General features: G+C 41.3%; 2 protein-coding genes across 5 annotated transcripts; one reads left to right on the top strand and one right to left on the bottom strand.

The window, feature by feature from the left end:
* Positions 1 to 25,151: 25,151 nt before the first annotated feature.
* OPRM1 (opioid receptor mu 1) lies at positions 25,152 to 50,749 on the top strand. 2 transcript variants are annotated; one of them, XM_075036810.1, is made up of 4 exons: positions 25,152 to 25,495; positions 40,354 to 40,706; positions 41,637 to 42,157; positions 48,842 to 50,749. In XM_075036810.1, the coding sequence occupies exons 1-4, from the start codon at positions 25,152 to 25,154 to the stop codon at positions 48,869 to 48,871; spliced, it is 1,248 nt and encodes a 415-aa protein (XP_074892911.1). In that variant the 3' UTR covers positions 48,872 to 50,749. The 2 variants fall into 2 exon arrangements, with proteins under 2 accessions (XP_074892911.1, XP_074892910.1); XM_075036809.1 differs by having other exon boundaries at positions 48,338 to 50,749.
* A 17,897-nt stretch (positions 50,750 to 68,646) lies between these two features.
* Positions 68,647 to 132,130, bottom strand: IPCEF1 (interaction protein for cytohesin exchange factors 1). 3 transcript variants are annotated; one of them, XM_075035963.1, is made up of 11 exons: positions 132,060 to 132,130; positions 116,378 to 116,428; positions 110,305 to 110,341; positions 109,467 to 109,636; positions 100,693 to 100,766; positions 98,968 to 99,039; positions 95,371 to 95,432; positions 90,964 to 91,052; positions 85,181 to 85,550; positions 75,852 to 76,042; positions 68,647 to 72,369 (listed from the first exon to the last, which is right to left on the bottom strand). In XM_075035963.1, exons 2-11 carry the CDS (start codon positions 116,399 to 116,401, stop codon positions 72,169 to 72,171), a joined length of 1,290 nt encoding a protein of 429 aa, XP_074892064.1. In that variant the 5' UTR covers positions 116,402 to 116,428; positions 132,060 to 132,130; the 3' UTR covers positions 68,647 to 72,168. The 3 variants fall into 3 exon arrangements, with proteins under 3 accessions (XP_074892064.1, XP_074892065.1, XP_074892066.1); XM_075035964.1 differs by having other exon boundaries at positions 85,181 to 85,547; XM_075035965.1 differs by lacking the exons at positions 110,305 to 110,341; positions 116,378 to 116,428; positions 132,060 to 132,130 and adding an exon at positions 110,111 to 110,288.
* Positions 132,131 to 144,179: the final 12,049 nt, after the last annotated feature.

Here is a 144,179-nt window from a genome sequence, read left to right as displayed (position 1 = left end):
CATCTCCCCCAGATCCCTACCAATATTTCTTGCCTTAATATCCCCTTACAGCAAGGCCACCAAGGAGTGAGGAGATAAAACAGTATGAGATTTAAAAATTAGTATAGTGTAAATGAATTTAGATCAATAAACATTAAAATTACCCAAACGCAATCTTGTAGGCTTTGCACATTATGAGGAAAGTCAAGTTTTCTTTCAAATGAGGTCATTTCAGTGATGAATGATGAAAAAGTGGAGGTAATATCTGAACTATTTGGTGAGCAGGATTGCAGTCTTTAAACCAGGTGAGAATTTGGAAAGGTTCTGAAAGGGAATATTACAGTTCCCAGCTCACTCAAACACATGTTCTTATGCCTTAAAATGTTTAGATTCACCTATCTAATAATACATTCTCTTGTTACTTTTGGTTTGGGACTAATTAATTGCAACAGCCTGTAAATATATTTAATCATATTTCAACTTAAACTGTTGAGATATGTTTTCAACCTGGACTCTACCTAAATGGAGTTTTTGCCTGTGGATGAATCAAAAGAGCTTGAACTTATTCATAGTACTTTTACTTGGTGACAGAATTTGATGCAAACTGAGACAGGCCTTTGTAAAAAAAATGGAATAATACAAAGTAAATCTACACAAAATATTTTACTACCTTACATTATTTTCAGCATTTACCAGCCTTTCTTGAATATTTTACTTTCTTTAGTCATGCTGGTTTATGAAAGATAAAATTAATCTTGTCTTACTACCAAGCAGCCTGTTGTGCATTTATTTGTCTTCTGTATGTTTATCACTTATCTGTTTCAGTTTCTTGATCTAGGGCTGTCATTGCATAAAAACTGTCCTTTTATCTACATTCATGGAGTTTTATGTCTTGCATACACTGAAGACAGTTCACTTTTCATTTTTGTTACCGCTAATAAAGCTTACTTTGACAGTTTTATTTTGAAAACATCTTTATTTCACCCCTGAGAAATGTAAGACAATATCCAATTTGGAGATGTGGCATATCAAGAAATCTGGGTTGCAGTTTAAGTTGAACAAGAACCAGCATCTACCATGAGTAGACAACTGCTAAAAGGAACAGATTTCAGCCCTATCAGACTGTCCTGGTTTCAGCTGCGATGGAGTTAATTTTCTTTCTAGTAGTTGGTATACTGTTATGTTTTGGATTCAGTATGAGAAGAATGTTGATAACACACTGATGTTTTCAGTTGTTGCTAAGTCATGTTTAGACTAAGTCAAGGATTTTCCAGCTTCTCATGCCCAGCCAGCAAGAAGGCTGGAGGGGCACAAGAAGTTGGGAGGGGACACAGCCAGGACAGCTGACCCAGACTGGCCAAAGGGGTATTCCATACCATGGGAAGTCATGCCAAGTATTAAAATTGGGGGGATTTGGCCAGGGGACACCGATCACGGCTCAGGAGCTAACTGGGTATCGGTCAGTGAGTGGTGAGCAATTGCATTGTGCATCATTTGTTTTGTATATTCCAATTATTTTATTATTATTAATGTAAATTTTTAACTATTATTATTATTATTATTACTACTATTACTAGTATTTTATTCCTTTCTGTCCTATTAAACTGTCTTTATCTGAAGTTTGGGGGGGGGGGGGTCCAATTCTCTCCCCCACCCCACTGAGTGGGGATGTAACCAGTGGTTGTATCTTGAATACCTCCTTTGTCCATGCTAGGGCTCCGGAAAGCAAGGCTGGCTGCTGGTGAGGGAGAGGGACAGAGATGAAGGAGGAAGAGGGAGTTGGCATCATGCTCATGCTATTTTCACACTCATGCTTCCCGCTACAAGAAGCTCGGCTGTCCCAGACTTTGCCTCCCTCCGCTCCCTGTCTCTCTTCTCTGTGTTTCTGTGTGTTTTCCTCCCTATATCCCTGTCTAAGGACAAGAGCATCTAAGGCTGAGCCCAGGTGTGCTGCCTGCTGCTTTGCACTACAACATCTTGCTTACACCTACTCTGCAAACAAATTTACAGTTAGCTAGAGTTTTGGCCTGGATTCTCCAGAATCAGCTGAAATATTATTCCTGGCAGAATACTCAGGTCCTCCTAAGAATATAGAGCAGATACAGACTTTTTCCAGCCAACAGTTCCAGTCTCCTATTGGCACCACCTGTTATACCACAGATCCCTTTCACAAACTGGTGGAGCTCCAATCCTGACATTAGTTAGCATTTCAATCCCTTTACTGCTCTTAGAAAATGTTTCCAGAGCTTTGTTGTTCAGAGCAGAAACCTCCTTCCAGCATTGAGCCAATTAATGGTTAATTCATGCCCACTAGCTTTGCTAGCTATTCCCTTTAACCTAGTTATTTCCTCTTCAGCAGTTTGCCCCACCATGCATTTTCAGACAGCAATCATACCCTCTCACAGCTTGCATTCTGCCAGTTTAAATGAGCCAACCTCTTTTAATGTTGTCTCAGAAAGTGTCTTCTCTTCCGCTCCTCCTCACCCTAGCAGTCCCTCTCAGCAGGGACTTGTGAGGTCTTCTTTCCTGAGCAGGGGGCAGCCGATTTGAATACAGTATTCCACAGAAATTCCACAGTGCCTTTTAAAAGAACTGAACATTTCCCATGTGTCCCGGTAATACTTAATCTGAGACTTTACAGAACAGCAGTTGGGTTTTGTTAATGCAAGATGTTTTCAATTCATAGTAAACCCATGACCAAGCAGTATAGCTGGGTCTTTCTCTTCCTCTGTAATTTCCAACTGATGAATTCCAAGCTTGTCATAGAAAATCATTTTATTAGTCCCTAAATTCATGCCACTGTATTTTGTATAATTAAATTGTACCTTATTTCTAGCACTAGAACCTTCAATGTCAACCAAAATCCTCTGTATGATATTCTACTACTTTTTTTTTTTTTTTTTTTTGTGCTGGGCCCAGCTCTGTATCTTCAGTACATTTCAGTAGCCTTCCACTTCTCATGCACCATTTCCCCATACCTGAAATGTAGTTCCAGAAGATATATCAATGAGAGTGATTCATTTTGTCTTCTCTGAAGCTAGAGAAGGTTGCAATTAATCTTACTCTCTATCTAGGTCTTCTCCTTGCTTTTAAATATTTATAGCTGCTAGTACAAAATGGATGATTATGGAGAATTTCACCTGTTCTGCTATTCTGTACAGCTATCTAAAATACAACACCCTTCTTTTGGAGAAATAAGACAGTGGATCTGTTTGAAGACTGGAATATTAGAAATGCCTACATCCACCATCTGCTCAATTGCGGACCTTCCAGGTGACGTCAGGCAAGGCATCCCATCAGCAGAGATTTTAGAAAAGGATAGACAAACATTTGTCAGAAGTGTATTTGCATATTTAGTTCTGTCTTAGGGCTGGGGATGAACTAAGTATGTTCCCAAGGTTCCTTCCAGCCTTACGATTCTGTGGAGTAAATCTACTCGCCTGTGTATTCATTTCTCACTCTTCACAGATCTTAAACAGTCTATTTACCTATGGGTTTTAATGGTCAGCAACTATTGCTCACCTTGTGTTGGTACAATGTCTTAAATATAGACTTTTGTGAGGCTTTTAGACCAAAAGATAAAAGAAAGCATTTCATCAGTTCCAACAGTATTAACATACTTTCTACAGTTAACATGCTGTTAATACAGAGTAAGGTTAGCAAATATTATTTTCATGGACTACAGTACAATACTGTATATAATACTGTATTATTTCAGAGATGCTGAAGTTCTGATTCACTTTAATGTATCACAGGTATCAGCTTATCTACAGTTACTTGGGTAGTAATTATGTTCCTCTCATAGTACCTCAATAAAAAAACTCAGTGTATGGACTAAGTTTTCACTCTGAAAGTGATCCTATCTAGATAGTATTGGCAAGTCTGGGTCTTTTTTTATTGTATGTTCTGTTATTATTGTGGAAGGCAGCTCTTGCCTTTTTATCTGATTTGCTATTATTTGTAAATTGCTTAGTGAATGTAACTTCTAGGAAAAGAATATTAACAATTAATTGGCAGCCAAGATAGAATATTAGCAAGAATGTGGCTTGGTAGCTTAGTAGTTTGAGCATTCAGATTAAAGTGAGGAGTCCTGGGTTCCCACCCCTTGTTTACAGACCATTTGCATATTCTAGCCAAGGGCTGCTCGATATAAATACCCAAGTGATTGCTGAAACAGGAGCCCCAAGTTATTTATCTCCCAGGTGAACAGCCTAAACATGTAGCTAAAGATCAGACCTTTTTTTTTATTTTCTTTCACAACTACACTTTTATGAGCAACTGTAACAGAAAAAAAAAAAGCACAATCCTTGGAGAAGAAAAATATGGATTCCTTTTTTCAGGGGGAAATGGAAAGTGATGGCAGGAGATGCAGAACTCTGCATACCTGTTGTAACTAGGGAACTCTTGCTTAGCAAGGGGACACCTGCTTGGAAAGAAAACAATGGTCACTGCAATGTCACCTGCAACCTGGGCAGTGTGCTCTGAAATTGCCCACAAGATCAAACTCCTCAGTCTAGACAGGCAGAGGAGCACCTTCAAAGACATCTCATACGGGCTTCCTTTATTCTGCAGTAAAATGGAAATGTCACACTATCTGATACAGTGCCTCAGCTGAGAGAAGAGCTGCTAGCAGCTCAGGGATGGCAACTGGATGCTAGTTGTTCTATTTAATATTCTCAAGTAGCTGTCACTGGGGACAGCTGAAATGAGCTTTAAGTCAGTGCCAAAGTCCAACATTAAGTCTTAGTTCAGATGCCTACATTCCCTTCACAGATCTTGCCAAAATCTAGCATTTCTATAATGCATATACCTCCCTACAATATTATCTCTCAATCATGCACAGCAGCTAACTATAGTGGTTTGGAACTCTCCCTTTTCCCATTTTCAGTATATCACAACAACCAAAGAAAATTGAACGTACAGAGGTTTTACAGAAATTAATCATAAAATTACCTTCTTTTGTTCTTTAATTAATGCGACATTAACAAACTGTAAATGTTGAACTTGTGACTTTCTGCTTGTCACAAACATCACCTTTCTCTGCACCTACCCAAAAGTCAGCATCTCCTTCTCCCCTTAGAGTAATTTTGCCAAAACATTACAAAAAATTAAGTCCATAGAAAGCTGATTATATTCCTAACTAGCCCTGAAAGAATCTATTAGTGGTCAATACCTACATACAGTTCAGTTAGACAGCAGAGAGCAATTTGACCTCAGAGGGAATTAACTTGCACAGAAGAAATGCAAAATTGGGCCTACTTACTGATTCATTTCTTATGTTTGTTTAAACACTGTCAGACATATGACATATATTGTTAGTTCATCATTTAAAATTTCATAAAGCATGGGGCATGCTATCAGTGCTTGTCTTTCATGTACCAGTGAGCAGATTGCAGGTGTCACAATGTTCAGTTTAACTCTTCTCAAATTTTTGCCCATGGGGCAATTCCTTCCCCTGGTACCACAACCAGTCCCGTCCTGTTCTCAGACAAACCTTGGACTGAAATCTTTGGAAGGATTGAACTGCCAGCAGCAAAAGTCTGCCTATTGTGTCTTCACCTTTTTCTTTTCCTTTCCATTCTTCTCTTAACTGTGTACTTCTGACTTCACATAACAAAACCTTTAGGCATCCCATGTGATAATTAAGAACTTGAGCCAAAAGCTGTCAGGAGACCCTACTTTTACCTCTGGTTTTGAACAAAATTAATCTAGAAATTATGGAGAACACAACTCAGAATGACTGAATAGAGCAAAAAATGATTAAACTAAAAATGACCCTAAAAATGGAAGGTCATCTATTCTATGCCTCCCTAATCAGGATTAGTTGGTCATGAATGACAGGTGGGCCACTCTCCAGCTTTTTTAAAACTCTCCAGTGCTGAAGATCCCATGATCTCCCTAGGCAAGGGTTAGCTGTCCCCAAGGAAGATACTCCACCCCAGGGCCAGAGCATTGTCCCAGGCAGTGAGCAGTTCTGTCTTGCCTATGACACAACAGTCCCCAAAGCATCAGGCAGAGCAATGGCCCATTATATTGCCTCAGCTCCAAGGTGTGCCTCAAAAAGCAGGTTTACACTTTGACTACTAAGCTACTCATAGGTTTTGCACTTAAAAAAGAGCTTAGCTATTACAACATAAAACAAATCCATCAAATATGAATAGCACCTTCGGAATGAAAGCAAACCTCCTCCCTTAACCTCTCCACCCTGTGTTTGACTCGAGCCCATGGATCAGGGAAGGCTGAAACAAGAATCTCACTGTAGTAAATGCAAAAAATTATTTTATATCAATTATTCTGATTGTTCAGGCTATTAAAATGACTGAGTGATAGAAGTGAATTCCAAAAATGTTCCTTTCCTCTAAAAGTTGGAAGCCTACCTGAATAAACTTCAGGCACTGAGTAATACATAGACACATTCTGTAGCTATTGGATTTGGGAGAAAGAAGGGCTAATATAATTGCAGTCTTCAAAGGAATCTCTTTGCTACAGCTATTTCTAGCTACTTGACCATGCATTGAATAGCATTTAAATTGCATATCATTTTTGGTTATGTGGATACCAACTGAAAGCAAAAATAAATGCAAGAAGAAAAAATAACTATTACAAGTCAGAAGTCAGAGTCATATTTAAAGCTAACTCATTAAGGTAAAAAAATTTGCCTAAGATCAGAAGAAAGTTTCAAGGAGGTTTCTGGACCATGTGGGAAACTCAGCATGGGTATGAATTCAGTGCCAGAGGAGCAACACCTTGGCGAAGGACTATTTTGTTATTATCTTAATCACTAATATAAAATCATCTTAATGTATATAAAGTGGCTGGATACTATTTTAGCAAAATAAGATAAAATATACATCCACTGCATCCTTTGTGATCAAACTAGTTCTAATGACTTTCTTGCTGGTGGAAATCCCTAATTCACTGCTTTTTCTCATGTGAAGTTTTCCAGTCATCTAATTTTCAATTTAAGCAAAGCTATGCTGACATGAACCGCTTGAAACAGTTACTCAAAAATGCTACGCTGCTACTTATATCTTATTCTGTCCCCAGTAGCTGTCACATATTATTTCCTATATTATCTGACAGTAACTGCTACAGTTAGGCCTGCTAGATGAATTGGTATAAATGCATAAAGAATACAACAACCTGAAGAAACTGGGTATTTTGTCTATTTTTAGATCCAGTCCTGATTTAATTAACCTAAAGCACATAATTTAAATAGGAGGCGAATGCATAGATACTTCTCTGGCTGAATTGCAAATCAGGAATTCATATGCTAAGGTCACAGCTTTCTTAACATTCATAAAGCATGCCTACAGATTCGATTTTTTCCTCTGAACATGGGAACAATTCAAATAACACCAAAAATTAATCCATCACTGGGTTTTTGCTTATGCAGTAAACAGCACTCTCTTCCTGAGGAGAAACCAGATGAGGTAAGACTAACAGTCTAAGCCTGTTTTCCTCAACCTGTGAGGCAGGGGCAAAGAAAAAGGTAAAGGAAAAAAAGAAAGCATTCAATTTTTTTTCCCCTAAAAAAAGGAGAGCTTGCTTTTCCATTTTTACACTTTTTCTTTGACAAAAATATTTTTTATGACCCCCAAGCCTCTCTGGCTTGGCATGCCTTGTCCCAGTAGTTTTCTTAATGGAACAGCAGATGAGGACACACCTAGCAAATTCATTCAGCTTTGACATAGTGAAGGACAATGCTGAGCAAAGAGTAGGTGCAGCTTTAGCAACAAACATAACTACTTCCCTGACTGCATAAATTATGAACAGGAGAAATGTATTTCCACCCCAGGAACTATTCACAAAGATAGCACTAGGTGTACGTGTAAAGTATGCTGAGGCAAACTGGATGGTCGGGGTGCTTGTTTGCATGCCAGCACTCAGGAAACTCCTCCATCCTGCAGACCTCGCACGGCAGCAGTCCGGTCTAAGACCTAGGAGTCAGTCTGAAAAATGTGAGCTTTTTCCAGCCTCTACAGGCTAGTCTGAGCATTTTTAAGGCCAAAACTATGCAAGCAAATACATAATCTTTGCATCTACAGTGCTGCCCAGTTATACACAGAGATTCATAAATTCATAACTGGCACCGAATCAGTGAACAGGGAAGGATTCTTCCCTGCTTCATTCATTACAAGAAGAATACCCTGTAGTGCTGCCCTGCAGTACTGGAAAAAGCTTTTTCCAGCTGCTACAGACTTGACAAAAGATGCTGTTAGTCTTGTGCAAACTAGAGCCGAAACAGGAAAGTCAAACACTGGCATCATTCCAATGACAACTATTTAAGTTCAGAATTGACAGTGGCATGACATCAAATTAATCGGAAAACCAATTAAAGGTCAGCAAGTCACTGTTAAGAATGCATGTGGATGGCAAACAGCGGCCAAAAAAACCAGAATATCATACAAGAAGAAATACGAATTGTTGTAGAAAATGTCTGTATACCTAACATTATAGTATTAGATCTTTGGAAATCATTGAACTCCATCCTTAATTGTTGTATTGCCTACTGGCAGTCATGATGCAGTGGTAGAAAAAGAGACACTGACATTTGGAAATATTACATTAAGTACAGATAGGTGTTAATGTCTTTCAGACAAGAAAGGGCTAAATACAAAATGCCTACAGAAAATGCCTACAATTCAATTCTGTTGCTATTTACAGCTGACAGTGGATTTCTGATTAATAAGTAAGGATAAAGATAGGTGTAGGCTGCGCTCAGACAGTAGAAAATAGCATTACCACATACTATACTTAGTTGTCTATGAAAAAAAAAAAATACAAGATTGCAAATGGGAGCCAGAGAAGGCTCACTGACAGTTCCTCCTGGATTATTATAGCTCATTATTACCATATTTATAATAAAAACTCTTCCACCTAAGGAGAAAAAAGGGGGGGGGAAAGATGATTGAGGAATAAGAAAACTAAGCATTCATAAATGGCATTGCAACAGTGACTGCAGAGTGATTCCCCACAATTTCTTTCTGAAATATCTTAGTAGAAACTAGCAGGTACCTGGTTGAAAATGAATAAAAGGACATATTTCTCACATAACGGATTGTTAAAACATGTACTACTGAATGCTGTGAATGGTAAGAGGTTACATAGGCTCAAAGGGGATTGGATGAATTCCAAGAAAAAAATAAGTCATGTCTTAGCAAATGCAGATAACCTCCCTGTCTCAGGAAGCCGCCAAGTGATAACCTGGGGAAACCAGAAGAAAATCTGAGGAAACACTGCTACATGCTTGTCCTGCTACTATCCTGTTCCCAACACCACCAGCTATTGATCACTATCAGAGTCAGGATTCAGGCTAACATCTTTGTGTTCTTATGCTTTATGTGGTTTTGTGAGCCATAAATGGTATTCTGGCTTTCCCAAGTAAACACAGCCTTGATCCTTCAAAGGTCTGAGTTCTGCAGAAACGTGTCAGTAGGTGATATGTTAACTTCAGCATCTGCTTTACACGGTATTCAGTGAAACTGCTGATATGATCCACTTTAAATAAACCATAAGGACTGGATTCTTCTACTATTTAAGGACACCATGTGGCTGCAAAGACACAAGACTTCATGAAGACACAACAGGAGGCTGGGGAACACTCTATAGGATACCTTTAATGGGAATAGATGTCTATGTTCAAGCAACTCAACTATAGCCTGTCTGGATTGGCCACTGAGAAAGACCCTGTCAGGGCTGAGCCCTCTAATAAGTTCAGCAGCCCACATTTCACAAATCTTTTAGGCAGATAACTGTTAATGCACACTTAAATATTCTGCTGCCTTGGGACACAGAGAAGGTCCTAATGGTCTAAAAGCCAGAGGAGAAGGAATGCTCTGGGACCTGCCCTGGAGAAGGTCAGAAACTTGAAGATTTTGTTCATTTGGTCAATGAATGTAATTCCAATCCTTTGAACATAATGGGAGAAACAACAGCAAGTCCAACCCTGAGTAACACGATGGTGCGGAGTTAGAAAACCATTCCACACACAGAAGAAACACGGTGAACGTCACAGAGATGCAGTGATAGAAAGAGACAAGAGATCTTGGTATCTGAACGGGAGGTTCTGGGAATGCTAAAACATTCCACAGAGTGCCATGACTGTGGTGAAAACTGATTTGGATTGCAACTTTTCATTTTAAAATTACAATTAAAGCAGATGAAACTAATACAAATAAAACATAGACAAAAAAACCAACAACAACAACAAAAAAAAAAATGCTTGGAAAGTAAAACTTTGCTCTGTGTGAAATTATTTTTTCTGGAAATTCTTTCTCGGCAAATTTTAAAATATCAGGCTTCATATATAGCTGAAATTAAAGTAAATTTTAAAAACTGTAAAATTCTTTGAGAGAATGAATTTCTGCTCTGTGTGTCTCAGAGATTCTGCATAGGCTTGAGAAATCTACACAGGTACAAAAAATTTTAGAAGGAGACAAAAAGATGCAAGCAAAAGTAAATTACTGAAATTTGTATTATCAGGCAATTTAAAATTGAATTGCCCTTTAGCTGCTGGACTTGAAAATTACATCCAAACCTTGCTTGGACATAAGGAGAAGGTATTCTAAATGAAAGAAGCATTATGGCCAGACTGAGATGGCAGCTTGTGTTCTCCATTTGTGGAGTTGTTTGGGACATAAATTAGCTCTGTCCCTCTTGTGCATCCTGCAGAGCTGGGGCTCTTTCTACAGTGCCTGGCAGGAAGGAATTCTCATTATGGCTGGGCTGGAATAATAGCAAGTGCCATAAGAAAACTGGTACTGGAAGTTGCTGCACACTTACAATACTCAAGCACAAAGGAAAACTTTCCTAGCAGTTGCTGGGAAGGAAGAAATAAACTCACTGGCTTGCTGAGTTATTTATTAGAGTCAGATCCTCAGCTGCAATTAACTCTTCTGTATTACAGCTGAAAGACCGTATGCATTTGCTTACATTTTATTTTGCGCTTATGCTCTAACCCCAAATAGCATTTGATGGTACAATGCTCCTCTGGGTGCTTGCGTTTCGAGAGCTCCATCAGAAGGGCCACCTGACTGATCAAGTGGCTGTTTGAAAGCATGAATCATGAGGTGCTCTGAAACCAGCTTCACCATACTTGTATATAAAAAACCTTTATTCAGTCAAAGAGGGCAGACTGACTGCAGCCTTTCTTCTCTTCAAATGATTCATTCCAGGACTAATGAAACTTCAAGGTTTTGGCACTCCATCTTCCCACAATCTGCCATATCAAAGGGCAAACTTACAATGATGATATGAACTCTAAATTCATGTTCTATTTACTATGCTAACTCTACTTGATCCTAGAAGCGGTGTGGGGACTGCACAGACAGTCATGCATGGCAGGTGAAATCTTCACAGTGGCAGGATAATGGTTCCTGCCTTCTAGACTTCCTTTCCTTTGTGCTTATTTTCACATTGACTTCATAGGTTCTTACAAGTTGCAGGACTGAGAATTGTTAAGATTTTTACATAAATAAAGTCTAGAACAACTATTTGTCACTCTCCCTTCAACTGTGAGTGAATTCAATAAGCAAAAAAATCTCACACCCCCTAATGTTATATTTGGCCAGTACCACTGCACAAGTTCAAGTGGCCTTCTAACCAAGAAAAGAACACTTCTACCCAAGAGTAACTGCATGAAAGATATATACGCATGAAAATTATGCATTCAATGGATAATAACCATTTTGTGTGCTTCCACTGTACATGTCATCTGAGGATTGCAGAACACTTCTCAAATGTTAATTGAACTTCGTAATACCCTTCTGAGATACATAAAAGATGTAATGGATGCTTCAACTCCTCAGTAAAATGTACTAGTTTCCAAGAGAGAACCAAGAAATTATCTGACAGTATATAAAAACTCCAAAAGGGAAGTGAGAAATGACAGCATATTACTTTGAAATAAAACAAAAGGAATTCAGTAGCAGTTTATTCAAGAAGGCTAAAGCCTTCTTTTGCATCGGATCCACTGAAACATTAATGAACACATAAGTCAGGAATTCATTTTTCTCTCCTGTTAGGACAGCTGATCCTTTAGTAATACAAGCACCCCAAACTCCTTCTGAAGTACTGCTGCAGGAACAATTCTGCCAAAAAATGCCATCCATTGTTTCTCTCCTCCACCTCCTGCAGCATTTGCTATCACTGCATGGTAGCTATCCCATCAACTATGGCTATTGTACAACCTCCCAAACCTGTGGACCCTGACATGGCTCCACCATGAAGTGGTGTGGCCCCAAGCACCACTGGGTAGGTGAAGGGCCTCCTATTGCTGTTTCCTTTCTCCTTGGCAGCCCCACTCCATGGAACCAAGGCTCTAGTGACCTCATTTGCCACAAGTCTTTGCCCTGGTGCTCTACACAGTTAGTTATAGCAAAAGGAAGATCTTCCCCCCGACCAGACCTTGCAGTCTAAGTAAATCAATATACCAGACAGAATCTGTTCCCCCAGGTAACGATAACTGACAACAAGTCTTTCTTCAAGTTCCTGTTACCCAGTGCAGCTCCAGTGATTTCAGCAGAATTATACCTTACTTACCCCAGTAATATCAAAGCCAAATTAGTCTCATAGTTTTCTTTCTGATTAAATGATCTATGGTACATAAACATACTGGCACCCACAAATGGAAAAGTTCTGCTATTTGAATGTGATGCTAAGGGTAGCATACCCAAAACAGGCAAGAATAAGGCTAACACAGATACTACTATTCTATCATTTCAAGCACCTCAGATACATAAAAACATTTAAAAACAAAAAAATTATGCAACTACGACATCCATGTTTTTAGTCATCCATCACACAACTTTCCATTGCATTCCCCATATGTGCTCCCATTTACCTCAGGCAAAAATGCACATGCTTCTTCGCTCTATTAATTCTTCCAGGCAAAGACAACATCAAAGTCACACTTCAGAGGTTACAAGAGATCTCAACTTAATAGACTACAGATATTTCATAGAAAGGAGAAATCAAAGAGAGAAAAGATATTTGAAAACAGTTGAAATTATGGAACTTTCCATAAACAATCATTTTTACAATCCAAAGGGGGGGAAAAAAGACAATTTTTTTCTTTCACTTCAAATGTCAGTGTACCCCAACAGGACACCTTCCTATTGCCAGTGGCTGCTAGCATCCACAGCCTTAGTGACAAATTAAATACCATCTTCCTATATGTTATCTCCTACTGTGAAGTAGCTTTTGCAATCACTAACTGATGAGAAATTACAAGTGCTTATTATACAGATAAGTGTGAAAGCTTCACTTGAAATTGATTTCTTTCTACTATTGTGGTTATTTGGAAATGAGTCATCTCCTATGCTCTCTTTTTAGTAACTGCAGGCTACTTAAAAATAAACAGAAAATAGAAAAGGAAGAAAGACAAAACATAAAATAGAGAAATCAGAAACAAATGTTTCCTTCAAATTTTAGTTTTTATGTCACTTAAAAATACATAAATAAATACAGGACATCCTTACAACCTTTGTTCTGTTATAAGTAGTATTATTATCCCTCCTATACAAATGTGAAAACTATGACTCAGACAAGTTGTGTAGTTTGCTGACTGTGTTATGCATGTGATAAAGAGAGTTAATAATTCACTGAGCAGAGCCTATGCGTGCTTGCACTCATTGACAACACAACTATCTTATGGCACTCTGAATGCATCTTCATGTTCCACTGAAATCCTATGCCATGTGGCACCAAGACAGATTACTACCCGTTTGTAAGTTTTCTCTTGTACTTGCTTCAAAGAGGTAAGCTGAGCAGGTATACCCCTCCAACAAAAATTAGCCAGGAAAACTCTTTGTCCTCCTGCAGTGTCTCCTTTCACTGGGTTCATCACTTAAAACACGTTAGTGTGGGAGCAAGGCTACAACAGTTCACCTCTTTCCTCAGCCCGTGAACTGGCAAGCCACAGGTGAAAGAATGATCATCCCAAGACAGTTCTGCTTTCTCAGGCAAGAAAAGTGGAGCAGTCTAAGTGCCTTTCTTTGGTGCATTATGTAGGCACAATACTTGGAAGATGCAATCTTGAACATTTGTCAAAGGTATGACATGGACAAATGCAAGTAAGCAAGTGCAGAAGGAGAAGTGCTGTGTTTTCTGTCATAAATCTAAACTGAAGCTCTGGAGACTACATCAGCATTCTGCTTAAGGTACTCTATCTAGATAATGTTATTATCTGGCAACAGTCATCTATAGAGGATTGGGTGGCTTGAGTTTAAACCCAAGGGTTTCTTCACAGCAGGCATTTGCAAATGTGAAAGGGAATTTGAGCACCAAAATCAGCAGTTCTTCTTGGGACTTAAGTTCCTCTCCCTGACATTTCAGGGAGGTGCCTCCCTCAACTTTGAAACCACAGCCACAACTTCTTCGTCCACTGCTGGGTGCCCATCTCCATGTCACTTCATAAATCACTGCTGCTGCTGTGATGCTTTATCCCTCATACATCCTAACCCGCACCTCAAGGACAAGAACACCCACACAGGAGCTGGAATGCCTGAGCTCACATCTGTCATGAGATCAAAAGGACTTAAGCACAATTTTTAGCAGAGTGCTTAAACAGCAGATGATAGTTCAGGGGAGACTAGGAGAAAAGAGGAAGTGAAAGCTCTTTCTTTTTGGAAACTGTTCCACTTTGCTGTGGATAATTAATCTTTTACTTAGCCAGAGCAAAGGGACAATGATAATTCCCAATTCAGCAATTAAGGAGCTTTCCTTCCTGAGGTGAACCTTAGTACCAGTTCCTATTCCAGCGAACGCTGTAAGTATAAAATATTTAGCATCTAGTCATAAATGGCAGCCAAATAGAAGTGTGGAACTTTACATTTTGGAAAGGGTTTGTGATTCGGTGGTCGCGTATCTAAACCTTTTGGTCTGACCCTTTGTGGCTAAACTGATGACTGGACCTTTATGAACTCAAGTTGAGCTGTTCTGCATCTCGAGGAGATTGTTCCCACCCGCCAGTGACCCAAAACGAGGTTCAGCCTCCCTCACTATTTGCAGGGGTTTCAGGGCTGCACCCGGTGTGTATGAGAAGCCAGAGCATGACATCAGACTCTTTGTGGAATTCAAGCTTTTCCAGTGTGTCTCTTCTTTTCTGTTGTTTACATCTTTGCTTAGCCTTTAGCTCTGCTTCTGCCTTCTGGTCTACATCTGTTAAGTGCAAGCTTTAAAGCGTAGTGCTCAGTTACAGCAAACAGGCAGCCTTCCAGACCAGTTCTGAAAGAAGCAAGGCATGCTGCCCGCAGCAAGAGTGCACACAAATGTTTCAAGGAGTATTTTGAGTATTAATTGCCACAGCAGACAAATTGAGCAGGAAACAACAATTACTGTCATGAGCTGGCAAACAGAGGGCCTTCTTTTACACTAATTGATACTTACTGGGAAGACAGAAGAGAGATTAATTCACCTTACAATATCAGTTACTGTGGAAAGGTTTGAAAAGAAAAGCCCATGGCATGCCTGTAGGTAATTGCTCCCAGTCGGGTTTGTTACTGGTGTCTTCTGCAAGAACTGTTGTGAGGACACTGCTTTCATGATTTATATAAGCCTCTAAAATTACCTCCCACAAATTACTGTAGATATGGAGGTGAAGTGTGCTTCCTCTGCATGTGGAAGAACAGAGAGAGAACGGCTGTGAGGAGGTGTGCTGAATTTTTAATTTGGCTCATTCCAGAGGTGTCTCAGCTCTGGCTTATGCTTTCATGAGGGAGCAAGCAGGGTATTTGAAGGGCATATCAACAGTTTTCTCTCTTTATCCCCATTTAATATATTTCATTCAGCTTAACCTGAAAAAAAATGAAAATAATAGCCCCCAAAAAATTCCTAAAACTTAACATTCACTCTCTGTTAAGAAACATCACATTTCTTAGAAAATATTTTTCTAGTATTTAAGGTCCATAAGCTGAGCCAAGAAATTCAATTCTTCTCTGCTTCTCTTCATAGTAATTTACAGTCTATCTAATATCATTTTTTATTAGTCATTTGAAATCTTCCACCAACTTCATACAGTATACACAGTTCCCAGTGGAACACTCAGAAACACTATTATTCCTTTATATTTTCTGAAGGGCAGAAGCTTCTTCTAGGAAGTTTATTTTTAATGTTTCACATTAACAGCAAGCATATTTCTGTTGGTATCAATATAAAACGCTGGTGTGTGCGAACAAATATATAAAGATCATATGGTATTACCACAGGCTTCTTATATGAGAAGCTATCTGAGTGCAAAGTATCATCTTAGAGTTTAAAAATCAATAATTATCTGAAAAACACAAGTAATATCTCCCCACAAAACTCTGGAAAACATGTTCTTAACCTTTCTAGTGATGCTAAGAAAAAGACATCATAACTCCTTGATTAAGGTTTCAATTTAAAATACTGTCTTCAGGACTTACTTGAATTAAAAAAGACTGGTTTAGAGGCAAGACTCACACATACATAAAACTAAAACACCAACTAAACTATCACAGCATTGACCACTGTGTCCTTAGCTGACCAGCTGGTCCAGCTTTCAAATCGCGAACACGGAGTCCAGGGTTCTTGTTTCCTTGGGCACCAAACAAGCAGATTTAAGCACTTCTGAATGAGATCCACCAAACTCTGCCTGCCAAGGATGTGACCCCCTACGTTAGCCGACATGAAATGGCGAGGACAAAGGTGAGTGTGACATCCTGCCCTTCTCCGTGACTCGGAGATAACAAAAGGTATCGTTCTCCACTTGATCCTTCTCCCAACACCTGCCTAGAAAAGGACGGTTTTGTCTTCAAAAATAAAGCTGAAGGAGACTGATTTTAGACAACAGTTAGTAATCCTGGATGATGACAGACATGGGTTCAAATCTTTCCTCTACAGTGTGAAAACCTCTGGAATGCACTCTGCTATTCCTCTTGAACTTGTCTGATCAATAGGAGAAAATTCCAGATTCAGTGGATGAAGAAGAAAAAAGCGAGCACATAAATCTAGAATCTAATAATTAGATCATAGAGAAAGACCTTCTTTTCCCCCCAAAAGAAGCATATTCTGTTTATCACTTAATATAAAATATATAAACAATATTTGCAACAGGACCAGAAATCTCCCCAAAGCCCAGAAATCTCCTAAAAGCACATACCCTTACCAAAAAAAAATCCTCACTCTTCTTTTGTGGAGGCTGAAGTTCATCTAAGCATAAGCAAGAAGTTTCTCAGCAACTTTGAAGGTGAAAACCTAGGTGTCTATGGATCTCAGATTTCTCCAGAATTAAGGAACAACTGACAGGTTCATAATTTTGAACTTCAGAGCCTAAACTATGCTGATATCCTGCTAACCAAGATCCTCTTGATATTGGATATTTTTGTCCATGACAGGATGATATTTGTGTTCATTTAAGGCAAATCTCAACTCCTACGTACACTGTGTTGAAACTAAGGGAGTATCTAAAGGCACTGAAGACAGGAAAGACTGAACTCACTAACCTACTCAATGAAGCTCACTGAAGACATTCACAGGTCCTTCCAGAAGAACACAGAGAATTAAACTCCCATTGAACGCTCATAAAAAACAAAGTATCCCTTTCTGGGAGACATTACCAGAATGATCCATTAGGATTCTGAACACCTAATATTTAAATCTAATTAACCTTTAAAGTATAGTTCAGCTGCAGATGAACTCCCCAGAAGCAAAAGCGTACATCTCTGATTCAAGCAAGTTGCTGACATTGTGCTGTCATCCATCAGCTTAAGCTGCACAGTTTTTTCAGCACTTTCATGTTGTCTCAGTATATTTACCCCTTGTGAGCAAACAGCAGCAAAAAGGCCATAAAGTAGGAACATCACAACACAAAGATGCAGCAATCCTTTTTTGTGCAGCATAACTTCTGCAATACATGTAACATCAGGATGTCACTATCAAAAAAGGAAAGAAAATTTGCCAAAGCCTTGCCAGTCATTAGATTTTAAGTTCTCTTCCTGAAATGTAGCAGAATATTGCTCTTACAACTTAAGAGGGCAACAGTTCTCCCCAGCAAAAAAAAAAAAATACCTTTGATAACCAAAGGGAACTTGCAGATTTAATTTTAATATGATGCTTTCAGCTCATGTGGTTAAGCTGTTTTCACTAGGGGGCTTTTTAAAGTAAGTCAGTATATATTTTTTCTTAAGTTGCATAAACTTAAGATTGGAATAACAGATACTCTAATCTTGGCTAGCACAAGGAGGAGCAATTTCCCAAGTCAGGCCCATTCTGAGAAGTGAGACATTGAAAATTCTCTATGAAAAGACCTATGAATAACTGTGACTGAAGTCACTGCTGCTTACTGCCTGTACTTTTTGGACTTTCCGCCCGCCTTTTGATAATGGGTTTATGGAAGGAATCATAAGCTGACACTTCACACAGGAGCAAATTGAGACTATTTTCTCATTTGAAAACAAGTAGAGCTTGTCAGATTTTAAATTCTGTAGCTTTAAACTATTTCTAAAATTAATCAAAACGCACATCAGAAAATTCTCAAAAACATAGTCAACATTTTCCCTCTCCTTTTAATTCCGAAACAAATTTATTTCTCAAAATGAAATCACATGGAGAAATCAAAAGGCTAGGTATCGCCATGCCCACTGTGTAGCGATTTCACTAGTGTTCTTCCACTCGAAGAATCGAAGTCATCTCTTTATTCTGCAACATTGTATTATTTACTTTCATTAAGCAAATAATGGGTGGCAATTGCTTGGTGTCACATAATGCTCTATTTTCAGTGCTACCAAAATGGCACTAAACTGTGATTTAGAAAAGATATTTGTTACAGGTCAATTTATGATGGCTCCTCAGAGTCTTCTCTTTATTTCAGAATGCCTTGTGGAACCTGTGAGGCCCATAACAAGTACTTTACTAGTGCACTCTGAGGATTTCCTAAAAGTTTATCTTTTTTTTTTTAAATTGCCTATTTGAATCCCCTCCCTTCAGCAAAAGCCAACTGTATTGCCGAGAAACATTTTTCCCTACATTACCATCTGCAGCTGGGCAGAGGTGTCAGTCTCTTTGTGAACAGTATTTCTCCAACAGGTGCATCCTTTGCACGTGTCTAATGCTGTCTTTCTGGCATATGAGAGAAACCAGTATTGAGTAGTGAGACTGCCAGATATGATGCCTAAGTTACGTGATATGTGCCTGCATACATGCAGGGAGTGCAGAGAGACAGCGGCAGCTGAGGGATCCTAAATAATGCTCTGCCCTGGCCACTCCAGGGGCCACCACAGGAGCCATGAGCCCATAAAAGACCCATCTCCCCACACAGGAAGGAGCACCGGTGCAGAAGGGTAGGTGGGGGAACACCAATAATGCCATCTGAGAAATGAGGTCCTTCCCTAGACTGTCCCCGGGCTGTCACAGGGGAGCCTCAGCCCCACAGGCCAGGCACGAGACCCAGCACCATGGGTCTAGGGGAGCAGCTCCCTGGAGCCCCTCACAGACTGAGGGGTGTCACCGCCTAGGGATACGGGACACAGTCGGGGATGCAGGGGGGCACCATTTGGGGATTGCACAAAACATGTCACGAGATGCTTAAGGGAAGAGCCACGGGTGGTGAAAGGCAGGGATCCAGGCCAGCTACTGGGTAGACTGAGAGTCTAAGGACAGTCCCTAGGGAGCCTTACTGTGTGTCCCCGCGCGTGCGTTGGTGTCTGTAAGTGGTACATGTCAGCAGTTGGAGTGGTGCTGCAGCCTCAGGGCTCGTAAGGCCAGCTGCCAACAGCTGGGATGCAGGGAGCTGCTACTGGGCAGGCTGAGTGTCTCATCCCAGCTGATCACCGAAGAGAGCCACATGGTGTGTATGTATATATATTCCCACTAGCAGACCTTCACCCTGAACAGCCAGAGAGGGGAACAGGATGAGGCCGTTGGTGCCATTTGTGCTTCTGTGAGTGCCGAGTACGTGTCTGTGCTGGCCTGCGTGGCCAGCCATGGGTTCTATAGAGGTCTTTGCGTGCATGACTATCGGGAATACAAGCCCAGCCTCGCTACTGGTTGGACCTGAGGGCACAGAGCTGCAGCAGCCTCCCCTCTGTTGAGCTACTAGATTTGGAAAGCCTAACCAATGACCATGAATTAAACTTAAAATTGCAGAGTCAAAATATTCAAGAGTTAGAAAGTCTAAGATTGTATGAACTTAAGTGTTCCCCTCACTGTAGTGTTTAATTATATCACACACTAACTTCCTCTACACCCTTATGTCATTCAGTACAGTGGTAGTTTTTCAGAACATCTTTCATTCTTCTCATTCAACATGCTCCAACTCAGCAAATGCAAAATTATTACTTTCTTCAAGGACAGTTCTGTTAATACAGTCCTTAACAAACACTAGTGAATCTGCCTAGTAGCCTTGCCAGGTTAGGAAGTACGAGTTTGTATCCCCAAACCATGATGCCCTTCAGACTTGTTATACAAACACAAAAGCTATCACTCATAACTACATTTATTAAACTTTGAAGAAACTTTTTATTTTTCACAAGTACAGAACTCAGAGATCCTGGAACCTAAAGTACTTATTTTCAACTAATGGATTTAGTATTTGCCATCCTGCAGATTTCCCTTATGTGCAGAGTCACTGTCACAACTTAGCAAGGAGACACACAGGTGACCTGGGTCACTAATACAGAAGTAATGCAAATGACTGAGAATGCTTCTTCAAAGTGATGAAGGAAAAAGTTGAACACAGAAACTTCTACTTTCCACAAAGATAATTGACTGGAGGCCAGCCTTGTACATGAGTTATTAATACATTATTATTATCCACATGCTAGAAAATGAGGTAAAAATCTTAGTATCAAATTTGTTAAAGCATTGAATTAATTTTAGGAACCCAAACTGTAGCAAGCATGTCACATATTCCTAGCACGCCAGAATTCACAGCAGCCCTCCAGGCCATTCGGGCTCTTGGCATCAGTGTCCCTCACTTCCAAAAATGAGTCCTCACATGGCTACTATAGAGCACAAACTAGTCAACTCTAAAGATACCGCTTAAATGATATGCACAGAGACTTTATGCCAGAAGTCAGGACGACTCTCATTTCCTCAAGTCAGCATCTGGTTCCCTCACAGCTAAAGACCTGTGAGAGTGAAGGAAAAGCCCTGCTGCATCAGACCAGTGTTCTATGTTGCATCTAACCTCTCTAACGCTGGCTTGTTCTAGACACCTAAACTGAGTTGGTTTTGTCTTTGACTCCATTAGCACGTGCCCATCTCCCCTTTACTAAGACACACCACAGTCCTACCCAAGCCTCTCACATTCTGGATATTTCCCTTGCTACTACCTCCATCCTACCAACTGCTCTGTACCCTGGCCTCTGCATTTCTTCTCATTAGCTACCACCACTCACCCTAACCTCTTCAGCTGGCTAGCTCTTGGGCTCCTGCTGCCAAAATCCACACAACTATTTTCATTGTCTATGAAAATTAGGAGCAGAATTTTCAAAAGAACATAGGCCAATGCTAAACATTTTTACAAATCCTGAATTTATATGAAAAAAGTGTTATGTGTATTTGTCATAATCTGAATTCTGTAGCCTAAATCTAAGTTCCAGGATTATGTAGCATCATTATATAAAAATCATACTTAAAATCCCTATACATTGAACAGTGGAGGGTTTATTTACTTCAGGGAAGAAAGACAAGTTTTGGATAAAACATTGCACTGAAACTAAGAAGACATGCTTATCCCAATTAGTGTGATTTTGGGTAAATGACTTAAAGAAGAAACAAGACATAGAGGAACTACCTGAGCTATGCTAGATAAAATATCAGCCAACATGACCACAGTTGGCCCTTCTGGCCACTGAAATATTAATGTTAATTAACAGACTTGCCTGTAGATTCTTAAGTAGCATTTTCGATGCCAGACATTCCTTACATTGCATGGTGAGTTGGGCTCTGCCCAAACCCCATCCAAACCTGAGACCAGGTCATACAGCCTGCTAGTGTTATACATATGATTTAAAATAGCCTTCACAATGCTGCTACCAATCACTGTATCATCTTCAGGATGTCCTTGAGGGGAGAAAGGAGGATGTGTCTTTGGAGGACTTTGGAACCAGTGGAAGGCTATGATGCAAATGGCTCTGGGATTACCGAGATAATGCCTGCCTTCCCCTCTCTTGCGTAACTTCTGCTCCATACTCTGCTTGGGATACGTGGACTCAGCACAGGCTCTTAGGTAACACGGTATGAGGCTTCCACCAGCAAGGCTGAAGAAGAGCACAGCCTGCTTCCAGACCCCTTCTTGCCCTGCTCCTAGAAGAAACAGGTCACACCACCATGCTACTAGTATACAGGCCATCTTTACAAAGTGCCAACCCATCTCTCTGCTCTCTTTCTTAACTAGACTGTAAGCAAGGCACATGGTTTCCATTTAGTTTAGGACTCATGGAGAGACTGTGGAAGTGAATGCGCTACATGAAACTCTGGTTTTGCTATTGACATACATATAACTGCATCGGAGTGACCTCACTGACCAGTACTCCTAAGACAATCTTTGACAGACTTAATTTCATCCTAAAATTCTCTGCAAGTCTTGAGTCTTTCTCAAGTCTTCAGTCCATCCATTTCTAGTTACAGTCCCAGAAACTTTCCTATTGCTAGTGCTTTGGCAGAAAAGAGACAAGCAAAAATTTCATCTGAGATGGAGGTTGTTAATTCTGACCCCAACCTGATGTTGAGGCATCCGTTTAAAATGTAGATGTCTCAAAAGCTATGTATTTCCCTTTTTGATGTGCACTACACTGCTACCCACAAGAAGGAATTACTGGTCTGCAACTTCACAAATACCTTTTCAGCAGAAAGGGTCTCATGCATTATTGTATTTAAAATATCCGTCACCATCTGAAAGCATTATTGTAAAGATTTATTTCATATTGCCTATGTCCTTAAGAAATAACATTTGTAATGACTTTGCAAAGAGGTGCATTTAACTATCATTCTCCTACCTTGAAATTTTGCTTAATGAGGCCTATCTTAAACAGGCTCAACTCCCAGGGCTTTTTGCCAGTCCTCTCTGCAGCCCGAGTTTTCATCTGTACCTTCCGAAAGGTTGATTTAATCGGGCATGATAATTATTCTGTATTTAATAATAAAGACTTGTATATAACACTAGATTTACCTGGGCATCTGTTTTTAAGGCTTTTTTAAGACACTCATTTTTAATACACCAAAGGCCCTTCTGACAGCGAGGACGATACAAATCTGGCTATGACACAAGACACAGAGTGGATCTCCTAGCAGCCTTGATTTTTGTCCCCCATCTTCCCCATCCCTTCCACAGCCAGGCACAGGTGTATTCAAAGAGCTAACTAAATACTAATTATGTCCAGGCTTACATTAAACTCTTCCAATGGCTTTGGTGGAACAAAGGGCAAGCACAGAGAGAGGTTCCTGCATGCTATGCACATACCCAGAGATGGAAGTCTCTGAGAAAGCCTTGTTCCTACTGTTCTGTGTATGACTAAACATGCTATACTTCAGAGGCAGTGACTTTGACCATGTGAAATCTCTGGGTTCTTGCTTTCATTTCCCCTTGTCCACAATTTTTTCCAGCGACAATATAACTCCTATTCTAAAGCTCTTCTTCTGAATATGATGCTAAATGGCTCTCTCCTATCAATACAGGATGCTGAAAGTACTCTCTCTGGCCATGAAGCAACACATGCTATCTATCAAAAGTGCCCATTAACAGCTTACTGGATCTTCTTCCTCCATTCCACTATATGCCTGATAAGACTTGACAGTACATACCTTGAAAAAAAGGAATACCAATTACCCAGATCTATGTCCCTCTCAAAGTCCAGCAACACCGCTTTCCCATTCCCTTTTCTTCCTCCCCGCTGCTAACGACCAGAGATACTGTGGAAGAGCGTGTGGTCTGACTCCGCTACTGTTACCTGTCCTGATCTGCACTGGCTCCCATCACTTGGGGCACAGAAACACGGGGGAGCTCCTCAAACTAAAATGCCTGGGGTTTTGCATCTTTCCATCAAAGTGCAACTTGTTGCTTCTCCGCTTCTGCCATTACCGCTCCTGAAGTAGCAGCAGCTGCTCTGCACGCGGTGAGCAGATACGCTGAGCGTGCGTCCACGGCGAGGCAGCGGGAACAGCCACTGCCACGCGATCTCCTTCCTGCTCCCCAGGAGGTATTTCTTCTGCCTTACCAAGGATCCCCTCTGATTTCATTGATGAGAGAGTAAAAAGAGCTAAGTCCTAGTTAACGAGCGACCAGCCATCCAGCAGGCGGTCCCAGCGATGCACCTCTGTGCTCATCTGGAACAAGGTGATCACAGAAACGTGCTGATGCAAATAAGTGGTGCGTGAGCCGAGCACCCGGTGCAACGCCTGTACGGTTCAGAGAACGGTTTTGGTGTCTTCTGTATCTGTGTTACCGCACCCGAGAACAATGACACCAGTGCCCAGGGGAGAGCATCCTCGGAGCTCTGGAACAGAAAGTCCTCTGAAAACCCTGAGGATCCGTGAGATCCGAGTCATTTCCAAAGCGCGGGTCTGTTCACAGTCACCCCCCCCCGGCAGCGTGGTGCCGTACGGTCCACCACACTTCATGACAAGGCTCAGCTATCTCTGCAACCGCGGAGGACACCCTTTCGCCAAGGTCCCTGGCTCATTACGTTAATGAGTCGCGCGCTGGGCTCCCCCCCCGCCGCCCCGCTCCTTTAGTCCGCGAAGTCGGTCTCTCCCGGTACTTTCTCGACGCCCGCGCCGCTCGGGACGGGAACATCTGGAACGCCTGGCTTTCAAGTGCCACCCGCAGGGAAAGGGAAACCTGCCGCCGCGGCCCCCCGCTCCCCCCCTCCCCGGCGCCGGGGCGGGCGGCCCCCGCTCTGCCCCCGCTGCGCCCCGGCGGGGGCTCCGCTCGCCGCGGGAACCGGCGGCGCCGGGAGGGGGGCGGGCTTGGCCGGGAGGGAGAGGCGGGGGAAGCCCCGCCTCCCCGCCCGCCCCCTGCCGCAGGCCCCGCCTCCCCCGCCCGCCCCGCCCGCCGCACACATGTGCCCGCAGCCAGCGGCGGGGCGCGCCGACGGGGCGGGCGGGCGGCCGCCGCCTCCCCGGCACCGCAGCGCAGCGCAGCGGACAACGGCGCCGGGCATCCCTCGGGCGCGGAGAGCCGGTAGCCAGGGCGGACGCCGTCGAGCGCCATGGCCGTCGCTTACCTGCTGGGCAACGGCTCCGCGCCGCTCCTCGCCGGCGCCCTGGAGGTGCCCTTCGCCGCCAACGCCTCCGCCGCCGCCTGCCGCCCCGCCGCGCCGCCCTGCGCGGCCGCGCCGCCGGGAGCCTGGGGTAACGCCTCGGCGGCGGCGGCGGGCTGGAACCGCTCCGAGCCCTGCGGCGGCGCCAACGGCAGCGCGGGGGGCGGCGGCCCCTGCGCCCCCGCGGGCGGCGGCCCCTCGGTGGTCACGGCCATCGCCATCATGGCCCTCTACTCCGTGGTCTGCGTCGTGGGGCTCTTCGGCAACTTCTTGGTCATGTATGTCATCGTCAGGTGAGTGCTGCCCCGCCCTGCCCCGCCCCGCGGCCCCCGGCCGCTGCCGTCGGGGCGGACGTCCCGCCGCGGGGAACCGGGCTGCGGGCCGGCGGCCCGGCGGGGGATGCTGCGGTCCCTCTCCGGCAGGCGAAGGGCCGCGCAGGGGGGTGCGGGGGACTTTTGGGAAAGCGCCGGAGCGGGCGAGCGGGGAAGAGAAACTTGCGGTGGGGCCGTGAGGAGCGGCCGGGCTGGGCGGACCGTCAGAAGCCGCTGCGGGTCCGGGGACGCTCCGCGCCGCGGCACCTCTGCGAGCTGCTCAGGCCAACGAGGCCCGACTCCCGCAGCTGCCCGCCGAGGAGGGAGGATTTAAAGGGACTTGAGCCACTGCCCGTGAGCGGGTGCGGGGTCGCCCACGGACACCCGGCACGCAGCCACGCGTCTGTCCCCCCCACCTCTCCCAAACGCACGAGCGAAATGTAGACGGCACCGCGGCTAAACGCTTCTCTCTGCCCGGGTCTGTAGATCTTCAGCCTCAAGTCTTGATATATATGTTTACAGTCGTATACCTCTATAAACGTATGTATACATGGCGTGCGTATACCCGTGTATAACAAATACGCCAGGACGGCGGCCGCTATCCGTGATCCCGGCTTCCCGGCTGTGCTGCAGCATTTCGCAACTTTCTCGCCCGCAAGCCCACCCGGGCTTTTACAGGTCGCTCACGAGTGTGTCTGTCACACCGGAGACACCCCGCGCCCCTAAATCGGCGGAAAACGGGCGAGAGCGACATTGCGGGGCTCCTCCGCCCGCCTGGGAGCGGGGCGGGCGGCTTCCGCGGGGGAACACCGCCACCTCCCGGGAGCGGGGCGGTGGGACGCGGCAGGACCGGGCTGACCCACCTCCTCCTCCTCCCCCTCCTCCTCCTCCTCCTCCTCCTTCCCGGGTGCTCGTCGTTTCCAAATCAAACCAAGCAGCTCCGCAGCCCGGCGGGCGCTGCTGCGGGGGCGGGGGGCGCGCTCCCTCCCTGCCGGGGCAGCCCCGGCACTTCCAGTTTCCCCAGGTCTAGAAAGCGTCCTTTTTCCCTCGGAACGCTAGGTTTCCCATGGGAGTCGGGGCAGCAGCCGTCGGGCGTGGGTGCCCTGGCCGCTGGGAGCCGGCAGGCAGGAGCAGAGGTGGGCGCCCAGCACCGCTCGCAGGGCAGCGGCAGCGGGGGGGCTTCGTGGTGGGTGCAGCGCTGGCCGTGAAATCGTGGGGTGAGGAGAGCGGTGAAGGCAGGGTGCTGCGGAGGACCATGCCTTCGGCACGCGTTGGGAATGTCACTGCAAAGCCTGTGCAGCTTGTAGACCCGATGTGAACGCACGTAATCGCACCAGTGGTTCGAGCGACAGTAGTTCAGAACCCTCGTGGTTTTAACTGTGCTTTAGAGGCTGCATTTTAAATGCACAGAGCTTGGGCGATTCTCTTCTGCCCTGTGGTTTTGGTCAGTCCGAGACTGAAGCTATCTGTGTCAAGGTACAGCTGCGGAAAGGCTTCTGAGCAGGGGCACGACTGCCATCGGCTGAGCAACACTGAATGCATTCCTCTGGAAGAAAAAGCAGAAGCACGGTGTAACAGAGCCAGGATAGCGATCAGCAGAGAAATAGGCCACAGGTTGTCCCTGGAATTATACATTTATACCGAGCATGACCCATACTGGGTTCATATTTCTTACATTAATGAATTGAATTACACTTGCACTACAAAGCCAAATTGAGGCACTTGCATTTAGATTTCTATCTCAACAGAGCATCTTTCCCTGAGATTACAGCTTAAAAACAAAAGCCAGAAGCAAAAGGAGAAAACAAAAATATATTTTCATTTTGCAGAGGGAAAAAAAAAATAAATGGCTTCTCCAAAACCATTCAGCAATTCTATGGCAAAGGCAGTATTAAACCCAGGTCTCCTGTGCAAGAACAGGTTTTGGTATGACAGAGTTCCTTCCCAATTAATATCATCAGCTGTTTATCAATTCAGGATGAAAAAGAGTTTACGTGTTAATGGTTGAATAGGCTGTGTGGTTTAAGCAACATAAAAGTGCATTTCCTTTCTGTGCTTCTCCATAGGTTTAGTATATCTGGACAGCAATAGGGAACTCTTTGATTTACTTCCTCTTGCAAGCTATACTAACATGGTAGTATTCCAAATCATATAATATGCATCTATGAAATGGCGAGCATATGTGCTCACATTCATGTATCCTTGGATCCAGCTACAGATAGGAGGCAAACCTTTCACTGGATTGAATTTGGCATCATATAAAGCCCCCCTTCTTTATCTACCTTTCACACCACGCCTGCTCAGGAAGAACAAAATATTGAAGTTCATATTAATTTTGATAAGAATTGAGACTACTAGAAATAAGGTTTTAAAGTTATATTGGTACCCAGTTTGCCTTGAAAATACTAAGAGTTGGGAGGTAGGTGCTTAGATATTTGAAACTCTATCCCAACTCACCTTCCAGAGTCCAGCCGCAGTGAAAGCAACATTGACTTCATATTCAGTGTGCTGCATGCTAATATCTCATGCTCAGCTTCTTTAGAAATATTTTTTAATAATTATTATATTATTTTTATAAACATTCTTAACAACTTTTCAGCCTGGAGCAGCTCCATGGGTTTGGAGCCAGAGCCATGCAAGTGCTTGCCTGATGTGGAACTGTCACTATCAGTCCACAATGTCACCCTGTTATTCCAGGTGGGGCAAACAGGGGTCAGAAAGTGGACATGTCCAACAAGGAGTTAGAAGTGTAATGTCATTATCGATATGAAAATCAGGCTCTTCGTGCAAAGCAGGTCCATGGATTTCCAATTTATGTACAGTATAATTAATGCATTCTTAGCCACCCTCTTCATTTTCCCAAATGGTTCCTGTTCAGCTGAGTACTTTCATCCCTGAATTAATATTTACGTGTTACATCCATGATGTGTGAGGCTGAACCCTATGTTACTAACACTGAGCTGTTTCCCTTGTCAAGTACAAAAAAAATGCGTTCTGAGTGACAGCAGTAATAGTCAGGTTTTACTGCCAGCCATGAATTTCCTGTAATCTGAAAAATCTGTGGATCATTTTTATTATCTATTTTCCTCATATGCTTTGTATAAGTGTAAATTACTAATATGAACACAGACTTGTTATGGCTATGTCAACAGCAAATGCTACTTCTAGCTGCTGCAGAGTACAACAAGACAGTGTACAATTAGCACCATGTGGTATTGCATTAATTTACCCAGTAATCTTTAGGCTTTTCTAGCTTTCTTGTCAAGTCAGTGGGATATTAGTCACGCGTTAGAGTGGGAAGAAGAATATGCCCTGTGATTAAGGCAATATGCTAGAAAGCAGTAATAGCTCATGGACAAAAATCTTTAGCGTTGCTGGTCTGGAAGAGAGGAATAGCTCTTGGAGGCCCCAGTCCTCCACGATACCAAGGGCCCTGAGAGGACTGTAATTCCACCAACAGCCGCTAAAGTCACTCAGGTTAAGAGTGATTCCTTAATTGCTTTGCTATTAATTTTGTCACGTATCATAAACAAAGGGGCCTTGGGTTCTCCGTGATCCTTTGCAGGAGGAAGGAAATGTCTTGTTTCATTAGAGTAAATGATTAAAATGATTACTCTGCTTAAAATAAATAAATAAAACAGGGAAAGAAGTCCTCTCTGAAATGAAGAGATTTTCTACATTTCTCAGAACAGTCTCTTAATAGTGTTTTGAAGAAAAGAGCTGTGACTGAAACACCATCTAATCTGGAAAGACTATGCAGCAGTGAAAGCTCTGGTTACTTCAGCTTGGCTCGCTCACGCTTCAGGAAAGCTGTTTTACCAAGTAGAACGGAATTTGGGGTGAAATTTCAATTGTAGAAAGAATTGATATCACTAGAGGAATAAATACTCTCACTTATGTGCACAGAAAGGGAAAAGTGAGGGGTTTGGAAAGAGGTCATAGCACATGAAGCAGAGAGAGTCTGTTTAGAGAAATAAATTGAAAATCATCACAAGCTTGAAAGCGGCTGAAGCGAAGCAGGTTTTTCTAAAAAACCTTCTTTGCAAGGTGATGTGGAGTTTTGGGTGCAGTGTGAAAGAAAGGCTACCGCATCTCTTGTAGCAGCATAGATCAGGGAACTTAGAAACCAAGAAATGCTTAAAATTCATTCTTTTCTTTCCTGTCCACAGCTGCATGAACTTCTCTGCGTTTGGATGGTATTGCAAGTGCAAATGGGTGTCCTGCCTGCTCCACTGTCTGCAAAGAAAAGCCCCGTTGCTAAGAGCTTTTAACTAAAGCCACAGCAGCCTTAACCAGTCATGTCAATTATGAATTGATAGTGCTCACCAGCACAAGTCAGAGACGATCTAGGGACAGAACTGAGGGGGGCAGGTCGGGCAGGAACAGCACAGAAGCTGAATTAAATGAGCAGCATGGCGAGGGGATGACCCTCGGCATCTTGCCTTACAGAAAGGCAGGTGTCCCTGTTTGCACACTATTTGTGATGAGTTTGCCGACCTCTGCTAGTGGGTGAATGTTTGACTAGCAAGCGGCTCTCCTCCTTCCCCCAAGATCAAGGGAAGCAGACAGATAAAACAGCATGTATACCTCTGTATTCTCTTCTTTTTTTTAAATTATATTGATACGGACATGGTCAAAATTTGGCCCAAAATACATGAGCCTGCAACCTGGGTATAACCCCCGTCTCCCTGAGGGAGCAGAAGAGACCGTGGGATGAGTGAGGGCTCTGCAGCCCCACGCTCGTCTCCAGACCCTGTGCCACCCCGTGCCTGGCCCCGGTCCCAGCGAGTTCTTGCCTGCGGGACGGCACGCCTGTCCCAAGAGGGCAGAGCCCCTTGCTCTGCTAGCGGCTACCACCGGGCACTTCTGGGCTGAAAACATCCCCTCTCGCTCAATTTCTCTTGAAAAAGCAGTTTTGATTCCACTGTATTTTCCCAGAGTATCATTTTGGTAATGGCTCCCATGAAAAACAGTGTTAAAAACTTCCTGATTATTTTTTTTTAATTTCCTTATAAAAATAAGTCAAATTGTACCAACTTTTCATGGCTTCAGTAAAGAAAATATTGTAAGCACATATTGTTTATATGATGTAATTATTAGCAAGCTAATGACTAGTGAGCTAATCAGCTAACATAATCCTGAAGTACTGCTTTATTTCATGTTAACTTAGAGTATTTTTTCAAACATCAAGGCATAGCTTTTGCTGAACACTGTTGATAAGCTTTTATAATTTTTCCAGATCAAAAGGTGACACATTCACAAAAATCTGAAACATAACATGATGTAAGCCCAAATGTGTCAGAATCATAGTCTAGCTTACTAACCTCTTCTCCAGCCATAACCAGCAGCTTAGTCAAAGAGCGAAAGAAATAGAGGCATTACTGTGTGAGAATCCTTCTAACAGTCTGTTAGACTGCAGAGAGACTTTCTGAGCTGCAGTTTGCATTTGTTCAGTAGGGTTTTGTGGACATTTCTAACACGCAGCAGTCCCCAAAAATCAGAATAAAAGACAAGCTTGGAATAAAAGGTCACAAATATTACCACTTCTAAACTAAGCTGCTTTGAAACAAATATTCTCTAAAGTAAAATTTCAGAATTCTGAAACATTTTTGAAGATTCTAAGGTGCTTATTTTTAAACTTAGGTGTTCTAAGATGGATGTTGTAGAGATCCTGATTAACGGAAGTTTAAAAAAAAATATTTATTTTCATTATGATTCCAAGTGAAAACAAGTTTTCAGCCTGTAATGATTCTCTTCAAAATACAAATTCACTCATTATAACTATATTTTTTAAAAACCTGAAAGCAACTATTTTCTGAATTGCTGTGGTTAGGCTGATCTCAAACAAAGTTCTTTTTATAACCATCTGTGCCTTCTTTGGTTTACAGCATGAAGTTTGGGTTTATGGTATTATAAGTGGGAATACTATCATTACCTTTCAAAGCCCCTGCTCCCTTTTGGAAGTTGGCTTTTAATGGTGTTCACTAGCAAGGAGTTCCACAGCTTAGCCCAGCTGTTTTAAGAAGCATTCTCATTCATCCATTTAATGTTAAACACTTCTAAATTTTATTTATATTTCCTTTTGAATTTATGTGATGAAAAAAGGTAGGGATGACAGACCATAGCTAATCAAGTAACTGTGAAAGACATGAAATAGCATATTTTTTCCACCTTCTTCCTGAGAAGTGTTCAATTATCAGCTATAAGATCTTGTATCTTAGATCAGGAATAAAACTTCAAAACAAAAATGTGTAAAATGAGCATCTCCTTCTCATTGTGTTGTATGGAGCAATCCCAGCTGAGAGAAGTTTCTTTCTTAAGGGGGAACAGAGAGCAGGTATCTTTTCATGTTTTCCCCTTGCACAGTGCTAACCTCTAGCACTGGGATGTGCTGCCTCTGTAGAAAAATGACCCAAGAAGCCAGTTACCCAAATCCTTCTCATAAGGTGATGGTCTCAATACCTCCCCAGAGCCAGGCGCAATCTCATCCTTGTCACATGGAGACTAAATCCACAATTCCTGGTATTTTTGATCTGGTCTTCTCAAAACATAATCGTGCTCCTTCTTTCCATAATGCCTGCTTTTCCCTTCCCCCCTGTCACAGGCAGGTCTTCCCCCGCGTTTATTCTCCCTCCAGTCCCTCTGTCTCACCTCCGTCAGTCCTTTCCAGATCACGCTCGACAGCTTTGCTGGACAATCCCAATCTCTTGTATGTGAGAGACCATACCTTTTACAGTTAGCATTACTGTACATACTGTACAGTCTGTAGCCTTGCCTCAAGCCCCGTACTACCTCCCTGAAACCCTCTGACCAAGGGGGGATTACCACTGCTGTTCCCCCTTTGAGGATCTCACATCTACTAGTGGTAAAACTGCCTTCAAAGGCTTCCCTGCCAGCTTCCCCACTGAGTAGGGGATGTTTCATGTACAGTCCTCACCTGAGGTGATCAGTCTACAAATCAGAAGAAGGGAACAAGCACCTGGAAACCAGAGAAAATAGCTGTTAACTTGTCCCCCCAAGAAAAACATCACCGCAGTTATGACAGATGTAGTCAGTAGTTTTACTCTCAGTCGCAGATTGAGGCAGAGGGGAGAAAGTTGAGTTGAAGACAGCAACGGTTTTCCTTTCCGTGAGTTCCTAGCAAAGCAAAAACTTCAGCAATAAGCACCCGCTGCTGAATAATGGCAATATATTGGAGTTAGCCTTTTTAGCACCATTGATTTATTTGAGAGATGTGTTACACAATAACTGCAAAAGCAGCAACCTTTACTGGAGACCCATATATGCCTTGGCACCAAGCAAAGAGAGAGTCAGCTAAAGGTGGTTTAACAAACAGGCCAGATTCAGTCCTGAAATAGTTGGAGATAATTTTTCCCCCATTTTACTAGGCTGGAAGGGAAGGAAGTGTACCAGCAGATGACTGTTTGGGCATTGGAGCATACATATTACTGTCATTTGTTTTTTATCATAAAGTAGCTCTTTATGGTGTCTGGGAAAAGAAAAAGAAACAAGGGTAATAGGAGTTATAAGACATTGCAACATCTTAAGCGTTTTTGTGGCAAGTTGATATGAATATATCTATAAAACCCTGTTCTTGGCTGGTTCCCCTCCTCTTTTTGGAAAAAAGAAAGAATGCATCACATCAGCTTTATTTTGTATGGATTTCTGCCAGGATATTTTGCATATACATGTAATTAAAAAAGGCATGAAAATAATGAGAGAGAAATAATAAAATAGTTACCTGTTATGACTACTGTGGAGTTTGTGTGTTCTGTCCGAAGTAATCTCCTTGCTCGTTAATCCCCTGTCAGACATCAAGGGGAAGGACCGGCCTTCCTCCCCAGAACAGCTGGTTTTCCCAAAGAAAGAGGCTTGTTTTGTTTTCTCTGGGGAAGGACTAAACTTACTGAATCAAACTAAATAGCAGAAAGAGGACCTCTACATGATGCCTTTCAGTAGCAAAAAAGCACGAAGAGCCATAAAGGAAGCAAGTTAATTATTAGCCCAAAGCCCAACACAATACTGTAATTAACTGAAAACAGGATGAGTCAGATGCCCTCCCAACATTCTTGGTGCCACATCATTCCCAAAAAGACCAGCACTGGTGTCTGAAGAAAGTTGACTCTGCCTAAAAGGCTTTCACTTAGCTCTCCCTCTCCCAAAGCTGAGGTCTGAGAGAAGCTGCTAATTGGTTCTGAGTACAGGAGAAACAGCCCTGAGCTGGTGCTCCTCCACGAGAAGCGGTGTGCTCTGCTTACTTCTGCCTGGGTCCTGTAAGCAAATACTGGTGGGTCTGCACATACCTTGATGCTGCCCCAATGCGAGGAAAGGACAAGCTGGGAAGGCAAAGATGCTAGCAAGGTAACCCGAGGGAAGTAAACTTTGGTGAAATTTTGGCTTGCTTTCATTTGTGCTATGGAGGAGAATAAAGTGAAAAAGGAACATGGCAGTGGGAAAACAAAGTATTAGGGAGAAAACAGGTAGCAGCTGAAGCAAATACAGTCAGCAGTTTTCTGCCCTATGGTCAAATCCACATTCAGCACATACATTCAACCTCCTTCAGAGAATGGGCATCCCCTTGCCAGTGTGTGAGGAAGGGAGGGGAAGGCTGCTCCAGCATAACGTATGGGAAGGCCTTGCTGTGTTCCCGACCGAGTATGTCAAATACCAAGGCCTTGTGATTTTAGATCTAGTACATCCCCTTACTATGTCATGCCTTGACACCTGAATCGATGCTTGATCTTCGTATGTTTTTTCATCTCTAACTAAACCTCCATCACCAGTCACAGCAGTGACCGGGTAGCAGCGTGTTGGGAGTCAGTCTGCAAGGCTTTAACAGGGGAAACAACCACTGCCTCTGTCTTTCTTAAAGGCAGTGAAATCTTCCTCCCTTCCCCGCTTCAGCTTTTACCCCCAAACCCAGGATCAGTGCAGGAAGTAAGTGAATGTGCTGCAAATTGCACAGTTGCACCATAACTAAGCACGGACATTTTCTGCTATAACGTTGTACCTGCTGGAGGGCTTTTTTTCCATTTGTTGTTTGTTTGTTTGTTTTCCCTGAGGGCTTATTATTTGATCTCTTGTATATGATCTCTTCAGAAGAACATAAATCAAAAGGATGAGTAGATTGTTAACCACAGTATGGCACCTCCAGTCTGAGTGGCCTGACCGCCTAATAACGTGTCAGGGTTGTACACAAGTTTATGGTGCTTGTACCCAGAGCTTGAATTTAATGGCTTAAGGCATAAGCATTCTGAAGTATCCATGAACAGAAAAATCAAAGACTAAATCTTCAAGCTGATTAAATCATATGCTCCCAGACAGGTAGGTTAGGCTCATCCAGAATATATATGACTTCAAAACTTTAATAAGTAACGGTCTGCCACAGCACACATCACAACTGTGGCTGAGATACAGTACGAGTCTTTCACTCTATAGAGACCCACTACCATGCAAAGAAAGAAAAAAGACAATAAGGTAGGATGGCCATTATTTAAGTCCATCATTTGAGACCCTTTAGCTCAAAGGTACTTTCCAGAATATGGCCTAGCTGAGAGACTTAATTTCAGTGTCAATCATACTAATTGGATTGGCAGAGAGAAGACATTTCCGCAGTTTTGGGTTTTTTTCCAGACCATTCTGAATATGACATGACTTTGTCAAAGCTTTAAGAGCTCAACGAAAATTGAAAGTACCTGATATCTCAGGAAAGCACACAAAAAAATCCCTCTTTCCTACTGTTTTTGAGTTGTGTATACAAGATGCACCAGAACAGCCATGGAAATAAATGTTCATTTAAATTGGTTCAACTAGGCATACTTCACATGTTTTAATCTTCCCACCCAAGGAGACCGCAACTAATCTAACCTATGCACAGAATGATTCTTCATTTGTTTAACAAGTCATTTATGCAAGAAGAACATGAATTCGAAACACGAACCTAATCTCCTCCAGCGTCAACAAGAGTTATGTCAGGTTGTCTGTATGCAAGACCTAATTGCTGACTGTTGTTTCTTTCAGCAGCCAAACTATTTTCATGAATGACTGCTTTCTGCAATGAATCTCCTGTAATTAAGCCAATTTTTTATATATTTTGCATTGAACTTAAACACAGATCAGTTGAAGCAGTCTTTGTCTCCAAATTAACATTCGGTGGGCAAAAACTTGCATGCCTTTGTGTTGCCAAAAGTAGTTATTACCAATCTATCATTGACCAGCCCATTTCCTGAGTGCAAAAAGACTGTTTCTGCTTTTCTCCTCACTTGGTATTCAGATAGGAATAGTTTTCAAATTAATTTGTAATGGTATGTATTACTATATTCATTAGGCTAAACATGGACCCCCTCTCTAGCTTCTTTGCACCAGCCTCGTGGTACAAGGATGCTATAAAACTGATCTGGTACAGAAAGGCTGAAGGGTCTGGAGGAGGGTATAGTTCAACATTCCACATGGATGTAAACAGCTTGTCCCAGAGGTGGGAGGGACAAGCCTCAGGTGGCAGTATACCAACTGTGTCTATTAGGCTTAGATAAAGTGCGATGCAAACTAAAAATTCTGATATTTTTTTAAGAAAATATATGGTCTTCATGTTATTTTTCTTTACTTTTGAGCCATGGAGGATTAAAGGAAAAGACTCTTCAAAAATTTTTGGAGGTGTTAAGGTGGAGACTAAACCATTGGAGTGGGCAGGCCAGAAACAGAGCTGTGGCACATGTCTTGCAGAAAGAGAGGCACAAGCGTGCTCACATCTCTCTTGTTGCACGACTGTGAGGTGAAAGGGAAGGTGCTCGTGGTTCCTGCCCAGTATGCTGTTACACTTTGTGCAATGCAGCTGGTGGTCTCTCTAGTTAGTTTGGTGGACCTTTTATTTGGTTTGCAAACTACAAGTGGCACATGGGCTGCCAGTTGAAGAGGTCATTTCAAGACTTCCTATTTATCCTTGAATGCTAGGAACTTAGTGACTGAGTAGGATTCTCATCCTTTTCTCTATTGTTTTTTCTTATTCAAAGCAAACCCCAGTTGAGTGGACCTCTACAGCTCAGATCTTCAAACTTCAAGTATATTTTGAAGCTTTGCTAGGTGGATGATAAAGGCAAGGCTGAGTTTTCCCTACAGAATTAGACAGATAAAAAGTATATTCTTCCTGTTGTACATCTGATCTACCATCTACTACTACCAACAAAAAAAATGCTTCATAAACATAGATGTTTTATGATACAGAACCTGCACTGAGGAGACAGAAAGGGCATATAGTGGATGTCAGTATTATAATGAGCATAATGAATTTGAATATGTATCAAGAGCAGTATCGAGCTAAATATTCACCAAAAAATTGAATCATCATGTTTCTCTATTAGTCTTTCATTGCAGAGTTATACAAATAGAATTTATGTTGCCCAAAGCCAACTTCTGTCTTCACTTGCAACCTTGCTTATTGTCATGCAAAATTTAATATACTTAGTGCTTTAGATGCTGAAATTTCAATGTAATCTAAATAACAGCATTCAGATTTTCATGGGTTTGCATTTAAGCCTCTTTCTTTACACATCTGGTAATTTTTAGATTCCCTAGTGACCTTGAATGAAACTGTGAAAACAGTATCTGTTAAAAGATTACATTTATAAACACAATACCTTTGGTATTATAAGTCATACAGATATCCTGTGACTTTAATTACATATAAAAATCCAGTCCCTCTGAAGTATAGGAATCTCATCACATACATATCTATGACTGTGCAATGGAAATGTTCGTGCTGCTTGTTCAAATATGTAGACTGATGCCTTGGCAAAAGCTATAATAACAGTTAAGATCAAGGCTTTGAAGAGCTCAGTTTTGAGGGACTGTTATTTTTCATGCTGTTAAAATTACTTTTAATCAGTTGCTTCAGTATTTATTCTTTCATACCTAAAAAATAATCCTGGGGACACTGATAATCTACTTATTTGGAAAAATACATGTTTAACAAAATGTACCTTTCAGAAATAAGCCCTTTATAAAATCTTGAAATACTCACTACAGAGAAACACCCAAATCCCATAGTATTCACTGAAAAGAATATTGTGAATTTCAATAGGCTTTTGGTGATTAGGCAATTGTGGAGGTAAATACTTTCCAGCACCACAAAAGCTCTGCTTCCTTTCTTTGTAAGAACAGCATGATTAGAAATATAAAGATTACAGAGTACATGAAGCAAAATCCTTCATTAATAGCCAATAGAGCCCATTAAACAAAGTAAGTCCAAGAACTTTTAAGCTTAAACTGACAATGAAAGCAAGAGAGCAAAACTGAAAAATGTGTAGCATTTAAGTAGAATAAGGCCCATGCCAGTGCCAGTGAAGACACTTTATTCCATTTATTCAGAGCTTTTCCCTGCCCATCCTCTGGCATGCTAACTTTACATATTGGTTGAGATATTTATTTTTTTACTGTATCAAGCATTCCCTTTAAATGCTAAGAATGGCTTTAATTACTAATAAAAAACCCCATTATCATTATCATCTGATGATGCGCTCTCCAGACAGAACTGTGCCAGAACCATGTGTGATGGCAGCAGCACTGAGCAGCATACCTAAGCGTGCTTTCTTGTCCAGCCATAAAGACAGGGCAATCACCTGAGGTCTGAGAAGGGATCAGCAGTCTGGCTGAGGGCACAGGATCCTCATCGCCTTTCCTTGTCTGTGCAGAATTGAGAGCCACTGCTTCTTTGCTGCCTGAGTGGATCAGACTGGAGCAAACTGGATATGTCTGCTCACAACGCAATCAAACCTCCAGGTTAGCTCACTGGAAACAACCTTAGCTAGTCCTGGATCTGTTGTCAGACCTATGGAGAAGACATTCATTTCTGATAAAGAACAGGGGACATGGCAAAAAGAGGGCTTAGTACAATATTTTCATTCCGGGTAATAGTGAAGTCAATAAAAAATGTCACTATTTTCATTCTCCTCTGCAAGATTCTCCAGCAAATTGCCCAGAAAATATTTTCTCCTCCCTCCAAACTGGTTTTAGAGCTGCAGCTTATTGTGTACCTCTCCCACACTGCAATCCTGTACATTTTTTCTAAATAATTCCCAGCAGAGAGAGTCCTGGATGCTTGCAGCATCTACCTCTTCCTAAGTTAGTGTTACAATCTTATTGGATAAAGGGAGTGTTCCTATAAGAAAAGTTTTTAGGGTACTTTCAGAATATAGGTTTTATTTAAAACTTGGAACTATCATACTCAGAACATACTTTCTCAAGACAGCAGTCAAGAAAGAGCTTGGATCTATTTGAAAATCTTTTTTAAAAGAACACCCTAAATTGAAGTTAGGGTTGTTAGTGACTCCTCATGCACAGTGCTAGAAAACGAGAGGACAAAGCCAGTACAAACTTCTTCAGATGCTCATCATAAAAGCTATCTAGATGCATTCGGCAAGAAGTCTGCATTTCTCCAGGCCCTACCAAAAATGTTCCAAATGCGTGTTCCTTACATAGCCCTGTCATTGGGGTTTTTTTGCAGCTGACTCATGTTCTGAAGAGATCGAAGTCTGAGAGAAAAGAAACATGAAATACTGTATTTTACACTTTGTCTTCCCCAGCAGGTTGCCTGAAAGATCTTTTCAAATGGGCTATTCCTCTTGCAAATCACTCTGTAAATTGTAAAATGTTTGATCAAACACTGTACTTGTGACTTTGCAGAACAGAAGGAAGTTCTATCAAAAGAGCAAGCCATCTGAGGCCTCAAAAGCCAGGCAGTCACAGTTGCAACCTCGGCAGTAATCGGGACAGCAGAGCAGCATGGCCAGGACCATTACTTAGAGTGAAACATTTATTGTACCACTGCAAAAGTATAGCATCCTCATAAAAAGTGGATCTCAAGTGCTACTCAGCTGACACAACAGACTTGAAATAGTGAAGGGCTCCTTAAAAATTTGGTGAGACTAAGGAGGAATTTGGACTCTACCTTTAGCAATGCAAATACAAATTAAAACATAAAAAGCTCCTCCTGCTCAGCTGTGACTGAAGTGTGACGTAGTCAAAATTCAGGAAGGGGGTTTGGGGTTGTTAGCAGCCGAGACTTAGAAAGAAGGGGGTGCAATAGAGGTTGAATACCCTCCTGCCAAAATAGATACTGTGGAGCAGAGCAAGCGTTCCTACCTCAAGCAACAGGGCTGCAGCATCCACCCGGCGTGGTGGTTCTACTGATACATTCAATGCATACAGTTAAGAGCATCTGTCTTCTTGGTTGATTGAAAGAACATCTGTCCAACTTCTATTGGACATGGAGAATAGTAAAGTGGTGTAGTAACCATCACTACAAATTATTTTAGAATTCTGTAATTATAAACAAACGAGAAAGTCTAAAAGCCTGACTTTTTAGACACAATGGATTTGATAATTATACTGATCTTTTAGGTGTTTATTCCCTAAGGAGTTACGTCATTACTACTCCACAACCTACAAATGAGTTCTCTATTTCTACAGACCATGGTTGCGATACTCAACGTGACATCAGCAGATACAGAAAATCTATCCATGTAGTAGTGTCCTATATGTACAAATACAATTTTTTTTCAGCTTCTCAATTTTTTAGCATCTATAATATGTGTATCCTTTATCTCTGCACAAGTTAAATTAATCTTTTCTTTCTTACACCCTTTAGCTAATGCCTCACTCAACTGGAAACATTATTGTAGATAAACCATAGCAAAATAATTTGGTTAAAAGCAGAAGAAATTATCTTTGACAGTATCTAGCACATTATTTCACAGAAGTTTCTTATAGATGGTGCACTGGATTCAGTTTTTTTTAACATTGTTCAGTTGTGGTCATTCACATGCTTTGCTGATTTTTTTTTCTAGGTACACGAAAATGAAGACTGCTACCAATATCTATATTTTCAATCTTGCATTGGCAGATGCCCTAGCAACAAGTACTCTGCCATTCCAGAGTGTGAATTACTTGATGGGAACATGGCCATTTGGCACCATCCTTTGTAAGATTGTTATATCCATAGACTACTACAATATGTTCACCAGTATCTTTACACTCTGCACCATGAGTGTGGATCGCTACGTAGCTGTTTGCCACCCAGTTAAGGCCCTTGATTTCCGTACCCCCAGAAATGCCAAAATTGTCAATGTCTGCAACTGGATTCTTTCTTCTGCCATTGGCCTGCCAGTTATGTTCATGGCAACTACTAAATACAGGCATGGTAAGTCTGGCTTTCATTCCCAAATTATTTCAACGTTTAAACTCCTTTCTGCATTGTTTCACTTTATTGTAGACGCAGTGAATTAACTTCTGACTTCCAACCTGTATAAAGCAGGTGTCGGTGCAAATGGACCCCATCAACAATTTTGCATCTGGCTGTAGTTGATGGGACACAGTGCTGCGTGTGACCTGTCTTTTGCAACAGGCAGCTCCAGCTCCTTCTGTGGGTCCACGCGAGTCTCGCTGCCCCACACAGTTACTGTAGTGTTTGGAAAAGCATCTGTGCCCGCCTTCTGCTGCGGGGCGGTTATGCGCTGTCCTCCAGCACAGAAGCCTGTGCTTTAGCCAGGATATTCCCACTGAAGTTGGCAGTCACAGATATGTTGCACCTAGTCTGGCAGGACGTGATACAAAGCAGAGAGCACGTTCTGGATCACTGGTGCTCAAAGACCTTCCATGAAGTGACAACATCTCAACATAAATCCAAACCTGCCATTGTGCACAGTTACCAAGTGTCATATCATTTTCTCCATTGCCCTGAAATACCCAAACTCTCAGTGGATATGGTGGTTAAACCATCTTTCTTTTCACCAGGTTTTATACTGAAAGTGAAACTGAGTCAAAGTTTAAGCATTTATGACAATTTAACTCTTTTTCTTGTCCAATATACATGCAATTCCAAGCAATAAAATAAAATGCAAAAGAGAACACGTTACCTCAGAGTTTTTATAACTGACACTTCATACGTGTTTTGCAGCACTGTGTCCTGTCAGTGTTTGTGCCAATGGCAGGTAACAGATTGCTTCGTTTTACCTGTTTACTTAGTAAATCTTCCTATATTTGCCTACAATATTTAACAAAAAAGGTTCAAAGAAAAGCAAATTAAAAACTGATGTGCTTATTCTTCTCTGCTGGTTTCCTTTTTCTCCAGGCTCTATTGACTGCACGCTTACGTTCTCCCACCCTGCATGGTACTGGGAGAACCTCCTGAAAATCTGTGTGTTCATCTTTGCCTTCATCATGCCAGTCCTGATTATTACCGTGTGCTACGGGCTGATGATTCTACGCCTGAAGAGCGTTCGCATGTTATCTGGCTCCAAAGAGAAGGACAGGAACCTGCGGAGAATCACGAGGATGGTTCTTGTAGTGGTGGCAGTGTTTATTGTCTGCTGGACTCCCATCCATATTTACGTCATCATTAAAGCCCTGGTCAACATCCCAGAAACTACTTTCCAGACTGTCTCCTGGCACTTCTGTATTGCTCTAGGGTATACAAATAGCTGCCTTAATCCAGTCCTTTATGCATTTCTAGATGAGAATTTCAAAAGGTGTTTCAGAGAGTTCTGCATCCCCACTTCCTCAACCATTGAGCAGCAAAACTCCACCCGAGTCCGGCAAAACACTCGTGACCATGCTTCCACTGCCAACACTGTGGACAGGACTAACCATCAGGTATGACTAGCAGTGGAGATGTCATCTCTGGATCCAGGCCTCCCGCTTGGAGATGACATGTATTCTGAAGTTACAGTTTATACTGATTTGTAGCTATCTGAAGGTCTAAACACCTTCAGGGTTATATCTGAAACTGGTGTATGCATACACAGAGAGCCCAGTCCTGCATAGTGCTAGCTGTTCTCTCCTCTAGTTGATGCTCAGAAGCTGAGGGCTTTCAAAGTTACCTTGCACGACCGGGTCCAGTGTGCATGCATATACAAAGCACACAAAACAGTGTCATTTGCAGGATATTTACAACAGGTGACGGCTTTAGAACTGGTTGGAGGTTAATCACAGATTTCTCTATTCGTACTCCTTGTCTGCTGACAGAGACAGGAGTGGGACAGAATATAGACCTCTCTTCTTCTCCCATTGCAACAGTGAATAAAAAAGAGAAGAAACTGTATTCGTACACTTTTGATTGATGTACAAAGAAGGCCTACCTGGCCTTGTTTGTCCTGGAAGACATGCAAGAAGTAGACAAAGGCTTGTCTACATGCAGTTCTTCTATCAGATAATTATCTGTGTTGGCTAAGGTGGGTTTTGAGATATATACATATAAAAAATACATATATATATATATATACACACACACATATTATAAGGAGTATTGTGCCATTTTGTCATTTAAAGTATACTGAGAATATACCTTTCCCTGTAGAAAAAGCCTTTGAGAAGTAGGAATTTTAGGGCACAGAAGGTACCAAGAGAAATTTTTTTTATTCAGGCTATTTTTGCTTAGCTTTTGCAAAGAAGCTCTTTTGTTACATGTTTAACACCCATATTCTGTGATTAGTCCTGAGAATTTCCAATCCCCATCCCTCAATGAACATCAAGCAAAACATGAAAGCAAACCTTAACGTGCATGAAAGTAACTCAAGTGCATAACAAACACTAGAAAAAGTTTGAGTCATCTCTGTAATTCATTAAAAGGAAGAACAAAAGGCACAAGCCTAGTTCCTTCCTTGCCATATCACCTTTCAGCAATATACTTGGGTTGCTCCTGCACCAGTTTCTCACTGCTGCCACTTCAGCCGCAAGCTACCTGCCTCCTCAAGGTGCAGAAGTCAGTGCTTTTTTGCAAAAGCAGTTGCATACCTGCCACTCAGCTGCTCCAGAAAGCCCAAATCAGAACATTACCATCTCCAAACAGACAAAAAAGTAATTGTGCCAGAAAAGAGGAGGAAGCAAGCTAAAGGGAGAACAGCTCAAAGGAGAAGCTTTGTTAAGCATCTGATTCATACGTGCCAAACTGTGGCCTGTGAAATCAGTTAGCACCTGCTCGTCTTATGCACATTTTGGTGGTGGAGCAGAACTGCCAAACTTGGCATAGGCACATACATACATGTAGGTATGTATATACGTGTAGTATTTACTAGGTGTAGCGAAAATTTATTAGACAGATTCAGCTGTTAATAATGCATTTGTAACCCTCAGTGGAGTCAATTTTGTGCATGTGTCTGACAACAGGATTGTATCTATATCTAGTACAATTCCAGCTTTTTACAGTGCAGCGTGTATGCACACATTTTCTACATTTAGTTAAGTAACTTTATATTATTTTTAGGAGAGCTGTTGCCTTCTAAACTTCTACCCTTAGCAAAGATTAATATGGTACTGCCCAAAGGCTGAGTGAAGTAAAGTCTGTTTCCCTGGGCACTGAGCAAACACAGAACAGAAGATGATCTTTCAGCCTACACCAAGAAGGGAGAGAGCCAGCTGAGGCAGGGATAGACCAAGCAAGTGAAATAAGCTTTATAGTGGCAATAATGAGGAAGCTAGTCTCATAGTTGGGTTCTTTGTTGGTTGGGGTTTTTTTCTATTCAGGGAATAGTGATGAAGTTAGTTAAGAAGAGATAAAGCACATGTAAAGAGAAGTGAAGGGGAAGATGCTGAAGGGCAAGGGAGGTGAGAGGAAGAGTGCAGAGGAGAAAGGGGAACATCGGGAATGCAATCCGAGTGAAGCAGTAAGGAAGGAAACTGAAGCAAAGAGCCAACATGCATGGAACAAAGAAGGCATATGCAGAGCTGTAAGGGATTGACTGCCCAGCTCTGACTGCTTTGGTAGCTCTTCCTAGACACTAGCCATCAGTTTTCCCCAGGGCCGGGGAGAAAACGACAACACTTGGAAGCTTATGTCCTCATAGATGAGTGGATAAGGTCTCTTTGCATGATCTGGTAATTGAAAGAATTTGAAGTGGCCATAAATGGACCCAATTTCACTTCCCTCACCACCATCACTGCGGTCCTTGCTTTGGCAGCTGCTGCTGCTGCCAGTGGCTTATTTCTGCCAGATGTGCTCTCTGGATGCTGACCTGAGCCTTCTCACTGCTGTGCTCCCTGGTGTATAGCACACCAGCTGTCAGGTGCAGTCTTTCTCACTCTCCACAATGTCTATAGAATACATTCACACCAAGCCATGTTCAAACCTGAATATTAAACTTCATTTACTTTTTCTCTCCAGCAAACATTTCTTTAAGAGACAACGTCTTTGTTGTCTGCTATCAGAATGACAGACAAGGTTGTAGGACTAATCTACACTAAAAGGATTCTATGGGACAGTACTTACAAGTGTAATATCTAATTTTTTTTTATTATTAGTGTTTTTTAAATGGAGAAAGCCCTAGGGTGAATGCAGCTTTTGCTCTCAGGAAAGAAAAAAGAAAGGAAAAAAAAAAGAAAAAAACCCAAACAAACCAACCCCCTGTTCGCTCAAACAGTGAGCTTTTGTAAATTCTATTGACAGGGCATTCTTTTCACAGGTAAGTGCTTTCTGTACAAGAAAGTCTAACTAGTATATCTGTATTGATATGAGTATACTGAAGAGCTCTTTCTTGTATAGACAAGGCCTCGGAGAGCGTTGGTATGAATTCTAATTGCAAGGCTGCGTAGTACTCAGCACACTTCACATCGTTTTCAAAGAGACAGATGTTGTACAAGTTGCTTTTTTTTGCCAAGTGAGAATTCTTTACTCCTGCTAAAGTTAATGAGAACTGCAAGCACTCAATTGCTCAATGGCTTAAGGCCTCACACTTTTAAACACTTAAAAATAAGCATTTACTGGTAGAAGGAACAACTGTTTTCTCTCAGTACAGAAGCAGTAACAGGAAACATCATAAATACTCATATTATTCTGAGTTAAGATACTGGCCTTTGGCCTACTCTGTGGCTCTTTGGCATTACCAGAAAGGTCTAGATTAAAAGTTTGATTATTGTTTTATCAGCATTTACAAAAAATGGAAGAGCAGAACAAGTTCAAAACTCCTCCAGTAATGTAGCTTCTTTCAAATGCACAGAGTAACATCTGATCCATAACACTGATTTTGTGAGCATTTACAGAAATTGTATATGCTCAGTGGAGGAGCATAGTTCTGAGGGAGAAAAGACGGTGGTTAATCAGGCATGCAAAAATTGGAAGAGTTGTAAGACTGAGATGTTTCACGTCTAGGGGGGGATGTATCCTGTGTTACACTCAGCTAACTCCTGTGGTAAAATGCATAGGTTACATTTCTTCCAAAGTGAGTTTAAAGGCTTGGCTCACTTTAATTTTCAGGAAGGCATATGCAATCTTGTAAGTGCATTTGCATGAAGAGTTAAAATGAGAGTAGGAGTGATGGGATCCCGGAAAAATTGCTTGCAGAGCAAAACTGTTTACCTTGAACTTTACTCTTTATGATGCAACATTGGTAGGGAATGGTAATAAAGGACCAAATACTAGCTTTTGCAAATGGCTGAGGTTTTTTAATGTCATCGACATCAACCTGTTTCATAACAAAGACCTTGACAAGTATTTTGAAATAGCTTTTACTTCAGGTGCACAGAGACTCTGCATTAATTTATCACTGAGATTAAAAAAAGTTTGAATATTTTACAAAATTTAAAATTCATTGGTAAATCTTTTTTCCTGAAAACTGTTTTCCAAATACTTTTTTTAAATATCTATCTGTTAATAACAAAAAATTGTAAATACTTAGGAAAATGGATTATTAATAATTATAGAAAACTAAAAAATTTAATTTGTTTCAGTGAGTTAGTTTCTTTGTGACCCATTTAAGTTTTTATAGCAGCCTCACCTGAATGTATCCAAGCAACTAAGCAAATTATGTATAGGCACATTTTCAGGACTATTTAGTCATCTTATGTAACTATTTTTTGTGGTTTTAGCTTCTGATGCTTTCTCCTTAACCACTGAAAGTGTCTAAACGCCATAATGGAAGCTGCAAATCCTCCTCATATACTGAAAATGAGACCTCAGATATGCTCAGTATCAAAGACCAGGAGGTCTGGTATTTGTGCTCAGCCCTGAAAGTTTGCCCTTATTGCTTGGATTGGCAGCCACGTGTAGAAATAAAAAGGATATTAGCTTAAAGAAAAATCATTTTTAAGTTGAAACAAGGAAAAATTGAAAGCTAGTTTCACTTTGATTAAATAAATGAAAAAAGTACTTTCTTACATTTTAATTTCCCCAGTGCTATATGACAGATTGCAAAAAGTATGGGGAATGTTGGTGCATCCTATGCAGAAACATGACAAAAGCTGGGCAGATTCTGTAACTCCAAACCTTGGCAGATTCACATCTACCTGTATTAATAGGGAATGGCCTTTCTGTGTATTTTTAGAAAGTTGATATATATCACTTGTAAATAATACTGTATTTCAATAATAAAGTATTGGTTTCTTATAAAGCCCATTTCTGGCAAGATAATGACATCTATGAAAAGCTTGTCTAAATTCTTTTGTAGCTGATTTGCACTGACATGGGCCCTTTGTGAATCTTCTAGGTAGCAGAGAAAACAGAATGTGTTTGTCAGACTATTTCATTAATGGCAACAAGAATAAACTATGCTATGAGGACCAGAACTAATTAGATGGCATCTATGGTTGACTGCATTCATGGCATTCCTTAACCTGTGAATTAGAATAAATGAGGAACAAAACATTTCAATTTTTTCCTTAATAAATTAGAAAAAGTTCATTGGTAAAAAAATACAAAAGAAATGCTTCTGTTTTATCTGATGCATAAAGATAAGCCAATATGGACTTCAAAATTCATTTCTGGATCTAGACTTCCCCAAAAGACAGGGACATTCACATTTAGGATCAGGTCAGTTTCTGGCCAAAAGGAGCTGAGGAGAAATATTTCCAATACAGAATAAAGAAAATCCCTAAATATAGTCTGTTAAATTGAACAAGCACTTGAGTTGTGTTATGACTTGGAGAAATTTATCTCCAAATCAAAAGTCCTAACAGCCTCCACTCTGCCAAATGTGCTTGGAAAGTGATCCAGTTAGAAAATGCACTTTCCTTCTCCCTGCCCCCAAATCCTTACCCATGTCCCATTACTTTTACAGGAGCATGTTCCCTCTCTTGTCTCAGTGAGGCTTCATCCATGACTCTGCTTTCCTGGTGATAAACCCTTTATCTGCAGTGTCTCTCACCCTGTTTTCAGCACGTTCTAGTGCTGCAGGACAGCATTTGCTGGGCAGTAAAAAGGGTTGCAGACCTTCAGGACGTGCTGTGCAGTAAGCAGATCTTCTTGATGAAAACATCTGTGGTGCTTTTGTACCTGTATGCAAACAGAACTTAACATGGATACTGTGGACAAACAGGGCTGAGAGGCTGTTGGGTTGGTTTGCTGATGTAAGTCCATCTCACACAGAATTTAAACTAGACTTCAACCGCAAATCCAAAAGTTAGCCAATGTACCAACGTGAGCACAGAATCTATCATCTGAATACTAACTCCCCTGCAGTTGCTACAAAAAGAATACAAGGAGGGAGCAAAATCCTTCCATACTCGTGAAATTCATAGTGAGTTCCCCTCTAGAAAAAGAACAACTGGCTTGGTATGAAATATATTCTAATTCAAATTTCAGATCTGCTAATGTTTCTTTGTCTTTGAAGGTCAGAAATGAAACTTTTCTGTGATCATTTTCTCTGCCTTTGTTGCTTCACGGCAAAGACATAGTCTTGCCTTACTCTCTGGGCTACGTGTTTAGCTTTATACAGTAGGACAGTAGCTGCAAATGAGAAGTAAATTCCTCTTAAAACCCCACACATGCAAACACATACACACAAACTTGTGAGTGGGAAGAAATCAAGTAATTGTTCATTGTATTTGCAATTTCTTTCCTTTCAGTTGGAACTTCAAGAAGCTGAAACTACTCCACTGCCGTGACAGGGTCTCCTGCCGCATAGCTCTCAAAGCAATTGCACACCAGTGCCACAGTGTCTCTGGGCAGTATGCTATGGGAATGCGTAGGATACCCTTTCCCTCAAAAAAATACTGCAGAGGAAAGTGCCTGCTTTTCCAGTCTGTCAAAAATTGCTTCTGCAGCACTTCTACATTGCGCATAACAGAAGCATGAAACTTAACAGCAAGCAGAGCCAAGAGATACGGGGGCTTGCCAGGCACGAGTGTTCAAAGCAGTCCTGTTTACCAGGAATACATACATTAGTCTAAAACAAAGCTACTGTACCTGTAGTGTGATCTGACATGCTCTTGACAGGTTGGAAACAAAAGTTCAAGGGCTAGACAACTATAGTTTGAGAAACGAAGGTGAGCTTTTAATGATTGGAAACAATGGGAAATGAAGTTGTAATACTGTTGGGTACTCGATTGACTCTTAAAATTTATTTGTAGAGGTGTTTTCTGTGCAGGTTTATGTGCTGAAGTCTCACAAGATCATCTAGAGCAACACATTTTCATTTCAAGAGGTCTTCTCTTAGAAGGATTGCATGTTCCACAATTTCAAAGGGAAAATATTTCTTTGAGTGCTCACTTAACAAAAAACAAAACTCCAAGCTTCACCTTCTGCTTCTGTTTCTCGCATAAAAAATACTTTAAAGTCAAAACAATGAGCTATGACTTCTTCTAAAAGATATGAGTAAATGAAAGTAATCCATATTGTTATTGATTGTCAAATGATCCCCAAAGCAGCATAGACTCTATTAACATAAATTCCTATGTGAACAAAAATCTGGCTATAAGTCTGTCAGAGCTAGCACAGACTGATGATGACTTCTCTTTCAAGTAGTTTCTCAAATTTCAGCTGCCCTGTCAGCAACATTTTGAATTTGTAAGTCATCGAGCAGTCCCTACATGAAGTGCTTGGAGCAGTTAACGCATTAGAGCTTTTTTTTTTAAAAAAAAAAAAAAAGTTATGTTTTGCTAGACATCTATTTTTCCCAAGAAAACCCATAATATGTTTGCTTTTCTAACTAACATAATATAGTCCGCATCTCCATTTTGTATTAGCTGCTAAAACACATTAAGATTTATGAAAGAAACATTGTACTGAAGTAAATACCACATTAGCTGTTTTCTAGTATGAAGAATAGAAATATCCATGTAGATAATTTGTGGTGCAATGGTATTTTCTAGCCATTGTTTGTTACTCGCTTTGTAAATAAATCATCAGTAGTTAACCAGGGGAAAATGTACTTTCATGAATTTAAGTGTATTCTAAGATACAACTCTATGGAACAGGGTTTGTGGTTTTTTTTTCTTTCTATTTCTGTAGCCAAAACGTGTTTCTTATTTTCATTGTTAAATCGATGTAAGTATTCACTTTTAATGGGAAATTGTTTGTTTCTGCCATGGACTGCATAATAAAGATTGAAGGCCAAATCCTTGCAAGTAATATTTGAGTTTCATCACTGTGTTGCAGCTAAATATGTAGCCCTATATATAGGCAGAATATGAAACTAGATATAGCAGAAGTGCCTTAATTTTTTTTCCCCTTTTCTGTTGAAAATTCCACTGTGCTGTCATAGGGATGTAATATTTAATTTTGTATTAGTTTAGCAGGACCTCCTCATAGCCATCATTAAAGTTTAAACCAGAGTTGTTACCATTCTAAGAGGCTTTACATCTAATTTTTAAACAGCATAAGATAGACTCTCAGAAGAATTTGACATTGTTTTGCACTACGCAGCAGTATTATTTAGATAACAAGAAGAACATAGAATACACCAGAAACGCACATGGATTTACATCATACAACATCATTGCTATCTGACGGGTTCTGAGTAGTCTGCCATGCTCACATACAACCACCTCACAAAATTGAAACACATTGAATGACTATTTGACAAGTCCTAACTGATAGATCAGAAATATGTTTAATTAAACTTAAAATCAGCTTCATGACCAGTCAAAAGTTCATCAGCTTTCACAGAATTTACATAATGAATTGAAACCATTATTTCACCTGTACTTAGAGTGGAATTAAGCTCACAGACAAAACGCTATGATTTGCCAACAGACAGCCTAATGTTTTTTAAGATATTTTCAGTTTCTACAGTCTGACAATTAATTGAGGAACCTAACTGTAAATATTTTTAGCAGTAGTAGTGTTGTTGTAGACTTGATGTTCTAAGGATATAAAGAAGCAAAATTTATCAGCAAAGCGTTAGCAAAAATAAGTAAAAAGTCTTGTTTTCTTCCAGAAGGCTTGAATGTTCATTGGTAGTGCTTTGTAGTAAGTAGCATACTATTACACAACTTCTGTATCTGCATTGTAAACCTTCAATAAAAATGTTTGTGTTTCTTGTGTATTTGCAACATACTATATTCAATATACATTGATTAACATGTTATGCCATATATTAATAGCTTAGCTTTAAAAAATGCTATGCAATCAACCCATAGCAACACAACTGCCTTGAAGGTTCTCAGATTAATTACCTGACTACTTTAAAGAATATGTTGTATTTCTTATTTAAAAAAGGGGAAATCCCAATAGTTCATTATTGAAAAAAAAAATTTAAAAAGCACATGGGCAGAGTTCAGGTTTGATCCAAACCGCCCACGTCCGTCCTGTGCCGAGAACTCACTGTAAGGGCTGGGCTCCAGGAGCCAGCCAGCGCGGGAGCCTGTCTCGGCAATGGAAAGGCAGAGCGAGCAGAGGGAATCCTTCCCTTTCCAGCTTCTGACAGACAGAGGCTTCCCAGGCTCCTGCCTGTTAAATTAAACAGCCTGGGCACATGCCCAGGCCCTGGAACAAGCTTGCCTGTACCGCTAAACCAGAGGCTGGCTCCCTGTTGACCTGCGTGCTCCTACACCATTTTGGAGGCTAAATCAATTTATTAGCTTAAATACAAGCTGTTTTGTCCCAGTGGATCTCAGTGTCCTGACAATGTTACCGGGCACATTTTCTCTATTGTTGTAGAAGTAGTCATGACTTTTAAAAGACTTTGGTGAATTTTTCTTTATGGACTGACTGGATGATTTTCCTCAATCTATAAACTGATAGAGGTTGTTACCTAAAACATCCTCTAGCAAGGAGTCCCATGGCTGAGTTGTGCTGAAATATTCTTGTTTTGTTGATTTTAAAAGTTCTGCCAAATATTTTATTTGGGCATAACTATTTCTTATCTCTGGGGGAAAAAAAGGTGAATAATGGCCATTCAGTATGACATTTGAACAAGATTATATGAATATGACTATTCAGTAAGAAATAATCATGACTATTTTTATTCTCTTCTTCCTGCCGGTCATGATTTTACAGATTTTATTGTATAACTCCTCAGCTGTTTCTTTCCTAGCATGCTCATTGCCATTTCAAACACTCTTGAGCACTGCATGGATGTTTTCAGGGGATTACCCACAACGACTCTTAAGATCTTTTGCCGGATCAGTAACAACTAATTTGCTACCCGCTGTTGTACATATGTGGTTGGGATTTTTTTCTTCACACGCACACATTATTTTGTATATATCAACTTTGGATGTGTTGTGGTTTAACCCCAGTTGGCAACTAAGCACTACACAACCACTTGCTCACTCCCCCCACACCCAGTGGGATGGGGGAGAGAACTGAAAAAAAAGTAAAACTTGTGGGTTGAGATAAAGACAGTTTAACAGGGCAGACAAGGAGAAAATAATAGTAATGATAATAAAATTACATTAATAATAAAAGGATTGGAATACACAAAACAAGTGAAGCACAATGCAATTGCTTATTACTCACTGCCTGATGCCCAGTTAGCTCCCAAGCAGTGATCCATGATGCCAACTCCCTCTTCCCCCTTCATCTCTGTCCCTCTCCCTCACCAGCAGCCAGCCTGGCTTTCCAGGGCCCTAGCATGAGCAAAGGAGGTATTCAAGATACAACCACTGGTTACATCCCCACTCAGTGGGGTGGGGGAGAGAATTGGAAAAAAACACCCAAACTCGTGGGTTCAGATAAAGACAGTTTAATAGGACAGAAAGGAAGAAAATAATAATAATAATAATAATAATAATAATAATAATAATAATAATAATAATAACAACATTAATAGTTTAAAAATTACAATAATAATAAAAGAATTGGAATATACAAAACAAATGATGCACAATACAATTGTTCACCACTCACTGACCGATACCCAGTTAGCTCCTGAGCCGTGATCAGTGTCCCCTGGCCAAATCCCCCCAATTTTTATACTTGGCATGACTTCCCATGGTATGGAATACCCCTTTGGCCAGTCTGGGTCAGCTGTCCTGGCTGTGTCCCCTCCCAACTTCTTGTGCCCCTTCAGCCTTCTTGCTGGCTGGGCATGAGAAGCTGGAAAATCCTTGACTTAGTCTAAACATGACTTAGCAACAACTGAAAACATCAGTGTGTTATCAACATTCTTCTCATACTGAATGCAAAACATAACAGTATACCAGCTACTAGAAAGAAAATTAACTCTATCCCACCCAAAACCAGGACAGCATGTCATCCATCATTTGAACCCCCAGTCACCCAATACCATGAGCTCTTTGTCACATCAGGCCTAGCTTTGACTATTTTAAATAACTGTGTTTTTATAAATACTGTTACTTCACTGCATGCCCCTCTTACATGAAACATATGACAAAAAGGGACAGCAACTTTCTGGGACATCACTGGAAACCTCTTTTCCGCTTACTATTTATTCCCACTGTTTCTTGCCTTTCGTTTAGTTTTCAATTCATGAGGGATTTTTTTTTTTCCTTTATATCGTTATACTTTTGTTTCTTTAAAAGCCTTTGGTGAGGTACAGAGTCCAACAGGTTTTTAAGAATGGATGCACACTGCATCTCAGCTGGAGCACTTTTTTCCACGTGCTCATCAGCTCCTCCAATGACCTCTGAGACGCTGGGTCTATTGGTCTTCATTCTGCCACACTTGCCACCTGTCTATCCATTCTGCTCCTCCACCTACCTGGCTTACTGAAAAATCAGAATTACCTGTCAGTAGTTCCCCTTTCTTCAGGCCCTTCTTTTTTTAAAAAATACGAGGTTCCCAACTGTTATATTTTATTTTAGTTCTAAAGTCAGTTTCAAAGTGCATAATACAACACAGTTAGTAGCTCAGCAATTTCATACCTGAGTTCTTTTAGAACCCTTGAGTGAATAACATCTGGTCCTCACTATTTGATCCTATTGGAAAACCTGATTTATTCTAAGCCACTTTACTTGACACTTCATTCTGAGATCCTCTATGAAGACTGCAACACTGAAGCTCTCCTAAGTTCCCCTATAATGAACTCTCACGTGGAGGATTGACACATCTTTTCACTTTCCACTCTATCTTTTATTTTCTAGTTATTTATTGGACCCTTGGCAGCCTTCCAGTTTGTCATGCTATTTTTACTCTAGGTCTGAATATCTTTTCATATTACCAACATATAACAGGAGTAGTTGTCCTGGTTTCAGCTGGGATAGAATTAACTGTCTTCCTAGTAGCTGGTACAGTGCTATGTTTTGAGTTCAGTATGTGAAGAATGCTGATAACACTGATGTTTTCAGTTGTTGCTCAGTAGTGTTTAGACTATAGTCAAGGATTTTTCAGCTTCTCATGCCCAGCCAGGGCACCTGACCCAAACTGGCCAACAGTGTATTCCATACCATGGGACGTCCCATCTAGTTTAGGAACTGGGAAGGGGGGGGCAGGGATTCGCCGCTCGGGGACTGGCGGGGTGTCGGTCGGCGGGTGGTGAGCAATTGCCCTGCGCATCATTTGTACATTTCAATCCTTTTATTACTACTACTGTCATTTTATTAGTGTTATCATCATTATTAGTTTCTTCTTTTCTGTTCTATTAAACCGTTCTTATCTCAACCCAGGAGTTTTACTTCTTTTCCTGATTTTCTCCCCCATCCCACTGGGTGGGGGGGGAGTGAGTGAGCGGCTGCGTGGTGCTTAGTTGCTGGCTGGGGTTAAACCACGACAGTAGTCAAAGAAGCTAAGTCCACAACAAAGCAGCTAACTGAGCTCTGATCGCTGTCAAAGTCAGACACTGCATCATTTGGAGATATATCACAATACCAGAGAAGTAACTTACTGTATCCAGAGATTCCTTCAAAACACCATTTCTATGATTCTGTGATTGCATAGTACTGCACACAGGGCCTCAGTGAATTTTTGGATATAGAAGAAATCAAATAAATGCTCTATATTGATGGCCTTGCTTTATGTCCATTCTGCACCCACTTTTCTCTGTGAATAGAATTGAGATGAAGGAATCCAGCAGCTGCTGAACACACTGCTCTCAGCTGTTCCCAGCCTGCATAAGCCCCTGGAGAAGACCCATTGTCCTCAAGGAGCACATTAGCTGACATCAGGAACTAGCCTAATGACAAAAGCCAAGAGGATCCCACAGAGAGGAAAAAGCCGATGTATAATCACATCAACCCCCAAGTTCCATTTGTTTCCTAGACGCCACCTGGCCGGAAAGTAAGTGAGCATCCAGACATAGTAAACCATGCGCTGGCGTCAAGAAAGGATGGGGAGGTAGCATGAGAGAAACCACAGTAGGTTCAGTTCTCAAAGACACATATTTATGTAGGAGGCAGCCACAATAAGTCAGCCCCCTGGGCCTGAACTGTGGAGAATGGCCTGAACCGTGATGCATTTAGGTAGCACTGACAATTCACTTTCTCCAGCCTTCAGTCTTGCAATGATTTTGTTGCTCTGGAAGAGATGAAACCCCACTATGTGAGTTTGCATCACCCCTGATGCACTATCTACCACCTGGATAGGAAGCAGTGATAAATTCTGTTTATGATCCAAGGGAAGCTGCACAGACACTGCACACCTCCCCAGCAAGACACAGCCGACCTCTAGGATGTAGAGCCATTGCAGCCTCCCAAAGTCCCACCGTAAAATGACTCATCAGGTTAAGGGATGACATAGTGTTTTCTTTGGATGAGGATCTTTGCAGCCATTTCATACTCTACTCTCTCTGTTAAAGTTTACAGTAAGGATCAGCACAATAACTACACACACACCTGTATTCAGTTTTTAATGTAGCATCAAATTAATTCCACTGCACCAAAACCTCCTTTGGCATTAGCTGAATAAACAAAAGATATTTTTTCTTTGTTGGACAATTCAGTGAAAGTTTTGGAGTGATCTGTAGTATCAGGCTAAGTTCCTAAGTGCTACCTTAGTGAGGAATATAAAAGTAGTATGGCTAAAGATGAAAGACGGACATTTATTATGTATTATTCCAGTTAATCACTTCTAATCCAACAGCCTTTTCTGGAGTACACAAAAATTTGAACACACCCAGAGATTCACAGATTGATGTGCTGATACTAGTTGCAACAAAACACCTTGAACTTAAAGAAAGGTGTGTTAAAGCCTGTAAAATTATTGAATGCTCTATATTGACAGCCTTGCTTCATAACACTTTATAGATAACATTTTACTTCACTGTCCTTTTCATCATAAGCTTAGAGGGAAAAAGTGATGCTTCTCTTTCCACTTTCATTGATATCTCTGCAAAAAGCCCAGCAACAGGCATCAAATACATTAATAGAAACTATGCATCTAGAAGGACCAATCATTTCTAGAAAGGAATAGGACCCTTTACAAGTCCAAATGATCCCACAGCATGATGTAACATGTTTTTTTAAGAAGAATGGGAAGGGAGGGTATTCTTGATTCAATGAGTTTAAAGGACAGAAATACCATTATATCCTCATGATATTTCTGTCCAAAATATGTATCTGGTACATATATTTTACACAGGGGAGCATAAAATATAAAAAATATTTTACCTGAATTGGCCATTGCTTCACTTCCTACCTATTGCAATGCCTTTTCTGAGAGTTTAAGGACTCCCTGCTATTAGAAGCCACTTCGGGTTTGTATGAGATGCTTCTTAGGATAACTTTGATCTAGTGAATTTATTCTCCCAACTTTTCCTTGAGTAAATTCAAGGCAGAGAGCCATGCTCCTCCAGGGCAGTTCAGAGTGTTTATTACTGGGACACTCATCTGAACTGGGATGAGGGTCAGCCTCTTTAGGAATAAACAGACCATTGCAAACTCTTTCTACTTCTCCAAATACATTAAATGAAACTTTGCACTTCTTAATTTTCTTCCTATAAGGCACAGTTTCCAAATTTCCATTCGTTGTGTATCACTTACTGCCAACTAGCCTGCTAATACTGGTGTCTGTGTTGGTGTGGAAATGAGAACGGTACCCATAGTTTCAGACACATGCATGACATTTCAGAAATGCATTCATATACTAGCCACTGTCCTTCCTGAAAAACACATACTGGGGGGCGGGGAACGACATATTCATCCAGAGGTTATATTCTCCAAGGACTTTATTCACTATATGAGCATCATACCAGTAGTTGCTACTCATTTAATCATTTGCTTTTATCTACAAATGTGTCACAGTTACTTTATTTCAGCAATTTTTTTGCTCCCAGATCCATGATTTTTTATCTGCCTGTATTAAGACATACAAGGTTCAAATGAGTCTCCCTTACCAAGCTCAATCATCAAAAGCCAAAATTATAAGGAGCAAACAGAAGTTTGAACATGACACTGAAGCAAACTCTTCAATCTCCTAAAAACTAACTTGAGAAAATGAAATAGGAATAAAATAAATAAATGGTTTTTAAAAAAATCTATTAGCTATCCACATACAAATTTAAAACTTCTACCTGCTGAAGGGTCTGGAGCACAAGTCTTAGGAGGAGCAGCTGAGGGAACTGGGGCTGTTTAGTCTGGAGAAGAGGAGGCTGAGGGGAGACCTTATTGCTCTCTACAGCTACCTGAAAGGAGGTTGTAGTGAGGTGGGGGTCGGTCTCTTCTCCCAAGCAAGAAGCGATAGGACAAGAGGAAACAGCCTCAAGTTGCAGCAGGGGAGGTTTAAATTGGATATTAGGAAAAATTTCTTCACTGAAAGGGTTGTCAAGCATTAGAACAGGCTGCCCAGGAAGTGGTTGAGTCACCTAGACGTGGCACTTTGGGACATAGTTCAGTGGTGGACTTGGCAGTGTTAGGTTTATGGTTGGACTTGATGATCTTAAAGGTCTATTCCAATTTAAATCATTCTATTATTCTATGATTCCACTTCAGCGCAGGCAATAGACAGAAACATTCATGTGACCGCGAATGTGTAATCCTGCTGCTGCTTCTGTTTTTTATACAATTAACAGGGAGTTTCTCTGCCACCTCTAATGCATGGCTTTCTTAGGAGAGAAGAAAAGCTTTCTTACAATTATCCCATGTTCGAATTCCAAATGACAGAGATAATGATGGCAATAAAAAAAGGCAACACAAATGCTTTATCAAATACTTTTAAAAAATTAGTCTTGTGTTGCTCTGTTATGAACTGCATTAAGCCAGAAACCATGAGCGCAGAGGGAGGTTATAGTTATTAGCAACATCAATGGGAGGCCTCCTGTTCAGAGCTCATCTAGTGATGATACTCATCTTCTTCATTACCAAGAATTAATGTCAATGCATGAAATTCTGTTCCATCATAAGCTGATGCTTAGATTTGGTCTGATCCTGTCTTGAAAAAAAAAAAAACGAACAACAAACTCTTAAACATTTTATATCATCCTTTGTGTTAGTCAGTGTTATGATGCCACCATTCTCTGCTCTTATCTAATTGCATTTTGATACACAGAAGCAATCTTGATTTGTAAATCTTTCAGAGCAAGAGGGTTTGACTGCCCTCGTCGTAAGACCCCTAACACATTTAGATCCATCAGGGTGTATTTATCCCTCTAAGTTAACATGCAGGGAACTGGGAAGAATGCTTTCTTCTGATGCTGCATACTAACAGCATTACAAGAAAAAAATAAAATAGATGTTTACAGAAAGAGGCTGTGACAGTAAACGGATGTGCAGAAACACCCAAGTGATGCATCACTTACATGTGAATGGTGCATGCCTTGAGCCCTCCCATTCCCTGTTTGTCTTCTGATTCTCTGGAACATCAGATACAAGGAAATATTCCAATGAATACAAAAAAGTAATTAAATTTGAACAGCCTGTATCATCTCTGCACTATTGATTAAACTAAGCAAACATTCAATAAAAGAGATTGAATATGTACATTCACAGACTTGTTAAGCAATAAGAGAGAATTTGGATTATCCTGAACTAAATTGCACCTTATTCACAAATATATTGCTGTTTCCAGAAATTCAGAAGAAAACACTAGTTGTTAGAAATCTTGGGGGGGGTGGGGGGTGGGGGTGATAAAAATACGATCCTGTGCCTGGTAACAGTTCAGACAAAATATATATGAAAGTACAAGTAATTTTGTCTTCATTTTATTTGCTAAAGTGTAATACCTGGAAGCGCTAATCAGGAGAAAATTTTAAAAAGTTCAAGAGAAACATCAGATGGTCAAATTAGAAACTGGATACCAGTGAAAAGTAAAGTGTTGATCTTAACGCCTGGTTTGGCAACTTCAATATTGACAATCCTTATATGATGTATTTTCGAATCAGTTATGGTCCTGCCACAGGAGTAATGAATTTGATCCTGTACGATGCAGATATAGAAGTTTGATACAAGGCAAAAATTTAAAGGAGACCTTTCAGTTTGTTTGTAGGAAAAGGCTTCCAAGAGAACTCAGCATAATCTTAAAAAACATAGTTCTGAGAAAATTAAATAACTCAGAAGTCACTGCAAAAATTATTGAATGGTCTTTGGAAAATCATAGCTAATCTTTTTTGGTGTTAATTTGCCAAAACACTGACCCTATATTGAAACCTTTTTTTGTCAAAAAAACTAGTGAATAATAAGTAGCAAGAAGGACAGGGACACCCCCAAAGGACCGTGGATGCAGGCAACCCACGCTGGGGCAGGGGCCCACCTGAGGCCACCAAAGTAGTATTTTGACCACTGCAGCTGGCACATTTTAGTTGATTTCCAGAGTTTTTCCTCAGTACCTGCAGCCTTATGAAAAGTTTGTGTTAATTGGCAAGAATTATTCAAGACCGCTTTGCTCATGACACAATCCGCCATCAGTGCCCTATTTCTTTCTGTTAATTTGGAGAGGGCAAGGGCCTGATGTGGATTTCTAAAGTAATCGCCCATTATTCAAAATGAGAGTCAGATGCCTGTAGCTCAGGTAAGCCTCCTTATGCTGCCTTGACTTTAATAAAAATAAAGCCAAAAAGACAGGGAGCTGAGCTGTTGAGCCCCACTCCACAGGGTGCCAGCTGAGCCCACCCCTCCCTTCATTAGCTGAGTGAACTGGCACAAGCCAGCTCAGGTGTGGATTTCTTCTGCAAAGGCATCTGCAATTGCACGCAGACATATTCTGGCTTCAGGAGAGACAGTCACACAAGGAGAATTGTGCTCATGGGGTCTAACTCTGCAGTGGACAATGTCAACTCCAGGAGGCATCACCTCTTGTCAGAGGGGACACTTAAGCAGGAAATCTCTTCAACTTTGCTCTTCCCTTATGCAGAGCCTCCTGAAAGTGTATAGGGAATTGGCTGATGTAGTTGCCAAGCCACTCTCCTTGATATTTGAAAAGTCATGGCAGTCAGGTGAAGTCCCTGGTGACTGGAAAAAAGGGAAACATTGCACCCATTTTTAAAAAGGGTAGAAAGCAGGACCCTGGGAACTACCAACTTGTCAGCCTCACCTCTGTGCCTGGGAAGACTGTGGAACAGATCCTCCTGTAAGCTATGCTAAGGCACAGGGACGACAGGGAGGTGATTCGAGAGAGCCAGCATGGCTTCACCAAGGGCAAGTCCTGCCTGACCAACCTAGTGGCCTTCTACGATGGAGTGACTACATCAGTGGACATGGGAAGAGCTATGGATGTTGTCTATCTGAACTTCTGTAAGGTCTTTGACACAGTCCCCCACAACATCCTTCTCTCTAGATTGAAGAGATATGGATTTGATGGGTGGACTGTTCAGCGGATGAGGAATTGGTCAGATGGTTGCATCCGGAGGGTAGTGGTCAATGGCTCAATGTCCAGAGGGACATCAGTGACAAGTGGTGTCCCTCAGGGGTCCATATTGGGACCAGTACTGTTTAAAAACTTCACCAATGACATAGTGGAATTGAGTGCACTCTCAGCAAATTTGCAGATGACACCAAGATGAGTGGTGCAGTTGACGTGCCTGACAGATGGGATACCATCCAGAGGGACCTGCACAAGCTCAAGAAGTGGGCCCATGTAAACCTCATGATGTTCAACAAGGCCAAGTGCAAGATTCTGCACATGGGTTGGGGCAACCCCAGGTATCAATACAGGCCAACGGGTGAAGCGATTGAGAGCAGCCCTGCCAAGAAGGACTTGGGGTACTGATGGATGAAAAGCTGGACATGAGCCAGCAATATGCTCTCACAGCCCAGAAAGCCAACCATATCCTGGGCTGCATCAAAAGAAGTGTGGCCAGCAGGTTGAGGGAGGTGATTCTCCACCTCTACTCCACTCTGGTGAGACCCCACCTGGAGTACTGCATGCAGCTCTGGGGCCCCCAACTTAAGAAGGACATGGACCTGTTGAAGCAGGTCCAGAGGAGGGCCACAGAAATGAGCAGAGGGATGGAACACCTCTCCTATGAAGAGAGGCTGGGAGAGCTGGGGTTGTTCAATCTGGAGAAGAGAAGGCTCCAAGGAGAGCTTATTGCAGCCATTCAGTACTTAAAAGGGGCCTATAAGAAAGATGCAGACAAACTTTTTAGCGGGGCCTGTTGCGACAGGACAAGGGCTAATGGTTTTAAACTAGAAGAGGCTAGATTTAGACTAGATATAAGGAAGAAATTTTTTACAATGAGAGTGGTGAAACAGTGGACAGGTTGCCCAGAAACGTGGTAGATGTCCCATCCCTGGAAACGTTCAAGGTCAGGCTGGATGAGGTTCTGAGCAACCTGATCTAGTTGAAGATGTCCCTGCTCATTGCAGGGAGTTTGGACTAGATGACCTTTAAATACCCCTTCCAACCCAAACTATTCTACGATTCTATGATTCTATATTGCCAGCAGCAACCCACATATGAATCATCAGTCCTCAAGATCTGAAAGATTTATCATGTTACTGTTGATTGGCACAGCCTGTATTGACAAGTCCATGTCATCCTCTATTTAATCAGTGGAGTAGCACTGCTGGATTTACAGCCCTCTGCAGTAGACACTTCTCACCACCAAGTTACAATCAGGGGACTGAGTGACTGGGTAGGAGTGATTTAATCAAAATCACATGTGTTATTTGTGACTGGAGATTGAACTTTGGTCCTTCAAATCTACATCCAACATTGCACACCTTAAATTATCTTTTCCATCCATATGAATTTCCTCTGCACAACAAAATTACAAACAGAAAATTTATTATTACTCAGAGTTTACCAGACTCATTCGTCTGGGGTGAAATCAACACATTATGTTACACTGCTACTTCTAACTTGCCTGACCACCCGCTGCCATGTCATACATCACTTCTTTTCATGCAGTGTTACCTCTGCTGCCCAAAGAAACACCCAGCATCACTTAGAGAGTAGGGCAGGAGGGCCAAACTCAGAGCATGGAATGCCTATGGAACATAAATAGCAAAAGGGCTGCACTGTTGTTTCCTTTTGTGGTTCTAAATTATCCAAATATATACTTTTTTTTTTTTCTTATTTTCCACAGCCAAATTTTTTCTACAGGAGCATTCCTAACAGGAAGGTGGAAGTCCAAGGGTAGCCCTTTCATGGCAGTCCCACCTATGAACTACCTCCCAGTGGCTCCATGTGCTTGAGCATCTCCTGGGCTTCTCTGTCTCTCTGCCTGCACCAGACCCAACCCAGTCCCAGCTTCTAGCTCAGTGCATTTAAGAAAAGATCCACCAGAAACTCTAAAATTCATTCTGACAATGTGAATGTATCAAATATAGCAGTTCTCAGTACATCCACATCTACAGGTGAAGCCTTGTCCTCAGAAAGCAGTCAAAGTCCCTTTATTTAGCAAGAAGTAGCTGAGGTCACCTGAAGACACACAAGCCAGACACCACTCTCCAAGGCTGTACAAGTTTGGTTTCACTTGAGCCGGTATCTGCATTCTTTTTGCCAGTCCCCATGTACATTAAAAAGAACAATTACGCAACCTTTTTTCTTACACAGTCAAACTGTGACTTCCTCTGTCAGAGCTGAGCCAGGACTTCTGCCCTCTGCCTCCATCTTTGCCGAAGCACAAAACTGCCCTCTAGAATCGAGATAAAAGTTTAGGGGAATGTTTATGGTCTTTGAAGCAGTATTCAGTCTCTGTCTACTTAGGGATAACACTCATGTAATCGAGGACTGATGAGCGTGCAGTAGTGCTGGGTCTAGAAGGAGACACCAAGTTACTTTAAGGATATTACAGACAAAACTGACAATTAGGGCACAGGTAGAACAGGTCTAGGGTGGGCAGAGACTAATGGCCTAACCCTAGCCCAAATGTTAGTTGTCACCCTAATCTGAGAATGCCACCCAACCCCAAATCAAAATTAAAAGAAAGGCAACAGCCTTTGCTAACTCTAAAATATCCTCTGAGCTTTTTCTTCTACCTGGAAAATAATCTGTACCTTCAGATCTCACTATGCCAAACTGAATGCAACTCTAGAGACAAGTTTCTGTCTACCCCTGGATCTACTGTCTTAAATTGATCCCATTTGTTCATGAAGGACCTAGTAATAGAGATCCTAAATTACTTCTGTACGTCGTATTACCTGTACCTAAATTACTTCCGAACGCTGACACAGTCTAAGCCTAAATTCAATCATGAGCATCCCCTCGGCACACACCAGGGCCACAGCTAGAAGCAAAGCAAAGATAGGTGTATGATGCGGTCGGTGTTCACTTACCTCTGTGACCTCTCCTACACCCAATATTAAGTCACACTTTCTCTGAAACAAACGCTAATCTTAACTTTGGTCTAATCTTTATCAGCAAGAGCAATTGGACCAACACTGAAATATGAACAAGAAACCCTGGCCAGCCTTAGACACAACTGCAGTCCGAGGGCTTTCACAGGAAGAGGCCAACAAACCAGGCACTTCAGCCACTGCCATCCTCCACCCTACTGCAGGTGTTCTCAGGCAGAAATAACAATGCAGAACTAGACCAGGTGATCTAAGCTGGGCCCAGATCCACAAATCAGCATTATGTCACAGAACAGCTAGCATGGGTGCCAACGTCAGGAGTAAAGGCCTGGCCACGTTGTCTCTCGTTCCTCTGGCCCAGCACCCGGGCCTGCCCATCCAGGTTGCCCTGCGATCACTCGGAGCAGCCATGCTCCCAAACCAGCCAACACCTTCCTGCACCTGGGCTTTGTTCCCAGGGGTCACTTGGCACTCGGATTTTTGTATGAACGGTGCTGCCACACAAACTCTGCCTTCATCATTCCTCTGATTCCTCATGGGACTGGTTTCCTTCCTTTGTGTAATGAGTGAAATTCCCACATCCCCTTTTCAAGACATATACATCACTTGTGCCACTGTCTCCAAAGTGCTGAGCTTTGTTTGCTGCCTCAGTCCTGAGACTCTCACCTTCTTGGAAGGTTGCTTCTTCCAACCAGTATCGACACCATAATTCATCCTTTTTTGTGTGTTAGAAAACACAGTCCAGAAACAGCACATAAGATGCAGCCACCCAAATTGCCTCGACTTGTCATCAGCAAGATGAGCAGAATAAATTATTTCACAGAAAACAAATGATGCTCATGATGAAATAGCACATGAAGCTGCAAAGGTGATGTGTGTGTTTTACAGCAGTGTGAAATCTTATTTGGAGCTCCTCCTGGAATTTGTAGAGTGAAATTTTCAAATTACACAGGAAAGGTCACCACCACCTGGGTCATCTTCATCGCTGCTGTAATTTATGAACTTAAGTGCTAGCCAAGGTGAACTGAATTTACTGTCTGTAATAAAAATAAGATTGAAGAAAACACACTTTAGAAACACACCTTCTACTTCAACAACAGGACCATGAGGGCACAGATAGGCCCATAGATTACCAGGAGATGGCTGCTGCTGCAAGGGCTGAGGACACTGGAGATGCCTCTGAATTTTCAGCTGTTTTCCTATGCCACACCATGACAGTGGCTTTTGGGTTTTACCAGACGTGCACAGACATTTCATGAGGGACAGAAACATGCCATGGTCCTTACCGCTAGCATGAGAGAATTTTTCATAAAACAACCTCCCACCTCTCAACCCTCATCCCTTAGGGTGGTCTGCAAAACAGCTTTAACAAGTCACTGGCTGAGATTCATGGATGTGAAATAACCGGATACTAAAAATCATCACCTCTGAGACATCAGTTGCATGGCAGGGTGTGGGTTTCCACTGATCTCATGCCTCTTATTTTCCCACAGGCAATAATTATCCCCCCCCCCCCCCCCCCCCCCCCCCCCGATTTACTACCTCTCCTTTCCTAGCGCCTGCCTTGGCCCCTCAGGCATTATCTTGCTTTTCCTCACAGAAATCTTTATCCTCAGACTGTATATGGTTTCAGTTTGTTGCTTCTGTTTCAGGGCTGGAGAGGACCAGTGTGCCAGACAGCGTCTCCATTTCTCCACCTGCAGCAGATGCTGTCACCTCACTGTAAAACTTGCGCAGATGTAGACTGAGACAGCACTAACGCTATTACTTCCCCTCTGACACAGAAACCTCCAATTTTCTCCTTCGCTTGCTATCTTGCTAACAGCCAGCAGGCTGTGCTAAGGGATCAGTTTTCTCCATCAGAAAACTTGCTGAGACCCGTTTGCAAGAAGCTGTGTTTTCCCACCGGCAGTACAAGGAGAACTTCTGTGTCTGCCTGAGACCGACACCGCTCTGCCCAGAAGTGGAAAGAGGAAAGATACGCGTTTCCCCATCAAAACGACAGGGCAGTTTGTCACCACGCACAGTATCCATGTACCAAAGCTTCTGTCAGACAATTTTAAACATCCCCTAATGACAAGTAGGTCATTTCTTGAGCACAGGGAGAGATTACAGGAGCTTTCCTCCCAACAGTAGGTACCTTCTCCCAGCAAGAAGAAACAGCCCATGATAATGTCAGAAGAATGATGCCTGAGCCTTTCCAAAATGTGAGGTGATGAAATAGGGTTAGATGCCAGAAATGGCACCTTTGCCCTCTGTTGCCAGTTGAACATACTGACAAGCCCAAATTCACAGGGGCTGTCTGGAAGCCCAGTGAAGCCCAGTGGTTTTTTTTAAGCAGACAAAAGACAAATGTCCAAATCGTAATGCTCAACTCATTTCTATCCTTATAAAACTTCAGAACAGGTTATATTTTGTACTACTGCAGGAGAGTGTAAATCAAAAGCCAGAGGAAAACAAGAGGCGGTCCAAGCCAGCAAGGTACGGTTTCATAGCTAGCATAAACGGGTGCATGTATGGTGCTCCAGCTCCAGCCACTGCCTCTCTCATGCCTGCACCAGCATCCCTGCAGCAAACGTGTCAGGAAGAATCCTAAGGAAACATACAATTGGTTTTTTGTAGAGTTTAGCTTTCAGGCCCAGAAACAAAACATTTGGCCATGCATGAAGCACAGAAAGCAAGAGCACAGGCTGAGATCACAGTAAAACCCACATGAAAACTGTTTCCTCAGGTTGTCTTTACAATCATGTGTTGCAGGGGGGAAAAACAGAAATCATCACTCGGTGAAAGTGAAGCTGTAGCTTTGCGGGCAGCTGAGTCAAGCTAATGCTCTGCTCCTAAAAGGAAGAGGACCCCCTCTTCCCTCCTGCTTCCACAGCCCTTCTTCCTTCTGCTTCAGCCTACACGATCCCGCTGCCTCCCTTGTGAGGGCTCTGCCAGGCACTGAACCTCTTCGTAAGCCATTTTATTCACCATCACAGTAGACAACTATCCAGTTTGCCGTGTCTGTTCCTTGCTGCGTGACTCGGTTGAGCAGACAGAGGTGCCAAATGATGAGCAGATTAGCCTGAAGCAAACACTGGGAGCATATAAGAGATTGGGGGAACAGAGGGGAACAGGCACATTTTTCCATCAGGGCAGCCGAGCCCTTCGGCAAGCTTATTTCTTAGGAAACACACCTTCGCTGTGCTGCTATCTGGCTGGCCTGTCCAGCTAAACTGAAACTCTTTTGACAAAGATCCCAATCCTCTTTTAATTGAAACAGGCTGCTCCGTAAGCTAAAAGAAAAGATCCAGCAATGTCCCACGCCTGTCAGAAAACACCATTCTTCCTTAAGGGTGACTACAGCAACCGATTAAAGAGAATTAGCTAATTTAACAGCAGTTTCAAAAATTACATTGCCAACTAGTGGAAGGCATTCCTCAGTCAAACCAGTCATTGACTCTTCCTGGTTCCAGATTATTCAATTTAACAGTAATATTAGTCCCAAGGGGAAACTGCTTGTTTAAAGAACCAGCAAACCCTTATTTTATTATATAGCAGTAAACTGAAAAATCCACAGTGAAAAGTAAAAAAAAGGCTGAGCAAAATATTCTCTCATTTCAGTGTTTAATTGACAAGTGCAAACATAAGGCTCTCATTCTGCAAGATGTGTGCATCATTCCATTAAAATCAAGTCACATGTGTGGGCAACAAGCAGTAAAAAGGCAGTGCTGAGTGCAAACATTGTGCTTTGAGTTTGAAACCAGTGGGGAAAAAAAAAAAATAGACTTAACAGATAAAACACCAAACTGGGATTCCATATACCTCCATGGTGCTGCAGGCCCTGCCCCTGCCTAACAGATATCCTTGCAAATATTTCTTTATGCATGGCTTTTCCTGTCTACACAGAGGGTAATGGAACAGACACCCCCATTCCTCCTTTTGGCCAGTCCTCAGCACTGAAAGCTTTGCACAAGAGCTCTGCTATTAGTATGCACATATGGCATTTCACCAGGTGAGTTATTTTGCTAAACATTCATAGACTTACCTGAATTTTTGCTTGACTAGTGCTAGTTTCTCCTCTCATGAGAGTGGGAGACGTTTTCATATCCTCTTTTCTTCATTTTTAAGTGGGAGAAAGTAAAACTGCCATAAGCATCTTCAAGAATCAGAATAATTTGGGTAGGTCCTAAGGCATGTAGGACACAGGGAGTGTTAGAATTCACATGGTTCCTATGCTATGGTATGATGACGTAAACTATTTGCCCTGTAGAAATGCCATACACTTACATCCTCAAAATGGACCTCATGCGGGTCAGATGGGGTACAAAAGCCTCAGACACTGTGGTAGCAACAATGGTTTCCAAAAGAAATGGATTTTCTGTGTTAAAGGCTGAGTCATCTAAAGTCAATCATTTCAAGGTAATACATCAAGGCTGATGAGCTATCAATGAATTACATGCATATTTCATTTTTAACTTTCTGCCAGCTTATAAACCACTCCCTTTGGATTTTTACCAGCAGGAAATAAATCAGAAAAATATTCATTATTCCAGAGCAGACAGGTCTTGGAACTTCTCCCATAGCAAATTTCAAGGAATGTAGTACTCTCCTCAACACCTGACAGTCTTTTTTCAGTGTTGAAATGCCTAGCTTTTGGCAAGCTTAGCTCTCATTCCCCTTACGCACAGAGACAAGAATTTCAGCCTGATCTTAGCTCAGAGCTTTTCTGTTCTGTTTCTCCTTTTCCTTTTTTCACCTTGATTTTTGTTTTAGTTAATAATAAAGCCAGTTGTCAAAAATGCAAGAATGTGGCAGCAGACCAAAATGGGATAAATCTTCAAGCCATGAAGGAAATGCTGACTGACATTTTAAATGTCTGCTGCTTCAAAATGCCCCACATAAAACAGGAAATATGACTCTGGCTCTACTACTACAAGAAAACCACTTTGGCTTCCTGTTAACAGAAAGACACATCTCATATAAATGAAGTAAGCCCAGGCTCACATTGCAATTGGTCACTTCTGCACCACCAAAAAAGCAAAACAACAACAAAGTCCAAACCCCAAACTTCAACCACAGTATATGAAGTTCCTCATATAGAAGTATGCTTACATGGACTCCCTTGCTACTTTAAGAGTTAAAAAATACAAGTTTTTATATTAAATCTGTAATAGACACGTAAGCTTACAGGCTTACACAACAGATGCAGCATGGCCATAATTTTTCCTAGTTAGAAGTAATTTTAAATTCTGAAATTCTACATAGTTTTAAATCAAATACCACCTCTTTTCTTCCCCTTCCTCCTTGGCTGTCCCAAAGGAGCCTTTTCTCTCAATATGAAGGTTTCCTCCAAAAAGAAAAGTATTTGGGGGGGGGGGGGGGGGTCTGTAGCACATTATTTATTCCTGTCTAATCCTGTTGCAGGTGAAACCCAGTTTTGAGTAAATCATCAGAATTAGATGCAGAAACAATTCACAGTCTCCACATGAAACCTCTCTCACCTTAGGAAAGGAAATGTGATCCCACCTCATTCTAGTAGCTCATGGCATCTACACCACCAAAGCAGAGAGATTTGGTTTCCAGAAAAGCCACCAGAGACAGACTACAGAAACAGCTGAAATTAGATATTGTCATTAGTTACTCCAAAATCTGCATAACTGGACTTACTGCACCAATACCAAAAGGCTTACTGATGAAGGAATAATTGTCCATGCATACACAGTTTTTCCTGAAAAAGTACATAAAACAAGTCCCATGAGGCAGATGGTTAAAGACTTTTGGAGATTCACCAGGGATGCGCAGCTTCCCTACGCTATAAGTCAATAGTGCAGGCCTTCCAAATTCAGACCAACAGATATCATTTACCACAAGTATCACTGAGCAGAGAGTTGTCCAGGTTTCCTCTGCCGAGGTGGCTCCCCACTGCATCCCACTAGTTGTAGCTGTCAGCTTGTGCACACTTCTTCCTCCAACTGTGGCTTCCACATTGCTGCACAGCCCCTTGTGATGAACCCAGCACCAGGTGAAAACTGTCACATTAATTAGCAATGCTGGAAAATGAAACCTGGTTTACTCCAATTTTTCACTTCACATTTCCCATACTTTCCATTTGTTTCGGGTCTAAATAGGAGCCGAAGAGAATGGAGATAGACTCCCAGCACTGCACTTGCATAAAACCCATACATTTGTTTTCTTGAACGCAGAGAAATTCGTTAAAATAATAATTGCATTAAAATAACCCCATTCAAGAATTTTATGTTCTTTTCTAAGAGAGTGATACAGCCCATCCTCAGCAGGTTTCCAAAACCTCAGTAGTTCAACAATAAGTATCTACTGACCATCTGAAAGAGAGTAGTTTAAAAGCTATTTTAGGCTACCTAATCTATCAAAACCAATAGTAGAGTTTAGGCAGTCCGAGGACAGTTCTCTTTCTCTATATTTGGGGAACCTGTTTTGTATATGCTTATACAAGCACAGTGTGAAAAGAGCCAACACAGCATGTGCAGGCCACATAGTGCTTTCCTTTGTGTAGTGCAAATCTACTTCAGCAAACGGAGTTGACTAGGACTTTGCTTAGAACTGCAAGGCACTGACTCATCTGGCCCAGTTCAACAGGCCACTTTAGCATATGCTTGTTTTTAAGATCCAAGTGAAGATGCTTTTGAAGAAAAACGGTGTTTACATGCTGTGTTTCATGAGAAGCTCTTACTTGTGAGAGAAAATGTGCATGCAATTTGACCTCCATTTTTTATCAATTATTTAGTGCCAGGTAGTTAAAATTGAGATGGACCAAGCAAATTAATCCCAACACTCCTAATTTTCAGTGTGCTCTCAGCAGTTAATTGACATCATGTCAAATTCAGGGCCTATCCCTCTCTCATGTACACATCTGCTTTGAAGAATTTCAGTTAGGAGCAGGACACTCACAGATGTCCACTCTTCGAGGGTCTTCTGGGAATGGTGAAAAGTTAAAAAAAAAAACAAACCACAAAAAAACACTTTAAATGGGCTCAATTTTTAAGACACAATTACTCTAAACCAAGTTGCACCAGCTATTGATCTTTCTTAATTTCTAGCAACTTCTACTTAGAATTAGTACTACTCATATGATGATTTTCCTGTTTTATAGCTTACGGTCTGCTCCTCAGTTCTCACACTCAACACAGCCTTAACTGCCATTTTTTGATACATTGGGGCATAATTTCATGTCTCCTTTAAAAGGAAAGCTGCTGAGTGTTAAAAATGCAAAATCAACAGTCAGACTTATCACTACATAGGTGGAGAAGATTTCACGTGTTCCTACTAACACTATAAACTTCTGTTTCCTCAGTCAAGCTATGATAAAACATATAATGTATAAAGACAGGTGAATATGGCTGCATCTGTATAGTGTATTTTGCTTTAAAAGATAAAACTGTTGAAAAATAATGACAAAGAATATCTTTACAAAATAGCCAACAGAAGTGCAGATTGCCCCAGTTCCTGCAGTGGCATTAATTTGAGAACAATGGGCTAGTTCTTGCTTTTCAAAATTCAGCACTCTGCAAAGTTCCTCATATTTGTACACATGCAGAAGATGGGAAGGCAAAAACTCCAAACCTTGTACTGAGCACAATGAAGCCAAAAAGTCATGATCCTGCAGCAAAACCTCTTAACATACTTATTTTTGTTTGCCCAAAGGGAAATCCTGAAAATTCCCAGAAAACTTATTTTCCTGCCCTAAGTTGTACAGATTTTCTTCATCTAAAACTCAAAGCTAGAAAGACAGAATAAAAAGTTATAGCAGATGTCCCAGGATAGTCTCTATTGTAGAGCCACTGTGATTCATAATGGAACAAATAACAAAGAGGCATTTCAAGTCAACCTGTAAGCACTCTCATCTAGGTGGGTCTGGTCCATGTGTGCCTGTCTACATTAGGAAATTCAGCATATATAAATATATAAATAAAACATATACACAGTACATAGTCACATTCATATAAGCCATAAAATGCAATATATTTACAAAAATATTTGCAGCTATGTTTTACACTTTCAGGTCCACATCAGGAGTTTAATTGTTTAGCTTCTGCCTTGTGAACTTGATCATCTTCCTACGTGGGAATCTGGGATGAACTTGTACCTTATATATTTACAATTGTCAAAAATAAGAAAGAAGAAAATAATCTTCCAAGGAATTTTGCCAAGTCCGTAAGAAAAGTTGAAACTTGTTGAAGCATTAGCTGCCTCACAGAAGAGTAAATTACATGCTAGCAAACACTGAGACCTTCTCTTCTTCAGGTAGAAAGACAGTACCTTGGTCTGGCCCATAAATAAATTTGAAACTCATAAAACGTCAGGCAGAGCACAAACAGGGTGCCTGACAGCTGTCTGTAGTATAAACTCATGCATAATTACTATTCTAGTTGACTCAGTTTAAACTGGTAGAGTGATGAAAGTGAATGAAGGTAGAGATGAAAATGCATACATCAGGTTACCTTACAGGGTAAAAAGGTAGAGAGTAGACTACATCCTGTTGGCATTGTTTTAGCTTCCTTTAACAATAAGTTACGTGGTTAAAACAACCCCAAGGATCCCACATTTATACAGTACATATACAGTTCTGTGACTTCCAGGAGTTGGACATGTTTAATTTACTTCTCCAAAGATGGAAAAACATTTCTTTGTTGCTTCACAAAATACTCTTCTTAGGTATGCAGCCCAGGTTCAGGCATGCTTTTTTAATTTGAGGGGTTTGCCTTTTTGACATGAGTTTTGCAAGAGGAATTAAAGCTTTGGAGAAGGGGTTGTTTTCCTTTCGCAGAGCACTTGGAAAAAACAAACCTCAAAATGCAGCAGTTTAAAGTGCCTGTACGTGAAGACCCATGGAGAAAAATCTTGCTATGAACCGTTGAACCATGGCCTCAGATAGCACTTTCAGCAATAGGCTGTGGAGTCATCTCTTGCTCCTCGCTATTCTCTGTGGACATGTCCTGGACCTCCTGCTGCTGATAAATATCTTGAACCAGCATGATGTTTGTGTTCCTCCATTCTCTGTACTTCATTGCCGTCAACTTTGGGTCATCTAGCAACTGGTTAATCGTGGCCAGGTCATGTTCCTTACACTAGGAAGAGAACAAGTGGTTATTTCCCATAGAAACTGTCAAGCTCATTGTCCGTAACAAAAACACTCTCTCTGTCACAAGGACAGGGTGAATTATCCATCCTCCTGCCAACTTGTTCCCAGTTTTAGAATGTAGATCATCAAAGTTAAGTCCACAGCAGAAATTCATCTCAGTTGAAGGCAAAATTATGATTTCATATAGATTTTTTATTTTATAGGATTCATAGCAAAACTTCATGAGAGAAGATTCATGCGAAAATTAGACATTGTTATGCTGTCTCACAACAAGTTAGTACTTGCATTAAACTAGACACAACAGCATTTATCTCTGTAATTCACACCAGTTCCAACTCTCATCAAAAAATACTTATTCTGTGCTCACGTTATAAATGTCTCTTCTCTGGGAGCTAGACAGAAAATAATTTTGGATATAATCTGTGCACTAGCAGTAGACTTGCTAGAGCACACGTGGCTGCTAATACATCTACCGCCAGCTACTAGCTACTACTACTAAATCTGATCTCTACTTTTAGACAAGAGCAGCTCAGACCGTATATTGCAGGCAACCTGGTTCAATGGTAAGACATGAACAGTCACTGATATAGGGACACTGAGACACTTTATGTCACGAATCACATTATGGTTGAGGTTGGAAGGGACAGAGATAATCTTGTCCACCCCCTTTCACAAGCAGAGCCACCTAAAGCAGGCTGCCTAGGACCATGTCCAGATGGGTTTTGAATATCTCCAAGGATGGAGACTCCACAGCCTCTCTGGGCAACTCGTGCCAGTGCTTGGTCACCCTAAGAGTAAAAAAGTGTTTCTTGATGTTCAGAGGGAACCTCCTGTATTTCAGTTTGTGTCCATTGCCTCTAGTCCTGTCACTGGGCACCACTGAAAAGAGCATGGCTCTGTCTTCTTTACACCCTCCCTTCAGGTATTTATACTCATCAATGCCCTCACATTTTCTGACACAACAAACCATTTTGCTTTTCCAGCCCTTATTGCCTATCCATGCAGTGGACCACAAGATAGAGAAGCCCTAGTTAGCAGCTACAATTTCTTAATGGAGGCACTAACAAACCTTTACTGCTTTTACCTGGCTCCATCGCCCCTCAGTCTGTGTGTGAAAGCAGTGGAATAGTTCTAACTATCCTCTCCTACTGCCACAAGTTTCATCAAGCCCAAGGACACTCCATGCCAGTGGCTGCCTTGAAAACACCTTGAAAATACTCCCGCACACTCATGACACTTCCCGATAGTAGCAATCAGCTGCTGGAGTATCCATTTCCCACTACTACTCTAATGAACTATCACCTACTCTAATTCCTGTGATGCCTGAGCCGCTTTTTAAACACAAAAGCTTGTTCGAGTGTTGGTTTACACAAGTCCTGCCCTCAAGACGTAGTGCCAGCCCTTGTAAGAAGGCTTCTGGCATTGATGCAGAGGTGTGTGCAGTTAGCCTAAGAGAAGAAGAGGAGATACGGAGGTAGAAGGGAGAGAAGAGTATTTCCAGCAGACAAATTTGGTGGCAAAAAGCCATGCCATGGAATTTTTCCTGTACCACTAAATCTATTTCCTGCATTCATTAAGCCTGTGATGTGTTTGCACACAGCTTCCCTCTCTTCCAAGCTATCCAAAGCATGTTTTGTTAATGATATATTGTGGCAGCAACATTAATCTGTTGTTAAAGGTGTAGAGTCAAAAGTCCAAAATTAAAATTGCACTGAATCTTGCATAAATCACTTCTCAACCTAATAGGGTTTTAATTAAAGCAGAGTAAATATGGATCAGATGCAAAACTCTCCTGATTTTTAAATTTCCAATAGATCATTTCCAGTTACCTCACATCTCATGTTATACGTTAAGAAAATTGACTTTAAAAGCACATAATCCCACTGATGCAAAGAATATGCCACTTTCCCACTGCAGGCATTTGCCTTTCAGACAGGCTAACTTAAACACTGCTGTGTATAGAACTCTGTTTGTGTCTGTGAGAAAATGTCTGTGCTATATTTGTCTTGTCAATACTCCAATTTCTTAGTTTGAAGAAAGCAAAAAAAGATCAACACATTTTATACATTATGAACACTCCAAAAATGATTTTTCCATATTAAATACAAGTGTTAGGCAAGACTAAGGTTTTAAACACTGCTCGTCACAACTTATACAATACTCTTGTACTAAATCAATGCAACGCTGTCCTCCTTGCTCATGTCTGGTAGTAAGGCTCCCATTCAGCTCCATGCTAATGAAATTGATTGTCCCACGAGATAGAACTCCATTTTGTCCTAACTGGTTCTTAGATTTACTAGGGAGGCTTCTATCAGGGAAAACTTTGCAGTATGTTTCTATATTTACTTTCCTGTGCCATAAAATAGACATACTTTTTAAACGAACTTTCTGTTATATGATGGGCTTACTTTATTGCTGATGCAGGTGAATACTGCTATAGTCAGTACCATGTCACTGAAGACTCTGATACTGAGGAGATACTTCACCAGGTCTCATATGGAGCCAGTCAGAATGCCTATATTCCCACTTGCCTTTTCAACTGTACCTTCAGGAATTTTAACACAGGCCAGGGTGCCAAAGTCAAGCCTCCCATTGCAACTAATAGTCAAATCAATGATTGTGCTGATAGGATTTTTTACAGGCATTTCTCCAGCTTACAGTGCCTGAAGCCAAATACACACACTTGAAACAAGATACTCAATTCCTGCTTCTAATGCATATAAAAAGAAACAAGTGAAGCCCCAGGTTTGCACTTAGTCTTTCTTCTCCTTACAATTTAAGTTGTATGGTTAAGTTTTCTGTTTCCCTTGGTACCATTCAGAAGCAGGCTTTGAAATCCTGTGACACTTGATGCTGGCAAGTAAACAACCTCATAAATCCCCATATTCCAGACAGATTTACTGGCCCTTTCATGGAACGTACCCTGAACCCCTCCACCCCTCCAGTTCATGGTACATTTCCAACATAAAAGCAGGATGCTTTTGTTATTAAAAATATTTTAGTTACAGGAGGTCTTTACAATAGCTTTGGCACATCCTGTACATTCTCCAATAATCACATAAGGAAAACTTTTTTTGGCTCAGGGTCATTTTCATGTCCTTTATCATCAACGTACTTTGTCTGCTCTTCCTTTTTTTAAGGCTCCCCTGTTTAGTGCATTCAGCTGAGCTTGCAAGTTTTCCAGCTAACGAAGAGAAGCTTTCTTTATTAAATTTTCCAAATGGGCTGGAACTTCTGCAAGAAGAGTCCCTTCTGAACTATTGCCTTTGCTTCCAGTTCATATTGAACAACAAAACACAGATCAGTATTCAGAATGAAGTAGAAAACAATTTCAAAAACTTAACCAAATTCTCTGGGGCTTTAAGTTAATATGTAATTAGAGTTTGGCTGAAGTCTAGGCTTCCTTCTTTTTTCAGCCAAACTGTTTCTTTCTCTCAGGCTTTTCCTTGGCTAGCTCTGCAACCTCACCTTTAATGTGCTGTTCAGCATTCGAATTTTGTGGAGTTTCTCATTAATGGAGGGGTTTTTGCTGCGTTTGATAAATGACTTCCTAAGCTCCTTCTTTGTTGACAGCCGACGATCACCAATGGGAGACAGGCTTGCTTGTTCTAATGACTTGTAAAGTCGCTCCATCTCATCATCATCACATTTTTCCTGATCTGCAAAGAAAAGAATAAATTGGGTATGAGAATGTGAATGTGGAAGCAGATAGCAGAAATGTTAAGTTCAGCTATCAGAAAGGCTCTTAGCCAAGTTAAAAAGTAATGGTGTTAGCGTTAAAATCAAGGGCAATTTTTAGGGTAATTTACAGGGTAATAACACATATGAGAAAGACATACTACCAAACTCAAATGTTTTTAACAATCAGGACATGATCCAAACAGATACGAGCATGTATTTCCACTGATTGAGTGCTGCTTTAATGCTCTGAATATATCACAGACTTTGAAAGCGTCAGTAATGCTATGTTTGAATGAAAACAACTTTGATAACATCTCCACCCATACACCCTTCCCTACATGCTGCACAGAGTGAATTACATTTCTACCTGGCAACTCACAGGTCAAATTCTATTTGGCATACTGATTCATTGCCAGGTTTTGGTAATTATTGAAACCAGAGTTTAAAAAAATTGAGCAATAAAATGAAACATAGGAACATTTCAGGGGCCCCAAGAGAAGATCCCTAGAAAACAGATTAAAGCAGGAGCCTTTCGGGCACCTGATGCCTAACCCCTAAGTTTCATAGATTGCAGCATAGAATTTACTTGTGATGCCTCTCAACAAAGCCTTGATTATCTCCACCTTAATTATTCTGATGGCTCCCAAGCTGCAGCACCATTTTCCATGACAGAAAGGAAAAGCTAGTAAATAGCTGAGAATGAAATAGCATAAAATAAGACAAAAATTGAAGCAAAGGCATTTTTCAGAATAAAACAACTTAAAAATGAGCAGTCAGAAACTAAAAATGTACCAGGCATATATAGGGGCGTTTTGGCAGAAGGCCATTTTCAGCAACAGACTGCACAACTCGCTGCTTGTCCCTCAGTCCACACTGCAAGCTTTTCTACTTCAGTGGTTGCTAAAGGAAAATCTTAAGTTATTGGTGTTTTCAGGGTGCTAATAAGTCCCTCAAGATCCACTGGGATAACATTTGTTTTTATTTCACTGGGGATAGTGGTGGCGGTTTCTCTCGACTGCAGTCCTCCATGTGCCGGTCAAACTGGCTGGACATTTTTTTCTTCGAAAGAAAAGTTAAACATTGACTTTTCTAAATCATCTTCAGTCAGCAAACATTTTCTGAACAAAAGGAATAAGTCCTTTTGCTCACTCATGCCACAGCAAAATGACTTCTCCAACATGTCAGCACATTTAGGAGGCTGCTCCTTATCTTTTCCATGTTTTAAAAACTACAGCATCCTCCTACACCCTTGTTCTTTCTAAATATTTAGGTTACAACAAAGGTTTGTGATATGCTACAAATATTTGCCTTCACTGTGTTGCTGGCCTTTTTTTTTTTCACTACTTTGTGATTATAAAAAGCCTGTTGTAACTTGACAAGAACTAAATATAGCTTCCAACATTGGTACAGTGTTGAGGGAGGAAAAGCAGAACTGTTGTATATTTACCAAGCTGCAGGAAATAGGAAAAAAATGCAAGTGTAAGGCAAAATACACGGCAGTAGTATGCCATGAGGCTCGTAAGTATAACTAGCTTCCTGCCTACTTTCTTGGGATGAAGCAGCTGTTTGTTTCATTAGCCAGCTCCTGCACAGAACTGGCTCAGCTCTACTGTAGTCATCACCCATCAGGACTGTACACAGTATCACTTTGAGAGATAAATTGACCTTTATCAGATATCCAGGAAAGAGTATATAAGAAGCAAAAAAAAATTGCATTGATCCTGTCCAGCAACTTTAAAAAATAGTCGAGCCACGGGCAACATAAGGTCCCTGCTCCAGATATTTTTGGATGCTAACTCATGATGCTCCTCAGTGTCCTAAAAGGGTTAAAAAGCAGCTAGCATGAGAAAACACCTTCACTGAACACTCTTCTTCCATGCTTCTGTGCACTTGTGGGTGAAGGTAAGGACACTAATACTCAGCACAGAAAACGATGGAAGCAAAGTCAGAAAAGCCCAGCAGAAGGCTCCCAGAAGATGCACTTGACCAGCAGCGTGCACTCAGCTCCTGCATTCTTTCAAGACTGCAACCATAAACTCCTCTCTCATTTCTTATTCTTCCACTACTCCCATGCCCAAAAGATTGATCAGGGTCAGGTAATTCCAGGGGGAAGGGAATGTGCCAGATTCTTCAGCTCGAGTGGATAAAGGGTGTGACAGCAAAGCAGCTAAACAGGATTTCAGGAAAACAGTTGGAAAACAAGGGTGAGTGAAAACTACAGGCTGTGTAGAGCCAGGTATGAGTTACACAGTACTTTTGCCTCCATCTTTGTTTGCATTGATGAGCAGTGAACTTCTCCCACAACAGTTAAAAAATAACAAAACAGTATCTTAATATTGTGCTTTTGTATAGAAGCAGATACTGTTGCTATTGACAAAGTGTATGCCTGCCAATAAACCTCTATAAATTGAGGCCAGACTGTCTGATACCTATCTGGACTTTCACCTTCAATGTCCTGAGTTCCCCTGAGCCAAGCTCAGAAAGCAAAAGCCCATATTTTGCGTGCAGGCTTGAAGCTGCCACTGAACACACTAGATTGATGCTGTAAATCTGAAAGGGGTAGAGGTAATGGTGGAAGAGGAGAGGTATTATGTCTAGCAATAAATTAACAAGCCCAATAAAATGATTTGTGGTAAGAAAATATATTTCTCCTCACTCACACAATGGTGCATTACAGTATTTCACAAACCTCTTAATGCCACAAAAGTAAACAAAGCAAGCACTAAGTTTTCCCCACAAAACACCTGAGAGAAAATTAAGGTTGAATAATAGAGATAAAGCAAAGTGACTGAAGGCTTAACCACAGACTTGACTTTTTCTCCAGATTCAAACATTCACAGCGCATTTTCCCAGAACTTGGTATTCCTTAATTCCCTTGCACCTGGAGTCAGAGCACTGACCTGCAGATGAGCAAGTCTCTAACAGAAGTACAGGCATTCACCAGTTCTGTATTCTTAAGCTTCAGCGATTTGGATTCCTCCTATGAAACCTCAGCTGTCTAGACTATACTACTGAATTGTTACAAAATATTTGCTTTCCATCACAAAGTAAAAATTTATGCAAAACCACATAGTACACAAGCGGAGGCCCCGGTGTAAAAATGAACAGATTGTCTGTGTCAGCCTCCTAAAGATAAATATACCACCCCTACTCTGAGCTTTGTTAACCTCTGAAGGTTTATAATGATGGATATATTCCGCTGGCAAAAATTCTTAATAACATGGACAGGTTGGGCCCCACTAGCACTGCTCTGGAGTGAGTCTTTCCAGCTGGGTCACACAGCTAACATCAGGCACATTCCAAATCACTTCAAAATATAATATTGTAAGTTATCTCTTCCACCAGTACTCTTGAAGCTAAGCACTTTCTGTCTCAGGCATGCAAACTGAAATGCTACTACAGCACTTCTTTATCTCATCCTATTTTAAAGATAAAATACACTCATTTTTCTCTCAGGTCCTACTGAGGGGTTAGTAGTAAGGAACAAACGGCAACAGTTCAAGGATATTACATATTGTGTGCATTTATGAGCATGTACATGCACACAGCAGAACATGTGCATTGTGCACTTTTCCCTTCCCTTGGCAGTATAAACGATAAGCCCTTCTGTTGAGTCATGCCACTGGAAGGATCAGTCTTCCTGGGATCCTGCACCATGCCCTTCACTCACAAACCTCACAGCCTGCTAAAGCTTCATAGCACTCCTGGAAAAATTCTGTAGTATTGCGTAGCTCTTTTAACTTTGTCAGACTCTGCAGTGGGGAAAGTGGAAGGGAGCCAGTGGTGACCTGAGAAAAAGGGAACTTCTGCCCTGAGATATTTTAACATTCAAGAGAAAGAGACCTTCTAAGTCGGGGTGTGGAAAATAAAGTAATATTTCAGGCAAGTCAGAGCTTCTGATAAATTCTGTTTCACGAGAAGTAAAACACAATTTTGTGGCTTGATGCCACTTATCTGGAATTTCCCTCTAAACAGGAGATATCACAGACCAGAGCAAGCTGCCAGAGGTTCAACACGCCAGCTCTTCACCTCTTCAATTTTCAGCTTCCACCTTCCTGTTGGCCAACTTGCCACAGGTGGGAGACATTAAGGTATTGAGACCCCCCACCTTGGAGCAGCAATGCAGGAGCCTGCCTCAAATCTCAACTTTAATGCTCCTTACGCCTGCAAAAGTAAAATTATCCAGAACTTTTCAAAAAGCAGCTGTGAAAAATCAAGCTGATTGTTTCCCTGAGGTAAAGATATAGAAATAGGCAATGTTTGGCAGAAAAAGCATTTTGCACTGAAAACCACCTCCAACAGAACATATCTCACTAAATCTAAGCTGAACTATAAATACTTGTTCTCCTATTCTCTGAGATCTCACAGCTCTCCAGCTGTGTATTAATCTCAGGAAAAAAAAAATCTGCATGTTCCTCCTGCCTTTCCTACTCTTACGAGCTTCTTGTAGCTGTGCCAGCACCTCTGATTCTGACAAAACTATTGATGCCAATGGGACAACATATACAGCCAGGCTGGGGAGAACACAGGGAAAAAAAATCATAAACCGCTTTTGTCCTTACCTACCTACCTACCCCCCCCATCCATTCTCCATAGAGGTAGTAGACTTTTCAATGGGAATATGATGACACCTTGGGAAAATTCAATTTTCCACATAACTACAGAACAGAATATACAGGAAATATTTGAATTAGGAGGGCATAGCTTAGGCAAACTCCTCACTGGCAAATGCAGAACTAAAGGTAGGAGAGAGTGGGAGAAAATAACAGGAAAACTACATTATCACCAGCAATTAGATGCTCTTGACTCTAACGTTATAGTGGACTCAGCAGTAAGAGATGGCATTTTAACCAACTGTGACTGAACTGGAAACGATACAAATAAGTATCTCTTTTTTAGAGAGCGTGGAAAATCTTAACACCCTAGTTTTCTGTGATTTCTAAAGCCTTTTTGAAGAGAAACAAAATAATAATTCAAACAGTTGTTTCTTTACACAGTTGTTCTCACCATAGGCATACTTCTTGGCTAGTCTTAGCCATGATCTAGCTATTTTCTGTAACTTTTGCAGAAGGAACAAAGGGGCCAGAGCACACCAGATGATCTGTTCTGACTATTACTGGCACAGGCAGACTCCAGAGGGGAAGAGGATGTCAGTTCTGAGAAAAGAAGGAATCGAATGCATCCAGCTCCTACTTAACCAACTCCTTCCCACAAAACCAACCCTGATAAAATTCAAGTGGTATTTGAAAATCTTTCCAGGTTTTTCAAAATATCAGCATACACCAGATCTTCTACTGGCTCCTGTGAGCTAAGGTAAAGTAAATAAACCTGAAATGGTACCATAAGAATTCCTTGCCAAGACACATTAACTTCACATGATCATAAAACCCTCAGAAAAATGTAAGGAAGAAGGATGTTATTGCTATAGTAGAAGATCCCGAAATAAATACAAAAACACATTCCTGTTCTCTCATAGTAACCTCTCCGTTTCTGTGGCTTCCTTTTATTATCATAGTTTTTGATGGTGGTGGTGTGTCATAGTCAGATACTTTTTGTTCCAGTGGTTTCCAGAAGAAATACAAAGGATGGAGTTTGGCTGCAGAGCATGTGTAGCCACCCCGGACAGGGCAAGGCCAGCTTCTGGATACAGAGCACGTAGTCAGATTGTTGTTTGTATTCTCAACCCTTTCTTGTTTACCTTTCAGTTTCTTTGTGTCACAGGCAGCTTTGAATTCTTTGTCACTGTGCATGTAGTAAACTGCAACACAGAAGTATTGAATATTCCCACAAAGTAAATGGAAACATAATGCTGATCTTCTTTCAAAGAGAAAACTGTTAAACTCTCCCTTTTTGTACCTTTGTATTACTCTCTGGTATGTAACCGCTTCCCAGTAATCAGCGCTGAGAATTAAGGCTGAGAATGGTCATAACTCCACTAAGAGTGACTGGAAAGGTCATTAAAAATACCACATGGTAGAGCTCCTTGCACCAGACACTTACAGTTGCTTAGCAGGTTTAATTACATAAATTTTCACTGAAAGAATAATCCATGATCATTTAGTTGAATCTGTAGTTTCTCTTGCAGAGATTCGTCCATTTATCTCTGAAAAACTATTCTTTCATTGTTTAGCTCATCGCTGAGGTTTCTTCACTATTTTGTATTTTCATGATAAGTTCTTCCCACAAAGTGACAGCTACTATTTCTTCCTTCTAGGTACTGACTTTTCTCACATTGGCCTCTATTTCTGACTTTTGCCAAGAAAAGTACTCTTCAGTTCTTCAAAACTTTCACCTCAGCTCAAGGCTGCTATCAGCTACAACCAAAAATTACTCACAGAGTTTTACAAAGCAGAATGTGCCATAAAGCAGAGTGTGCGACAGGTTTTTTTCTATCATCACAAGGAGAAGAAGAGAGCATGGACACACATGAAGGCTCTGGGGGGAGTGGGTTCAAAGACTACACAGTTGGTCTGATAACAGCAGGGCCGGTTTTACGCACATGGGACATGGACTTCCAGGACAGATGCCAATGCAAGATGGACCTGTCTCCTCCTGGACGCAGTATCATCACTCTGAAACACGACGAGCTGTCAGAAAAGCACTATTCAGAAGCATTGTAAAGCAAATAATATGGATTGTATTGAGGTATGCGTTCTCGTTTCGCATCAGATAACAAGGGTGTTCTCACTCGTTATTGTAAATCATGAGGGTTTGCAGCTAGCTTTTACCCCACAATTTGAATTCATCTCACAGTATTTCTGCACATCCTTATCAACTAGTTGGAGGGGGAAATTCTTGGGGGATAAGCCACAGAATGAAAATTACATCCTTTTTGATAACTTCCATTTGGAACTGAATTGCTATTTTACGTTAATCCTTTTTTTCTACCTCATTCTCAAATTGAAGTAGCTTAACTAATCTCCTTGCAAATTATTTCATTTATTTTTTCAGTGGCCATTGTGGGGGAGGACCCCACATGCCAACACTCTCCATCCCCTCCCCATAATATGCAGACTGATAAAGGAAAGAAAAATGTGTGTATGGTGTACATCTTACTTGCTCAACAAGGGCTTATGATGCAGACAGTAACTAGTGAGGTTATACAGTTTCCATAGTGACTGTTTCATTGAAATGATCTATTTCTGGAGTTCCATCAGAGATCATCGGTGTGGTTAGGATGGAAGTGTTCTGCAATCAGGGTTGGCCATCAGCTAAGCAGTGAGCAACAGAAGAATTCAATTCCCCAGGAATATTTTTGGGAAAATTAAACTGCCTTGCAAATAGCAGCAATATACCAAAATGTACCTCGATTTACATTTTAATCCCATTTTTATTGGCTATTATTATTAGGCCTATTGAACTATACTTTAAAGGATTATGAATGTGTCATGCTAATTCTATGACCATCCATAAAAGCACTTGTCACCCTTACAGTTGTGATGGAAAGCATTAACCTATGCACTATTGCAGGATTGCTGACAATACCAGAGTAACATATTCTAAGCAAAAGTTTGGATTTCTGAAGAGCAACCACTGAATCTTGCTCAACAGGATCTATAAGGCACCATGCCATATATGACCTATACTCTAACAATTCACATGAATGTACCTAATAATGTTTCCCAAAGGCATTACTTAGTCAAATTTAACCCAGAATGAAATTACAGAAGACAATGCATTTACTACATCTTTGTGACATTCTCATTAGGGATGCCATTTCTGCCAGCCTCAGCCTTTTCATTACTTGCAGAGCCAGAGAATATGGGAATTAGATTCCACAGTAACTCTCTCAAAACATCCACTCTTTTCCGCCACGTAGAATTAGTACATATGCTCGCTCTCGGTTTTAATTCTTACTAATCTTCATTGCTACAGAAGTCTCTAGCAGAGCAGCCTAGAAGATGGATAATGAAGCTGAGTGCAAAAGACGCTGAATTAATTTTCACTTTTGCTGAAATCTGGACTTTGTTCAATTTCCTTTTTTTTTTTTGTAAAATTAGAAAAACATGACAAACTAAAGGGGTGCTAACTGTTGATATTTGTAAAACAGTTGGGAGACTGACAATGTAACTGATGTGTCTTATACTATCATTTTTCCATCAGTGCCAAGTTCACCTACAGAGAAATACCCTAAGTTCCCAATGAGTCCAGTGTTGTTTCTTTCCATCTTTGCATTACCTTCAGGCTAAGCTTTTGGATGCACCTCTGTTTTGCATTGTACTGAGGCAACACTGATCTTTCAGTAACAAAGTACTCACTTCAAATCTTTACAAGGATTTGGAATCAAGGGTAGAGCTGATGCACAAGAACATTTTTGCTTCCTTATGTATTAGCTCTTTAGGCAGCATGCTGAGTATCTTCTCATTTCAGCATATTCAGAGGCCAGAAATGCCTCTTACACTTCTCAGCTGCTTTTGGTGCAGGAAGAAGCAGCTTTGCTCAAAAGGCAAGACACATTGCCTCGCTATGGCAGGAGAGTTATTAACAGAAACAATGACCACATTCTGGAACTATGCCACCTTTTTAATTTAGCAGTACATTTCAGTAGGAGGATACTTATGCAGATTCACATTTGCTTAAGCAAAATCCAGTCTTAATGGACTTTCTGATTCAGGATTGCAGTTTTCCCTTGATTACAATGAAGCTCAATGAAACAAATAGGGAATATGTACTGGAACTAAATGGAACTGCTTTTATTTTTAAAATTGGATTGACCTAACCCCACCCCATGTTAACTACTTCCTACATAAGCCATTTTGCTTAGGGTGCCAGTTCTGTCACACACTTTTTTAAAATTTGCATTCAATCCTAATAAAAGACAGCTGCATTGAAATAAAGAAAGCTAATAAAAATATGTCTATATTAGGATTTTATACAGGGGCTATGATCTTAACATATAGGTAAAATTTGAGAAAAGCTGTAAAGATACTTACCAATTAGATACTAGGTTATATATTTAATGTGCAATAAGCCAAACGTTTGTTATAAATGGTGTGCCACTGGAAAACTCTTCAGTGGAGAACATAAAGGAGGGAAGTGGAAAGGAAGTTGAGGAAAACCCCTGAAGTCCCACATTGTATGGCTCTGCAGACAAAAATCTCCTCTCATTAGCTCACCTTTGGCTAGTGATCTCTGTCCTGTTGCATCTGGCACAGCTAGACAATGTGTATCCGGACCTAAAAAAGAGTTTTGAGATCCACCACTGGGTCTGGAAAGCTGGCCTTCCCGGCTTTCTGCCGCATCTCCACAGTCTACTTCTGGTGGCTCATCAGAGTGAATCTGTACGCAGAAAGTTAACGGCTGATCACCCTCTTCTGTGGCAGAGCTGTTAACTAGGTCAAGCCAGGACTGCCTCTCGGAATAAACCACTTTGGATGTCAAGGAAGAAGATGACTCTTGGGAGTTGAAAGTACTTTCAGGAGAGGAGACAGAACAAGATGCTTCACTTGACAGAGTCGAGGTGAAAGAAGACTTCTGCTGATCCTGCTTTCCAGAAAACAAATTGGGGGGGGAAGAAAAAATATTTCCAATTTATTCCTGTTCCTAGGTTCTACATGTTATAGATATGCAGCTGAAACACTAACTGACCAAAAATTGATGTAATCTGATTACTTATCCATCCAAACAAGCTTGAGGTATGGCAGCCAATCTCCTACAGAGCAGTAACTTCAGAAACTAAGCCACAAGGAAGCCAGAGGTAAAACATAAAAACCTGACAATGCCTAGAAATGAAAGACCAAGGAAAAATATTGTGTTGAATGTAGCCGTCCATGCTAGGTCTCACACTCATGTTCACTCTTTATTTTGTCTTCACTTTATTAGTCTAACCAAGAGTGCATAAGACAAACTCTGAATTAGCCATTGAACATGAAGTTGTCTTGAAGCATTCAATAAATATACCAATGCCATAACCACGGATAGACAGAAATGGGCCCAAGCACTGAAGTACCTTGACCTTCTCAGCACACAAAAGCATTTTACCTGGTCCAGTCAAGGGATTAGTCATTCACCAAGGCAAGAAGGCTGATAGGTAATACGATGGCAAGTTAATGGTGGAATGAAAAAACAGTCATGGGGCAGCGGGCAGGAAAAGGGGAATGGTATAAGATTTGTGTTGCTCGTTCACCTGCTAAGATTCATCCTTCAGCCCATGAATCTAGATAGGGACCCAAACTTCACTAGAAACACATCAGAAATCATAAGACATCCTAGAGGGCCTCCATACTGTACTTGTCGCCCTGCCTCGACGAGAGCGCATACAACCAGCGAGGTCTCAGGAACTTCTAACAGTCATCATTAGGAGCTAGGAGTCGAATGAGAGAGGGTATGATAGATGCACAATTCCTTGGAAAGAAAGGTTGAGAGAAAGAACAGTTTTGAAAAGTATTTAGCTTCCCAGACAAGGAAATATGTGCCCAGGTCTTTGTCTACAGTAGGTGTTTACATTGATTGAGTTGTACTATTATCTGGTCACCAAAAGCAACTCACACAAGAAGAATTAGCACTAGTCTGCTTCTTAGCCACCAAACACCACTGAAAAGATGAGCCAAGAGAGTACAATACACAAGTAATACATACACAAATATACATACAAATACCTAGAGGAGGATTAATTGACAGTAATAAAGTAATGGAAGACAAGGGGAGACAAAGCCTTATAGTGAAGTTCTTAGAAACTATTAGAAACCGTGACGAGATCATCATGATACAAAAGCCAGTTTTCTCGTATCTGCTACTGCAGAAATTTAGTCCTCCTACAAATCATCTGCTACTGGCCAATGCCAGAATCAGAATACCAGACTTGATGGACCACAATTCTGGCAAGTTTTTGTTCTCAATACATATGTAGAATAGATCAAACAGATGATAAATAGACTGGAAGTATTGAAAATTGCTGAGAAAGTGTTGCTAGGGAAACCCGGACAAGCTGCAAACACAATAAAGAGACTAGCCTGGAATACTTATTTATAACCTGGCAAACTAGAAATAAGATGTATTTATAAAAAACAAACCAAGAGTGACAATATTTTGGATTATGATACATGAATCTCTGCAATTCAGTGTTGCTGTAATGCATACTACTTCCTTTTTACATTAAAAAAAGCAAAGTAATTTGCCTTCCTGTGCTTCTAATCTAGCTGTATCATGTAGCTACAAATAAATTCAGAAGATGAGAAGGACCAATATCACATTGTGGGTCACCATTTGTTTGTAGCACTTTCTTCACTTTTGTAAAATTTCAAAGCCATTCCTCCAAGACTGTCCCAAACACTGTGGGACAAGTCTTCATTTATATTCCTATTACGCAAAGTACAACATTGTGTTTCAGGAGGATTTTTGTTTTTAAAAAGGAAACCTTCACAAATGCATCCTAAAGCAAAGGACAAGATGTTGTCATAAACTACATGTACGAGTGATAAAAACACCCTTGGGAATACAGGTGACCTGAAGCATTTTATCTAAGAGTTCCTATTGCAAAGACAAATTGCTGAAGCATTTGTACAGCCAAGCAGAACAACTGAACAGTAAAAGCTCTCGCTCACGTGGTGTGGATGGTCTAATTTCAGTTGTTCTAAGACAGGAAAGAAAGATGTTAGATCTCACCTCTATTTCTCTGGCATGCATCCATGCAAAAGAAAGTGAAATAAAAACTGTGCCTCACTCAGTGGAATATATCTTTATTTTCATTTTAATTGTGTGCTAAATAAAAAATTGTGGGTGAGAATACAGATGACTGCCAGAATATGTTTCTTTTTCTCTACGTGTGTGTTATGGTGGGTTTTTTCTTTGGCATGACAAATGTTTACCTAACTTCCTCGAGTCATTCCTTTGGAAGTTTTGCAATCATCCATATAATAAGTCTCCATTTGGGGACATTTTAAAAAGCAGATGCTCGAGCCAGCAGATCATAAGGATTCCACTGGAGATCAATGAGTCTCTAGGCATTTTTTAGAGAAAAATTATCACCATGAAACACCTCAACTGCTCTTTTGGGACTGCTGCAATGTATTGTCTCAACATAGCTGCTGGTTTTTGAACTATAAATCCATTCACATGTGGAGAAATTAATACAGATGGTCAGTTTAACTTTTGTCCTACAGATGTTAAAATTTACTTGTTCTTCACTTGCTTTTTTTCTTCCACAGTACCCAAAGCATGCATAAACATAGAAAGCTCATGATCACTACTTTTTTTTCTTTGTCAAGTTTCAAAATGGTTTGGGTCAGCAGAGAACAGAACAGCAAGTGAAAACTTTGTGCTAGAAGTACAGCAAAATGTTTGCTGCTCTGACACGTAACAGAGCCTGCACCTGGCTGGCTATTAGTTTCCAGACTAATAGTTTTCAGACTGGAGTTGATCTCAAGAAATTTGGAGACCTTTCTGCTTAAGACAACGTTGGTTTGATTTTCCAAAATGTCCATAGCTCCTAATTCCTATTTTGCAAAATCTCTTTGGCACTCGGGAGGAAGAAGTACAACTTATAAAAAAGACAAAAATAATAAAAAGAAATGAACCCTAGTCAGTGCCTGCAGCATTCTTAATGCTGGGCTGGGTTTCCAGGGTGAGTGTCTCTTCCAGTAGTAATCTGAAAAGATTCAAGCAGGCCTTCCAAAAGTGGTGTACCCACAGAGTATCAACCCAAATTCATCACACATTTGGGACCTCATGGATTGGTTCAAAAACTCCACATCAAATAAACAGGCACCAAGCAATGTTTAACCAGCCTTCCCTGAGACAACCAAGAGCTCCACTCCTAGAATTGACTTTCCAGTAGAAGCTGGCTTTCCCAATCCTTCCAGTGGTTTTCTTGCTCCAGTACTTGTCCAGAAGGGAAAAGGGCTTTAAGTCAGGTGTTTATAAGGAGGCTCTGACTTGCAGTCAATCACAGCTGCATTGGTACCTAACTGTTCCTATCTACCACATAAGCAAGCTGAGCATAGGGCAGACCCGTGGTAGCTGGAGCTTATTCCAGTGTCCAATGCTGGAGTGAAAAGATGACAAATTTGCTCAGGAGACACTAATCTTTGTCCATGGGGGAAGGGATTTTAAGCTGGGGATGAGGAGAAGGGAAATCAGCTGAGCGGTAAAGGCTGGAGGAAAGATAACCTTTAATGAAAGGCTGAGGAAGCAGGACACCTCGGCACCTGCACCATTGCCTGCCTCCCACGTGTCCCCTGCTAAAACGTGGAAGCCAGCACTCAAGAAGAGCATATGGGAAGGAGACAACCGGAGATTGCCTCTGCAGCAACAGATTGACAAGCAGCAGGAAGCCAGAAAAACAGAAAGCTAAAAAACAGCACCTGTTTAAAACTCATCATCTGGAAAAATGCAGGCATTCACTCAGAGGTGAGCAGACGGAAAAGACATCTACAGCCTCTTAAAGGCAAGCCACTGAGATATAAAATTCAAGATGCTTCATTATCAGCCCTCGGCCCAGAATAACTCTTGGAGATGTATTGTCAAGGTTCCTATTTTCTCTGATATTTATAGCCACTCAGCCACATTTAACTTACAGCTAATACAGGCAATAAGGAATCACGTTTTACACAGCGGTGAACACCCCCCCCCGAGTGCCAGGTGGATTGTTTTATGGTGATTAGAGTTACACAACTGTTTCAGGAGAGTAAATGAAGACTGACTTATCTGACTGAAACAGAAAGGGGCAAGTGGGTGAAAGTGTGGCATACGCTCCCAGCTTTATGTGAGCTAATTAGAGATTGCCACACAGGCAACCCTGCACATGACATCTCCTTTTTTTATTGCCTGTGACCACACAAGCTTCTCCAGCTCATCCATATATTTCAAATTTGTCCCTGCTTCACTGCCTCTGTGTCCACCCTAGCTACTGAATGTCATTTCGACATGCCATACAGGAACCTGTACCACACCAAGGAGGCAGCAGACACTTCCCTTCCATGAGGTGCAATGAGATGATTAAGTACCAAGTATATTACTGCATACCCCTCAATGTTAACTTTCAGATGGGAAAGGCTTGAACTCAGGATTCCTTATTTCAGCTGCATTACCATCCCAAACCATTTCTCATACTCATCCCATACTCATTTCTAACCACAGAATTAACTAAACTTCGTATCTTAAAGCACATGTAAGGGGAGATGAGATCACTGGGAAAAACAACAATACAGAAACAAGATTAATAGGGACATAAGTGGCTAAAATTAGGCGAGTCAATTTGATTAGACACATGAGGGTGCATAGTGCTTATTCTAATTTATGAAATGAAGTGAGGCAGCAAGGAATATTCTGGGCAAATATGCTACAGCAAGAGAGAAAAATAGCATAGATTTTGGGAGGATGCCTATTTTCTTTTTTTATAGTCTATTTTTCAGAGGTAGAGGAAAAGAACCAATTTTATCACTATAAGAAGAAGCCTCTTTCCCTTTGCTTCACTGCCACAAAAGCCGCTTCAAATTCAGCATTCTTAAGAAAAGCTCACTCAAATACATAAATACAAATCTGTTGGATGATGCTATGCTACCGGGGTCACAAAAAGAAAGAAGATTTGGGACTGATTAAAAAAAAAAAAAAAGTATGAAAAACTAGGTTATGGCAGTGTGTTAAAAACCTTGTAAAGAAAAGACACAGCGTGTGTATGAGGTAGAGTGACACCTTCCTTTCTCCAGCAAGATAAATATGCCTCCATCTGAAGGAGCTGTTCTTTTACAGTGCGGGGCTCCCAGCAGGGCAGGCTGCAATAACTGGGTGCTCTGCCACGGGGCAGGGGCAGTCAGTGCATCCTCATTTTACAGGCCATGTTTACACAGGGTAAACATTTCTAGCCACTGTTACAGGTTATTCCTCAAAGGTCCACCACCTCAAGAAAATTTTGTTCCAATTGGCTAGCAACAAGAAACAAGCTAATTACTGCAACACTTACCGAAGGAGGAGGTGGTGGCTGGACTGTGTAGGGGGGAGGTGGTGTGTCTGTTATTTCTGGATCATCATGTTCACTTTCGCTGTAGCATTCTGGAGGCAGACATGGAAAATGAGCAAAAACAAAGTGTTAGAGCAACACTCATTTATTCCTCGCAACACTGTGGTAACGAAAGATCACCAAGCAGGTTGTTCTGTGCTGAAGACCATGCTGTAACAAGTCAGTGTCTCCTACAGTGAAAATTAACCCATTTGTGGTAATGCTACACTGTTTCATGGCAACATTTTTTCTTTTATAGAAGTAAAAAAAATTTGTTAATTTGCTGTGGCAGGAAACACCAGGTGGCGCTGCTCCAGATAGCTTCACAAATACGTTTGGGGTGGGGGTTTTTTACCTCCCTTTGCAACCTTAAAAGAAAGGCTGCATCATTTGTCACGTAAGTTAGGGAGACCTGTTGCAAGTAGTAGATGCTGTCCCTTAATCACTGTAATCAGCAAGTTTTCTTGGACCTAGCAACAGGCATTGGTGTTTTGGCTGCAATTTTGGAGAAAACAGATTTCTTGCATGGTGCTTTGGAAACCACAAAGCAGCCTCATGGGAGTCTTCCATCACCACATGGTAACTCACATAGGCATGCCACGTGGCATGGCAGTACACGCGCAAAGCTAGTACTAAAAGTAAGCACAGTACTCTAGGACTATACACCCCACTCATTTTTTTTATTTTTTTTTTTTTTTTAAATAAAAAGCAAACTCATAGAGCCTCGGTATCTCTTGACATGTGGCAGAGAGGCAGTCCTGATCTTATTTCTTTCAACTACATTTGTAGCTGGTGAAACCATTTTCTCAAAAGCTTTTTAAAAGTGGATTAAATGAAGTGATAATCATTGATAAAATAAAACACAGAAAAGAGGAGGTAGTAAGTTGCTGGTTCCTATTCCCAGGGCCTAGCCGTAACCACTGAGCAAGGTCACTTCCCACTGCTAAATCTCCCAGCCCACATCAGCCTTTCACATCCAACCTTTATAGGAGCAAGTGCTTGCATCCTGCCCTGCACCCATCACGTGTGAAGGGTGACAGCGCTCATCCCCACCCAACTGAGCTGGGCACAAGAAAGGTTGCAAAGACATAGTCGGAGCTTAATGAGGACAACATGAGTGAGTGCCAAGTGTCACAAGAGCAGCAGCTGTGCCTGAGGTCTCCACAGGAGCCAGCACTCTGCACTGCTTGTGCTGCCCAAGAGCAGCTGGGTCTCTCCAGGGGAAGCAACCCTCCAGCTCTCTCCCCAAGTGGGCAAGGGCTGTTTATATTCAGGGAGCATTTTGTAAGGGCTGGACTTCAAGAGTTCACACCTCCAGAAAACAGTGTGTCTCTGGGAAATCACCTGTGATTGTCTCATCTTTTAACTAAATTAATACCCGCACACTGTCTTTTTGTGCATGTCATGTGGGGGTTTATAATAAACACAGTGTGACAGCAACAAAGTTTTAAGAGAAGAATTTTATACACAATAAAGAGGTTTCTAAGATGTTAACAGAGTGAAACTTAAAGACATTACTTTTTGTCCCCATACTGTTTGCAGAATTATAGGGTTTTTAAAGCATAGCTGCTATTCTGTTACTGGAAATATGTGCTGGCACATCTTAGTATAAAGGACTGAGACTGGCTGCAGTAAGTCCTACCTCAAATTCTAAGGCTCTGTTAATGCATTCTTGAATAAATCTTAGTAAAGAGCTTATTGTTTCTACAGGTCCCCTTTTAGGCACACAGAAGAATTGAAAAAGAATCGACAGATGTTTCTGATACTCTAAATAGGCAAATGGGGTTGCGGGGGTGAGGTTAAAATGCATAGAAAGTACATCAATACACAAGAACTGCCATAACAAGAACCAAGACCCTCCTGAAGAGTTATGGTGTGTGATACAGAGTGGAGAACGAGGTCAGCAGGAACAGAAGTGACTGTGGGTAATGAAAGCATTTTTCTGAAACATAGCAATGCCTCTGCAAGGCCACATCCACTCAGGCATGTCAGTGGGGTGCTGAACCCCCACTCACAGCAGCTGCTGGGGCACCTGTGACAAAACACACATGGAAAGACAAGGTGGTGTTTGACACCAGGATCAGAGTGCTTTTTCTGAAGGGAAAATGGGCCACCAGTTTTAAAAGCTGAAGAAATCTTGGCAATGTTATGTTTATTGCAGGGTAATTAGATAACCTGCTGCAGAGGTTATTGAGTGGATTATTTTGTATCTTTCTGTCATTTTTTTTTAATTAAGGTTAGTGGACTGACTCATTTCAAATTGTTTTATAATTCTTGACTCAGCCAACACAACCAATATTACATTTTTTGAGGCTTTAAAAAAAAAAATTTCCTATATAGAATTTTGACCATCCTTATCTTCCATCAAACTCCTCCTTTGTGAAAACATGGACAACGTTTGGACAGTTCCTCCCCAAGTACAACTACCGTGCAGTTCTTGCTACACAGCCTAATACTCAATATAACACTTTATCCTGATTATCTCAGACTGTTTTGATGCAAAACTGGGTTCCAAAAGGACACAGGCATTTTGGAGGAATTTGGAGATATGGGAATTAACAAGTTTCCTGACAAGAAATAAAGAGGAACCATGAACTGAAAACAAAGAAATCTATGAGACCTGCTGAATCACCAGAATTCGGTGGTATCTATGTTTACCAGCCCCAAAGCTATTTTTAACAGCAGACTATAAATGGAGCCAGAGTATAAACAGAGCCAGATCCAACTAATCAATAATGGAATTACATGTCCAAAGCCTAGACATAAACCACAACCTTATTCTGGGAAACAGCAGAAGGGATGCAGAGAGGAGCATTTCGATTAGATTAGACAAAACAGGCTGTGTCACCTAAGTGTTCATACTACTACAAATACCATTTCCTTCTTCATAATGACAGCTCCTTCACACCCTGAGCAGTTCTAAAAAAGGTACTGGGTACCAATAGTCTAAAAATGGAGGGTCAAAAGCCCAGAAGATACATACTCCTCAGAATCGTAGAATCATAGAGTCATTTAGGTTGGAAAAGACCTTCAAGATCATTGAGTCCAACCATCAACCATGCCCACTAAACCATGTCCTGAAGTACCCCGTCCACTCGCTTTTTGAATACCTCCAGGGATGGTGACTCAACCACTTCCCTGAGCAGCCTGTTCCAATGTCTGACAACCCTCTCAGTAAAGAAATTTTTCCTAATATCCAACCTAAACCTCCCTTGCCACAACTTGAGGCCATTTCCTCTCGTCCTATCTCCAGCCACCTGACAGAAGAGACCAGCACCCACCTCACTACAACCCCCCTTCAGGTAGTTGTAGAGAGTGATAAGGTCTCCCCTCAGCCTCCTTTTCTTCAGGATAAACAACTCCAGTTCCCTCAGCCGCTCCTCATAAGACTTGTGCCCCAGGGCCCTCACCAACTTGGTTGCCCTTCTCTGGACACACTCCAGCACCTCAGTGTCTTTCCTGTAGTGAGGGGCCCAAAACTGAACACAGCACTCGAGGTGCGGCCTCACCAGTGCTGACTACAGGGGGACGATCACCTCCCTGCTCCTGCTGGCCACACTATTTCTGATACAAGCCAGGATGCCGTTGGCCTTCTTGGCCACCTGGGCACACTGCTGGCTCATATTCAGCAGGCTGTCAACCAGCACACCAGGTCAGAGTCCATCCCCTGGTTTGCTAACATAATACTACCCACAGCACTTTTCATTCTAAAACAGCTCCCAGCACATGTGTCCTCACCAGCAGCTTTTCCAAGCACTCTGACAGGTGAGTTGCTTTGTCCCCTGCCCAGATTTGTGATTCGAGTGCAGGTATCCTACCACCAAAATGATCTATTAGGTCAGTGTGCAAATTAAGACAATAAATAAATTGCTAGGGAACTTTTAAAGCTCTTGGGCTTGGCTCTGAAGAAAATTGTAGGCTTCAGTACACCACTACCAAGCCCCCCAACATTGCTCCTGTTGAAATCCACAGGAACAAAAGAGACAGTAGGGACAGGTCTATATTGCACAAGATGTTCCCAAGCTAGCAAGCTCACAGGCTATAGGACAACTCCTGTAATATACCTTACCAGCTCAAAACCCAGAGTAGCACAGCTGTTTCACTTGGTAGGCTTAGCAAGCCAGCAAACTGTCAGAAAGTAGTTACACACCTCTTGCAAGATCACTGAGTGTCTCTCAGTGGCACTGTTTCTCACCATTCTTTTTCTGTGATTACTCTGTGCTGTGTCAGTGTGGTTTCTCTCAGCTCAGTCAGTAGAAGGACCCAAGCTGACAGTTTAAAAGAAAGAAAAGAGCTGACAAAAATTTGGCCAAGCAAAACCTGTGAAGAACCTGATGTAGTTACATACTGAAACCATCGTTAGGAGCATACCTTCCTCATTCTTCCCTTTGGGTGCCTGAGGGTCTACAGCCATCCCCAGCTTACTTAGCCACCTGTGTTTGAAACAGAAGGAATATAGAGTTAGGAATACTTGCATGCTGTTCTGACAGAGTTTTGCCTCTTTCAGATGTGTTCTACATTTTCATTAACCTGAAGACTAAATGTCCAAGTTTCTCTCTATTTCTTAGATCATCTTCTAGAAAGGCACCAGTTACCTGAATACTAATACTCCCTGTGGTGAGCAGGACTAGCTGCCTGGAACATCATCTTTCCCTGATCCTGAAAAAAGCTTTACTGATGACCAAGGAGTTGCATTTGTGGAAGCTAAAGGAAAAGTATGTGTGCTATAACACAATGTCAGTAGCTTAGTCCTGCTGTTGAGGTGTCGTCTTTCCCCTGAGGTGAAGCAAAAGGCATAGGAGCCATAGAAGATGATGTCAGCTGCCCTGACCAAAGCTATCGCAGCACAGTCTAAGAATCTAAGCCATTTAAAACCAGACTTTCTGACCACTATATACTGCTTTCTTCAATTCCCTATGTACTTTTGTTTTTAGTAAGTCTCACTTCCTGTGTTGCTTTAAACTATTAACAGTTGGGGGCTTTTTTCATTTCTTTTCCTAGGTGGCTGCATTTTTCTAGTGCTAGAAACAATCCCTAGATATGCTTTTTGCATATTGTGTTTGCCTGTAGGTCATTCAGATCTATCCAGGTTTTAAGAAACTAACAACTAAAAAAGCTCAAGCCTTTCAGATTAAAAGTCAACACCTAAATAGGGAATGCATGAAGGGCAGGAATTAAGATTCATAACTCTGAAAAAAACTTTGTGTCTGATCTTGATTCTACTGAAGCAATGGGAAATTTGCTAGTAAGATCAGTGTCAAAGTAACTGGATTTTTAGACTGCAGTTTGAACAACAGAGCCACATAATTCAAGAAAACAAAGCATCATTTCTGTAAGAGTGAATTATTGACTTTCTTCTAAAAGCTAATCATAAGAGAATGATTTTTTAAATAAAAGAATCTTAACAAAAGAAAAGGTTTGCTAAAAAAATCCAGGACTTCATTAACCACAAGGTCAGACAGACTGCTAGTAACTGCATGCAACTGGCCGGGTAAATGCACGCAGCTAGCCAGCACACGTTTACTTTTCATGTGTGCGTGACAATAGCAAATACATGCTAAATTAATGAAGCAAATGACTGTATTAATAAATCCACTGTTGATTTAATAGATATATATGCATGAATTGTTACAAAAGGTCATGATCCGTCAAGCATTTATGCACACCAGTAACTTGACACACGCGAATGCCCTGGTGAGTTCAGTGGAACCACTCACATGCATATGTATTTGCAGGACTGGAGCCAAGAGAGCAGATGTCTTTCAGTCTGTTTTGACATATGCGTGAGTATGCGTGTACTTTATGTATTAAATGCATGTATTTTATACTTTGCCAAGGAAAATATCATCAGTTACAACAGTGAGGAATTAGTATTAGTGCAATGTAGGGCAAACTGCTCTAACGCTAGGCTACCTAGCCTTAAGCCAAAATAAAATTTACTCAAGAAGTGGAGTTTGAAGAAAATCATTCTGGGGGCATAAGAGCTGGGACACCTGCATAGATTTCAATCACTTACTCACATGAGACTAAACATTTCAAAAGTGTCATTAGGACACTGAGAATTTCCAGCTGGGCTCCAAACTGGCTGCTAGCACTCACTAACATCCTCCATTAGCTCTAATTTTCCTTTCCCCCACATTCTTCCCTCAGCCAGGATTACTCTCTCTACAGAAATATTCCTGTACAGCAGTCCCTCATTCTCAGTCATCCTCAGCCCATCTGCCTCAAGAACTTCTGACTCCATTCAGGAGCTCTGGAAGGAAATGCAGAGATACAGGAACGGATGGTTATCTCCCCACCAGTATGCTCTGTTCTGCTCCAAGTTGCAAAGGGCAACACATTCTTTCCGTCTATACTTACTTGCCTGTGTCTATACAGTACAGATTTATTAATATATATACACTACTGTAGTATCATACATTTCTGTATCTATAGCCCTTTCAGAAGGTCACACACATTCTCTCAACCTCTATCTTTTTCTATAGTGGTAAATATGTATGAGGTCTCCCGTTTATAGGGGGAAAGAACAGTCCATGCCCTGTGAAGAATCTCACAAAGATGACCAGCAGAGCCATGATTAAAATCCTGACCATCACAGGAGCTCTCTTGCCATTTAAATTGTACTGCTTTGTACCCAGTATTTTGCCATGTAATGCAATAGCATTGTGAACAGACTGCAATCCGAAGTTGAACAGAGAAGATATGAGATGTATCTAAATCAGCCAAAACTGGACCAATAGCAAATAATACCTATTTCTGATAGCTCAGTGGTTTCTAAACTGCCACTATTCATATCCATTTTTACTTCTTGCATTAAAAATTGCATGAATGAATTGTTGTTCTTATGGACATTTGTAGAAAGAAAACTTCTGATCTGTCATGAGGATCATTTAACTGCAACATATTTTGGTGCTGAAGTAATTGCTTATTTACATTAAAGAAACAGCCTTTTCTATCCCTTTAACCCTCCTTGTTAACTGACATGCTACTCTGAAAGCAGACACTATTAAATTCTAGTCCTAGATCACTTCTGGGACAAAACTATATTAAGCTTTTCCCTTTCTTTCCTTTCTTCCGTCACTTCTCCCAAGGTGATGAACTTGCTATCAAATCTTTGCACCTCTAACGGAAAGGGATTTATACCAGCAAATGTCAGGAAGATTAGCATCAAAATCAGGTTAATAATGCAATTCTGATTTCAACTGTCATTAGTGAACAAATAGCAGTAGTTTCTTTCTACAAAGTGACTAGGAAACAAAACAGACTCAGTAATACCCCAAATAACTTTGTCAACAAATGCTTGACAGTGAGATAATGAACTTTCAAAGGATGTTCTCAGGCGTGAGACAGGATGAAACATGGTGTCCTGGTTTCAGCTGGGATAGAGTTAATTGTCTTCCTAGTAGCTGGTACAGTGCTGTGTTTTTGAGTTCAGTATGAGAAGAATGTTAATAACACTGATGTTTTCAGTTGTTGCTAAGTAGTGTTTACTCTAAAGTCAAGGATTTTTCAGCTTCTCATGCCCAGCCAGCGAGAAAGCTGGAGGGACACAAGAAGTTGGGACAGGACACAGCCAGGGCAGCTGACCCAAAGTGGCCAACGGTGTATTCCGTACCATGGGACGTCACATCTAGTATAGGAACTGGAGGGAGTGGGGGCAGGGGATCACTGCTCAGGGACTAACAGGGCGTCAATTGGCAGGTGGTGAGCAGTTACGTTGTGTGTCACTTGTATATTCCAATCCTTTTATTATTACTATTGTCATTTTATTAGTGTTATCATAATTAGTTTCTTCTGTTCTATTAAACCATTCTTATCTCAACCCACAAGTTTTACTTCTTTTTCCCGATTTCTCCCCCATCGCACTGCGGGGGGGGGCGGGGGGGGGGGGAACGAGTGAGCGGCTGCGTGGTGCTTAGTTGCTGGCTGGGGTTAAACCATGACACATGGCCAGTCGCTCCTACTTACGTGTTCATTTCCAGAACATTTTCTGCCGCAAAATAAAATGTCTTGATCTGTGGGTGGCTGATCTTAATAGCACTTTAAGAAAAGAAAAATAGAAGAGATATGAAGAAAACTAGTTTACATAAGAAAGAAAAAATAATACCTGAATTAATTATTTTCAATATTTATTCACTCCACTATATTAATCTGGATCAGCTTATCCATCCTTAGAACTCTAGTCTATTTTTAGCTCATTTCCTAGGCCACGCATTATTCAGAAGATATAAACCACAGGAACTAAAAAGGAAGGAATAAAGAATTAAAGAGAGACTTTCACTATTCCATTACATAATTCTGTTGCGTGCCCACATCTTGAATACTGTGTACGGTTTTCTTCTCCCAGCTCTGAAAAGCAAAGTAAACCTGAAAAAGGTTTGGAGAAAGCACCAGGGGTGACACAAGGTATGAAACAACTTCCATGGGTGCTTAATCAGGCTAAGATCCCACAGCACAGAAAACTGATGGTTGAGGGAAGGGACGTGTGATACAATAAAATCACAACGGCATGCAGCGGGTGAATAGGAACTGCCTTTTCACTGTCTTTTCCAAGACAAGTTTTAGGAAGCACCAAAGAGGCAACTAGGTGGCAGGTTTGAAACAAAAAAAATGGAGGTAGTCCCCTAACTACCTCCAGTAGTTAACCTGTTGGTCTCAGCCCCAGACTATGCTTTAGTTGAATATCCACCAGTAAGACTTTTCAGAGTCTTTTTTTCCTAAAACATAGTCTCTGGTCCTGAGACTGTGTGGCTCCCCTCTTGTTCCTCATTAGGTGACTGTCCTACGGAAGCACACGCTGTTTGACTGGGCCCCAGCAGCACCGGTCACTCCTCACAGTTCTCTTAATGCACCTGATCCTAAATAAGTGATGAGCACATTTCCATCCCAGTCACTGACAGCCAACAGCTGAAGAAGCAAAAGGCAACATTTTCTCATGGTCCTGTACTATGTGACTCAACCTTTCCTCTGAGAAAACAAAATTGAGCTCCCCATATTCAAAATAGCTGTCTCCTTTCTTTGGAGGAGTCAAGCCCACAATTAATCACAAGAACACCTACAGCTAATCTCAGTGTGAGACCCAAACAGAAGAACGAAGGCTTTCTCTTGAGGGACAGAATAAAAACCATGCTGAGCTTTATAACTTTGAATAGCAGCAACACCCATCCAAACCTTTGAAGTGTGCTCAGAAGCAGCTGGAAGACAGTGCTGCACATCGAGTTTGGAGAGAATATTTTGAAAGCTGTATCCTGCTAAACAAAGTTTTTATTCCCTGCACAACCAGATGCTTCAAGTACAGCCCAAGCTCAGATGCACCACAGCAGCCTAAAGAATAGTCCCAACTTTGAGGGAAGAAGCATTATTTGAACCACTGTTGACCTCCCTACCTAAGAGAAGGTATCTGAGATAGACTATAACTTACTCATGATCAGTGAACAAAGAGAAAGGAGGAGAAAAAAAAAAGCATTTGGCATACTAAACTGCTTTTTTATTTGTAGTTTTAGCAGAGCACATCTGGCAGAGAATTTTCAAAAATATTTTTGCAATACGGTTTTCTTTCAGTAGCTCAATTAATATCTCATTATTTATACAACACAGAAGAGCTCCCCACAGCTTCATTGTCAGACTCTACAGAGATTCAATTCCTTGCAACATTGTAAAAATCATGCAAAATGGGGCAAGAGATAAACTTACTGCTTTTTTTTGCATTCAATTGCTCTGTCCACACTGAAGTCTGGAAGTCTGATAAATCCTTCTGCCTTTTCAGCCTGCAATAAAAAAAAAAAAAATTAAATATTACCACATCAACCAATTGGTAAGTTAGCAGACTCCAATGCTCAACAATATTTAAGATGCAAGTGCTTGGTTTTGACAGCTTTTTATACTGTGAAAATATATGCTTATCACCATGGGGACAGATTAACACTCAATGTTTTGGCTGATATTTGGGAACAAGAAATATTCCTATACCAGCTACTATTTGTGCAAGTCCTGGATGCTAGAAAGCCACCACTCTTGCCTGTGCAAGTGGCAGTGTGAGCATAGTGTTTGTTGTACGCTTCCAAATATCAAAGTGCCTGAAAGAGAAAGGATCCTCAACTGCTTCAAGTGCTGAGGTAGATTCTCTTTCCTCCTGACCTAGAAGTGGTTGTATCAGAGCACCCTTATCTAAGATTCATGAATAAGTCATAAGCCTAGTCCAGAGTCTTAAATTGTCCAGGGCAAAATTTGGGTTTTGATCAAACCAGGACTAAAAGCAGTAGGAAGGTGGAGGAACCCAGTTCCTTTGCAGCTATCAGTGATCACACAACTTCTTTCGACAAAGAGACCAGCCATACTTTGTGCATAAACCACAGAAAATGAAACTACTGAACCTCACCTCTAAGAACAGAAGCCTCTCAAAAGAGACAGATGACATAAGAGAGGACGAATAAGGGTTATATCATCTGTTCTTATCTGGATGTTACATACAATCTCAAAGGAGCGTTTGTTCCATAATGCAGCATGCATGCTTGTTACACAGATGGGTGACAGCACCACATATAATGGTCTACGTATATTTGAAAAATACATGTCTATAGTGATGGGAATTCAAAAGTGACCCAAAATGATCCTAGGTAGAGATGGAGGAGTTTCTCCCCCAGGTCACTGTAATATGGACTGTTTTGTAGGGTCATCTATATACGCCTGTATGTGTGCAAGGCAGAGGCAATACAGGCTGCTCCCATGCCAGGAGGTGAAACCGTGCAAGAGGATGGTCCCATGGGGCTGAGCTCCATTGCTGAACACTGCAAACCAGCCTCAGATGGCTTTGGCCACCCAGCTATCACTCCCCCCAGAAATTTACAGGCATTGTACAGGAGGTACCAAAAGCTAGGGAGACATTTACAATACACTGCTTATATGCAGTCACCCCTTTCTGGACAGGAGAGGCTTTACTGCGCATTGGCATCTCGGTTGCAGGTCAGCTGGACTCTGTGTCAGAGAGTGGCTCCAGCAAAACTGAACTTACCAGGTAGCCTCAAATCCCTGTTTCAGCTGCAAATGGCAAGAGCATCTTCCTTTACTAAATCTATCTACACTCACACGACCAGCCACAGTAAGACTAGGACTCCTCCTAAGAGGAGCAATGATGTAGACAAATGTCTGCAGCACATAATGTCGGAAAAAAAAGGTACTTTCCAAAATACAGAAAGCGTTCATTCCAGAACCGCTTTTTTGCGGGTTTTGCCTTATCCCTGGGCACATTAAAATTCTGAAAATGTACACTGAGTTAAAGCAGGTAAAATATACACAGCAATTACAAAGACAGAGGATAAATGAAGATGACTGACAGTATCTCAAGTCACATTATGCAAGAATATGAAGAGACTATAAAAAGATGTTCATCGAGACAAGTCTTTGAGCTTTAATGCTTAGAAGAATGAATCTCCAAGAACTGAAATATGGATACAGAATGGATATTTCAGTGGGTGGCTTCCCTGCACCTCTGCGTATCTGTTCTTTGGTATACAATAAATCATGGCATAACCATCATTTCTGCAGTTTACATGTATTAAATATTCATATGACAGCTTTATATTTTGCATCTTCACCAGTAAATGGTTTTACCTGCTCCAGGACAAAAAAAAAAAAAAAAATTAAAAAAATCGGAGAAGTGGAAGGGGGGGTTTTGTTGTTCTCTTTCAGTACAGAAGAAACAATTATGTTTATCAGCATCTGGGCTGAAAAAACTTTGATTTTGCAATGTGGCTTCATTTGTACCAAAAAGTGCTTATTGGCTATTATGGGTTTTAACTTTCTCTGATTACATTTGTATCTATCAAACTTGTTTAGAGCCTGGCTTGTGGAGCTTTTGTTTCCATTTCACAGGTTGGAATTTAGTGAGACTAAACTCATTGAGATAAAATAAAATTAACTAAAGAAAAAAAGAGTGACAAATTTTTTTTTTAAAGTCTTTTTTTTTTAAATGTGTATTTCAATTAATTAGACCTTAAACTAGTAATTCTGTCCCAGATCCATAGCACATCAAGTATAAGGGAAGAGTGAATGAGTAGGGGTGAATAAAGGAGGAGCTCTATTCATGGGCTGCATTGTACTAAAGATAGAGAACGTACTATCCTGCATTTCTGTACCGAAAAGAGTGGTCACTTACTAGACCAGGTGCAGCGAGAACACAGAAATTCCTGTTTGGTTCCCAAGACCAGTCTAAGAGCACCAGAGACCAACTTCAAAAAAGCTGCTCATGAGGTATCAAAGCCATTACTACACACATTGCTGGATGAGAAATGTATACAGAGCCAGTTGTTTCTCTACAGTATGAATCAGTAAACCCAGTTTAAAAAAAAAGAGATCCAGAAGACTCCATGTGAAGGAGTATACCCAGGTACCTTCTCACCCACACACCAATTAATCCATGGCTTAAGCTAGGTAAGCCATCAGGTGGGTGAGTGGGTGACTAGGGTCTGGGGCCAGTTGGCTGTACATGTTACAAATGCAATCACAGCTCAGCCAGTTTTATCTACTGGTGCAGTAGCCATTGGTCTAGGATGCATCCTATAAATTGCTTCAGGTGCTGCACAAGCACTCATGAAGAGACTAAGTCCACACAATGCCATTAGATAAGTCACTGTCTCTACTGTCAATGTATACAAATATTTGAGCATCTGGATTTTGTATTGGACTAGTGAATTATCAGGACCCTGTAAGTCAGTGTGGGGACACTCACCTGGGGTGCTCCCACCCATGTGGAGACGGAACTTGGACTTGAACCACTGACATATCCGATGAGTATCTATATTAGAGGAGTACTCTCTAAATTGCTAACAAAAAGAGGTCTGTAGGCTTTGATTTCAGCAATTTACATTTACCAGTTTTACAACAGAGAAATCTCCAGACTTCTTATGCAGTATTTGACATGTTCCAGTTGATAAAAGTTTATGTTCAATGCATTCAGGTTTTATATTAATTCTGTCAGTGATTTCACGTTTGTTCATTTATAAGAAAAGTTTAATGTTTCATTTTATGTATGAGGCAGGAGGATAATGGTGCAAATTTATTTTTTTTTTAAATGTGCTACTGGTACACATTTCAGATGTGTCAACTCTATAATGGAAAACAGGGGGTTAATGGGTCTGTAGTTCCATAATTATCAGAAAAAAGGAAGGAAAAAAAAGGAAACCAAATCATAACAGTAAAACCTTATGAGCATTGTTACAGTCAGCAAATAGAATTCCAAATAAACACTAGGAACAGAACATGTGGAAGTCATCTTTTTGGTCATTCTTGGAATAAAAATTATATTTTAAAACATTAAAAGCATATAGAAGTCCTAAATGTTTTCTTTTCTCTGAAACGTTATCTTTAACATGACTTTAAGCATGCTATTATTTAACTCACACATTTCACTCAAACTTCCTTCAGATTTTATTGCAATGCTGTAAAATAGACCTAAAAAACTCAGATTAAAAGAACCTTGACCTGTTTCCTAATTAATCAGGAGGTTTAAAAGAATAAGCTGTTATCTCTTGTGGTTTTCATGCAGGATAGCCTAACGTATAAATCTGCACTTTTTTGCTATACCCACTTGTAGGAAAATAATTTCAATAATAACAACAGTCTCTGAAAATGCTTGAGGGAAAAAGAAAGTAACCACTTTTTCACAGAAAAAGCTTTTCACTCAAAAAAAATTTCAAACATATTTATGAAACGTAATGCACAAATCCAATGAAAGAGGCTAATGTCCTTTTTAGCTTGCCTCAATACATTGTCTAAATGTTGTGGCTTTAGGAGATTTAGTAAACCATTTAACAGACCTTTTTCAATATTTGAAGTGAATGTAATGGTGCAGAAAGATTTTTAAAAAATAGTGCTGTAAAGTGAAAATATCTAGTTATTGTGTAAGAGCTCCAATCTGCAATTCAGGGTACTCGTCATGGCTTCATCAGAGTGTTTCAGTGCTGCCCCCAGAAGACCCTGTGGATGTTGGAGGAGCAGTTCAGTCCTCAAGCCTTTTTAGTCTTTTTTCTCTCTGCCAAGTACACCAGTGAGGCAACCTATAGAACTGTGAATAATTTGTGTAAGATATTAGACCAGAGGTCCCCAAAGCCCTCAGCACAATCAGCCGACATCAATGACTTTTTATCATTCACATAAGCAGCTCCTATAACTCAAAGGTGAAAGGTTTCTGTTTTAAAAGACTGTAATTATACAGCTCCTGGCAAAGCTGTTGGAGTGAGGACCAATTTAAATGCAGCGAACGGGGAAAAAACCAAAGATAAATAGTGACAGTAGATCACAGCCTGCAACTCTTTGATTTTATATTTATATTTCTTTTCAGCTGAATCCCCATGACAACCACCGTTGACACATCCTGCAAAACTGTATTTCAACTCTGCTTGGAAAACCAGCCAAGCTATCCTAAAGGCCCACAAGACAGAGGTGTTTAGTCCTCTGTCCCTTTCCAGCCAACACTATCCAACACAGTCACAACAAGCACAAAGAGCCAGAAGCCTGGGATTACACGTGACGATCTTCCCGTGCCACCCCTCTTCCTATGCAGGAGTGCCGATTCCCTCCAGGGTTTTGGTATGAGAACTAGAACTGCTAAAGGGGCAGGCAGGATCGCACGCTGTCCTCTTTAAACACTTGTCTTCAAGGCAGCTGCCTACAGAGAGCGGTACTTGAAAGAGGGAACCAAATGCTAACGAAGAGCAGTTCTCTAGGGAGCCTTGTGTTCCTGAATGCACCCAGAAAGTCTGACTGCTCAGAACTATTTTCTGACATTTTCTGTGTTTCCATTGCAAAACCAACCCTTGGGTGTTTCTTCCTAGTCCAAACAGCTTCCCCTCCCCAGACTGAGGGCACATCCATGCTGCAAACAGAAGTTTACTTGTCTCATGTCGTATCCATGTTTTATAGAAAGAGCAAGCATATGCAGGGAGAGGTTTCAGGGCACTCTACTCAATCCTGCAGAGACCACCGGGGCCTTAACTTCACCACTCGCAGTACCTCAGCCAGCTGGTCGAAAGCTAATTTGGATTTGGCTGTGTGCTCTGGTTTGCTATCAGTGAAGGAAAAGCTTGACTCTTGGGGTGTCTGATCTGCTATTGCTGACCATCCTCAGCATTTTATTATTCTTTTCTCTTTTAGGCTATGGCTTTCACAATGAATTTATCTTAAATTAAAAGAAGTATCATCTGCAAATATCACCGCAAGTGTCCTATATCGCCTCCCCCCAATCTGCCTCATGTGAAAGACCCAGAACCAGAGTGGCTTGAAGGCAAATTAAATCAGAAACATCCAGAGCTTCGGAGGTGCCTGAAGACAGACTTCACCAAGAACATGATGTGAGCTGAGGCTACCTACCCAAATCCAGGGCAAAGCACGTTCCTGTACAAAGTCCACCCACTCCCTATTTTCTCCATCTCCACTAGAAAAAAAGGTCCAGCACCCTGTTGCTATGCTACAGTTGCCAGTGTCTGGTTGACTGCGGTTTCCACACAGTCGGGAAAGAGACACACTCGTTTCTCACAAGAACAAAACTGGTCAGGCAGAGCTACAGGCAGCCAGAGTATCCCAGTTCCTTCGACCCCAGCCCTGCTCATCCACCACCAGCTTTCACTTCAGTCTCTATAAGAGGGCCCTTCATGGGAAGCCTCGGGCACGTGAGGAGTAGGACTCCTCCTGTTTCAACACAGCTATGAACATAAGATTGTCATCATGGATGCCCCGTTGGGACTGAGGATTAACTCCACTGAAGGCAGTGGAAGAGCAGGCAGTATTAAAGACAGGCCAGTTAGTAAAAAGAAATATCAAGCAAGCAAGTGAATGTCACTGCTACTTCTGCTTCATCAATCTAGAGGTGAAAATATCTGTGAAAATACAAGGGGTCTTATTCATCCCAGATATGACTCTGAGCATGGCTCTGGTCTCATCAATTTAAGTAAGCAGATCTTAGCAAAGGACACCTCCTCTCCTTCCCACGCCCAATAGTTACTGCCACTCTGCAAACATTGCCTGAATCTACAGTTATGCAGAGGCTGCACTTTAAGTTGTCCAAAGAAACCTCGGGTTTCAACGTAAAACAGTGTGCAAGTGTCAGCACAAGTTGAAAGCAAAGAGGTGCTACCAGCTAGCATGTTTACAAGAGGAACTGCGATAGGTGAGAAGTCAGGGCTGACATAAGCCAACAGTATTTTGAAGCCTTATGAGCTCTTTAGAGTATATGAAATAAATTGGAATAAGACTGCCACCCGTTCTTCAGCCTTGTTCATTTTGGGGCAGTCAGTGACAGCCAGAAAGCAGGCGTGGACTAAAAGGATGAGTTCACCCAAAGGACGAATGCTGTCTAGGAGCACTGGGATCAGAATGACCATGGCTTCTCTGGATCCCGAGAGTGGAATTTAGCCAGGCCACAACAACTAAAGGAAGTAGAGGACTTTGCACCTCTCCCCACCACCCAGAAGGCAAACTTTGCCTAGTCTTGCCTTGTTTTCTTTCCTTCCAGCTTGATTACTCCTCAGACTAATTCCTTTCTGACACTTCCCCTGTCTAAAAGGCACATCAGCCAGCCAACTCACCTTTCTTAACACTTTGGCCAGAAGTACAACTGCAAGCAGTGATTTAGAACAGCCAATACTAATAAGGGTTTGCAGGGTATGAGTATATGATGCTGATGAGTATATGTGCCAGGCCATACCTTTCCAGCAGAGATATTGTAAGCATTGGGAAAACAAAGCTTCTTTTTTCTTTCCTTCTACTTTTCCTATTTCTTTTCTTTCTCTTTTCTCTTTCTCTCATGCATGTAATTTGACTGTCTTGAAAGGAAGCTAACTCAGACTACTACAACACCACAAAAAACAGCCCAAGACCCGCAGAGTTGTTGTCACTTTTCCGCCCAAAAAGAATAGCTAATACCATCTTTAAAGGTCAGTCAAAGTTTTTATTCTGTTAAAAAAACCTGAACACTGTACTCACAACTGAAGGGAGAATGTGAAATACTCTTTCCATAAGTAAAGTTTAGGGTTTGAGGATTTTTTTTTTTTAATGGTTTAAACTATTTTATTTGTACCTTGAAACAGTTAGCAAGACTTTTAATGGGGATTACTGCAATACAAATAAACAAGTGCAAACAATCCAGATTGCATTTAATTTCTTAGAATGTTCTAAGAATTACCAAAAGTTAATAAGGGTTTCTTTACTCTTTCATTCTTGTCTAGGCCTGGGACATGCTGATTTCCAGAGCAGCCCATGCGATTTAGGAAACCTGATGCCCGGCCACAATTGCACACTGAAGCTGCTCGAGTTTCAGCCTATATTGTTGCTAGCATCCCCTAATCCTCTGCAAATCCCAATTCTGGGTTCTGTCAGTCCACCACTTGAATGTGATAGGAGCTTTCTTAGAGGCAGCAGTGCGAGAACAAAGTGAAGGGAATAATTATGTCCGAATGTTCCTAGGACAGGCAAGACACCCTCTCTGCCCAATCAAGCTGAGCTGTAGCAAACGGCCTGGAGTAAAGCTAGCTCTCTCCTAGGACTCACTGCTTCTTTACACGCAGTTGTAAACTTTCATTAAAAGGGTTACTCTGGATTTCTCACTATGTCTTCTCCCCCCACCCCACTTTGTCAGTTTTTAATGCCTAGTTCTTCAGTTGATGACAGGAATTCAGGCCCTGCTGTTCTTTGTCTCAGACTATTTCCCACTCACGCTGCTTGGGCTGGATCAGCTGGAAGAGAAACACTATCTATACTGGTTGTCCTGAGGAAAGCTCATCCTCAGAACAGAAAGCTGGACCTTGAATCCAAAACACTGTGTTCTTCTGCAGATTTGTCTGTTAGCACCAACTCATCAGAGCAGGAAGTTAAAAATCAGCAGAATGTGAGAACCTTTAATTACAATGCTCTGGATGAGACATCAGCAAGACCAGGAGTAAAAACTTCACCAACTCAGAGTGCTCACACCTGCAACCCTACTAGTGCAAACTGGGGGGGGCGGGGGGGGGGGAACCCAAACAAAAAAGCAAACAAATAAACACATTAATCTCAGTGTGGAAGGGGATGGAGAGGGAAGCAGGAGGGAGACTTCAGAAAATTAAACTAACTGGAAGTGAAGAAGCATTCCTGGTTTTGGTCTTGATAGCAAGTGTCTGCAAACTGCCCAACCCAGGAAAACCTTTCCCTAATTCAAATGTCACCAGCAACCGAGAAGAGCAGCTCTTTAAAGGGCAGAACAGACAGCAAGTTAACATTTCACAAGTAGTTACTGAACTAGAAAACACATAGTTTTCTGCATGTTTCCCATTCACATAGGCGCTTCCCAGATTACAAGAAACATTAGGGCTGGGAAACAAACCCAGTCATTTGTATGTCTCCAGGGCACATTTAAATTGTGACCCCAGCTCCCCTTCTCTCAGTCCCAGCAGATACTGTTTGCCTGACACCCAGAGCTGCATGGACGCTGTACTCACCAGCTGACTGCTGTACCAATACAGCGATGACTCCTTCAGCACACACCAGAACTTTTTCCATTTGTTGCCAATGAATGCTCCTTTTTCCTTCTTTTTGTAGAGCCATCCTTGGCAATCAGCTTGCCCCAGCTCTTTACACGATATCCTCCGTCGACTCATTATAAAGAACCCTGTGCCATTAAAAATACAGCGTTCTGCTTGTTTAAAAGTGCATTACCAGAAGAGATGTTGCTGCCAATTAAAAGACATCAACCTTACTTAGCAATCTCAGCAAGTCACCCAAGCATATCTTAAAATATACTTAGAAGTCGGTCAGTTTTATAACGGCTGTGATAGTAACACACATTCATTTGAAAGGCATTCTGATATGCAGAAACAAAACAGTAAGCTATAGATAATGCAGACACTAATTAATGCTAAGATAACCATACATGTGTTTTTGTAAATTAAAAATATATCCTTTGATCCTTTTAAGAGAGGCATGCATATATTTCCCTTCACACAGCTGCACTGAAAAGAATACATCTATTTAAGTCAGCTAGAGAAAACTATTACGCCAAGTACTTGAAAACCGCTAGTGTTTGTGTATGTGCAGGCAGCTGATTCTACCTCGCTGATTTCCAGCTTTGATTCAATTAACATACCACAAGGATTTAGTCCAAAGGAGCAGCCCGTTGTCATTTTTCTCAGAATTGGTGCAAGAATCAGTGGAGTTAAAAAGCAGCCTTCCTCCAGCTGAGTAGCAGTATAAAATCCTCAGCCTCCCAAGGATAAGACATACTAAGAAAATAACAAAAAAGGAACCCAGAAGAGAAAAGAAAATAGAATCTCTCATTACCTTGACTTTTCTTTTTTGTCTTCTGACGCAAAGGAACCTGTAAGAAATGCAGGAAGGAAAGAAAAGAGGAAATTTCAGATTGTGTTGCAACATTTGTGTAGAAAGGGGAGGGGGAAGCTAGAGAAGGACGTGGTGGTGATGCTGGTGGTATATGCAGGATGGAAACATAACCCACTCACTGCTGAAGGGACATTAGTAACTGAAGCATAAAACGTGTTAATTAAAATTGATGTATATCTAGTTGAGCAAGAGCAAACCTAACTCTATTAATGTGTCTATCTACTAGTGCTTCCTGTTTCACACCCACAGGCAGCTTCTACTTTGCTACATGTTTGCCTGAATTGTATTCTGTGTTCAGAAGTTAAAAAATAGAAGTTAGAACTCCAATATTTTAATGCTTCTTTACATTCCATGAGGGGTATTTACAAACGTGGGGAGATTAAAAATACATGCCAGGTGTCTGAGAGTCCTTTAGCTTATTCTAAGAAATCCTGAAAAAGAAAAAAATTGGATTTTCCACTCCTCTTTATTTAGTGCAGAGAACTTATTTCCCTCTGGGTAACAGTTTCATAATATTTCTTTTAAAAACATTAAATTAAAAAAAAAAAAAAAAAAATCACACAAACCTGGCAGATTATCCAAATGGTAAAACATAAATATGCCAGAAGTTTGCCATGCCATATATGAGAGTTTTAGTCACTGCAAAAATAACACAATTGAATTATACCTACTCACTTGCAGTCTATATATTTTATCCCACATAAAACACATAGAAAATGAAACTAAAACAGAAGGCCATGGACCAAAAAAGAGGTCATTAGAAATGTAAGGTCTGGCTTTTGGAGTAAATAAATTCTCCCCACACAGGCTGGTTAGTTGTACGATTGTGGACAAAGCACTTGCCTTCTCTTTGCCTCAACCTTTCCATCTCTAGCATGGGAACAAAAGCATTCACTTTTTTCTATTTTCAGGAAGGTTTTGAAGCCTCCGGATGACAAATGCTGGATAAGGTGACGTATGATTTAATATGCTCAGCCACAACGTTGCTATGCAAAGCTGGTAGCTACCTGATCCGCTGCAGAGCTACGCTATGAACATCCCTAATGCAGCCCCTCTGCCTAGCCAGCTGGCTTTTCAGGAAAACAAAACCCCATTTCATATTATTCTTGAAGGATTTGATGGCTCTTCTCACAGGCGAATTAAAGGTGAGTAAAGCTACACCATCTGGAAACAGCAAGAGAAGAGACCACTGCCACCACTATTTACAAGAGCTAGAACTTTCTCTAACCAGTGATCTTTGCAGCATGTATCAGAGTGCAGAACTGCATATCACAGTCGTGTGCTTATCTGGTGCTGATTTGAGATGACCTGAACAATACACTTGTGGGAGGCTTTACCAGGAATGAATAATCCCAGACTCCTGCTTAATCATCACATATTCTTTTTTTCCTTTCCCCCCCCCCTTTTTTTTTTTTTTCTAATTCCACCACTGCCTGCCTCTCTCTCAGACTATTCTCCATGACAACAGACAAAGAAAAGCAATGAGAAAACACATTGGCTCTATTGGAGGCTCCACTATTTCCCCATCCTATACAGGCCACCCTTCGTGTCTTCATTCCAAGGAAAGTAATGCCCTATTTAGGACACGTGGAAATAATATATGACCTCAGTGTATCAATGGGTCACTCAGTCACACTAATTACTTTCCTTTAGAGCTACCCAAAGTGGTATTAAGAAAAACAAGTATGAATCAGCTCTCCTTGCACAAAAACTATGTCGTGGGGCAACATCACATCTTTGCCATGATACTACAGTGGGGTCATTTCATCTTTAACCAACATAAAGTTCTACAACAAGATGAGCAATACTGAGACAGGATGTGGCTCTCTGTAAACAACAGAGGAAGAAGTAGATCTTTCCACTAACCTTACTGAAGATCTAAAGCAAAATAACATGGTCTATGGCTTTTCTGTCAAGAAAGGGTTAATATCCATATTACGTAAATCATCCATTAGGGCCCACTTTATATACAGACTTAGGAAAAAACTGATTACCTAGTAAGAGCTTGGGGTAACAAAAAGAATTTACAAATGTACATTTATTATTCAGCAGCAATGTTGGTATCCTGCTGCAAGTTGACAGGGGTGATAAAGCCCCATCTCTTCATATTTTGTGGGACGAGTTTGGAAATTAATGGGGGAAGGAAGGACCGTTTCTCCAGTCAGCACTATGTTTAGTTTGCCTGGAAAAAAATCAGTGATAAATCTGTAACAAAATCATTGCTGAGTGCGATTTCATGAATTAAGATGCATTTCTGGTTTTCTTTCCCAGTATTCCTGAAAGTTGAAGTAAATTTTTAACAAATTAATCCTAAACCTGGAATTCATCAACTTTTAAATGTTTTTATTGCTGTTTAGAAGCCCAGCATCATCTTATAAAAAATATCTGGTTTGCTCTGTGCAAGAGAAACCTCTAATCTCAGACTGCAGCAAAGAAATCTAGTGTTATTCACAAAATTGTCTTCCCAAATTTTGTTGATATATGAATATACAAAAGCAACCTCTTTCTCCAAAGCACCAGTATTTGGAGTCAGACAGATACTTTATGAAATAAACAAATAGTTTTCAGTAAAACTGTTTTAGTATAAAGCCAATAGAAAACCTGTATTTAAATGAATCTACCACAAAACTTCATAAAATGCCTCACCAGCAGGATTTGGATTCAGTTTTCCACAAGATTACAACATATTCGCAAGTCTCCAGTGGCAAACCTTTCCTCAAGAAATAAATTAAAGTTTCCTCCTCTGAAAACTGGCTTATGAGAGTCAACAATCTCATTTCAGTGAGCCTGGGTGAAAATTGATTAAGTTTCATTCCTAACAGGAGACATTAACACCAGTGCAGAACGAAGTGAAAACTGCAGAAGGCAGAGTTATTACCAGTAAAACCAATGGTACTGACCAGGGGTGTAACAGCAGTTTCAGGTGGGAATGTACTGTAACTATCAGACATGGTCACGAGAACAGTCTGAAATGGTCATGATTTTACTATGTTTCTGACAATGGTGGATGTTTCTCTATAAAGCTCTATTTCCTGATGGCGAATGATTTATTTCATTACCACAGGTTCAACTGAAAAATGAACCAAAAAAAAAAATCAGATAGATTTCTAGCTCTTGTTGTTATCAGGGAAAATCTGAGAGCAATAATCCTCAGTAAGCTCTGAAATAAATGCAAAATGTTACAGTTATTTGCAACTTTAGGGGGGTTGTCATTTTTGTGCAAGGCTGAGAATACAGGGTAGGTTTTGGTTTACTCATTGGTTTACTGAGACCTGAGTTCTGAACAGGATGGGATAGGGATCCTGCAGGACAATGCAGGCTTCAAGCTTGCTATCCATTACTGCTCCATGTGGCAAAAACCCAGGAGCCACTTGCAAAGGGAGCCGTACAACTGAGCACTGTTCACAGCTGCTTCTGTGCCAGGCATGCTCCACCAATGAGCGAAAACGTACAAGAGAAGTGACAACTTCAGCAAGAGACTTCTGTCAGTTTAGAGATCCTATTTTTCCAGAGAATCACAGTATGGTTGAGCTTGGAAGGGACTTCTGGAAGTCATCCAGTCCAACCCCCCCACTCAAGGAAGGACACCTACAGCTGGTTTTCCAGCACCATGTCCAGACAGCTCTTGAATATCTCCAATGATGGAGACTTCACAGCCTCTCTGGGCAGCCTGTGCCAGTGCTTGGTCACCCTCACAATAAAAAAGTGTTTCCTGATGTTCAGAGTGTTTCTGAGTGTTCAGGGTGTTCCTCTTGTGTTTCAGTTTGTGCCCATTGCCTCTGGTCCTGTCACTGGGCACCACTGAAAAGTCCCTGGCTCCATCACCTTTGCACCCTCCCTTCAGGTATTTACATGCATTAGTAAGATCCCCGTGAGCCTGTTCTCCAAGCAAAACAGTCCCAGCTCACTCAGCCATTCCTCATATATTAGATGCTGCAGTCCCTTAATCATCCCTGTGGCCCTTCATTGGACTCTCTCCAGTATGTTCATGTCTCTCTTGTACTGGACAGCCCAGAACTGGACACAATGCTCCAGGTGCGGCTTCACCAGCACTGAATAAAGGGGAAGGATCCCCTTCCTTGACCTGCTGGCCATATTTTGCCTAATGCAGCCAAGGATACCATTTGCCTTCTTTACAGCAAGGGCATGTTGCTGGCTCATGTTCAACTTGATATCCACCAAGACTCCCAGGTCCTTTTCCTCAAAGCTGCTTTCCAGCTTAGCAGCCCCCAGCATATACTGGTTTCCCCTGGCAGTATTATTTGTGCTCACGTGGAGTAACAGTAGGAGGCAGAAGTCAGAAGGCCTGACAAGCTTTGGCAGTCCCTCCACAGCATCCTAGATACTGGCCCCTGCTAGGCAGCAAACCTCTGCAGATGGTTGGTTGGGTCTACAGATGGGTGCCTCTGTCCCCCCAGAGCAGGGACTCACCCATTGCAATGATTCACCGTTTCTTCCTGGTAGTTTTACATGGTTTACAGGTAGGTGAACCAGGTCCTTTGCTAGCAGGCACATCTGGCTCCTTTTCAGTTTTGAGGACAGTCAACCTATTTTGAAGCTGCAAGTTCTTCGGTTGGGCAGGAACCTTCCTCTTGGTACTAGAAGTCATCCATCCTTCCTCTTCTTCAGAGGTTTTGCTTACTTTGATAGTGTGGGTAGGCAGTGCCTGCCTCTCCATTGCAGGTGGGGACTGAGGCTTTTCAAGCTGTTGTGTCTCAGAGAAGACCCTATCTATCTCCCTTTCATCTTCTCTGATGCTGCGCAGCCTGCTTACTTCCTCCCGTATCTCCTCCAGTTGGCAGCACAGCTCGTCCAAGAGGGCACACCTCCTGCAGGGCAGAGGGCCATCTCTCCTGGCCTCTGGGAGAGGTCCCAGGCCCTTCCTGCAGCGGGGACTCGGATGGCTGCGTCCGCCATCTGAAGCTCAGTCTGTGCCAAAGGCTCTGCCCTAGCAGGGACAGCTGCTCCCACATCTACTGGGGAAACTGCTCTGTTACCACCATGCCTGAGACTGTTACAGCAGCACTATTTCAGCCAAGGCCCCCTTACTTCACTCCTCCTTCACACCCTGCTGCACAAACTGCTGCGTCTGTGGGCTGCACTCTGGGCCTGGCTCTTAGGTCCCTTCCAAGCATCAGTTAAAGGGTGCTGGACCTTCCCTAACCAGAGGGAGTTGCATCAAAGGCTCCAGGCACCCTGGGTCAAGGGCAGCTGATCGTGCTCATTAGAAGCTGCTAGAGCTTCCTCGGGCCTACACCCTTGTGTCTCCCCTTACCTTGTCTTTGCCTGACAGCAAGGATTTGCAAATATTTATTATGGAGGCTACATGTTTCCAGCTTCCCTTCCAAATGCATGGCCGTGAGCAGTCATTGCTAGGAACCAAACTCAGGTGGGCAGCATCCCCTTGGGGAGCTGCCAGGGGCAGCCGGGGATCACCCCAGGGGATCCTTCTGCCTTGAGACTGAGGGGCATGCAGCCTGCAAACTCCCCAGGAGAAAAAAAGTGCAGCAAAATAGGTGTGTGAGCCTATTTCAAGGAAAAGAAAAAGTTGTTCTACAAGCAAAAGCAGGGGCATTGGGCTAATAAAGAAGATCAGACTTCATGCCTCATGAAGTTCAACTCACAATGCAAGAGCCTGAGAAGGCACCAAAGACAGCTATGATCAATAGTTCATCTTCTACAGAGCAGTATTTTTCCTTAAGCTTATCAAGAGTTAGACAGATGGGTGGCTAAGAAAATCCTTTGCTAAGCTCATGTGTCCTAAGTTACTGCTTTGTCATCCGTTGAGGCATAGGACTTAGAAGTGGCATCAGGCCCATGTAATAGACTTCATTTCACCCTTGGAGCAGAACTGGGGCAGCCTGTGGCAGCCTCGCCACTCAGCTGGCCCATAAGCAGCATTTTGTTTAGATATTGATGTTGTCCACAGTCTTCTGTGATAACAAGAGCACAACCCCAACATATGACCTCTTCAGCTGATCAGTAACTCTGGCATAATGTCAGTTATACTTACGAGAGCATTGCTGTCAGCTTCCATGAATGGTTTCAAAGCTTAGTGGGAAGGCTGTAAAAAGAGAAAGTTTTGTTTACTTAAGTTCTGTATTATGTTTTCATATATCAGGTCTTGAAAGTAGAGTAAAAAAAAAAAATGTTTTACACACTTTGACCTGCCAACTTTACCCTTCCCACTCCAGCCACCCCCTCAAAAAAAGACCTTTTCCAAAGATAATGCTATGTTAAGCAACCTGATTTTACTGACTTATAAGTCAACCAATGCTAAGGAATACTATTTCAAAGGTATCCAAGCTTTTCTATTAAATAAACAGAATAAAAATTATGGATGTGGTTGGGGAGGGTTGCTTTTTGGTTGGTTGGTTTAGAGTTGGGGGGGCAGTGCTAGCAAATGAAAAGAGAATAAATAAGTAAAACTGGGGGGGGGGACGACACAGCGTTTTTTGTTTGTTTTGGTTTTTACTTCAAAAGAAATCTATAAGATTTGGATTTAAGTTCGGCTGAGCTACTCCCAGTGTTTTCTGGGAATTCTAGTTCGCTAATCTGCACACTCTCCCAAGCAGGATGGGATTTCATACTGGACCACCCATTCTATAATGAATTGCAGTTTTTCCTTTCAGAAAGCAAAATCTGTGCAGTCCAACAGCAGATGCTAGGGTTTATTTTCCAAAGATACACAAAGTTAGCAGTTATCCATTTAGGTCACAGTTCAGGTGATTTCATCTGGTATACACAACAACGAGTCAACTCCCTACATGATTTTCCTTTGGTTGGATGATGAAGGATTCAATGCAGTGTACAAGATAAAAGAAAACATACCAACTTTTTAGTGCCAGCAAAGTTCCTATAAAACTCACCCCTCTGCGTATGAAAGAATCATTCAGTGAAATGGGAGAGGATACAAGACTGTTGAAGTGAGCAAGAAAGGATTTCCAGAAATAGAGCCACACTTCAGAAGAATTTCTAACAAGAACTTTTTCCTGTTACTAAAACCAGTAATTTAAGATATGTGCCAATCCTTATACATAATATTTATTTTAGTTTGAAAATAAATTCTTAAAACAGAAAATAAAAACCCACCTACTGGCTTCCAGCAATTTCAAACCAAAAATAGAAAGGCAAACAAATACATATTTTTCTGGCTCCCAACTGTTTCTCTTCAAAAATAGAAAGAAACACTTTCTATAAGCGGCTCAAATTGAAGTAATATCATAATGAGGAGAGATGTTGTAGCAAATAATTTTAAGGATGTTTAGAAATTATAGTTAGTATAAACAAGCAGAGGAAACACCTTTAGTTATACAAGCAAATTAACATCGATCTCAAATATTGAGCCAGAAAGCAAGGGAATAACAGACCAAATTACAGTAATTATTGTGACATGTGGCCTTTTGCCTGTCATTTCTTCATTTCATGTGTGCTTTGGGTTTGGGGAGGGTGGGGTGTAATTATACAGACTGCACAGATTTGAATCAGCCATGGTACCAGGAGCAAGAGGAGAAGTCTTAGTTAACTGGCAAGGAAATGTTTCCGCCTGTGTGCTTTGTGCCAAAGGAGTTGAAATGGATTTCAGCAGAACCTTCTCAGTGACTTCAACTCAAACTTTTGTTTAGTTTCCAGACACTGGATAAGCAATTTTTGAGCCAGCGTCCAATGTTCAAAAGCAGCACTGACTTCTGTCTCATTCTAGTTAAGAGTATAATTTATTATTCCCTGTGTAAAGAAAGGTATATAAAAAAAAAAAATCACATATTCACTGCAAAAATAACTCTCATCCACATAACCTGAGTTTATTTCTCCTAAGTAAACCCAACCTGAGTAAGATTAGTTACACTGTGAAATAGCATTAGGATTTTTATGTCCGCTCAAGTGTACTCAACTGTTGCAAAACCAACATTTCAGAAGGGCATAACCTGTTTATCTCTGTACTACAGTAAAATAAGTGTTTCCTTTCAATTTTCTGAAGGTGCGTTTTGGGAAAACCATCTATCCTTTCTAAATAGACAGGCAAATTAGGAGAAGGAGCTGGATAAATATGGCCACTCAAGTAGAGCTAGTCTATACCCACCTTACTGGATGGTCCAGCATGAATCTGCAGGGGCTGTCACTGGGTTCTATAACCCCTCCACCCTCCAGTTTTCCCATCCCAGATACTGCAGTTAGCATCCCTGGCTGAGCTGTGCCCCTCGCGTGCCCTCTGTGTGATGGTAGATGGTCCCATCATGGCAGCCCAGGAGCATGCCCAGGGCTGGCAGTTTTGCTGGCAGAAGAGCTTCTCAGCTCACAAAAACTACACCTGAGCTCAGGAGCTTGGCAGGCCAGCAAGAGGTTAGTAGGAAACAACACTTGGGTTCATACTGCCAGGAGGGTGTCCCGATTCCTAACTGGAACAGCTGCAGCAGGAGAAGACTTGGCCCAAACCACCTCATTTCACACCACTCAGGGCACTGTATTACAGACTAGAGACAGTCATGTGTGTATCCTTGTCCTCATTTCGGTGGACATGGAATTTGAAGCGGGGTCTTACCCCCAAAGGTATGTCCTAAGCACCAAGGTGAGGATGTGGGATTCCAGCCCTCTTCCTAAGCCTCTCCATTTGCAATGAGGTAAGATCTGGAGAGGGAAACCCTCCAGCCTACAGATTAAGGTACCCACATGGAAAATGTGCACCACCATTGCAGTCTGCTGTGATGGATGTTCAATCCACTGAAATGGCAAAGTGAGGAACCAAAGAGAGGAATAAAAAAAAACCAAAGAGAGGAATAAAACAAGGCACAGTGAAACCTCTCCCACTTCAAACGGCTTTTTAAAGGAGAAAACAAACTTGAAACTCTCACTTCCTGGAGGATAAAACATAATGGATATACTGGTTAAAAGCAAAGGGGATGGATTTACATTATCAGTTTGTAAACCATACCTATATTTCTTTGGCTTTTCTTAGGGGTGCCTGAAACAACTCATTTAATTTCAGTCTGAATTGAATAAAATATGTCAAAAGTGGTTTCAGCAAAAAGATTTCTAATTCAAGTTTTTGAGGTTTTTTTATTTTGATTCAACAACTAAACTATAAATATCAGTTTGCATCGCTTTATTAGGCCCACACCACTCCAGCTCTTTCAAGAAGAGTAACAAACAAGTAGGTACATAAGCAATAGCTGATGCAACAAATGTGGAAACACAGCAAGTGACTTATCAGAAATATCTTGCAATCGTTTCCATTTGACTGCATCATCTCTTCTGAAATAAATAGAAATGTCTCTGTTAAAGATCAAAGGCAATGTTAAGCATGGGGAAAAGGGGGAAAAAACTCTGAGGTTCCAATGATTCTGATTGCAGAAAGCAATCTTAATTCATTAGTTATATTCCTCTTGTGGAAGTCAAAATCCACAAGGCCTGATGCTCCTACCAGTTACAAGCTACAGTGAGGATGCTGATCTGCAATGATATTGGTATAAGCCTGCCAGACATGCCTTCCAGGCATCCCTCAGATGACATCCAGAGTGGGCATATGCCTTCCTGCTTCTGAGCAAAATATTTGAGATATGTAACATGACTCAAACTATTTGTGTTGCAGAAGCACCCAAAATGTGCGTTGCTCAGTTCCTGTTCGGATGGCACTGACACAGGCAATTGGAAAAAAAAAAATTAAAAAAAAAATTCTACTTTACCAAGCACAAAGTCAGGGCTGTAAGACAACCTGGAAAATAAGCTTTTTGCCTTCCTTCTGTTTACATTTCTCACACTGGTCACCAGCTTTAACCTCTCTGCTTGCTTTCTGTTTATTTGGCTGCCTGCAACAACCTGCACTTCAACAGGCAATGAATTGACAGGCGATATGAAACTAGTGACAGTGCTACAAAAATTTCCCCCCAAAAAATCAATGATTACTTAATCACATACCTCACTTACCAGGCATTAGGAATAGCATTGCCTCAAATTATAGCAGCGCTTGAAGCACTGTCCTGTGGCAAGGGGACAGCCTTACATAATAGTCCTAAATTATTACATTACCTCTAACTGGGGTTCTTGGAACAATGCAGGGGAAAAATAATCACAGTGATTATAAGCTCATAATTGTCCTTTGGGTTACTAGAGATCCATTTAATCTGCCAGAACCTTACCATAACTACTAATTAATCAGATCTAGACAGTTACTTAACTGGTTAATCAGCTAACTAAATTGACTATCTTACTTGTACAAGGAGTTTCTTGATCTGCAGATTTTCTCTCACTTACTGGGTCACCAGGAAAGTTGGATATTAAGCTGGTGCTTTGCCACGGGGCAATGACAAACAGACATTAAGGCACTTCTCATGAAAGTTCATGGACCATCCCACACTGGTTAAGTTGTGTCCCACCCACCTTGGTCCCCATGACTTTGTGTTTCCAATTGCAGATGAAACTGCAGATCACCATTAGCATCGGAAACAACCAGTCCATTGAAGTATAATCATAACTCGTAATTGTCAGCGTATACCTTCAGCTTTGGCCACAATGGATAAATTTAAGCTTGTTAAATAAAAATTACCCTTTGAAAAGCCAAAAGTGTTCTTATCACAGGCCTAGCAGCAGGAAACAGCATTTGTCACATTATAATACTGTTGGTTATAAACTTATTTTCAATTGCATTTGAAATTATTCAATCCCCTCACCTGCAAGCAATTCAAAAAGACAACTTCTGACTCCATTTGTGAGAGGGCCAGGAAAAACTGGAACAAGGTTCATTGCTCCCTTCCTGGAGACAGAAAGGGACTGGAGACATCACCCTGCTTGGATCACGGCCAGGTCCTGTCAGTCCAGCCAGGAAGCACAAGAGCAGCAGGTTACAGGCGTTGACAGCTCTGAGCAAGCAGTTGCAGGAGCCCACGCTCACCGCCTTTGGGAGGAGAGGGGCTGGAAAGAAAGAAGAGGTTCAACAGAAGAGAGATGCTCCAGCTGTGCCTGGGGCCTCACAGACAAAAACGAGAAATCAAAATGGCATGCTTAGTGAAGTGTGTCTGCCCCAAATGTGAGTTTGCATGCAGATTCCTGATAGTGTTGAGCTGATTCCTAATGCTGTTATGTTTGAAGGTCAAGAAAGAGTTTGCAGAAACATTAAGTGCAATACTTCAATTACTGCTGCCTCCTAGCTGGCTCTTTTGCTGTGGCAGGCAATAAAAGCAGGCAAAGTTAAGCTGGCTGCAGAAATGGATGAAGAGTTAGTGCTGTTAAGGGTAAGGAAAGACTCCAGGTCTAAAGAAGCACTTCCCCGGTGTTCTGCTCTCTTCCAAAGATGCACAGTTCTTTGCTAGCCCAGAAGATGAAACACAGAGAGGAGGCAGGAAAAAAAGCCCGAAAGCCTGTAGCCCTTCCTGAGACAACAACCTAAGGGGTTTCTCTTGAAGTAAGTCCCTTGCAAAAAGATACAGATGAGGGGGGAGGGAGCATCATTCCCTCCTCTATTTTTTTAGATCAACCTTTCAGCAAACACAGTGTTGAGGGAACACTGCAACACCCAGCACCTAAAGAGAGAACGAGGGGGATGTTTCCCCTCAGCACAAAGGCACAAAACTGCTGCAATAACCATAAACGTGGATCATCACAGTGACAGGAACCTGAGACATCCTCACTGGAAGGCAGTTCTGACAAACATTTGCTGTCAAGGCAGTGCAGAAGGTTTTATGCATCCAAGGGAAAGTAAAAATTGAAAAAATTAATCACAGTAATAAGCCGCTGCAAAACATTTTGTGAATTTGCTGGATGAGGTTCAGAGGAAAAAAGAAAAAGAAAAGGTATTGTCATGAAAATTTACCACGTTTCCTAATATAAGACTAATCAAAAAAATTTCTGCCAGATAGAGCTGACATGGGGAGGCTGCCTGGCACACCCTGCCTTCCAGCTCTGCCCCACACCATTTCAAGAACAAACTGACTTTGGGGGCCATTTGCCCAGCACAGCATAATGGCGTTTTCCTTTTGGAGAAGTTTTAGTATTTCCCCTCCAGTGGCCATCGGGATGAAAACCCACCTTGGAGGCAGGAGTCCCCCAGGCAGGGAATGGCCTCCCTGCAGCCCCACAGTGCTGCCAGGCTGCCCGGAGGGGCTCAGCCCCCACACACACATTGCCAGAGGCATCCCACTGACAGTGATAATTTGATTTAAGGCAGCAAAGCCAAGGCTAGAGCAGGAACCAACAAGTCCTTCCTACGTTTACAGTTGCTGTCCAGAGCACTGTGGAAGGAGTTTTCTCCTATGTCAAAAAAAACAAAGTTACCTGAGCAATATTTCCCAAGCTGCCACCCTGATGAGAGTTGTAACAAGGAAATTCAGTCCCATTACAACTGCCACAACTGCAGTGTAATACATCAGGATAACAGGAGCACACATTTGGCTCCTGCATTTGAGAACAAAAGGCCACGAAAAATTGCTACTATTTGCACTCTCTGAAGATTAGATGTGAATTCTCTTCTCCTTTCTTCCACTCAGGCAATGTTCATTACATCAACAGCACTATACAAAAGGCCAGCGTTCACACTTCCAGAGAAATATCAAGAGAACAAATTTTGAAAAGTAAAGCAAGATCATTATGCTGATGATTGTGAGGATGAAAAAAGAAGTAGCTGGGACACTTGCTGCTTCTTCCACCAAAGACTGCCACTCCACGTTCACAAAATTTACAAGAAACAGAAGTCTTGAGAGTCCTGTTTGATTCTTCATTAAAAGATCAGCAGCATCAAAGAGTTTATCTTCCTGCCACCCTTCACAGTGCACGAAGTACACGCACTGTACTCAGACGTCACCTCTGCAATAGAGCAATCTCAGTGGGGCAAGGTATAGCGATGGCAAACTGCCCTGGCAGGTTGCACCAGAGGAGGGTGGAACCACTCCCACACTACAATGTAGTCTGGTCAGCCACAGAGATTTGCATGTGGTCTTCTTTTCCCTGTGAGTGAAAGGCATTTCCCCAGGAACAACAGAATGGAGAAAACTGGACTGCTCACATCAGAGCTTCTCCAGAGAAATTTAACCAGCACCAATTCCTCAATTCAACACCCAGGTCCACATGCTAGTGTATAATGTGGACTTTCTCCAAGGTCCAGGACAGGCAGGCTGGCAAGCTGGGCAGGCCACTGGGAGCCCAGTGCTGTTCTCAGTACATCTGAGTTAGACCAGATATGGACTGCTGAGAGGCAAAAGAATCACGTCTAGGATAAAAAAGCTCAAAGATATGATGAGAAGGTGCTCTTAGAAATACTTTGCCCTGGGAATCCAGTTTAATCATCAGTGGCTTCTCTACTTCTAGATTATTTCAGCAGTAGATTTCGTCTCCTTTTAATCACATTAATTCTCATTATCTGTTCAAATTGCTACCAGCCATCTTTACTTAGACTTATGTTTGCAATGAGCTAAAGAAGAAAGCCTGCTTCACAACACAAAAAGAGCATAGTAAGAAATAACTGCTAGAAGATAGCTTCCCACCAGTGTGAAAAGGGAGGTCTTGTCCAAGGTGGTTAGCATAACAAGCTGGTTGGCCCTGAGAGCTGAAATAAAACTCGGAAAAAAACTATTACTCGTTGCAAAAGATTGCTGCAATACATCTCTGCAGCCATCATCACCTCCAGGCATTCAGGATTTACTATGATTCTTGCTTCTTAAACACTATAGCCTTTGCCAGAACATCTGTACACAGAAATAAATCATTAAACATGACTATTTGCTACTCCTGCAAATGCAGATCTGACTACATCTGACACTTATATCTTGAATCTTACAGAAATGAACACTTTTCCTTACTCATTTTCTGCGGGGTTGCCCTCACTGTAGTAAAATGTGAAAGAAAAGCAGTGAGTGCTTTTCTAAAGGAGAAGATAATATAGTGAAACTATTCACATAAAACTAAAAACTGAACTTGTTCTTTCACAGGAACAATTTCCAGGTTTTCTCAGAAGATCGGGGGCGGGGGGGGGGTGATGTCATAAGCTGTATCTCACCAAAGATTTTCCCTTAAATTCTGCCATGTTATGGCTCTCCCAACACTTTACAAAAAAGTGAAGTCTGTGTCTGCCTGTCTCCTTTTTCTTCTAAGGAGACATTCTCTCTCTCCTCTGTTTTTCTTCTAAACCAGTCCCAAGCTGTTTATGTCCTTTTATATTTAGATGAGTGTATCCCAGTATAGAGTACCTCCATTTTTTAACCTAGTTCTTATACAAATATCTTTCAAGTTTTACATAAGAAAAGCAAATAGACAAAATAACTTTCAGACTTCACAGTGATAAAAAAATATTAATAAAGACAAAATAAAATTAGTATTATCAAATATTTAACAGCAATGTATAGCTCACAATAATTGCAGCCTCAATAGTTACTCTTACTTTTATGATCCTCTTTAAATAAATTATTTTAAATTGCTGCTTCAGTTTTCCCTCTCATGCCATGTGCCATTTTGGCAACAAAAAAATTTGGCAACAAAACCCCCATGGTAGTACAAATAATTAACGAGAAGTAAACGCTTGAAGAACAGCAACCCCACTCTTGCTATTTCCCATTGCAGCAGAGTTATAATTTATACCAGTTAAGAGTCTGAGGCTAACATAAGGATTTGAAACAACCATAATTTAAATTGTCTCAGTTTTAAATCAGCTCACTTGATGACACAACTTTCAACATGCACTTTTTCTAACATGGGAAGGAATAGTGTATTTGTCTTCCTAGCTGGTCTCTCGGGCTTTACTCCAGTAAGTGCCACAACATATCCCGTTTCTGTTGGCAGCTAGATAGCTTCTCATGCCTTCTGACCAGATATTATAAATTAGCACACCTGTTTTGCAAGCATTGTCAAGCACAACAAGGTTGTAATACTCCTGTCTTGTTAAAGTCATGGAAAAGATTAGAAAGATTGAAAGATCATTAAAAAATTTGGATACAACTCCTCTAGGCACATCACTGGCAGAACACAACTGAATTACTACCTCATGACAGGTGATGGTGCTTTGTAGACATGCGGGCATGACCAGAAACACCTCAGTGAGCACACAGAGCTCTGAAGTGAACATCTGAATGCAAAAATCCTACTCAATACCAGTAAGCACTTCATCTTTCAGGACAATAGCTGCTACCGTCCATTCCACCCTCATTTTTTCAGTGATAAAGAAATACCTTGAAGAAAGTCTAAATGTGAACAAGATAAACTTCACGCTTAAATTACTGTAACATGCCAATATGACAATCTTAAATCCCACCAACTAATGTGAGTTTTATTAGGCTAAGAAGTTAACACCATAATCATGACCACAGAAGATTTCTCATCTTCAAGCTATCATTAGTTCTACTTTGTACTTCTCTTCCACAGAGAATCTCAGAGAAAACGTCTTCATTTAAAAAAAAAAAAAAAAAAAATTTGTTCTGCCCAGAGATTTTAAAACAGAAAATAGAACAATCTTGGTTAAAAAATATAAAGCTTTGAAGGAAAAGTCTTGCTTTCTTTACTGTAAAAAAAAAAAAAAAAAAAAAGTACTTGTTTTTATCTAAAACCACAAATTAGATAGACAGGCTAACAACTAAATGACTATTTAGACAAAAATAAAAATTTTTAAGTTGTATTTTTTCACAATATTAATTCTTCTTTTTCATTACTCTTTCCTTTTGTTGAAACCTATAGGATGACAAAAATAAAGGGGAATCAAGCCACAACAGCATGTCTAAAGTTAATTATGTCCTGATTTTAAAGTATTTTTCAAATTCAATTACAGTCCTTAAATTTCAATTTTATAACTTACTTACAATCGAGCAATAATATAAAATGCACCCAAATTCATAAGAAGGTTGGCACAAGAAACCCACTTCTCGTGAAGTAGACAGACTTTTGACCATCAGTCTGTGGTTTGTTGAGATCAATGAGGAAGAAAAAAATCCAAGCTACTCCAGGCAAGAAAATCAAACTACTTCAGAGGACTCGTTCTCAAAATGTTTGTGTACGTTGTTTTGGTTTTTTTTTTTTAAATGTCTGCCACTCCAGAGTTTAAGCCCCAATTCTTAGCAGGAAGAAGTGAGCTGACCACAAATGTTAGGATAAAAGAATGCTGAAATGTTGAATTCAAGGTAGCCAAGGCTGAAACTCCACAGAACTCTAAGTCAGGTCAGAAGGTTGAACAGCTGTTCAAACTGGACAGTCGAGTTTTCAGCACATTTCATAATGTGTTGCATGTGCAACGAATATGTTCCTACTGTGTCACTTGATTAAAAGTGAAAGAAGGGAAAGCAGCAGTGGAGAAAAGATATGAACTTTAACTGAGCACCCAATGTCCCTGCACATCTGCAGGCAGCAATATAGGACCCAAATATAATATCATGTGATATAGTATAAAGCAATACTATGGCCCAAAAGTAGGAGCAAAATAGTTAAGCATGCTGAGTAGCTGTCTCTAAAGCTGTCCAAAGGTATCCATCAGGAAATAAACAGGCTAGAACACAACCACCACATGAAAGTATATCTCATCAGAAATCATCAAAGTGGAAGAACTGGAGAAAGCCCTACAGACTCAGCAATTAACCAATACAAGACCAAGATGTCTCTTCTGTGGTTGCAGGAACCCAAGACTGGGGTTAAGTTGCTGTGATTCACTGTGTTTCTAGGATTGTACCTCCACAACACATCTTTACTGGAAAGGCAGTTTATGCCAGGCACAGACAACGCATCCAGAAGACAGAAAACTGCTGGAGGATCTTGCTTACCCCTGCAATGGCACATAATATGTGGTACTTCAGAGTACAGCTTCAATCTTCATCTCAGCAGGAGGAAAAGTGCTTTAAATGTACTGGTAGTGCACTTAGGCGCAACCCACAAGACTCCAGGTAGAGACAGAAGACAAAAATCACACCTGAAAAGAACCCCTCCAGTGCACTAAATTGCTAGTATATCATCATAATAAATAATAATTGTTGTTATTTCTGTTTCCTCATTCCACGTCCCTTCCCTCTCAATTCCCTATTTTGCTCTTAACTGAAGATATGTTCAACAACAAATTTGGGAAGTGCTGCTTCCTACTTACTACAAACACCTTCACACTGTTGCTTTCTGAGAAAATCTGATTATTTGACATCATCTCCATTCTCCTTGCACTTTGTGAGATCCACACAAATCATTTAAAGGCTGTATTAGGGAGCTAGAGAAAGTTCAGACACATAAGCAAGTTGCTATGTGTCAGCTGAGACATATTAACTACAAAAGAGATTTAAGCTAAACTGAATTACCTAGCAGTTGCATTTGGTTTAGATTAAGAGAAAATAAGCACAACTAATATGACTCAGCTGGTACACTATTTTGATGGTGCTTGTACCAGGTGGTCTTCCAGGAAGAATCTTATAGACTTGGATGCACCAAAGAACAGGAGCATTTCTCCTAAGACCTTGCAAGAAGGAACAAGGATAACAAAGCACCTTCACAATGTAACAAAGCAGGAAACTATGTACAATTATTTACAGCATTACCACCCAAAATATTGTTGAAGAAGCTTTTCTGAAGTATTAGCAATAGGGATTTCAGTATGTTTATTTCCACAATAATGGACCATGTGCGAGGTACGGTAGGAACATTGAAGAAAAGAGAAGGTAACTTTGCCCCTGGCAGCTTCCAGTTTAAGACAGGATACAACAGGAAGATGTAGACAGCAATCAGACAGAGCCCAAGACACAGTGAGACAACAGCCATCAGGAGTGAGACAGCAGCCATCGGGATCTTATGTTGGGTCTCAGTATGCCTGAGGACTGACATTGTCAAGGTTTGCCTTAGCACTATAGCAAGTGGCTCTGAAAAATAATGAGATCTAGTGCTTTCAAATGTTTGTAAAACTAAGGGAGGGATCCCAGGGAGTTCAAAATGAGAGTTAAGGCTCAGTGTGTTTGATGCTGCCCAGAAGCGTAAATAAATAGGCTGGGAGATTCAACAAAGAAGCAGAGCAAGAAAATTATCCTTGCAGTGGGTTTCTGAAGTGGTATGAGATGGTGAAATTACCTTTGTCAAGGCCAGAGAATAGGAGATTTCAGTAAATGTGACATGACAGAAAGACAACTTGTATGACAGCTTATTTCTGTGTCTGGAGAGCGAAGACATTTGAAAGTGTGTGCAAAATTTAAACATAGCTTGGAAATGAGGATATAGAGAAGTGAAAAAGGCACTTAGACCGTAATGTCATTGTCAGTAATGAGCAAGGATGATTTTGGAAAGGCAGAAGTTGGTCATGCTGGATCCAACTAAGGGCTGAGCCATGACATATCAGAGACACAGGCCAAACTCTACATCTGGTCAAAAAAAAAAAAAAAAAAAAAAAAGAGAGAACTCTCTTATAAGAGTAGATCTGCCCTTCATAGGAGGAGAAGCCATGCTGATGTTTGTGAATAAAATTACTTGTGCATAAGGTACAGAGGAAAAATGGATAAAAAGAGAATAGGATCTTTTAGTAGACCATAGACAGTATTTTGGGGTATACCAGAACCTTCTCAAAGGCAGTTTGTAAGTATGTCTGAGAAAATAGGTAGAGAAAGAGTGGCAGACAGAATCACGGACAGTGAAGTTTTAAGAAGAGATTTTGAGATAAAATCAAAGGTAAGTGTGAGGATAAAATGATGGCAGAGAACAAAGGTGGTTGTTGGTTGATTGTATTTAATAGAAGAAATAAAAACATACTAGTTGAGAAAAGGGAGAAAGACCACAGGAGGTTCTGGGGAAAAGCAAGGTAAGGAAGTCAAAGGAAGATAAGCTCTACCCAGATGAGGAAGCCATATCTGCAAGAGAAGCAGCAGTTAAATAAGTAGTAGGTAGGCAAGGCTATGCCATTATGTTGATTCCACCCCCTCCCACCTTGGAAGCAATCGGCAAGACCAGTTTGGAGAGGAAAGAGACAAGAGCATGGGGACAACTGGAGGTGTATGCACAGAGAAAGCGTGACTCAGCTAAGTCAGAGGGATAGAGCTAAAGAAGGACAGACACGCTTGTCGTGGTAGAAGAATTCAGTCTATTCACAGGACTTATGCCAGAGAGGCCCCACGGCAAAAGCAAAACCAGCAGACACTGGAGGGTAGCCAGCCTGTAGCTTGATGATAGGATAGACAAGTGAGCAATTAAAGGGTAGAGGAGACTGCAGAAGGGAAATATTTTTAGAAATGTATATCACTAAGGCATAAATACAGTGCACACACATAAGCACTTTGATGAGCTATGCCTTTAACTGCATGTTATTATTTTTCAGAAAAATCCTCACAGAAACATGGCTCTGCTTCAGCTGAGAGGGAAATTGAGATGCAGAAAGGGGTAATAGGTATAGTTTCACATACAACGTTACCTCAGTGCCCACCTCCCTGTTTAGTGATTGTGTAACCACACTCAGCATGATTTCATTAGCAATAAGTGGTGCATCAGGCAGGACGCTTTCTCCAGGCCCATAAGCAGTACTAGCTACATTTGCCCATAAATAGTACTAGGTGTGTTAGCAGGTGGTTGAGGGATTCCTTGAAGGCAGTTCCATGCACAAAATAGTGAAACTATTCAACATGTCATTTAGCTACACAGCCCTCTCTCTGGGTTACTGCTTCTACCTCAGGATCCAACACCAACTAAGAATCTGCTAGGACCTCCACATGACAAGCTGATTAGCAGCAGGCTGCACATCTGTACCATATAATCAAGTGAGTGCACAATACTGTTGTCTGTAGTGTCCTACTGCTGCATCTTTATCCAAACCAGTCCTTATCCTATTCACCTACAACCAAGTCACTATTCATTCAGCTAGATCATGTGGGAGTGTGGAAGGGATGTATTTGAGGAGCAAGGGGAAACATCTGGAATTAACAAGGACAAAACAGGAGCATCTTAACAACTGTGGAAGCTCTTCAGCCCACGCTGGCTTCATGCCTTCCCCAGCCACCTTGCAGGGACTGTGCAGACAATGGTGGAGAGCGTGCTGTGCTGAGCATGCAGCACCCGGCTGCCGCACCCACTCAGGGAAACACACTCAAAGTGAGATGCAAACACTGCTTTCTGGCCACTGGACAGTCCCGCAAGAAATCAGGTCTCCCAGTATGCATGGGGACAAGTAGGAAGCGGCTTGCACAAAAAGTTTATATGAACATTAGCAGCCTGGCATTAATGGCTCTTGCCATTGACAGAGTGAAACAGAGCTTTCCATCACCCCGTTTCTTCCTGGGTCTGGTACAGATGCTGTCATGAAGCACGCTTTTGCAGACAGTATAGATTTTAATGTGCCCTTTCACCTTTCCCACTTACAAAACCAGTAAGACTTTCCAACGGAAAGCAGGTGTTGGAACGCAGTGTGCAAGGACCCACTCTCTCTGCTTCAAGGAGCAGCCCGCTCTCTCAGGGGCCACGGTGAGGCACAAACCAGGCGAAGGCGAAGCGATGCAGTTTGAAAGCAGAGAGCTTCACCTCCCTGGCCCGAGACACGCAGCCTCCGCCATGCCGCGGGGCTTCCACCTGATCACGTCGGGTGCAGCTGGGTCACCAAAGCCAACACGAAGAGAAGGGCATGGTGGGAGCCTCTCCTTCCCAGAGAGACACTTTTTGCCTCTAGAAAGTGTTAAAAATTTCACCACAGGGGAAGGTACAGAAAGGCCGTTTCATGAGAAGTTAGTAAACAATTTCTCTCTCCTTTATGAATTGTCACAAACCATTAAATGTTGGCAGGACTGGCAGACAGGAAAATCCTGCTGAACTGAACTGCAGCTCCTGAGCAGGGATAATAAACCTTGCAAGAAATCCAATTAATACAATTGGGCCCAGTAAAAAAAAAAAAGATATTACCCTACACCCCAAAAAGGACTTGTTGGAAGCAAGTAGGTGAGTGATTAAACTAGCTGTTAGCCTCAGCTTTCACCAGAGGCATGTTTTGTTGAGGAAAACTCCAGTCCAGAGATGCAGTCAGGATTTTGGGTTTTCTGTTTCAGTGCAAAGGACAGGAGATTTTAATTCCAGCTGTCCTTTTGTTCACCATAAGCACAAGGCCATTCACATAGTACTTTTGCTGTGTCTTTACTCACACAATTTCATGTCTGTGAGACAAACATTAAAATTAATGTATTCTAGAATTCTTTTCACATTAAAAACAGAAATCAATCTGCTCAGTGCTGTCACCATAACACATTACAGTCTACCCCCATATTGCAACTTAAATACTCTTTACATGGTACTAGATTTGCACATTTTTATCTAGGAACCTAAAATTAATAAAGGAATTGCTTCCATTTCCGTATTACACACTTGTCTTCACAAATATTCCATTTAAATGAAACAGTCATGACTAGACTGTCACCCTGTCCCTTGATGGATCTTAAAACATAACTGAATTAGAGCTGTACAAAATAGAAATCATTCACATACATGCTGTCACTTATCCTCACTCCAGAAATCCCATTATTTCTAATTATTTCAATATTTTTAAGGAATCCATTTGCATTTTTTTAACCAAAAGGGAGGCGGAAAAAAAAAAAGGAAGCATAAGATCTTTTACGCAGCCCTCAAAAAAAAAGGGCAATTACTTGCCAGTGTGAACTTCCTTTATGGTACAATGTAAGCCTTGTTTCTCATCAGCTAAAACCATTTTTTTTAAAAAAAAAAAAAAAAAGAAAGTAGATGTCATTAGACAGAAACAACTAATGTTTGTCACTTAAGAGGAAAGAAATAAGTCACAACCTTACCAGCAAGGAATTCTGACAAACAGCCACACTTGTCCTGTCAACTCCCACACCTCGCAAAGCGGAGAGGAAACTCTTACAGAAATTGGTTGCAATGCTGAAATTGCCCAAGAGGAAACTGGTGTCTCTTTTACAAGTCATGACTATGCAAACCACAAGCCATGCATCAAAGCGAGTGCTAAAAGCCATGCCTGCCAGAACTAATACTAGAACCAAGCTAGGTGGAAATGGGGTAGGGGACAGGACTAAAAAATTAGAAGTATTCCCAGATAGCTAGTTTGTTTCACAAATGGAAATTGGTTTAAAAAACATGCTATCAAATAATTCTGGAAAGAGACTCAGCGTGCATTGTGGGAGACAGAAGAAAACATATTATAGGTGCCCCATAACAAATCACACTATCCAAGCCTCAGCACAACCTCTGTCGCTAACCCATTCCCCAGAGCACCCCTTCAGCCTCAGTCTCCCGGGAGCCCTCCAGGGTCCAACTCTGCACCCCGAGGTACAGGAGAGCTCAGGACAGCCCAAGCCCAGCCACGCTGAGGCCAGGGAGCCCTCAGGACAAAAGGAAGGATGGAGCATGAAGCACTACCAGTTTGGTTTTTCTGGGTCACCTGCAAAGTATGTCCCAGAAAACGCCATCCACGCAGGGATGGGGCTGATAGTAAGGTTTGCAGAAGAGCACGTGGGTCTAATAGTTTCAAATCAGCAATCTTCATTTCCCATTTTTCCTTTTTGACTAGCTGATGCAATGGCAAGCCAAAATTAATAGCCCTATTAAAAATATGAGACAGGTGCTTCTGTAAGTTACATTTTTACTAGGCTTGGGGAACAAAAAAATAAAAATCAGGACCTTGTAGTTTTGGGTACTTTTCTGTCTCGTGTATTCAACAATTTCAGCCACAGGTATGTAGACTTCAAGAATCAATAAACATCTAACTATAGCACAAACATCTAAACAATTTTTTTAATTTTCATTGCTCTCTCTACACAACTGTCTACTTAATTCACATATCACATTAGTCTAGAAAAGACAGAGCACGCACTCTGTTAAATCTCATCCTTCTTCAAAGTGATAGGCATTGCTGAAAATAAGGTAGATTATTGCATGCTTTGAAGTGAATTTTTCCTTTTTGACTCACTAGAATATTACAGACCAGTTTCTTCAAAGCCGGACGGAGGGATGCTACTGCCTAGGGATTCTCCTGTGTTTCCTCAGATCTCTCTCTGCTCCAGCAAGGAAATTCCGGGGTCCAAAGGCAGGTAAAGGAGACATCCAGAGATCTGAATGCTTTAACTATTCATGACACTGAAATTACAGTGCCACCTGTAGGACACCTAGAATTTGGGCCTTGCTGATGCCACAAATGCCAGTTGTTACAATTATAGGGCTTTCTAGTAGTCTTGGCAGAAACATAAGAACATAAAAAATGGACTACTCACGTCAGTCTACAGGGAGTAACGTGAAAGCCTTGTTCACACTGAGTAACTTACATTGTTTTAAGTATCTCAGTGCACGCAGAAGAGGATATTTTGCTACAGGCATGAATCTTTTGTGGGAGTGGGACTTGCCAGTACAATGCACTCATAGTCCACCCACCTTAGAGCTTGTGCTACTGTAGGCAAAATAGAACTGCCACATCCTCAACTGCTTCCAACGCAGACATCACCCTCAAAGAAATGAATCTGAGGAAAGTTTCCATTATGGCTGCACACCGTTGTTTTTGTATTTTTTTTTGGTTTTGTTTTTGTTTTCAGTGTGGTTTTGGGGGGTTTTTTTTGTGTGTTTTGGTTTTTTTTAAAACTTTTCCACGTTTAATTTGCTTTTTAGCTATTGACTATGTAACTCAATGCATCACACTTCAGTGACTGGTATTCACATTGCATAGATATAGTACTTTGCATCAGCATTGGGAAGCACTCATATATCCTTCAGAATATGCTAATAAACTTATTTTCTGTTGCTTTCTCTCTCTTTTTTTTTTTACTCTCCCTTTTACCAGAGTAACTTTCCACTTTTCCAACCCATATCTAAGGTGATGTCTGTAAAGACTTCTCTCCAGTGTATCATTTGAAGATACACAGTAAGACAAAGGTAAGTATATGCACCTTTGTTGTTAAATTTCCATTAATAACATTTGAAGTGGAAAATACTCAACTGATTAACTTAATAGCTCTGTTGCTGAAAAAAAAAAATACTTAAAAGAGAAGGTGTACAACATGTTCAAAGGCAGCTTCTGCTTAATGTTCAGCTGTGGTCAAAAACAGAACAAAACATCCAGACAAATGAGGAAGGGAATGATGAATAATATAATGGATTTAAGAATGCTTTTGTTTAAATCAGTGGCAGTTTTGTGTGGAATATTATGTAAAATAACCATCACCAACAAACAGTAGAAAAAATTCTCTAAGACTAAATAGTAAAGAGTGAAAAGAATGATCAAGAACTGCCAGAGAAAAAAGCTCTTGTGGGAAAATGGATTTTAATACAAACAATGCTTTGTAGTGTGGCATAACTGATAAGGGATTCAACATAAATATTTAAAATTATGATTTATATAAGGAAAACACGACTCTTTCTCAGTCATATAAAAAAGGGGGAAGGAACAAACAATTAAAGGTGATAAACAAAATGGACAGAAGGAAGTGGGTTTGAGCACAGTATTTGGAACTCACTGCTGCAGTAAGCCGAGCATGGAAGTTGGTGCAGAATTTAAAATATTACTCTGTGAAACAGGGCATAGTGATTCACTGTGAGCAGAGATCAGTAAATGAGGTAATTTCCATGTATTTCAACATTAGGTTGAAACATACATGGCAAATTTCACTGCATAAGAAAATTATTCTCAGTTAAACTAGATTCTTATGACCACAGCAGTGACAAAGAGTAAGAGACCTCCACTAACTTTTGAGGTAGATGCTGCACATCACAGCAATAAAAATTTCAGTAGGATGAGTGATGCAGAGAGTTAAAAAATGAGGCATAAAATCGTGCAAATACAGGCTGTAGCAATCACTAGGCTTCCATCCAGGGAAGTGGAGGAGGCTGGAGCAGAAGAGAGATTTCTGAAGGGACTTCCAAGTCCTTGACGGCTTGCTAACATGGCTACAAGGACACAAGAAAACTTGGGGGAGGGGAGGCACACCACAGAAATTTAGGCATTCTCAATTCCCGTTTATCTGGCAAGTTCCCTGTGAGTAAGCAAAGGATAGTGGAAGCAGAATAACCAAAATCATATGTACCAGCAACATGAGGGCAGCTCACAGAGATGAGAAAAGTAAGGCTTGGTGGAAGCAGGCAGGTCAAACTACTTTTCCACTGTGTTCCTACAGCAGATTTCAAATCCATTGGATCTGGGCACTGCGCAGGGGAAAACACATCTGTGGTTAAAAATTCAAGACATAGCACCTGTATTTTCTCCTTGAACTGAGCAGCAGTTGTCACAGGAATCAGAAAAAAAAGTGACCCCGTTCACAACTTCTTTGCAATGGAATCCCATTAGATGCTGTGTCTTTTTTATTCAAAAATGCTCTGTGTTTGTTTCTTACCAGACAGGGAGGTACGGTATCATCTGAGCCTTCCTTTACCAACTAAGTAACCGATGAATGTACCAAAGGGTATGGGAAAGCCACCAAAAGCAGATTACATATCACTTACCAACAAACCCTATTGGTTGCACGACTTCTGCCGCAGGCTGCAGAGACCACAAGTGGGATGGGATGAGTCTCTATCAACCAATATGATTCATATTTACCATACCCATCTGTTACATGAAAACCAGTTGCTGCTAGCACTTAACATTCCTGATTGAAAGCTACCAGCTCCCACTACCATAAAGATTGCCTTCTAAGCAGTAAAGATGTTCCAGCTTCCTCTGTGAGGTTTCTTTTCTATTTTAGCTTGTTTCACTTAATGACATGAATTTGAAACTGAGAGCGCTAACCAGCCCTTGAACACTCCAGTGTTGAGAAAATGGTGGGGTTTTATACACATCACTTCAGTTTTGTATTTCTCTCTCCCTCAGATCAAGTCAACCTTGTGGGAGCATTATGTGCAAAATCAAAGGAGAGGAAATCAACTGTATATTTACCTCTACCACTTGGCTGAATCCCAGTGTGAGACTTTGAGAATAAAATACTGATGGATGACATGGGACTGGCAGCCTTTGAGCAGCAGAGGCTCCAGCCCCAGTTCTGGCACTGAGTTACCACTTGACCTTGAACCAACCGCTTCCACAGCTTTAGCTCCACACTTCTAAAGGTGGTACACAGTAATTACCTACATTGGAGGAATGTTATGAAAATTTGCTAATTAATCCTTCTAAAGTGTTTGAAGTTCCCCAGATTAACTGTTGCACAGGAGGGCAGTATATTAGCTATCTTTATAAGGACAGCATTGTCAGAAAAGAAAAACAGAACATCTTTAACATGACCAGAAAATTGCTTAAATGTCTTGAAAACAAACGGTTGCCAAAGTTAAACATTAGGCACTGGTTTTATTGCAGCACTATACTAATCAAGGAGTTTAACATATGTACAGAATCCTAAATCCCACTCTTTGCTTCAAAGTAATTTCTTGCATAACTTTATGCTACTGCTTTCCCTTCATCTGATAAAAAGCCTTCAGCAGTTCCAGTCACACTAACACTACTGCTGCTTGTTGTGGCTTCATATGTTCAAAATGCATTGACCTGCCATAGAGCCTGCAACAGTTTATCCATTGTAAATATGCATATGGACAATTTCCTAGCTAACCGTGCGACATAAACTGGGTGTTCCGGATACACTGGGAGCGTGGTGGCAAGAAGGCCAGCAGCATCCTGAGCTATATTAATGGGAGCATAGCCAGGAGATCGAGGGACATAATTATCCCCCTTTGCTTGGTTTGAACCACATCTAAATACCGTATCCAGTTTGGGACCCCTCCAATATAGGAAGATGGTGACAAACAGCAGGGGACACCAAGATGGTTGGAACTGGAGCACTTGCCCTGTGAGGAGAAGCTGAGGCACTAGGACATTTCCAACTCGGAGAAAGGACAGCTTCAGGGACCATCTAACAGCAGCCCTCCACCACCTATGAAGGAGTCAGCAAAATGATGGAGATGGGCTCTTCCCAGTGGTGCATGGCAGAAGGATGAGACCTAACAGGCAGAAGTTGAAACAGGAGAGCTTCAGACTGGATGTGAAGAAAACCTCTTTCCCCATGAGGACAGTAGGACCAGTCACCCAGAGAAGTCGTGTAGTCTCCGTCCTTGGAGGTTTTCAAGACCCAACAGGATAAAGCCCTGACAGGACTAAGTCTGATCTCACAGCTGAGCCTGCTGTGAGCAGGAGGTTGGACTGAGACCTACTTGAGCTCCCCTCCAGAATGAGCCTGTCATTCCCTGTTAGATCCAAACCTACCTCTGATTAGCAGATCATCCACAAAACACATTAAAAAGTCTTCCCAGAAGTAGAAAGATGCATATATTTTCAAAAAGCAGGATATATATGAATGCAAATAAAAGTTTAGGAGAACCTGTGTACTTGCGCACATTTATAAAAATCTATGCTAAAAGCCAGCCACAAAATATCACTGTAATCAACTGAGACTATACACCTTCAAAAATACACTCCTTTAGAAGTTTTTTCTCATTAAGCCAACACATCCTTCTCCTTCATTCATTCATTCCAGCTGTTCTGCCAAGTCATCCAAACTTAAAGTTTTTAAAGCTTTTCTTTTTTCCACAGGCAGAAAAAGGAATAAGACATTTATACAACTATTTCATGTTTAAAAAATTATTCACAAAAACAGGGGAGTTGCTGGATGTAGCACTTGAGAAGAAAAAAATTAGTTCAATAGGAAAAATAAACCAATGACACTCACACACATACTTTTTGCATTCTTTCTCAACCATTTCTATTCCAAACACAGAGTCATTTTGCAAAAGCAAAAATTAAAAAAGGAGAAAAAAAATAGCATATTTCCTGAAAATGAAAGTATTTTAGTGTTTGAAAGTCTTTGAAAAAAAAAAATCATTATTTTCACATATCTTAAATTTATTTTTTCAAGTAACTCTAGAGTTGTGCTTTAAGCTTCCTGAGGCAAGCCCATCTAATTACTTGTAAAGAACCCAGAAGAGGGATATCCCATTCCATCTGTAAGATAAATAGATAAAAAGGCAATGCAGCCATTGAATTGTGTCATCAAATTCAACAATTTGTCAACAATTCATCAATAAACATTAATCACTTTGTATATAAGTCACTGAGAGTACACTGAATTCAATCATACTTTAGAGTCACATGAGCTGCATTTAAATTCAAATACTGTCATGATACAGCCATCTGAAATGCTAAGCCTTCAGAAACCTTTAACTTGCAAAAGGTCAATTTTTGAAACATTGGTAAGAAAAAGCTGACATATCATGGTCTTTTTGTTTGCACATCTATTTAGCAAATAATGGCTTTTCAAATGGTACTATCATTAGGTATATGCACATCATCCGTATTCATTTGAATTAACTGAATTTCCCCAAATCAAATTTTCTCCCACCTTATTTCCTTTCGTACATCCTTGGGCTGAGGGAACCTGACTGCTGAGTTCTCACACCTCCAGGGAGCAAAGGGGGTATGCAGCAACGTTGACACATTCACCAAGAAAAGCACTGATCTCAGCTACATGCTTGTTTCTCATCAGTATTTTCTGCTGAGGTTGCAAAGTGTCTGCGATTGCTACTTCCTCTTTCTCCCTGTTCCTCCCCGACAGCATTCGTCCCCAGCACAGCAATGAACCTACCAGGATGAAGAGGGTGAAGGATGCTCTCCGGTCACTCTTTCTGCTCAGCTATGATTTTTACCCTTCCTCCACTCCCCCAGATTATTTGCATTTTTCATCGTCAACAGTCAGTCATAATAAAGTGAGAGAAGGGAATAAAAGCATTTTGCGATACATCTTAGTAAACGTTTGAGTCATTGTGGTCTAGCGGTTAAAAATCTCTCTATTTTGAATAGGCTCCTATGCTAGTAGCTAAGCACTAGACCTCAAGAATTGTAATTGGGACTTGCTGTTCCTTTTTTACCAAGTAATTTTTCTTCTAGGTTCACGCGTGCCTCAACAGGGCACTTCACCTCATTAAAGACTTAAGTCTGGAGATCTCCAAACACCTTAAGACGGACACCTCAGTGTTAAGCCCATTATATAGATGAGGAATGTGAAAATGTTAGGACTAGATTGTACCCTGATTAAACAAAACGAAACAAAACCCTAAGAACTTGTGCGACACCTCTACCAACACTTTTACTTTGCTAATGGCAGCAATTTTGTGCAAAGGTACTGAAACTTCCCGTGCAGACACACTAACGAAAGACAAAACAGAAGCCAGTGGGATTAAGGGAGCAATTGCTTAACCAGCTCTCAGAAAAGCCTTCCAAATATTCCTTGATTAAAAAGACAATGTTATCTATGGTATCATCAACTCTAATTTTCAAGCTCATCACACCATGAGCAGAAATTTATTCTCCTTTTATACCAGAACTGACCAGTCTTTGAGCAAGCTCCCCTGAAAACAGCAAGGTTCAAGCCATTGGAAACAAAGCAAACGAAGAGCCCTTCTGCTGCTCTCCACCCCCACAGCCTGCATGACTCAGTGCCACACGCCATTCTCCAACACTTCAAGTAGGGCTCAGAGCTCCTCCACCCCACTGCTACTCCTACAGAGCTGTTCCACTGCTATAAACAGCTGCTGAGACCCAAACAACTCGTCCTGCAAGGCTTTGGGCATAGCAGCACTTCAACAAAGACTTCAAGCTCACGTATTGTATTTTTAGTTCCAACAGTTCCTTTTATATAGGAACTCCTTGTCTATTTAAAAAAAGATATTAAGGGGAACAAAGGTGAATGGTTACAGAAAGACTAGAAAAGGGAAGTGGGAGGGCAAGAGAGAAGATGTGATTAGACAAGCCAGTGATACAGATTCCTGCTTTGCCACACACATTTTCTCCAGGAGTCTGCACCAGCTCTTTGCTGAAGAGTTCAGGTGATCTTTGAAATTTAGAAGAGCACCATAACTTCTGAGGAGCTCTCCATAGCCCCCTGGGCAGTTGCTGCTTGCCAGGACACCCACCCACCTGGTCTTCCAATTTCAGCTCTCTGAAGAGCTGTACACGTTTTCCCCAGTGTCATCACATTAAACTAGTTCCCTTCCTGTGGTATAGCCTGCTACAACAGTTGTAACCACAGCTGTAACATCCCTGGTGCTCCCCACAGTTAGAAACTACCAAGGTATCCTTTGGGCGTTCTTGCTCATCTTAGACCTTGGCAAAGCACTTCTCCACCTGCCCCGTGCTCCACCAGCCACCTCCCTACTACCACTGAGCTGCTGCCCAAATGCCCAGGGCAATGTCCCTCCAGAGGCTGACACAGAGACAGTATGAGCAAGGCGCTTCCCACAGCTGGATACTACAGCAAGACTCTGCAAGTGAGGTTACAGGTCGTGTGCAAGGCTGAGGGGCCCTGTGTAAGTCTTCACAACACCAGCAGGATCTCCAGAATTAAAACAAGCTTCCTTGGCCATTGCAAGGCAATGCAATGTTGTTTGAGAAGAACACACATGTGAAGATTTCATCGCCAGCACTTTCTAGAGAGCTTGACCCAAGGCTGCTGTATAAAAAGAAGTATGGATAATCTGGCTGTCCCAAGGGGATGCAGAGATGAAGCACCTGTGAAAGCTGAAGAAAACTGATCTCATGGATTATTATTTTTTTCTGAATTCCTTACATGCCAGATTTTGAGAGGAAATAAAAGTGGAATATTTATTCAGTGCTGTGAACTGGGTCAAAGTAAAGGTAATCCCAAACCCTACCTCTGACAGTGGCCAACAAAAGCTACCAAAATAGAGAGCACATGAACAGAGACAATGTCAAGTGAGGCCTCCATGGGAACTTCTGCCATTCCACAGTCTGGGCAAGTCCTGAAGGAAGATTTACACAGCTTTGTTGTATGCAATAGCTCTCAACAGCCTCTCCTTCCATAAACTTTTCTCCTTGCTTTTTGAACCCATTTATACATTCAGCAAAACAAAATCCACACTAACTCCCACTATCTAATTGTGTGGTATGTGAAAAAGTACTTCCTTTTTACTTAAATTTACTGTCAGGTTTATTGGTTTTTTGTTTGGTTGGGTTTGGGGGTTTGGTTTGGTTTTTAAATAAATGGTGCATATTGGTTTTCTCGTGAAAAAGTGGATATTCAGTGCTACCCTGTAACCATTTCTGTGCCAGTCATAACTGGCAGACCTTTATCACATGACCTCCCAATCCTCTTTTTCAAGCTGAGGAGCCCCAATATACTGAAACTCTAGTTCCCCTTTTCTGTACCTTGTTTCTGACCTTCACTTCCCATCTTTTAATTAGCTGTTAACCCACAAAAGACCTGTAGCTGCCTAGATGTCACAAGCTTTTGGCAATAGCCCTGCCAGAAGATTTCTGTAAATCCAAGTCCACTGCACAGATACATGCATGGGCACGTAGTGCTGTAGGCCAACAGAAGCAAATTTGTAGAGCAAAATAGGTGGTGCCAAGGATCTGACGTGCACGCACCTATTGCAAATGAGTATCCGTAGTCTAGTCTCATGGACTGATTAGCAGTGCACTCCTGGGCACATCTGGTTTAATTTTACTCAAAGGATACTCATTTTGTATAATGCAAGATTAGGCTACCACGTGAACCACAGCAAAATAAGTGGGGATAACCAGATTTGCTTCAGAAGTGCACTCCTGATCTGAATTAACCCACCTATGGCACCACATCCTTTATCAACTGGACACAACTTCAGTTCAGGTTGGCTCACAAATCCAAAGAACTCTGGGTTTGTGAAGAATTTCGTCTTTACTCCCAAAAAACACAGTTAGCACTAGTCTCCCTTGATATGTGTGAATCCAACTGGTTATTAATTTGCCACTTTCTATTCCTTTGATACCCTGTAACTAATTGAGCTAATAAATTACATGCCATAGTATATAATTCAGCATTTCCTTTTCCCATTTGCTTTAGAATTCTCCATGACCACTGCCAATTCCTGATGATCTGTCAGCCTTTTTTACTTATTGGTTTTAAAAGATATTCTTGTAGTAGTTCAGTTTGAGACAGTTCCTTAGATTCCTTCCACAGAAAAAGGCTCTCCTCTAGAAACATTTAGTACAAAGGCTCATTTAACACTGTTTCTTATGGTCTTGTCGTCTTTTCCCACCTCTTTTACAACTCAAACAGCATCAAAATCTTTCTCTGGTTTCTGTTTCTAATGATCCGAAAGGATTTTGGTGTGTCTCCCTCCTCCATTCATTTTTTATGACTTTAGCAATCAAACCAAAAAGACTAACAACTTTATTTACCAGAACTTACTGTCTTTTCCATTTTACTTTATTGCATACGACTTCCATTTTTTTAAAAACATGCTTTTATTTCTAATAGACTCTTGTAATTTGCTGTTTACACATACTATCTTTTTCCATCTTGTTATCAGTACTTTTTAATCTTCCCTGACAGATGATAAACATTTACTCTTGGTTTCTAATAATGGCACATTTAAACAGTCTTTTTAGTCAGTTTAAACAGATGCCATTTCAAACAGCTTATCCTTTTAGCTGCCCCTCTTCTTTTTCTCTGAATATATGTTCTCATATCATTTAGGTCCACTTTTTAAAGTGACTTTATTTGGTTTCTTAACTACCAGATTGATGCTGAATTTGAAGTCGCTGTGGTTCCTACAACTTGTTTAACCTAAGGCAGATAAGAGATGCAATGCTTTCTTTGGCATTCCCCCTAACCACTGACATCTGGAATTAAAATTTTATCTAGGATGTTTTCTCCCTCTTGATAAGCGCTTCCTACTAAACAATCTCTATAATTGAGAGCATTTGTCCATCCTCAGAAGGAAAATCCCTATAGATTAAGTGCTGATGTTCGCTGTCTCAGAAATCCCGAGTTGGAAGATTAACAATATTAATAACAACAACACTTTTGCCCCAAAGCCAGGGCTTGGGGCGCCGCTCCCCCCGCAGCACCAGCAGAGCCGCAGGGAGCCAGGCTGGCTGCAGTAGGCAGCAGGGTGCTGCTGCTGTGCTCTGGGGTTGGTGACGCCTGGCAGGAGGGGACCAGGGCCAGGCTCTGCTGGGAAGCAGCACCATGCCCCAGTCATATGCAGAGCAGTTGCTCACCTCTCCTGCTATACAAAGCTACTTGTTTAATAAATACTACATATGCATGCACACATTAAGCATACATTTGTACAGCAGGGTATTTATAAAAGCCTTTCTATCCCATCACCTAGGCTGTCTGCCAGAAACACTCAACTGCAGCAGTTCAAGATTTCTCTATAACCTAACCCCACATAAAAAATTTGAACCAGCATATGACCCAGCCCGTACTAGCCATAGAGTGTTTAACTATTAACTACTCATTGAACCATGGAAGATTTATATCAGCAGCACACTTCCCGGTCTAGCCACTGTGTTACAGCTGGATGAAGTGCTGGTTTAAAGAGCAGAACGTGACAGCCGATGGAGTGACCTCCTCCAGCAGAGAGGTAAGCAGGGACCTATGCTTGCACACAGGGCTTGTCCTGTGGAGAGCTCAGGTTTCAGTGGGAGGCTCCCTTGGACCTCTTATGCTCCGAGATGAGAGAAGGAGAGTCTAATAAGACATCTAGTTTCTGTGCATGACTCAATCAGCTCTAGCTAACCAAAGCACAGCAGAAGCTGGTTGTGCCGGAACAGCATTACAGTTATACAAGGTATTCAAGAAAGCACTAGTTATAAACTATTTTTAATACATGAACGGTAGTCAGATTAAATATTTAAGTGTCCTTTCCCAATTCTGCTCTATCACATATAGGGAAATCCAAAAGGAGCATTACATACAGCTAAAAAGCTTTGGGGAAAACATAGGAAGATATTTTGAAAGAAGTGCCACATATAAATCCAACTCTACCAAAACCTGAAGAAGTTAACAGCTTTGTTCCAATGATTACAACCCAGCAGAGACTCTCCCTTCTGCAGCTGTCTACTCAGCCTTCTGCTGCAGAAGGTGACAGCAGTACACGTACCTTATCTCCGAAGAGACCACGCTCTATATGTGCACAAC

The sequence above is a fragment of the Buteo buteo genome, chromosome 9 (assembly GCF_964188355.1).
Source record: "Buteo buteo chromosome 9, bButBut1.hap1.1, whole genome shotgun sequence".
NCBI classification, from domain to species: Eukaryota; Metazoa; Chordata; class Aves; order Accipitriformes; family Accipitridae; genus Buteo; species Buteo buteo.
The sequence above is the reverse complement of the archived record's forward strand: the minus strand, read 5'-3'. Positions and strand labels throughout refer to the sequence as shown.

What these genes read in the sequence shown, in the direction of transcription:
- IPCEF1 (XM_075035963.1), bottom strand. Translation starts at nt 116,401, where the DNA reads ATGGAAGCTGACAGCAATGCTCTC. An exon ending in AAGCTGACAGCAATGCTCTC is followed by an intron (nt 110,342 to 116,377) that starts GTAAGTATAACT and finishes CATTTCTTACAG; the next exon opens with GTTCCTTTGCGTCAGAAGAC. An exon ending in AGCCACCACCTCCTCCTTCG is followed by an intron (nt 85,551 to 90,963) that starts GTAAGTGTTGCA and finishes TTTTCTGGAAAG; the next exon opens with CAGGATCAGCAGAAGTCTTC.
- OPRM1 (XM_075036809.1), top strand. Translation starts at nt 25,152, where the DNA reads ATGGCCGTCGCTTACCTGCTGGGCAACGGCTCCGCGCCGCTCCTCGCC. An exon ending in GTCATGTATGTCATCGTCAG is followed by an intron (nt 25,496 to 40,353) that starts GTGAGTGCTGCC and finishes TTTTTTTTCTAG; the next exon opens with GTACACGAAAATGAAGACTG. An exon ending in AACTACTAAATACAGGCATG is followed by an intron (nt 40,707 to 41,636) that starts GTAAGTCTGGCT and finishes CTTTTTCTCCAG; the next exon opens with GCTCTATTGACTGCACGCTT.